Source organism: Gymnogyps californianus, chromosome 20 (genome assembly GCF_018139145.2).
Source record: "Gymnogyps californianus isolate 813 chromosome 20, ASM1813914v2, whole genome shotgun sequence".
NCBI lineage: Eukaryota > Metazoa > Chordata > Aves > Accipitriformes > Cathartidae > Gymnogyps > Gymnogyps californianus.
Window position 1 is genome coordinate 12,908,901 of NC_059490.1, and position 113,022 is coordinate 13,021,922.

Here is a 113,022-nt window from a genome sequence, read left to right on the forward strand (position 1 = left end):
CAATTTCATAGCTTTCTCTGGTGTAAACATAGTTGAACTCTTTGATGTTGGACTTTGGGATCAGAGCTTAGACAGTTGAACATAAAGGGCAGGAGTCCCTAGAGCAGTTACTACCATCACCAGAGTAGAAAAACCTGTAGAGAACAGCTTTTGATTCTGACAAACTCTGCATAACTCGGGCATCTTCTGCATCCCGTCAAGTTGCTAGCAATGAAATGTGGCTGAGCTGCAGGACAGAGCAGGACTCTGCTGATGATCGGAGTAAGTAATTAAGTAGTTATCTTTGTTAGGACTTCAAGGGTACTTAGGCATCTTTTTAAGGGCTTTGATTAGGGATTGAGGTACAGTTTTTCACTTGTCTTTATATTTGGGGCTTCTACAGATTATGTGAAAATCTGCATGTGCTCATTGCTGCATTACATTGCTGTGCCTCGAGATTCACATTCTTCCTGGCTGACTGGGTTTATTTTAAGGTTATTACTAAGAAACAGGACTGTTTTGTAGAAACATTTTAAAATTGCCATGCTTGAAATCAGTTGTTCTTTGTCTCCCCCTGCCGTGAAAAACCAGAACAACCTCTCTAAGCCTTAAAAATGAACACATCAGAAGATATTCTCCCCTACTGCCAAAGAAAAAACAAAAGAGAAAACAAAAGAACTTGGGGGTCAGGAGAAGAGAACAAAAACCAAGCAAATTGGATAGATTGTGGTAAGAAATGTACAGGAAAGAACAGTTATTAATATGAGCAGATGCTGCACAGACATTCTGCATTGCTTATCATTTATAGGTATGGATCAATTTTAAGTCAAGACAGTGAATTTATGCAGTGTCACTGAACTTTTCGGGGTGGCACTGTGGCTGATCGGCTGTGTATTGACTTAACAGAAACCACTTTGCTTGCCCCTTGAGTTCTTGGCTGTCTTTGTCACTCAAGATTTTCCAATAATTTTGTGCAGGGAAGAAAGAAGACCATAACAAAACCACCTAACTCTTGTTTTCACTCCTTTTTGTCTTTATTACATCTTGTGTGCTGGGTGGCTGCCTCCAAAGTACATCACAAACATGTAAGGCAAATATCTCTTATGGAACTGTTCTTCAGTGGGAATTAAATTCTTTAAGATTTGTTTTCCTTCCCTTAAAGATAGGAATGTGGGCACCCTTTTAAAGAATTGCTAAGTTTTGGAGTTCATTTGTTCCTCCCCCCTCCCCAGAGCCTGTTTGCTGAGCAGTGCCAGTTGAATGAGTGGAGAAACAAGAATTAAGTAGTTGCAGTAGCACAGTAGGCTCAGTGTGTGTTTGAGTGTGGACTATGTGTAGAGGGCTGCTGTTTTTACCTGAGTCAGATTTTGTCTTTCCAAGTTCCAGTCCTGCTTTCGATATCTGTGTGATGGTAACCTGAACTGAGGGAAGCTAAGGAGAGCCTTCCAGCTCAGATTTTATGGTCTTGTCAAGATAACTTAGACCTAATGTGTTGGGTTTGTGTGTCAGGGCTTTGGTAGCGGGAGAGGGGCCACAGGCATCGCTCTTCTGAGAAGCTGGTAGACGCTTCCCTGGCTCCAAGTCAGACCTGCCTCTGGCCAAGGCCGAGCCCATCAGCAATGGTGGTAGTGCCTCTGTGATAACATATTTAAGAAGGGGAAGGAAGAGAGGAGAGAGCAGCAGCGGAGAGAGGAGTGGGATGTGAGAGAAAGAACCATGCAGACCCCGAGGCCAGGGAAGAAGGAGAGGGAGGAGGTGCGGGGGAGCAGAGGTTCCCCTGCAGCCCGTGGTGAGAGGGCAGGCTGTCCCCGGCCGCCCATGGAGGTTAACGGCGGAGCAGAGACTCCCCTGCAGCCCGTGGAGAACCCCACGCCGGAGCAGGTGTCTGGGCCTGGAAAAGGCCGTGACTCCGTGGGAAAGCCCACGCTGGAGCAGTTCGTGGAGGACTGCAGCCCGTGGGAAGGACTTGGGTTGGAGAAGCTGGTGGAGGGCTGACCCCCGTGGGAGGGACCCCACGCTGGAGCAGGGGCAGAGTGTGAGGAGTCCTCCCCTGAGGAGGAAGGAGCGGCAGAGACAACGTGTGATGAACTGACCCAAACCACCGTTCCCCGTCCCCGTGCTGCTGGGGGAGGAGGTAGAGGAATCGGGAGCAAAGCTGAGCCCGGGAAGAAGGGAGGGGCGGGGGGAAGGTGTGTTTTTAAGATACGGTTCTATTTCTCATCATTCTACTCTGATTTGGTTGGTAACAAATTAAATTGGTTTCCTTTCTTTCCCCGCAAGTCGAGTCTGGTTTTTGCCTGTGACCATAATTGGTGAGTGATCCCTCCCTGTCCTTGTCTCGACTCATGAGCCTTTCGTTGTATTTTCTCCTTCCTATCCCGCCGGGCGGGAGGACTGAGCGAGCAGCGGCATGGTGCTTTGTTGCCGGCTGGGCCTAAACCATGACACCTAATTACTGAGATAGGTCAAGTGCTTAAGCTTGTCTAATTTGGATATAAAAATGTGAGCTAAACCCAAACCCTGGCCCAAGAGCCCTGGTAACAGTCAGTACTAATGAACCAGAGGGCATACACAGGTGGAAAGCATTGTCATGCGTGAAGGGTTATCTGCCTGTCTAGAGATACGGGAATAGATTTGTCACTTGAATTACTCTGCATAAGCACACTTTTTATAGAGCAGAAGCTGGCAGGATGCTTGTGTTACCAAGAATGAGAACATTAAGCTGCTCACAAAAAAGAAACCCCTGCTTTAAGATTGTTGCAGATACATCTTTATACTCGTTTCATGACACTTGGTGCAGTGAGGCAGTCTCTCTGTGTGAGAAATAGGCCTTTGGTGTTACGGTAAAACTGGGGTTGCCCCATACTTTGTGCTTTTCTGCATGTTTTAAAACATGGAAAACAGTTTTATTTTCTGGAGAATAGCCTGACTTAAGCTGCTGTTAGTGTTACAGGAAAAAATTATTCCCTGGAACATCTTCCCTTTCAATTCCTCGATGCTCGTGTTTTTGTTTTCTTGCTGTTTCAAGGTAATTCTTTTCCATTTTATGGAGACAGCATTTTTATAAGCATTGTGTTAGAACCTGTACTGCCCAATGACTGTGAATGTGGTGAGTTTTTTTGTTTTGTTTTCTGTTTTGTTTTTCTTTTAATTGCCACTCTAATGAGTAAGAAACAAGAGTTCAAAGTATTTTATCTTCCTTTGGTGCTTTTTCAAGCATATCGTGATGACTTTGGAAACTTCTCTCAGCATGACTCTTTAAAAAAAGGAAGGCATTTTGCCTCTTCTGGCACATGCCAGACATCCCTTGACAGTAGAAGGGCATGAGAATGAGTCTTTGCTCTGAGATAAGAGAATGAGGATTAATAAGATCTTTTCCAAGAGCCGTCTAATGGGACCAGCTTGTACAGTTGTCTCTTCCCAGAAGGTTATGAGGATTTTAGCTTGCTTCTTGGCTTTCTTGACCTGCACAACAGAGAATATCTGTGCTGAGTGCTGCAGTGATTTGTTGTATAATAGGGTCACTTAAGTACCCTGTGCACCCATTCCTTCCTCCTTGTGCTTCACCTCTCTGCTTGCCAGAGGTGCAGTGGGTTTACACAAGGCTATGGTCTGCCCAGGGGACAAAAAGACATTTTGTTTCTAAGCTGATCGGTCAGAAGAACATAAAAGTGACTCCATAGAAGGACTGATGGGACTTTTTTGGTCTTTGTACTTAGAGATACTGAGAACTGTGGCTGTCAGTGGGAGCTGCTGGCTAAGTTTCCCATGCAGTGGGCAGAATACACGACTCCAATTGTTCTCTGCTGTATTTAAACATTTAATATGGCATTTGGGGATGCAGCATTGATCATAGTGCCCCTTTGCACATGTGACTTTCCAGACAATGCACTAGCTGTGCAGTTAGCAGCCTGCATAGAGCTATTGGCATCCTCTTTGCTCTGCCTCCAGGTACAATATATACTGGGTTTGAAAGGGTATCTGGGCAAGTTCTGTGTCTTAACAGACCTGCATGTCACCTGTCTGAAACCCAGCAGATGCCACCAGGAAGTGGACAGGCTCCCAGTGTATTTTTTGGTAACATATTCAAAGAGGAAGTAAAAATGAAAAATGGAAATAGATGCAATGAAACATTAATGCTTCAATTAGCTTTAGCTTTGAGCTGCCATCCTTTTTTCAATTCATTGTCATACTACTGGTTTTGAAATAGATTTGCTCCTCTATGGATTCTTGCACAATCTTTCTTAATTCCTTTAACTCACTTCAGGAAGGGTGTCTGCTTTTCTTCCCTGCCCTCCACCACTATCCCCAGCTACAAAGATCTTCTGGGGTCATACATGAGACTTTTCTTTACATATGAATAAAGTTTTTACTGTAGATTGTTACTCTTCCAACTATTCTTGTTGTTGCTAGGCGACACGCCCTTTTGGACAGGAGTCCAGTGATCCCTTTGACATACTTGCTTCCTTAAATCTCTAACAGGGTTACGGACGTTTAATGCTTCTCCCCAGAAAAGAAAGTCATGCTTTTACCTTGCAGGTTTTTGCTCTGGTTGCTTTGTGCACAGTGGGCTTCAGCCTCTGGTGACCTTTTCTAAAATGACTGAACCTATCCCTTTCTGTGGTGGAGCAGGGTCTTGCAGAACTGCCTGTAAGTGAGGTGTTGACAATGTGCAGAAACTTGGCCTGCTCAGAAATGCAGTCTGTGCAGTTGCGGCAATAGGAGCTTATTGGCATTCTCTTCTATGCATTCCCTCTGATCAGAGTGCGCTGTGTGTCATCACAGGGAGTATTTTTATCTTTCAAGTTGGAGTGTCTACACCACAATTTCATTTACATGCACACACGCTTGTGTGTGTGCATATATGCACTTATATGTTCTTCCTCCCCACCTCGGCTGATTTTCTCAGTACCGATCTGGTTTAAGATAAATCTGCTCTACAGACAAAAGCAGAACAAAAAGCTGCTGCTAGGAAAAAAAAAAGAGATGGATCGATTCTTTTAATTGCTTCCAGTATTGTGAGCTAAATGATAAAATTTGATTGGCAGTAAATAAATGAAAATAAAAGTTATGTAGAGGGGTTCTGCAGCTTTTGTGCTCTTCACGTCATTGGAAATAGTTAATGCATGCTCATCTAGTTTCCCCCCACCCTTGCTGAGATGTAATTATGATTTGCTGTACTTTCTCTATTTCCATGGTTATATCTGTCTAGCCTTATGTAGTGAACATAAACCTGCCGTGAATATATGGGTTTTTTTAAAGTTTTTGGAGTGCTTCAGATAAGTGTTTAATATTGGTTAATGATTATGTTGTTCCACATCAGTTTTTCCTCATGCAAGTTTTAAGGAGACCTGGATTCTTGCTGGTCTGGGAAATAAGCAGGAAAGCAAACTTGTCCTGTTGCATGCTAAGATAATGAGTAACAGGACATGAAGTAGAATTATATGGATTCACTGCGTATACTCTGAGGCTATCTACCTATTTCTTTTAATCTGAGTTTGCCCCAGGGATTTGCCTGTGAAGTGATGCTGTAGCCAGATTTCTGAATCATTGTTTAAACACCTGAATGAATGGCCAGAGTTATTTACAGGAGGCTGATACGGGGCTATGGCTTCATTATGGTTGCTGAGCTTGGAGGCAGACACTTAAACTCATTTGATATGCTGACTTCATCTGTACAGATGGATCCCTGCTGATATAACTATTGACCTCAGTGAAGTTATGCCAGAAGACAGATTTGGTGCTGTTAGCCTCATTTAATGCTGCAGGTATTTGCTTTAGTCTTACGTGGATAATAAATAGATGGAAAAAGGCAGAGCACTGGAATGGAGAGGACTTGCAGTTGTTTCCCACTACATTAGCAAGGTGTAAGTCTACACATGTATTTAGTTTACTGTTTAAAGATGAGACTTCTACAGGATTATGGTTGTGAAGACTAATCCTGCCACTGTATTGGAATTGAAACCTGTGATCTTTTCCCCTCCTTGGAAAGGCATAAGGTTGTGTTGGACATAAGGTGTCTGTGACCTATGTTGGGGTCTGTTAACAGCAGCAGTAGAGCTTTTGATTGAGTCTTTCTACAATCTTCAGAACAGTTCGATCCTGATTTAGTGTTTTATATCTGTCTTTCATATAACATGGCTGCATTTCAACTCTTAACTCCCATGCCAAGAGCATCCTTTCTCCTCAGGCATGTGTCTGTAGGAGCTTGATTTGCAAGGCAGCAGCTATCAGCCCAACTTTGAATTTCCATAGGTCAGAAGTAAAGCGAAAAGCCCAAACAGTAGAATATATCTTTTTCAAACTGATGTTGCTGCTCTTTAAAATTTTAAGAGCTTTTAAATAATGTTCAGTGCTTATTATGCACTAACATTGTTAGCTGAAGTAATAGTTTGTTTGGCTGGAGACCGAAGACTGGATGTTTAATAGAATAACTCTTATGCACTTTGTATGGGAAATGGACTTGAGGGGAAGGCTTTTGTCACTGAAAACCAAAATAAAGTGTTAGCTTTAAAACATTATCAGTAAGATAACTGAAGAAAATGCTGGTTCTTTCATAAGGACCGTTGAGAGAAAGGACAGAAACTGCTTGCAGGTTTTTCAAACTTCAGTTTTCAAAGGCTGTATTAAAAGCTGGTGGTTTATATTCACCTTAATTATTATAAAAGGGTGAAGACATCAACTGTGTGATCTAAAGATGGTGGTTCTGTTTGGGCATGCTGTCCCCTATGTCCAATGTATCCCTGTTGTACCTTCCTCACTTTTGTGTTTTAACTCCTTTGTCCAGCCTCATAATATATTCATTACTTGACTCATTAGAAGAGTAATCTGTAACAATACAGTTGAAAGCTTTTTTTTGGATATATGATGAGGCCTTATGTAGCCTAGGCAGCTTGAAAAGGTGGAGTGAGTCTGGTAGAGCTAAACTAGGAATTCCTAGTTTAGGAATTTACTGGTTAAGCATTTACTAGTTATGCACTTATCTACGAGATAAGCCATAATAGTCTGCTGTCTGCCCATGTTGAGATTTGCCTGAAACAGTGACTGTCACTTTTGAGTTTGTTTATGAGTTTTCTTTCAATTCTGATTTTGCCTCTGTGTCTTCTAATGCAGTGTAGCCTGTCTGAAAGTGCAATAGAAAGTGCAAGTGGTTGTAGTGTAGTACTCATGATCCAGGTGGCTGTTATCTGTATTTCAGAGAACCCATTTTAAACCTGACTGGTAAAACCAAAACAAACCCTGAAACAATCAAACAGAAGAACCTGTCTCATGATCTTTGCATGGCTTAGAAAATTACTTTGTGTCCTAAGGGGCTCAGCACAGTGAAGATAAAGCGCTTCCAATGTGATTAAACACACAGCAGATGAATCTGTAATCTTCAGTGAAAATACAGAAATGAAAAACTGGCTGAGAATTTGATTATAACATCTCTAATGCTTAGAAACCCTTTAATTTCCATTATCTTTAGAAGGGAGGGAAGAAAATGCTTTCACAGAATATAACGTTAGCTGACTTTTAAAATGGATTATGAAGTTAAAATATAATACCAAGGTCTGACAATTGCACTTTTCCATTGTGCTTCTGTTGTATAGGTATTAGTGCTTCTTCTGGAAATACTAGCCTTGGTTTTGCATGAGATGAAAAAGGAGTCTGGAGTGGGCTGAGAATGGAATCCAGCTCTTCTGTTTCCCAGGATCATGCCTGATCATTTTCAAAATGAATCATATGTTCATAATAGACAACTGTGTTTAAAAAATACATAAATAAGTACATTTGAAAGAATAGGCCTGAACCAAACCATCAGACCGTCCCTACTCAGTTGTGAATGCTGGGGAAATTGGCTTTTTCTCGAAACGAAGTGTTTAAATTGTGTGTTCTGCAGGGTAACAGGATGTCTGCTGCTCTATGTTTTTGCAGGGCCTGGCACAATCTTGACTGGTTGCTGTGAACTTACTGAAGTAATAGAGCCAGCCTGCTTCTAAGTACACTCCATAGTCTTAAGATCTGTATATCTCACCTTGGAGGTTGCCCTTTTGTACCAGTAGTTTAGCCAATGCCAATTTCTCATACTACCTCCTGTTTACTCTTAGAGCAGAAACATCTCCTGCCAGTACTCTATGAATGAATGTGGTCTTTGCCATAAATTTTTCTTCAGTGCACCCACAGATGTTTCCATTACTTCCTGTTACCCCAGCAGACCACAATTTTTTTTCCTTCTGATTTAGGATTATAGAACAATTCAGATTGCAAGGGACCCGAGGAGGTTTCTGGTCCAACCTCCTGCTCAAAGCAGGGTCAACTATGGGAGCACATGAGGTTGTTAAGGGCTCTGTCCAGCTGGGCCTTGCAAATTTCAAAGGATGAAGATTGCGCAACTCTGGGCAGCTGCTTCCAAAGAATGACTTTTCTTCTGGGGAAAATGTTTAAGGAAAAACCCAATATGAAACTCATTTCTACTTACATCCAGTGTCTCCTGTTTTCCCATCCTGCACCACTGTGAAGAGTCTTGCTCTGCTCCTCGACACTTTCTTCACAGGCACTGGCAGGCTGCTGTCTGCTCCCCCTTAAGCCTTCTCATTTCCAGGTTGAACAAGCCCTGTTCCCTTAGCCTTTCATCATCAGGCAACTGTATGGGAAGGAAGTTCAGTGACAAAAATGAGACTTGGATCCATCTGCTTCGTTTGTTTGTCCCTGGGAGTGCCTGTCCATAAAATAGACCTGCTAATACTTCCTTTTCTTGTAAGGGTGTAAAACTTCTATTAACTGGTAAGATTCAATTAGAATCTTAGATAGGAAGGTCAACTTTTCAATATTTTCAAATCAAAGTCCTCTAAACTCAAAGCAGTTGTGTCCTATTTCAACATTTTGATTTAAAAAAGATAAAACTTGTATAAAACCTGTCAGAGTTTTAGAATCATCTAATCTGTCTCAGAACTCTGAGAGTTTTCTTTGGTTTAGTAAACACCAAAAGCCAAAGTAAAGTGCAGCGTGAAAATCTGCAGGGGCCACTGCAATAGGAGACTATTTTTCATTATTATATGTAAAACTTTTTCTGTCACATGCAGGTATATGATTTTCCTAGAATGAAGAGGGTCTTTAAACTGTGCAACACCTTTTCCTTATTCAAATGGACAAATTAACATAGACATGTTGATTTCTTGGCGTTGCTAGCATATGAGCTAAAGATCTGACCCACTGGACACCAAGGTGATGAGGAAAGGTTTAACTGGGAGGTTCTTAAATGAAGGGTGCTTGCTCGGGCAGAGTCCTGCATTGTAAATCTCAGATCTGCCCACCAAGTTGCTACTGGGCTACATTGCCTGACCTAGCCAAAGCATGCAGAGCTTTTCATACACAGGTCTGTACTTGTCCTCACTTTCCTTCATCTCCAATGCCTTTTTTCCACACCAGCATATCTTCTCTTGCTTATGCTTCCTCCACCACCGTTGCCGTTACGGAGTTTGTAGATTGCTCCCTTTCCAATAAAGTTCCATGCCCTTTTGTGCCATTTATGCAATTAAGCAGTGTGAGCTTGAGGCACACAGTTAGGAACTGTCTCTCTAGGATACTTCCTTCATGTCACAAGGCTTCTTATCTGCACGCTTGCAAACATGTGCACACAATTGTCTACCTTGGCTTTATTATTCCTTATTTTGGTCTGGAAACAGCTCAGGGTGAGAATCTTCTTTTTCTCTTTTTCTTAAAATGAGTACAAATTTATCTATATTTTTAAGGGAACTGGGAGTTGAGGAAAAGTAGTGGCTGTTATGAAGTCTTTAAACAGTCGCTCTACTGTATCAATGAATCATAGCAAATGAATGATAATCATAATGAGGAATGAGTCTTCAATGAATCATACTTACTGTATCAGGTGAATGCATAATTGTAGAGTTTTTCAAGTGGATGCTTGACAGAAAAAAAAATACAGTACCAAGTGTGATCCTAGTGCCTGATGGTGTATTGTGTGGGGTTTGTTTTGTTTTGTTTTTTCCTAAGTTTAGCCAATCAGCATGGTTTTAAACATAATCACAAGTAATAAAAGTAGAATTGCCTTTTTGTTTTGTTACTCTTCCATGTGCATTTTTTTACCTAGTCTGTGGGATTTCTGTTCTTTGATTTGTTACAGTAACCAGGAACTTCAGTCCCAGACTGAGATGACATTATATGAAGTGGTGGGAAACACAGAATACATAAACCAGTCTCTGCTTTGGAGGAGGTGCTGTGTATTGCTGTACATGCTGCAAGATAAGAATATTGTGATTGTTTATCTTCCTAGTAATGATGATATACAATCAATCCAACCAAGCCTGGGTATCTGCAACCTAATTTAGGAGGCTAGATGTCAAGAAAGAGGTACTTTTCTGAAGTGTGATAACTTTCCCCTGCTGTCTCTACTGTCAAGGAGCACTGAAGCCCTGGCTTGTGTGCCTCAGTTACATGCCTAAGGCTGAGACAGATGAATCTGAGGTCGTAAGTTGACTTTACCGATGGGACAATTTCTTGTAATTGCAGTGGATAAAGTACATTCCTGTGAATGTGACTTGGAGCGTCTTGTGCAAATAGTTGTTAAATGCCTTTCAACAGAAACTCATCTTCTGTGTATCAATCTGATAACTTGCAAACCATGCTTTTGCGGTGGTATTTTTTAACAAACAATTTAAATATGCACATTACTGTGTTAAGTAAAAGCTTGAAATAACTCTTCCATATTGGTGTGATGGTTTAAAAAATTGCAGCCTTTAAAAACATTGTATATTGTTACAGAGGTTTTCTTAGACAGAAATAAAAACAGAAGTAAAAAAAAAGGTGAAAATGTGAAATGGGCACTTAGTAGCACCACTGCTTCAGTTAGAAGAAACATACTTTTTAAGCTTTTGTTTAGCATTCTCTCTCTAATGAGACTGTCAAACCATGGCTTCAGTAGCAAACAGTTTTCTGCACCCTGTGGGGATTTAAATGCGATCAACTGTATTCTGTAATTACTGTTAGTGGGCTGGCCTTGGGAAGTTATGCATCATTGAGGAGGAAGAATGTTCTCTGCTTTGCTGGGATGAATATACTTTGCAGCAGCTAGGAAATACAGTAATAGATATCAGCCATGATACCTTTACTTAATGGTAGTCTGTAGAAGTTGGAAGTGTATTGGTCTTGAGTGTAGTGGACTGGGAAGATGGTCTTGGAAATGGAGAGGTGAGGTGACAGCAGTACTCATCGATGTTTCTTCTGTTGTATTTGTGTTTGGTCAGTGGTCTTGTATTGCTCTCACCAGCTCAACAAATATCTGAAGGGAGGGTGTAAAGAAGATGGAGCCAGCTTCTTTTCAGTGGTGCCCAGTGACAGGGCAAGAAGCAATGGGCACAAACTGAAACACAGGAGGTTCCCTCCAAACGTCAGGAAACGCCTTTTTTTTTTTTTTTTCTGTGAGGGTGACCGAGCACTGGCACAGGTTTCCCAGAGAGGCTGTGGAGTCTCCCTCCTTGGAGATATTCAAAAGCTGTCTGCACACAGTCCTGAGCAACCTGCTCTAGGTGACCTGCTTCAGCAGGGGGGTTAACACATTAACACAGAGGCATTGCTGATGGGCTCAGCCTTGGCCAGAGGCAGGTCTGACTTGGAGCCAGGGGAGCTTCTAGCAGCTTCTGACAGGAGCCACCCCTGTAGCCCCCACCCCGCTACCAAAACCCCACCACACAAACCCAACACAGCTCTTCTGTAGCGTTTGGGCTCTTATCCAAAGACTGAATTTTGCAAATTCTCCCTTTCCCATCTGTCACTCTGGCTTTTTTGTGGTGCTTCCCAGTCTCGTGCTTTGAAATTTTTGAATTCCATTCTTCCAAGCATTAACCAAATGCAGACTTTTCTTCATTAGAAGTTCAGAATGGTGTTCTTTCTACCATTATTTTGATGACTATAGTGATAAGTTTTAGTATATATATATATATTTGAATGGAGGGACAGCAGGGTGGTGTTTGGTAAGGAATAATTCAGTTTGCTGTTCCCTATCGTTAGTGAAAGGTTCCAGAAATCTGTAACAGTAAATGTAATGATCTGTATGCATTCTCTGGTAGCTGCCAAATATCACTGGACACATTCCCAATACACACTGTACTCTTGTAATGAACACTGACTCCTTAATAACCAATTATTTTGAATGGTTTTGGTTTTGGTTGTTTGGTTTTTTTAAGCTATTAAAATGCTATTAACTGATTATTTTACTGTCTTCTTGGCCAGCTAAAATCTGCTTCTTCCTACCACCTTTCATTTATATTTCTCATTAGTTCAGATATAGAGGGAGTAAAAGTAGAACAAAAGGCTGTGACCTAGTGGCGTGTTTCCCCCAGAATAATGTAGAAGGATGCCTCCCCTGCTTGAGTTGCTCTTTTACTGCTGGGAGAAGGAGAATGCTTTTGTGGACAGGGCCTCAGGATATTAGATTTCAGGTCTGATGTCATCATTTGGAGAAATGAATAAAACCGAGGACACTATTCTGGTTGGTAATGAGGGTCCTTTCTACAATAGCTGTAGTGTTGTTATGGATGTGGTGGATTTGATCCCTGGTTCCCCACTGACTTGGGGGAGACTTTATTGTTAATACAAGGAATACATTTCACTACTACTTTCTAGTGTTGGGTTGCTGTAGATGTAAGGAGAGCTGATATAGTTAGGCAGGTCTGGTTTACTAATTACAAATTAGTTTGAGTATGATAATCCACTGGGACCATCTAAGCTGTCATGACTATGTCTGTTACTGTACCTATTCTAATGTGGTTTTGCCTTCCTGTCTTCAAATGGCAAGCTTCAAATGAAAGCCCCAGGCTCCAGCAAAACAAAGCTGTCTGGTGAAAACAGCTCAGTGAGTGAAAATTCAGTAGTTTGTCTGTAAATCTGTGAGCCAAATAGGATGGCACTTCTTTTAGAAGTGAAATTGAATTTAAATGGGAGCTACTGCCATGTCCTGGGGAAATGTTGCTTTATGTCTTAGAAACAGTCTTAATACAGTTTGAGTGTTGGAATTGAACAGCCTGGTGAATTCAACACGGAAGAGTTTATCTTTTCAAGTCACTGCATTAGGTGAAAGTGATGCAGGCTTATCTTTAACAAGAACTTGTTTTAATCACTTTTGTTAGGTGGAAGAAAGAGGTGTAATTTTTGTGCCATCCTGAGAACTGTGGCTGACCGTTGAGATTAAAGTATGTGTGCTGACCAAAATGATCCTCCTGAGCCATCTACACAAACTGTTATTAATGTATTTTTTTTCTTTAAGCCTGAAGCAGAGGTGAGCATTCCCTTGGGTTAATGTGAATCTCTCTGTATTTCCAGCTGGCCCGCGCCGATTCAGTGGTGCTCAGTGGCACATGCAGAATGTCCTCAACGACTCTGTGGAGAGCTCTGATGATGAATTCTTCGATGCGCGAGGTCAGTACACGTTTTTGTCTTCACATCCCCATTCTTTCCCCAATTTTGCAGCAAGTAACTAAGCTCCCTTGGCGATGAACTGACAACATTGTCCTCATCAGACTGAAATCTGAAAAAACCCTATCAGATCGTCTCTCAAGGATTTGTGAATGGGCCTACATTTACAGGAGATGGGTGAAGTGCTGGGGTGGATGAGCGAGCTGCCATGAACTGGATCTGGCATCAGAAGCAGCAAGACTACAACAGTACAGAGCAAGCTGGTGTAGTGGAAGGTGTCCCTGCCTGTAGCAGGGGGGTTGGAACTAGATGATCTTTAAGGTCCCTTCCCACCCAAACAAACCATTCTATGGTTCTATGATTCATGGGGTCTCTTGGACCCAGCTTGTTTACACGTCAGGTAGTATATGATGTTACAGTTGGAGTGCTCTTGTTTACGGTTCCTGATGAAGGCCATGAGTGTCTGTGTTACTGATGGCCAACTTTTAAAACCAATGGCCTAGGTTTTCCACTCTGGCAAAACTTTCACTGAAGTGACTGGGACCTCTGCTTGTTCAAGAGGAAGCAGTATCTGAATGCTTGTGGATTTGATCGGGTGAATCCAAAATGCAACGCTCCCTACAACATCTAACGAGACCCTGAATCTTGGCATGCTCTTTAACATGCCAAGTTTTGTTCTGAAGTGAGAGTAAAGTTTGTAGGTTGTGTGCGCACACAACCTCCCACCTACAGTGGGAGACGGGGGCTCTGTTTTTGGTTTTGTTTGCAGGAGCCAAACCTAATGCTTTTCTGACATGTTTCATTTGCTTTTCTGAAGAGAATAACCAGCAAGGGAGGATTAATTCTGCTACTACTGTGAAATCCAACTGTAGGATCTTTCATAGTGTAGGCTGTTGAGGTCAGACTGAGCTGTCCTTATGTCCTCATGTTACCTGGAAGTCAGGAGTGAAGGGTGATGGAATAAACTTGTTGAATGTCCTTTGGCTTTTGTAGCAAACTGGATTCATTAAGTACAGAGCAATCCCTGTGGCTTTGAGCAACCTGATCTAGTGCAAGATGTCCCTGCCCATGGCAGAAGGGGTTGGACTAGATGACCTTTAAAGGTCTCTTACAAAAGGAGAGGGATTCCCCTCCTCCCAAATATTTGTTGAGACTTCTTTTCTAGTTTAAAGTAAACCTAATCCAAAGTGGACAACTCAGCTGTCCCATGGGAAACTTGGCTTGGGTTTGGATGTGCTTTTTATTTTTAGTTTGGTTGCTTCATTGACAGCACACTCATCAGACATTCTGCTGATGTCTAAGTGCAAAAACATTTGCATGGCTAAGATTGTCACTCAGTTTCTCCCTTTGTTGATATTTATTGTGCAGAAAGAAAATCCCCTCCCTTCCCAGCATTCTGTTCTTCCTGAATGAGGCCAGTTTCTGAGCAAATTATTTTTCTTTTATAGGACTGCATTGGCTTCAGTCTCATTGCTGTGTGCTCATTTGATGTCTGGAGATGCATGGTGGTATTGCAAATGGCAGTTGGTGCTTTTAAGGCAGTATTTGGCATTAAATGTCTGCTGTCTTGCAGTGAACTTCATATTTCAGCATGTTTTAATTTTCTTTGTGGGTGGAGTTGTTGCAGGAATGGTTGGCGACCGACTCTTGTGTTTTCATGCTGGCATAAGCTTGATTTGAAATTCAGCATGAAGGAGTTGTTAGTTCAGGAGCTTTTTAGTTGCTTTAAAAATGCAGAGGGTAGGAGGCAGGCAGTGAAAATGAAACAGCTTTTGTGGGGGGATCAGCTCTGTGCTCTGAATGGTTTAGAAGCTCTGAAGCAACTTCACTGATAACTCGCTGATTTATTTCTGTGCGGCTGAATTTGCGATATTATTTTCCTAAACAAGCTGGTTTTGCAGAGGCATAATTAATATTAATCAGATTATTACTGTGTATTATTCAAAGTACAGGTTTGGATCCAGGATGCCTTGACTTCAGTTTATCTGCCAGTTGCTCTGACAATGATGGTGACTTTATCTGATGGTGAACCACTTATTTTTCCATTCTCCTTTCTGTAAATTGCCTACTGTAGCTATAAAATTTATGACAACTTTAAACTTGAAAGACAAGCTGCTTACATGAGAGTCAGATTTTTCTTTTTATCACACCGCCCCCCCCAGTAGGCAACAGACTCAATCAAATGGCAAAAGAAAAGTTTTCAAAATAAAATGGGATTTGAAAATGTGGCACAAAATTCTGGCCTTGTCTAGAACACTACAATTGTCTATTGAAATCAGGCAGTTCTAAATGGAGATGGATATTGGAATAACGTTTTTATGAAAGCCAACTGATTTGGGTTTGGTTGATCAGGTATAGCAGGATAAAACTATTTGGTGTGGTTTGTTCAGGAAGTCTGGTGAAATGATTTAATGGATCCTGCAATCTCTAGAATCTGTGAAATTGACTGTGGACTTAATGTTCTTTCAGAAACATGCTTGCATCCTCTTGATTTACCACAGCTAGAAATGAGTCCCTGGCTGTACAAGTATGCTACAGCCACTGTGCAGAAAAAGAGATGCAGATGTTCTTTCTGACCTATGGTAGGTTGGTTTGTTGTTTGGGGTTTGTTTTGTTTTAAAACCACTCTGAAGTACATTCCAGGGAACAAAATTCACTCATTTCTTCCCTGTATTAATAATGTGTGTATTCAGTTCAGAGCCTTTTCAAAGTCTGAGACATGAGATATGCATCAAATACCAGTTTTCTTCCCTGTTCCTGTACAGCTAGGCTTACAGTAATAACTACTTGGCTGGCGTAGAGGGTTCTATATCTGAGAATCAAGAAGCCATCCACAGAAGAGTAAAGAAATAAGTGACCCAGAAAGGTAAATAAATGAGAGAGTTTTTTAAAAATTTATAGGTAGGCTGAGGCACAAAGCCTGACTGTATGTTATCTGATGTCACAATGCCAGCTCATGCCCAGCCTGAAATCAGCTCAGATCTGCACTTCAGAGATGGGTTGCTAAATCCCAGCTCAATTTGAAGAGGGATTTGAGATCTCTGAGTGAAGAGCTCTGAGCTCTGTGTGTGTGCATGCACATGAGTACATTGCTGAACACTGATTTTTTTTCTCCTTGTTCTGAACCAAAAGGCTATCTTATCTGAAAGAGACTTTTAGCACAGGGATGTTCCAGCTGTCTGCACAGAGAGAGGAAAGAAATATGGATGTTATAAGCTGATTTGTCCCTTGTAATCTTTATTGTCAGTGGGTAGGCACACAGACACTGCAGCTGGTACTCAGGTGATCCTTGCACCTAGATTTCTTTTTTTTCCTTTCCCCAGATGGATGCTTTGTTATTATGGGAATTTAACATCAGATTGTGAGTGCTGTAAATTGTCATAGGTACAAAGCTGATGTGGACATGTAACTGAGATTTTAGGGGAGAGGCTGTGTGTGGCATGTGTGTGTAGATACATATTTTACTTGCTTTTTTAACCATAGGAATGGCAGCTAGTTGTCTTGTGTTTTGCAGGCAAAACCAAAATCTCAAAGTATTTGTGTCATGTCTCATGAAAATCCATGCCCTTGAAATCCATCTCAGTCTATGGAAGTCTCCTTGCATTGGGAGAACTAGTAAACAATAAATTAATTCACCAGTACAGAAAAGCTTTCTACATTCTTGTTGATCAAGTCTCCAAGCTTGGTTTGGCTTTGCCGGTCAGGAGGAAGTCTGCTCTTTTGGGAAGGGGCTTTAGCTATGGCAGAGTTGCGTGCTTCTGCTAAGCAGCGAAAGTGTAATGTGATAGAAGCAATGCCCTGTGACACACATGAAAATCAGTGTTGAAGATGCTGTTCTGCATTGCAGATACTCAAAGTGAAGTGAATCTGTTTGGCGCTGTGAAAAGCTGTCACTGTAGGGAGAAAGCACAATGTTAAATAAGATAATGACCACTGTGCTTAAGTTTGACTTGCTGCATCTCTCCTAGTGCCTAGTCCACAGGATTGACTATAGCAGTAGAGGTTTGGGGTTGAATATTGTTACTTGACAGGCTAGGGCCAAATTTGCAAACATTTACATGTACAACTACTCTAAGCCTCATTCAGAGAGTTTCACTTCATGGTCACACTGAGTAAGTAATAACTTTCACTGATTACTTATGACCATAATTTTAGATGTTGTAATCTTTGTATTCTCACTTGTGAAACTTCAGCTAACTTGGCCTGATTGTGGGTTGGCTACTGCAACTTGTCTGAGAACTGTTGTTGAATATTTGACCCTTGAAGCATTATATAGATTGTAGTGCTATTTGGGAAGGGTAAATTCTACAGCCTTCAAGAAATGTGTTTAATTTTTCTGAGCAATAAGGAGAGAAGGATTCTAGCCACAGTGATACTGAAACAAGGCCACAGCTGTAACAGTAGTGTGTGGTTCCCTGGGCAAAATGTGTCCTGGGATTCTGGGGCTGACATGTGGGTTAGAGCATGGTTATAAAAAGGTGCTGCAGGCTATCTTGGTGAGTAGCTTATGAAAAGCAGCCTGTCTGGATTGATTTTGAGAAGAAATAATGTCTAGTACAGATTTCCAAATCTTATTCCATAAGAAAACTGGAGAAATCAAAATGTTTTAGTTGCACCTTCTCATTTCTCAAATACGTATCCACAAAGAAAGAGAAATTTCTTAGAGTTGTAGGAAGAGATGCAGGCGGGGCCAATAGTTACTATGCGTCAGGAGAGCTCTCTGGAAATGAGTGGATGTGTACCAATTCAGTCTGCTATTTAATTCATCAAAAAGTAAAGAAAAAACCTGACAAAAAGTAATCCTATGTGCAGTTGTAAAACAGGCTGCTCCCTCCTCCTTTATACTCTGTGCTGACAGAATTGAGAAGAACCAAGGGAAGCAAATCAGTGCAATTGACAGAAGACTCAGGCCTTGGATTTCTTTGTTTAAAATGAGTAACAGGAACATTTTCACTCGGAACCATTTAAAGCAAGGAAGAGCGAGGGCATCTGGAATTCTAATCTGTTTGGAGTGTAAAAGTTATAGAAACTGGAAAAGCCACATTACTGCAGGAATCAAGTCTCTCCCCAACAAATATATTTGCATGTAAAAGACTGATTTCAGTTTTGCTTATATTTTTAAAAGCTATGACATGCAAGAATAGATGTGTGTGTAGAAGATGAGGGACTGCCAGAGAAGTCCAGTACAGTCTGATCTAATGAGTTTTCTTAAATTCTTTCCTTCGTATAGCCCTAAATGGGGGTTCCTGCTTACCCCATGCTGACTTTACACTGCTGTGTTTGACCCCAGCGCAAAAGTCTTGCTGCCATTTCCTCAAGCATCAGACTTGGCTACACCTAGTTTGCAAATGTGGATCTTTACTGCCCTCAGAGCAGGGGTGCAGGAGCTCGTGTCCGTTCTGTCAGAGTCTGGATATCGTTTTGGTGTTGCTGACTGAACTGTGACTTTGCTAAATGAAAAAACAAATGGAAATTTTAGGGGAGGTGGCTGCCTTTTGATTAAGATACCAAGTAGGAGCTGAGATTCTCAGATCTTTGGTCTGTACTGTCCACGTTCCCAGGGACATTGCTTATGACTGGGTCATGTTCCTCAAGTCTGTCATCACACCAGTCATTTTGCTATCACTGCTTTCAGGTTGATAGACATTCTTTTTTTTCTTTTCTTTTCTTTCTGATGCATTGTCTGCCATCTTACTTACATTTTGAGGTAGAATCTGTATTGCCTGTATCAAAGCTCTGGAGTGGAGGAGACACTAAGTAGATGTTCCTGTGAAGCAGAAAATGCCTTCAGGGGATCACAGAAATGTATTCTGTATCGTACAGGGGTTCGCAGATCCTGGCAGTGAGGAGTAGGCAGGATGAAATATCAATCTCCAGGGTTTTTGCTGAGGAAATACTAGTCTCTCTTCTTTCCATGGGGCTGCTTATGGCTAGGTTTCATGAAATGCATGTACTGAAATACTCATGGTAAGGTAATTGTGGACAGTATCAAATTCCAGGCAGTAACAACAGCTGAAAGGAATCACCAGGACACTATAGTTTATTTGCCATTCAGAATTTGCCACTGTTTTAAGCTCTCTCATTTTTTCTTGGCACTTTGCTGCTGTGATATTGCTGCCCCATGTGTATTGAGTCCTGCTAAGGTAAATGGCTCTGCTATACCCAATGCTACATGCTTCATGGTCTGAAAACCTGCAGTTAATGCTGCTTTGCCTCTTGGCTGGAAGGTGGGAAGAGAGCTTCAGCTATGGAAAATTGTTGCTGAATTCACACCAAAGGGCAGGTGGACAGTTGCTGCACAGCACGACGATGAAGCATAGAATACAAGGCTGTTCGGTGTGGGTTGTTTTGGGTTTTTGGGCTTTTTGAGGTTTTTTTTTGGGTGGTTTTTTTTTTTTGGTCTTTGGGCCGGAGAACTGTGTGCTATGTACGCAAGTAGTTTTTCCTGGTGTGTATTCACAACTTAGGTAAATGCTGTATTGAGTTGCAAATAGACTACTTTGGGCTTCTGAGGGGGCCATAAGTCTGTGTACTGCCACAAGCTGTCAAGAACAGTGATCATGTGCCATCTGCTGTCAAGTGGACCGTGAAAAGACTTGGAAGTGCTTACAAGCTGTTGATACAAATGGGAGGTTTTGTGCTTTCTTGAGAAGGAATGGCCTGTAGGCTTTTGTATAGGGTGCTGCTCTGAATGGGGTCCGTAATGTGAAATTGTTGTAATAATTTCATCATGTTTCTAGGACTATGACTTTTCTAGAAAACTAGGTTGAAGAAGAGGAAAACTGAGGGATGAGTCATGTGTATTCAAATGTGTATCTTCCAATATGTGAATACATAATAATAAAACCCTCTAACCTCCCTTTTAGCTGATACTCCCTGATAGCTGAGCTTGAGAGCATGAAGCAAAAGTTGATAATGAGGAGAGATCTCAGCAGCATGTACTGACATTGCAGTGAGGCTGTCTTTGCTAGTCAGGCCACTAAAACATGGCACGTTTACCACTCCAGATCCCTGGTGGTTTAAATAGCAGCCAGATGTAGTCATGAGAGAAGCATAATTTGGCTTTAGCAACAGGAGATCTAAGAGCAAAATGTGAGTAGGAAGCTGGCCAAAGGTAATCTCAGTCTGGGGTTATGTCCAAAGCAGCTAATTGTGGAAGTTGCTATTTTTTGTTGAAGTTGGTGAATAAATGTAGAAGTGTAGAAGAAGGATGTATGTGCATTAAGAACAGAAACTGTTGTGTGTTCTGGGGGTGGGCGTTGGGTGTTGGAGCATTTGTTGGTAAGCATTTCAGTTGGTTCTGACTTCATGTGGTGGTGCAGAAGCAGGAAATACTGTTTTTGACAAACTGCATGCCCCTCCCCTCCCTTGGTCAGTGTACTGCTTCCTAAACAGGCTATAAGCATTTATTTTAACAGTTGCTGTGTAACTCTTCTCATTGAGTCCATGTACTGCAAACTAGGTTGCATTCATGCTCCTAAATGAACAATTCCAATTCTTCTTTTTTATAACCTAGACTCCAACCACTATTATGAAGACAAATTTAAGGTTTTTCTTCTTGTTGTGGCCCTGTTACCTTGATTAATTTTGTTCTTGGTATCTTGATTTTGTGCTAAAAAAATTGCTCTCCTTATTTCCCTGCCCTTTTTGGGGAGTTTTATGTGCTGTTGACAAGTCTAGCAACTTGCAGCTCTAATTTCAGCACAGAGCCTACTGGCTGGAGCAGCTGGCGGAGCAGAGCACAAGGAGCAATCCATATGTTTGGACGTTAAAACAAAGCCAGTGTATCTAAGCTTCCACCTACGTACTTATCGTGAGCCTTTTATCCATGCCCTGTGGACTGACAGAAGCGTTCCCTACAGCATTTGAGCTCTGGTACAAGTTCTCATTCAGCAAACACTTTCCTCATACCACATCACAAAGTTAGCAAGATGTCCTTTCCAGGAGTAGAAAGACTTTAAAGGTCTAACTTGGGAATAATGGGGAGAAGACATGGCAAAACTGATGATGTTGGATCATGCCATATGACAGAAAGGTGTGATTATCTGACTTAAAGACTGGTCCCATTTGGGCACTGGACTCTTTATAGGAGGCAGTATGAGGCAGTGGGTAGAAAATAGATGGACTGTGGGTACATACGGTCTATTTTAGGGCACTGATTTTCTGAGTCATATAAAACGATTCATTTTATTTCTAGGTTTTCATTTCTCCAATTGTAAACTACGAGAAATCTTTTCTGGCAGGTGGCTGGAAATTACGAGTGGTATTTAAGAGGAAGCTGTTGATGATGGTTATTATTAAAGTACCTGGGAGGTGATTTCAGGCTTTTTGTGGACTCCCTCAGAAGAAGCAAAGTTAACAGGTGATACCATGTTTGTGATAAGATGCAAATGGTAGTACTGCTGTTTGCAGGGGATCCCGTAGATACTTTCTGACCTACTTTAAATTCAAATGAACTCTGACTTCAGCAGTTATTCTGGATTTAAACTAGTCCAGCAGATGAGAATGTGACCTATCAGAAACATACCTTCTTCGTAATTTCTTTATCTGTGCATTAGGCTTCTGATTTAGAATGTGAGGGCATTTTTTTTTTCTTGCTTCCTAAGTGTGTAACTATAGCAGATATTACAATCAAAAGCCTGCTGACAGCTTTGCTAAAGATTGAAGAAGTGGCGTGGAATACAGCTGCCTCATTTTCTCCAGATGAGTTTAGTCTGCATAAAAACTTTCGTCATTAGTTTTCCCTTCTCAAAATGAGCCTTATGGCACTGTCTTCTGTATTACTATGTTCATATAAAGCTGAAGCCAATAGATAACATGGTATATATTTCAAGCCAGGCTTTGCGTGTGCTTTCTCAAGATTCTTATTCATGAAAGAGGCTGTGGTAGCTCTCTGCTAATTAAGAGCTGCTCTTAATTTGCTGCACCTTCCTCTCCTGAAAATAGATCCACTAGTCTCATTTATTTAATTTTAAAATGCTCTGCTGAGCAACTTGATTATTTGGAAATGCTGCCAATGAACTAAAGTGGAAGTTTGGGAGGTCTAAACACTCCTCAGCATGTTTGTGCTCTAAGGCAACACTGTGATGTAAAATTCTATTGTGCTTAGGAAAAAGCCTCCCAAGGTGTGAGGATGCTGACCCTCATTCACTGAAGTACATGAATTTTAAAAAAAGGCTGTGTTGCAAAGATGGCTTGTGAATGTCTTAATGTCAAGATATCTATCTTTTCCTGCCTCAGTTTTTAGTGGGTGTCATTCCCCCCCCCCCCCCCCCCCCCGAGTTTAAACATCAATGGAAGGCACTTCTGTAAGCATGTTATTTTCCATGTGATACATTCATTGCTGATGATATGTGGTTTACCATCCATTTGGAAGAGACCCAAGTGCTTGACGTTGCTAGTGCTACTCCTGCATCTGTGGCATTAGAGTAGCTCTTTGTCTCTGATGTTTGTAGTGTATTATATCTATGGACTCTTCCGTCGCCTCCTCTGCTTACAGGACTTCCCAAGAGACAAATATAGGTATTAAATTTTCCAGATATTTCTGTGCAAACTGTATGCAACAGTATTCTAAACCCCCCTGTTCATAAATCTTTTTTAGCTGTTGCCTAAAACAGATAGATAGTGTCTATTCTTGATTACGGGTACTTAGCTGTGTAATTTAAAGCCAGTGCAGTGTCTTTTGTCAGATGGCAGATTTGATGCTGGAATTGAGTTGTTCCGTAGCAGACATTGTCATATCATGACAATACCAGTTTCAATATTTTGATGCTTTGAAAATCTATCTAAAATACTTTTATTGTTGATCAGTGTGAAGTGCTGTGAGTTTATTCAGAGTGTCATCACTTCTCGTAACGTGGTATGTTTCCCATTTTGTTTAGTGCAGATGATGATACTGATGTATGAGCAGTAACTTATTACTGCACCAGGTTCACACAACGCTTCAGAAATGTGAGGAAAGTACCCTCTTTCTGGAGTTCATGCATGTTAAAGCAACCTCACAGTTCACTGAAGTTAGTCTAGATTCTTTTTGGGTGAAAAACCCCGATAAAATTAAAAACAAAGTCAACACTGACTGCTTAAGTACTATAATTTGAGGTGTCTGGTTTGAAGGGGTTTTTTTAAGTCTATTTTTTCAGAGACCCAGGCTCTGAAAATCAAGAATACTGAAAGTTACATAAATTGAGAATCCTCAAATTGGAAAGATTTGGAAAAAGGAAAGATGAAATCTTAATCTTCATTTTTGAAAGGCATCCCATGCTCCCATTAAGCCCTTCTTCCTCTTCATGCTCGAGAATATTCTCTACATTTCTGTCAAACTGAAGTGATTCAAAGGCTTATGCAACCCTCCCTCCCAAAACCTCGCTCACTCTGCGCTTGCCTAGAATAGGATGTAGCAGGAGTTGCTTAGGCCCAACTGAAATGGGCCTCATTTTTTATCAGTAACAGTTCTGGACCTAGTATGCTGTATTCGATGTGCTAGCCAGTGCTGTTTAGCTGTGTGGCTACTGCAGTGGCAAACTTTAGCAAGAACACTTTGTATATAATGCATTGCATTTTGGAATGGAGAAGATAATCCCAAATATTCCTTGTCCCAGTCTACTGCCTCTGTTCTCTCAATTCCTCTTTTTTGAGATAAACTACTTTAAAATCAGAATGTCTGTGCAATAATTTTTCCATTTCTAATGCTGTCCACTGTCTCAGCTCTTCTATGGCAGGATCATTTCCAAAGTTTGGAAGGAAGAGGGTAAGTGTGTATGTATAATATTTTACGTATTATATTTTAATTATATTTGGGAGAAATGTCATGATACTCCTAGTTTTTGAGCACAGAATGCTGTGTGTAAAGTATATTGATTTAGTATGTAATACAGCTTTCATTAAATACTTCTTAATTTTTTAATGTCAGGAGCAGTCTATGTAGTCTGAATTGCTTGTGATGGCAGTAGCTATCCTTTTTATAATTGTTACTTGAAATAAAAAGTGACTGCTATGTATAGATAATGAACGACATCTGTTACTGAGTTGTTAATCCTCTAATAACAGACTTTTAGTGAGAGATAATAATTTAATATGTGATAAACTGCTTATGTGGATCAAAATTAAATGTGTATTGGAGTCATCTAGGCATGAAAAGAATGAGAGATGGTGCTCTGTTCCCACTGGATGTTCAGTGAGAATAGGATACCTAAATTGTTTAAGCTGCATTGAAATCTTAAGCTTTAGTGAGTGGAAGAGTTGGAAATAGAAAAGAAAAATAGCCTCTGCTGATTTTCCTCCACGCTGCCTTTGTGCTTTTCAGTCGTCTCCTACCATGTGCTTAAAACAGCTGTCTTGAGGGTTTCAGCGATGTTTCCAAATTCCATGTGAAGCTGGAATTGTAACTTTGAGCACCAACTCGTACTTCAAATTTTGTCTAAAAAGAGAACGAAAATGATGATTCAGACATTTTAGATGAGGTAGTTTCTTTCATGCAAAAAATGTTATTGGGTTCTCTCTTTGCGTGTATGATCGCTTACTGTGCTTGATCGAATATTCTTTTGAATTGTCAACATCCATTGTTCAAGAATACTTTGAAGGTCAGTGTGATGGATGCATTTTTGGAGTTGCTGAGGCATGGATCATAGACTAATGAGAACAAAAAATGCACTTGGAATTTGCTGAACATAGTCCGTATTCAGGCTAAGTCATAGAACAGACTTCAAAATACATTTTGCAGGAGACTAAAGTGTTGATAAACAGTGATTGCCCACTGTACCAAGAGAGTTTGACACAAGTATTTCCAAGTTTTGATTACTTTGTAGTTAGCTTGTAAAAATGCTCTTCAGATCAAGTTTTGTTCAGATAGATTTCCAGAAGAAAAGTAGTATGGGGAAATGGACTCCTTCATTTCTACAGTAAGTGTCATTGGTCTATTAAGCAACCAAAGATAACATTGTTTATGTGTAGTATCTTATAATGATCACATATAGGCTTTGGCCAGTACAAAAGCCGTATTTTACTAAACCCTTTGCAAAAGCACAAGGGATGTCTTTTGCAGTCTTGTCTTTGTCACCTTTCATTCTGAATAGATGGGTGGAGGCAGGCTGAAGAAATCAGCACAGAGCGGAATCATCTTACCCAGAGCCATAAACTGTATCAGTGGCTGAACTAGGGGAAAAAATGGTTCTATTCCCATAGTCTATCTACAATTAAATTTACTTTCTAGAGAATACAATACATGTTTAAACATGTTAAGTCAGTATCTTACTGCTGGTTGTTGGTTTTTCTGGAACGTTTCAAGGAGATCCAGTTATGTTTGAGGCCTTGGGGTATTTCATTTGCCTTGGTCAGTACTGCTTCATATGCAAAACGGGTTCACTAGGTGTTACAGCCTGAAAGTACTGTGTTTTAATAAAGAAGTGAGGAGAAGAAACAGTTTGATTAATCAATCAATCCATAGGTAAATGATCCCAGATCATATTCTTTCTGGCTATGTTTGGCATTTGATGTCAGCCCTTGGGGTCTCCGAATGGACACTTTGTCATCCGAGCAATTGGTCCTGCTGCTATGCCTCCCTTTGTCATTACTCAAAGATAACGTGTCCCACAGCAAGGGTGAAGCTGACTCTTCCCTCAGGAAATGGACTTTGTGCTAGGGAGTGCATGGTGTATCCCCTTCCTCCACTACTCAAACTGTTGTGATAGTCAAGCTCTCACTCTCTAGGCACTTCTGAAGTTGGTTTGGTAGCTGCTGCTCCCCTGTACCTGTTGCAGAGGTAATCAGAACTCCTGATGTTCATGCATTTTTGGAAGAGTGGATGGAAGAGAGTATTACTTTATGGGAAATTCCTGTTTGAGATGGTTGAGATTTCAATTTTTCTGTTCTTTATGCTGGGAGCCGGGCATTGTTAGTGGACTTTCTCTTAAGTTTAAATATGTAAGGAAGAAAAGAAGAATCAAACAGTCACATGTTTTCATACTGGTGTCCATCACTGGCCTCATTGAAGCAAATGTGGAGGCTTTCTCAGTGGTGTGCTAGTCCTGACTCCCTTGCAAGTGTTTTGGTAAAGACAGTGAAGCAGGAGGGTGGCTTTGATTTGCTTGTACAGCACCAAGGTGATGTCCTAGCCTAACTGGTCAATTATGTGTTTGTATCATCAGATCCCAGCCATTAAAATCTTGCATCTCTTATTAATAAGTCTTGAAGGAAAAGCATAACCCAATTTTGAAAAGAGTGCAAGAAGGATGCCATTACGTTGTCTGTTCATAAGTTGATATCTGTGCTTGTTCCAATAGATTTTTAAGTTGAAAGAAGAGGATTCTGATACAAGCCTTTTGCTGGTTTTTGTGCTTCTGAAAAAAAGCAGAAATGGTGGATAGTTTTTAGTATCAGCTCTTAGAAAGATGGGATGGAAGGTGTGAGTGAGCTGTCCATTCTAAGAGAGAGTCCTTGTGAGGCAGAAGTGAAGATTACTAAATTGATGTTATCAACCTGCTTTCCAATCTGGCAGCAAGCTTCAAAATCTCCAAATTGTTTGAAGGAAAAGATGGTGTTTACAAGGACCTGTTACTGGATTACCTGAAGGATGACAGTACTGCATTTATATTCTGTGATTTACTAGTGGGAACATAAACTCTTATGTTTGCTGGCCTGTATATTACCAATAGGGCATAGGTAGAAAACCTTCTCTGGTAGAGATTATCTCATTATTGGCTTCTTGCACTTGCTTTTGAAGTTTCTTGTTTTCTGGTGCTGTGCTGTAAACCATATAACAGTGACCACGCTGTTCTGTCAATCCGATTAACATCAGCAATTAATAAAGAAAAGGAAAAAAACCCCAAAACAATAGGCCATCTATGAGAGGTAAAGAAAGGAAAGGAGGATTTGGTATTCTGTTATTTTTGTGCATGTACTCTTTTGTAGAATCACAGAATATCTCAAGTTGGAAGGGACCCATAAGGATCATCAATTCCAAATCCCTGCCCCTCTCAGGACTACCTAAAACTAAATCATATGACTAAGAACTCCTTGAACTCTGACAGGCTTGGTACTCTGACTACTTCCCTGGGGAGCCTGTTCCGGTGATGACCACCCTCTCAGTGAAGAACCTTTTCCTAATGTCCAATCTGAACTTCCCCTGACGCAGCTTCATTCCATTTCCTCATGTCCTATCGCTGGTCACCAGAGAGAGGAGAGCAGCACCTCCACCTCCGCTGCCCCCCTTGAGGAAGGTGTAGACTGCGATGAGGGCACCCCTCAGCCTTCTCTTCTCCAAGCTGAACAAATCAAGTGACCTCAGCTGCTCCTCGTAAGTCTTGCCCTCGAGATCTTTCACCATCTTGGTTGCTCTCCTCTGGACACACTAATAGTTTGATGTCCTTATATTAAGGCATCCAAAACTGCACACAGTACTCAAGGTGGGGCCACACCAGTGCAGTGTAGAGTGGGACAATCACCCCCCTTGACCAGCTTTATGCTGTGCTTGATGTACCCCTAGACACAGTTGGCCCTTTTGGCTGCCAGGGCACACTGTTGACACCTATTCAACTTGCCATCAACCCAAACCCCCATGTCTTTTTCCGTGGGGCTGCTCTCCAGCCTCTTGTCCCCCAGTTTGTATGTATAACCAGGATTATGCTGTCCCAGGTGGAGAATCTGGCACTTGCTCTTATTAAATTTCATACGGTTGGTGATTGCCCAGCTCTCTAGTCTATCCACATCTCTTGTGTAAGGCCTCTCTACCCTCGAGGAAGTCCACAGCTCCTCCTAATTTAGCATCATCTCCGCTTTCTCCCAAACAGCCTTTCAGGAATAATGAAGTGTTTAAATGTCAGGAAAATAAATGTGCACAAAAGCAGAGATACTTGCAAAAGAGGCAGAAGGCGTTTCTACGCTCAGAAGCTCTCTGGGTGATGAAAGAGCTTGTATCTTCGGTAGAGGAAAGCATATGTGTGGGCTAAAGTAATTGGCATTATCAGTGGATTAAACATAGCACTAGAAAAACTGCAGGAGTTTGTGCTGGAGTGAGGAGAACCTGTCCAGGAGAGAGACTGTGGCTTTTACCTCCTAAAAATGAAGTAGGTTGATACCCTTATTCTGTCTCCAGCATTACATTTCCTGTAATGTTTCTTACCTGTATTTCTCACCCAATCTCTGTTATTTATACAGAGTGCTTCATCAATGCTTGATTTCCTTGCAGCTGAAAGGACTTTCTGCACAGTGCAGCTGGAGTTGAGTACTGTGTTTCTTTATGGGAGAATTTGGAAGCTATCCCAGACTCTACATCTACCCATGTGTAATTGCACTTCAGAGACAGCCTGAAGTAGGAGGCAGAGGGCACAGCAGTGGGCACAATTAAAACATAACATTAGTGAGCTGCTTTTGCATTCTCAAAAACAGCTGGGGTCAAACCCAGTTCCTCAAAGAAATTTCTGGCTGACAGCCTTGTAAACAGAGAATCAAGCACCTGTGTTTGAGATGGAGCAGCTGTACATGTTTGGACTGTTGATTCATCTGCCCTGGCTAGCTACTTAATGTAGTGAAATCCATAGAGAAAGGGAGAAGTAATATTTTACTGTTTTCTTTTGCCCAACTTTCCTTTGTTTCTGGTTTTCCATGTGGCATGCAGTAAGTTAGGCAGAAAGTTCTCAGTTCATAGCAGGACTGAGTGATGCTTCCATGTTGGAAACTTCAGGCTTATTAGATTTTTTTGCCTTGGTGTTAGCAGATTTTCCTCAGGTAAATGATGATCACTAAAAATATTTTCTCTGTGTATCAAATGTCCTACCAATGTGAACTTCCAGCTGTGTGTGAACAAGGTAAGAAGCTTTTCACAGTTTGACCAGGGAAGGGATGGAAGGAAAGATGCAGGGCCATCCTGTGTTTTGCTGGCAAGGCACCGGAGGCAAGAAAAAACTGCATGGCTTTCCCAGGGTCAAGCAGGACCCCAGGTTCTGTGACAGCCACAGAGAGAGTCCAGGTCTTTTGAGTAAGAGTCGGCTGCCTTTAGGTGTGCTAGCACCCTCTCTGTCCTTCAGACTTCAAGTGTATTCTGCTGCCATCACCTCAGCAGTGGAGGGGTGGGGATAAGCAAACACGTGAGGAGAGGAGGGGGAATCTTTTGCTTAGATGCATATAGTTGCATTCTTCTCAGACAAGCTGCGATTCAGAAACACTGTGGCATGCTAAAGGTTTAAATGGGAGCAAAAACTCAAGCCCAAATTTGTGTACTCGGAAGCCCTTTGCCTGTTAGGAGAGTTTTAAAGTGGAATGGCCCAGGGGTAAGGGGCCAGCCCTTGCTCAAATTAGAGGGCTACTCTGATTTCACAGAGGACTGTGTAACATGAAGACTACTCAAGGTACATGTGAAGGCCTTTCAGCAGTACTTGTCTTTGTTCTTGCTATTTGAAAGTATCTTTTACCCAGACCACCTATGCTGTATTGAGCTCTTCAACACTGATCTTTGTGTTTACAGTAAGCAGAGAAAAATCTCTCCTCTGTAAACAGTGTTATTCATATTAACATTCATTTTAAAAGTTTATGTTTTTTCCCATCATTTCCTTGAAGCATTTAAATGGAAGATAAAAATCATCGATAATCACAAGAGGCACAAGCTCATGATTCTTGCTGCAAAATGTTAGTTAGCCATAGGGAGTACTGTATATTTATATCCTGAGTGTGAAAAACAATATATGTCTTGCTCTGCTTGAAGACGAATTATACTTGAACAAAGAATTTCAGGTACATGTTATTTTCCAAGTATAGCAACCTGTTGGTAGTCATGGATGTACTCAAGCTGTCCTGCTGGTTTTCATCTACAAAAATGTTCGTTGCCCCCAGAGCAGTAGTAGTGATCCAAGTTAGCTGGCTTTCTAACCTCATGCAGTTCAAAATCCATCTCAGTTACCGTACATATAAATCACTGCAGTTTGAGTAAAATCCAAAGTTTTAAGCTTGATTTTTATTCTTAATGCAGAATTCCTTTCTTGTGGATGCATCTGTTTTGTTTTATTTCTCTTGCTGAGTGACTTTTAGCTCTATCTTGTCCCCAGACCTTCTTTGTAACCCTTTTAATAATTTGCTGTGACAACCTCTTGCATAGTGTTGGTTTGACTGAACAGATTGCCTGAGACTTGTTTCTTTAACCCAAGGCACCTTAATAGTTTATGCTCCTGCTGAACGTGCTAGAGATAGAAATATTTCTGCTTTGAAATTTTTCATGCCAATACAAAAGCTGGTTTAACAAAAAGGTAAGAGGAAATGCATTGAAGTCTCTGCTTGCCCTTCTCATAAGTGCTCTGGAATTTGGAAGTGGAGGCAGAAAACAGAGACCACGGAGGCTGTGCTCAAGTGTTACTGTTCCTGCATGTGCTGGCAAAGCGTGTTGAATGTGTTACGTATTACAGGTTTTTCTCTGGTCCTTTCATGTTGATGGCCTTGTGGAAAATGTTAAGGCTTTTGGTTCTTGAAGTCTGATGTAACAGCCACTGCATTGGCATACATTTCCTAGCAATCAGGAGAGATAGAGTACTGCAATACTCCTTCCTCAAGTTTCCCTGGGATGGGTGGGCAGTGTAGTCCCTGATAGGTCTTCATCCAGGTCTGTATCTGCTCCTTCTGAACTGGAAGAAACTAACTGTTTTATTGCTCTTCTAACAGTCCTGGGACTGAGAGTAAACTGGGATTGATGAAAAAGAGTTGGAATTTTTAGGCTACACCATTGTCTCCCAAATACATTCCAAAACTGTTCACAGACCTGAACAGTTGTTCAGGAGCAACACTGAAGACTAGAGCCTGCTTTAATCACATTTAACCTACAGGAGATTTAAATGTTTGTTTCTGAAAAGGTTACTCTCTACTGAAAGAGAACACGAGTTTCACACTTGCAAAGGTGACTGTTAGACTTGCTACCTACATACAGATCTACCAGATTACAAATCCAACCAAAATACCCTTGAAAGTTCAAGTCTCTACTACTTAAGGACTGGTTGTGCCTGACTGCTGCATCTATGAAATAGGAAAGAGAATGCTGGTTCTTCTACAAAGAACCCACCAAAACAGAGAGATCCCACATGCATGGAGATCCCACTGAAACCTGTAAGGCTTTTGCCTCTCCATGCATTCGTCTTGCACTTTGTCACTGCAAAAACATGATCACTTGTAGATGAAACATTGGCTTTCTTAAGTGAAGCTATACACAAAACTTGAGAGCATTTGGGCTTTCTGCTTCAAGCTTCTCATCTGCAAACTGAATGCATTTCCCAGCCTCTTTGAAATCCATAGGTTCTACTATAATACAAACAATAAGCATTTTTAAAAGTACAGCTACATCTCAACATGTTGCTAACTAGTGATATTTGATGCAGGAAACTACGCTATCATTTAACTGCAATATACCTTTGTTTGATCACAGAAGATGAAAGTTACAGCTGAATACATCTTCACAAAATGGTCAGAGTATGAAATTCCACTGATTAACTAGGATTTTTTTCTCAGATTTGAAAAGCTGCTCAAAGAAGCCTGCACATTCCCATTTGGCCATTTTATCAGACTTCCAAAACAGACAGGCAAACACCACCCCACCCCCCCCAAAACCTTTAAGCAGAAGACACATCTTTCAAAACACAGCCATGGAGGCACACCTATTTCAGTTGCTTTCAGTTCTTTTTCACTGCTATAAATGCATGCTGCATGCATCTACTGATGGTAAAAGCCATCTGCTGTGCTGCTCCTTTGTCTTGCAATGCCAACACTGAACTTCGTTCAAGAAGAACAAAGGAGGAGGAGAAAAAAAAAAGCTACAGGGGAAAACCATTATCACCCCATTTTATCTGTGGATAACGTGTCTCACCTGTCAGCCTGACACTCACCACTGTTAGGCCTTAAAGAGGTCTTGAGGGCTATTCAGAAAGGACTAATGCACCCTTCTTGCCAAACAGCTGTTAAATTGAAGGAAAATGTTTTCCTACAGCTTCTAGGCCTGTTTGTCTTTTGGGTTTTTTTAAGAGAGAGAATATCTGTGGCTTGTGTTTTGTGCTTTCAGCTTTTCCCAGCCCCTCCCTGGATGGGATCCCAATAAAAGAGGCTGTTCTCTGTGCTGTGGGCTTGGTGCCATTCCATTATGTCTCTGTGTCCCTGGATGAAAATTTAAAGCTTTGTGTAGCACAGGTGGCTTTGATAAAAGGGGAAAAAACATGCTTGAAAAGCCTTAAACTGGTCATTCTTCCCTCTGCTCTGCCTTTTGAATGTTCTGAAGTAAAAGTAAAAAAAAAAAAAAAAAGGTAAAAACTTACGGATTTTTTCCAGGAGGGGGGAAGAATTCTGACTAATTCTGTTACTTGATATTAAACACTCGAAGTGATTTATTATACATTTTGTTTTTAAGTGAGTGCTCAAGGTAAGAGCAAAAATTCAGACAGTCCTCTCTTTTCCATGATTTTCCTGCACACAATATATGAAGCATGTAGGTACGCTGTAGGTCATATCAGTAAGCAAGAAGCTTCCCTGGAGAGTCCTGCATATGCTAACCTGTTATATATTCCTATTAGGGACCATGATCAATGTTTATTTCTCTCTCAATTACTAGTTCTCACCCTGCCTTTTTTCTCCTGTTCATCACTGCAATTTATTCTGTTCTCCTTTTTCCTCCTACAGAAGAGATGGTGGAAGGAAAAAGTGCCATTCTCATAGGCATGAGCCAGTGGAACTCAAATGACCTTGTTGAGCAGATAGAAACAATTGGGAAGCTGGAAGAAAATCAAGGTAATGTTTAGCTTGCCTTACATATTAATTTAAAGTTAACAAGAAAATCTGACTACTGAAGCAATTAGTTGTCAGATATTATGTAAATACGCAACAGAAATATCATTTACAGCATCCCATAGTTAAAAGATTTACATAGAAGTGTAAGCTGTATTTTAGTGCTCGGAAATGAATTGCAACGATCTCCTTCAGGAGGAAACTACTTCTCTGGCAGGCCAGGTGATACAAATTTATTGACTTCAGTGGGAAGTCAATGTTGGACTCAGCTCAACAACTACGAGATAGATTACAACACCACAGCTCATGTTTTGCATGTTTCCTGTAATCAACATACGAAGAAACTTGTTGGTCATTGTCACTGGATTATTTTGCTCCTTAAAGTCAGCAAACCATTATCTCGAATTTTCAAGGGAACACGTACTTTCAGGAGTATTTGGGGCCAGTTTTAGGTAAACATTTAGGTAACTGTGTGCCACTGAAATGAGCGGGAAATGGGCACTGATACACCAGTAAGAATCTGGTACCTAGGACAAAAGCCTAAGCAGTCTTCCTTTAATTGTTACTTTGGCTCCTAAATTGCCTAGCCGTTTGAAAATTAAAATTACCTCATTGACTTTAGGGAGAGAGAAGGACCTAACTTCCTTACCCATCGGTGATATGGGGCTCATGTATGATGGTGCTTGTTAATTAATCTAACTTTTTAAAGAATTTGATGGATTTGTCCATTTTAAGAGCCTTTTCAGGAGGCTTTTCTTTATGGATTTGCTACATGTAGTCAATCCTGAAGATAGCTGTGAACAGGTCTATTTTAATATACAGGTACATAAAAGTAATATTTATCTGAGTCACAAACTTCTTGATTACCTACCATGAGAATGATTTATTTTGATAGTATTGAAGTGACAGGTAGACACAATACACACAGTGTGTTTACAATTGTTCAATAGGTAATTAGAGAAGAAAAAACTTCTCTGTTTTGCATTTGCTCTTGACAAAAATATCAAGGCCTCATGTTGCTTGGTAACTTCATTTGGAGTCAGAGATTCAATGGCAATTTGTAAGAGATACTATATGTGTTGTAAATATGTCATTTTCTCTGCTACAAAGTAGCAAGAAAAATTAATACAGTATTGCATCAAATATGAGTTAATCTTCTAAATGACTTGCCAAGAACCAGCTATCCTTGCATTCTTGCAGATATTTCTCTATTTCTTTCAGGGCTGGCAAAGATTTAGAATGCTTATTTTCATTTTAGCACCCATTATATGAGAATGGTTTTGTTTGTTTTTTTTCGTAGTGCCCTTTGTGTTGGGTACTAAGGAAGGAGTTGTAAGACACTGTTTTTAAGGGTTTCTGCTGTTAAGAAACAAGGCTGGTAAAAGGATTATTTGTTTGCATTATGCAGTTGAATAGCTGTAGCAAAGAGAATGTGAGACCCAGGGCTGCATGGAAGATCTGTGCAGAAACAAATGAAGCAGTCCTCTGAGTTATAGTCCATCCTTCTTCATACAAAGGGTTTCTATTTTCATTTAATCTAATTCTCTGTGATGTTTTGTAAAAGAAAGAATTCTCACCCATTCTCTTCTTTTACTTCATTTCTGTTCACACACAGCTGTTAGAAGAGGCTTTAGAGCCAGTGTACCTAACTCAATGTATTTGATGAATTGGCCTATGTGTAAGATGCATCTACATTCTGATACTGCTTCACGTATGCTGCAAGCGTACTATGGCTTTTAGGTCATGGTTCATTGTGCTGATTTTGACCATTCTTGAATAGAGATGTCAGGCAAGGACTGAAGTCATTAAGAACTGGGCTAGTACAAGTCTGAGCCAGTATTACATGTACCATATCTCATTATGCCAGAATGTGATTTCACTGCTTCAGTAATGCAAAAGAAAGTAGAGTTCTGGCTGTAATGCACACTGCCAGTTAGAAGTTTTCCCTGAGGCACCCCTGCTAAATACATCAGATTTCTAAACAGGTGAGGCACTTATGTGCATTTCCTTCTTTCCTCTGCCACCTTACACTCTCAGATTTAGTCCTATTGATTAGCTACTTGTTGATTATTCTTTTTTTTTAATTATTATTTTTTCTTTTTTTTCTCTACATGTGCTCATCTGTATCTTCATGGAAATGTCTGCTGATAGGTTGCATTGCAGTGTTGTTAGTGCAGATAATTGTACAATGCTTTTGTTATAGCTTAACAAGTGTTACTGATTCAGCAATTTTAGAAAAGTCTGTGATTAGCAACCGTCAGATACAAATGATGAAGGCAAAGAGGGAAGGAGGAGGATGTTTGAAGGAAGACTATGTTGTGTTCTGTGCCACAGTAGAAAGATATTTCAGCTTTAGCCCAATTGTACATAGTAGAAAATTAGAAGTTCAGGTAAAGCTGGATTCGCTCTTTAAAAACATTATGTAGAAAAGAGAAAGATGTCCTATATGGCTTCTTTCCCAGGGTACTTCACTCGTTCAATGGAAAGATCTGAGGAGTATGGTCTGCTGATTCAGGGAGACTTCCCCCCTTCCCCCCCCAGCTGGATTTACTTACGGCTCTCAGAGAATGATGAGTTCATTGGCTTTGGTTGCAGAGAGCTTTGTTACAATTCAGTCGGTCTCTAGGGCCAGTGGTTTTGCTAGGTGCCTGTGCAGAGAGCAGAGCACTGGTTCTTTTTCATGGTTTAATAAATTGATTAATAAAGCACATAATTATGGGCTCTTTCAACAAATGAAGATGTCTGAGAAGATGCAGTGTGCTCTGGGCATAGCTGAAGACCCACTGGATGCTGCTTACTTAAGTGATGTTACAGTTCCAATGTGAGACAGACAAGGTCCTCAGGAACTTTATAAATGGCAAGTATATAATTTAATTCAATCATTGATTCTTAGTAAGTACGACTGAGAGCACTTGACCAGCACAACCTTTCTCATCAGAGGTAGAAATAAGTCTTTGGGGGAAAACTGGCAGCAGCATTTAAATTTATTAAGTTTTCATTACAGAAAATAACACAAACAGCAATCAAGCTGAATTAAAAACTCATACAGCTGCATAAATTATGTTGATGCAGATGCCTTCCCTGTTGTGGAACTAAAGCATTTTCACACATCATAGTCATGCATTTAAATTCACTCCTGGTGCAAAGTATCTGTCCGTTATGTTAAAGAAAATTGCATCTACTGAGCACTAGGAACAAATTCAGCCTGTTGGATTTCAGTGCTTTGCATTTCTTCCAGCTATCTTGAGTTCATATCCTTACTTTAAGTATATATTGTTAATGTTTGTAAGGTTGAAGTTCTTGGTTTGTTTTTGTACTCTTGACACAGTGCAGTGAAGGTGAAGAAGTCTTTGCAAATGCAGCAAAGACTATTTGTATACTTTTAATTCAATATGTGCTTTGTATTTCATTACTTGAGTTTCTTTATAGCGGGAAATTAGGTTACTATACATTTTAACTGACAATCCAGGCAAATACTTGTTACAGAAGAAATATGTCATTCAATCTAAGCTAGTAATCGACATGTAAACTTAAACCTGTGTCAGCATTTCAAAGGGTGAAATCCTCAGGAAAAAATGCCATAGCTGGAGTACACATTACCTGTGAGGTCAAGACATGTTTGTCTGAGACCAAACCTGCATAAGACTTAAAATAAGGTCACTTGAATAGTAGGGTTGTCCTCTCTCCCTCAGTTGCCCGTCTCTTGTTATATTTGGCCTTTTTAAAATGTGGACTTGGGAGCTGGAAAGTGTAAGAGTTTAACATACCATTTCTTTTTTCTTGTCTCTCACACATGCAAATTAAAGTATGAGGGAATCCAGAAATATCTGAAATGGATGAAGAACCACAGAGCTCCGTAGGGAGATAAGTGCTTGCCATTGCAGTTGGAGATGAGCAGTCCTGCTATGATTGTGTCTCCATGTGCAGACAGCAGGCTTTACTGCTCTTCGCCCTTCATTTTGTCACCTCCCTTCCATGTGTCGTGTCCCCCCCCAATCCATCTTATTTTTCTAAAGAGTAAAAGAAACATGCAGCTGTCAAGGAATGGGCAATGCAGTTCAATGCCAACGTATCTGGGCTTTGCCAGCTGACCATCATCACACATCCATGAACATGAACCAGCTTTAATTACATTGAACTGCAGTGAGAAAAAGGTTGTGTTGTTCTGCAGCTTTAGTAGATCAGATTGCCCTTCCCGAGCTGGTGACTTCCACACTGGGGAATTTTATTCACCTCTGCCTTCCTAACTGGTGAGCAGAAGCAGCTGGCATTTTCTGGATTGTTGCCACAGACAGCTGCTGTGCATAAACTTGTGCAGGCTACATTGCAACTTCAGGCCTCTGTTTTTGCATCAGATCTAATAAAACACGCAAGCTTTACAGTTTTTCTTGTGTTGAGTTTCTGCTTTTGTCTGTGGCACTCTAGTTTTCTGCCTGTCCTCAGTGAGCCAACAACCATTGCTGGACAGCTCTGATTCCTGGCCGTCTTACCAGAAATGCCAGGGAGGTTTCTTCTAGGCAAAAGTTGCTAGACTTTGCTTTTCTTGTACTGCCTTCTTTCACTGAGAGATGATGTAGGTGGTGTCTGGAAAGGAGAAAGGTCTTCTGTACACCAGCTGTATATGCTGCATGTGTCGTGCAGCAAGGAAAATAACAGAATTCCACCTATAGTTGACCTTGGTACAATTGTGGAAAAATTTTGCAATGGCTAGGGCACTTGCATAATGACCACACAAGCAGTGGAGCTGATCAACAAAGATATGCATCCTTTTCATGACCATAGTAATGTTCCTTTCACTGCAGGTTGTGCTCTTGCTGCTGTTTCTTGGTATAGTGAAATACTCCAACCAGGACCGACTGATCATGGCAGGATGGGAAAGGCAGCTGTGTTGAAATGGAGTGGTCTTTTTAGCATTTCCTAGTTACTGTTTGTTTTCTCCAGATTTTGTTTGGAGAAACAAAAAAAAGTGTTTTGTTCAAGCGTCTGAGTGGCTTTAACGTTGAGGTACTGCTGTGTCTCAGTGCAGTCATTATCACTACATGTTTATGGAGGTAAATCTTTGATAGGTGTGGCTATCGTTGAAGCGAGGGAAAGATGCTTACCTTGTGTTTGAGAACTGGTGTATTTAAGGCCCTGGTTACAACAGTATCATTCTGCAGATTTCTATTCCAGAGACAACCCCTAGCTACTCTGTTAAAAGAGCCAAATTCTGTGCTTGATTACTGCATGGAGTCCCAATAAAGTGACTGTGGTATATATTATTGCACATAAGGCAAAACGTAGAATTTGGCTTCTTATTGATGAAACACTTTTGATCCTGACAGACATCATTTGTATTTAATTGCAGTAAAAGGAAAATGGATCATGACTGCATAGTGGCTACTCTATTAATAATTAGACCCTTGTTTTCTAACTGTATGTCAATGCTTGACATACCTCACAAAATAACTGGTTTTTATGCTAGCATGAATGTGGTGAGTGCTTTGCTGCCTTTTAAAATAGTCTAACTGAAAAGTTGATGAAAATTAGAGTGACTAATACCTCTTGTGACAACTGATTTTGCATGTGTGTGTTTTTAAGCAGTTCGTGCTTAAATGCAGGGATTTTAATCACCTATTACCTTCTGTTTGATTTGTTTCATTCTTGTTCAGGTGCCTGAAGCTCCTCTGCTTTGAGGTTGGTCCAACTTAAGTGAAATTAATGTGCCTACACTTGGTGCAGAGTAGATTTGTGTCCTAGGCAGGAGTTTGGTAGTCAAGACTTCTTCATTCTTTTCATTCATCTCTTCTGACGCTCTGTGGTCTTCCATGCAGCTCATACTCAAGCATATTGAGACATATACTTTATTGAGTTATCTACTATAGATCACGTTTGAAAATGTGGGATTTTTTTAACCTTTCTTCACCCCCAACTATGAGGATATGTTTGTGTAAACTTGTAACTTGCGTTGATTTATTGGGCTATGCAGTGCTGTAATACGTAAGCTGTCACGCATGAAGTAATCTTATCTTATATGTATATAGAGGATTACAAAAGGACGGCTGATCACTTCAGGATGTTCTGAAGGCCGATATAGCTGGTGCATCTTGAAGGAGGATGCAAACAGACAGTAGCTAATCAACATTACTTAGATAACTTTGAAACAGACTCAGCAGTATTGTGGAGTTAAGTTACCCTTTAAATGAACTGTCTCATTAGAATACTTAGAATCACACCCACAAACGTAGAAGCCCGTTACTCACAGAAGCCCCTTCCTCTCTGAGCATGCGTGGTAGAAAAAGGAAACTCTGTACCTTTAAATGAAACCAAGGACTACGGGGACCAATAAGAATCTTGAAAGATTACGTGTAAACAGTATTGTCCTGATAACGAATGGTCAAACAGTATAAAATGTCCACCGTGTGTTAACCGGGTGTGCTAGCTTTGTGGAGTTACCACCTAGCACCCATCTCTGCGCAGACATGAAATAAACAAATACCTCGACTCTGTGTGTTAATTGGCTATTTTGCACACTGGGTGAAAGAACCCTGATTTTTGGGACAATGGTGCTATATAAGAACAAGGTGTCCTGGTAGCACAGAAGAACAACTGGAGCTGGTCCCAGAGGCTGGAATTTGGGAACAGGAATTCATTGTGAACTGTGCATCTCCTTATGATAAGATGGTCATATTGATGATTCTAGTGCAAGGGTACACCTAAGAGGATAGCAATCTCCTTTCAAGTAGGTCATATCTTTTGAATGATTTGGAGGACCTTTTTCTTCTCGGTCACTTTTTTTGCACGTAGAGAATTCAGAAATCTTGGTGTCTAGAATGACTGCCACATCATGAAAAGACCACGGAGAATTAGAAGATTGTAGTCATACAAGGTTTTGTTCATGAGTGTGTGAAGTGGTTGTCTGGCCCACTGAAGAGAGAAATCAACCAGGCTATTATCCAGAGTACCCAAACAAGAGCTTTCAAGACTGAAGTGGAGTAGTATACCATATGAAAGGAAGCTCTACAGGGTCAGTTGGTCCATTGTGAGAGGTGAAAACTGTTCCAAAGGGATGGGTGATAATAGCCTCCATTGCCCTCAGCTGGTTGAAGGGGATTTGGTTTCAGATCCCGGATTCTGAAGTAACCATTATAAATTCATATGGGATATTTACAGATTTCACTGTTCTCTCTTGATTCATCATTCCACCCTTTGCTATGGAAAGTACATTTATATTTTAAAGACAATTTTTTTTGGTCCCACTAAGCTGCTCTATCACTCCCCCTTCTCAGCAGAACAGGGGGAGAAAATACAAAGAAAAGCTTGTGGGTTGAGATAAGGGCATGGAGGTTACTTACCAGTTACCATTACAGGCAAAACAGACTCGACTTGGGGAAATCAATTTAATTTATTGCCAATTAATTGTAACAGAGTAGGCTAGTGCGAAATAAAACTAAAAACACCTTCCCCCAACTCTTCCCTACTTCCCAGGCTCGACTTCATTCCCAACTCTTCTACCTCCTCCCCCCTCCCGGAGTGATGCAAGGAGATGGGGAGCAAGGGTTGCGGTCAGTTCTTAACACTTTGTCTCTGCTGCTCCTTCATCCCCATGCTCTTCCCCTGCTCCAGCCTGGGATCCCTCCCATGGTATACAATCCTTCATAAACTTTACCAATGTGGGTCCTTCCCACAGGCTGCAGTTCTTCAAGAACTGCTGCAGCATGGGCCCTTTCCATGGGCTGCAGTTGTTCAGGAAAGGACTGCTCCAGCGTGGGTCCCCTGTGGGTCCCCCATGGGCCACAGCTCCTGCCAGCAAACCTGCTCCAGAATGGGCTCCTCTCCGTGGGCCACAGTTCCTGCAGGAGCCTGCTCCAGCGCGGGCTTCCCACGGGGTCACAGCCTCCTTTGGGCATCTGCTTGCTCCAGCGCGGGGTCCTCCACGGGCTGCAGGTGGATATCTGCTCCACCGTGGACCTCCATGGGCTGCAGGGGGACAGCCTGCCTCACCATGGTCTTCCCCATGGGCTGCAGGGGAATCTCTGCTCTGGCGCCTGGAGCACCGCCTCCCCCTCCTTCTTCACTGACTTTGGTGTCTGCGGAGTTGTTTCTCTCACATTTTCTCACTTCTCTCTCTCACAGTTGTTGCACAGCACTTTTTACCCCTTCTTAAATATGTTATCACAGAGGCACTACCAGCGTTGCTGATGGGCTCAGCTTTGGGCAGTGGTGGGTCCGTGCTGGAGCTGGCTCTGTTGGACATGGGGACAGCTCCTTTTGTGTTCTCACAGAAGTCACCCCTCTAGCCCCCCTGCTACCAGGACCTTGCTGTGTAAACCCAATACAATTGCTTTACTTGTCTGTAAAATGGTTTAAATTCCAGTTCTACCATATTTGTAACAGGGGCTTGAACTTGGGCTTCTTTTAGAAGGGTTCCATAAACACTTGGCTGTTGGCTGTTTTGCAGTGAGTTTGTCTCTTTTGAAGTCTTCCTGGGGAAAAAAAAAGTCACATTTCTGTGGATAGTTTTGGTTTTAATACATTTGCATTTTCCAAAATGTAAACATTAAAAAACCCACAAATGCACACCAAAAAAAAGTGAAACAGGCAAAACCCCAATGAACCGTGACTGTTTCTTTGTTTTGAAACTTAATTTGTACAACAGACTTAAGGCAGTCATCTTTCGTTCCCCAATCACAGCATCCTTAAATTGGTAGGATTGGAATTGTCAATATGCTTCTGACGCCTGAAGCCAAGAAGACATTCTAAAATCTGCTGCATACCCTGGGCTTGCAACCTTATTTCTGCAATATGAAGATCTTGATCTTAAAAAAAAAAAAAAAAAAAAAAAAAAAAAAGAGGCTGGCATTAGTGGTATTTTTGTAGACTATAAAGCAAGCAAGCAAACAAATAACAATGTAATTTCCGTAATACAGCTTGCCACAAAGGATGGCTATTGATGTAATTCACCCTAATTAAATTTTAAGAGCCATTAGTCAATTTTGTCAGCAATATGCTACTATTTTATGCTGCAAATCCAGCTGGTTGAATTACAATGCTTCAAATGAGGATGAATTCTCAGGTAGGCAATTGACGAAATGCAATTTAATTTTTAGTTGTTTAAAACATAACTGACTGTAAAATGCCTGTGAAATTCACTTTTCCTGTGCTTCATATGCCACACATACAGACTGATGGATTGCTTTACTGGTAACCAGCAAAATAGATGGACATGATCAGCTTTCACAACTGGAAATTTTCATATCAGGTGAGTGAAAGGCCTTTCTTGGTCCCATTGCACAAAACCAGGTTACTCAGATCTTTTAATCTTTTAATACATTGATTTTCTATCTGGAAAATAGTGCTGACAGTAATATCGCTGTCTTTCTGGGACTTATTTGAATTGTTGGTTTAGATTAAACTTCTATTCTTCACATCCAGCCCGTTACAAGATAGTAGTTTGGAGCTGGGAGGTGCTACTATTGGGCAAGTTGTTAGGTCTGTGTATGGAAACCTGCAATTCCTGCCCTTTCTATGCCACCTAGGACTGAGCTGTGCAATTCCTACTGATTTTTTAAAATTACAGATTCTGTGCTTCTTACCTTAAAAATTACAAAGAATTGTTCTCCAAAGACTGTGGCTTATGAATGGTAGACCATAAAATTCTGTTGAATTCACAGCATGCACTATGACTCCCCACCACTCCAGCCATTCTTTGGAACTCTCCTTTAAAAAAATATTTCCTGAGATCTTAAGTACAGTAAATACATCACTGAATGATGATTTTTTTTTTTAAACTCTCTGATATCATATCTTTTGGATCTCATCTTTTTCCATCTAGCATAAGGGGAAAAAAAGCCTGGTTTATATGTGAAGCAGGACATTTCTAAGAGATGATGGAGCAATTTCCTGTTGATTCTGTCAACTGCTATTTCTGTTCTCCTGTCATAGTGTCTACAAGGCACTGGAAGACTAGAATAATGTTTTTAGTTAAGATTAAGTTTAATATACATCTGTGGAGTAAGCTAATTCATAGAATCATAGAATATTTCAAGTTGGAAGGGACACATAAGGATCATCAAGTGCAACTTCCTGCTCCGCACAGGACTACCTAAACTAAACCATATGACTCCATGGCAGGGGGTTTGGAACTAGATGATCTTTAAGATCCCTTCCAATCCAAACCATTCTATGATTCTATGACTAAGAGCATTGTCCAATTATACTATTGTATTTCACACTAATTTGAAACAAGCATTTTAACATATTCATGCTTCCAGAAAATGTGCAGCAGTCATCTCCCAATTGCAATGCCTTTTGATGCAAGTACCCTTTGATCCTTTGCAAAGACTACTGTCAAGAGAGTTACCCCGCTGAAGAAACTGGACTTAGAGCAGTAAAATGGAGAGCAGAATCTGTCCTAGTAGCTTTTAGCAGAGACTTACTGCGTGGAAGGGATGGTCAGTCACTGGCTACTTCCACAATAGTACATTGGGCACCCTTCTGTTTGGTGCTGCTGTTGCAATTCTAAAGCCCTAGGATTCACAACAGCTTTTGTTCCACTACTTGGAATTCATCTTTTCTGTTGTCTTGTGTGCACAAGGCTGCTGTAAAGACTTAACTCGATGACAGTGATTCTTCTTCTGTTTTGAGAAAGTTTGTTTTGGTTTGGTTTGCTTTTGAGTGGACTGTTCACAAGGGCTAGCTTTTCAAAGTGCACTGAGCTCCCATAAATTGTATTGGGCATTCAAGAGCATTAAGCACTTATGCAAATGCCTTTGTCCTTGTCCCAGACCTCTTGAATCTCTGGTTGGACTAACTTGATGCAGCACAGGGTAAGACAACACCAGACACTGACAGCTGCTGCAGAAATTTACCCTAATTTACAAAAATTTAGCGCTCTCAGTGGAAGGTAGAGATAGGGAAGTGAATCAGAAAGTAATTACTATTTTATTACTTAATAGGGCATAAGCAGTTCTTAATTTGGCTGTGGAACGGTATTGCTTTATCTTTCAATCAAATTAAGAGTCTAACCAGTCATGTATTATGGAGAAACGTTAACATGAGAGAGAAGTAATGAATCAACTTCAGGAGGTTTGTCTTCTTCAGACTTTCAACTGGATTGTTGCTAAGTGGGTACAAAGCCTAAGTGTAAGAGGAGAGTTTAGCTACATCACTCTCCAGACTGATGTTTTTGCAGAAGGAGAAAGACACTGTAGTCTGAAAACCGTCTATTGTTTCTTGTAAAATAAAAATAATCTTGGTTTAAGTCAATAATAAAGCTTGTACAGTGTTTAAATCTGTACATATGGTGCTTGGTTAGGAGTAAAGCAGAGCCTGCAGCTCCCTGTGCAATGGTTAAACACACCTTTGGCAAGGAAAACTGCCAAGATGCTAGTAATCAGCCCTGAGTTAACTGCAAAGTATGGCAGGAAGGCAGCTGTTAATTTGATTTTTAAGGTCAGTTTTTTCAGGCAAGATTGGAGTATATTTTTTTTCTCTCGTTTTCTTTCCTTGTATAATTTGTATATTTGTTTAATTTCCTTGTATAATAATGTGAAATATATATATTTCCTTCTCACTTGATTCTTTCCTCTGTATAAAACCTGTAGAGATGGAATCAGCTAATTTCTTTTCAGCGTAATTATATGTGGGTCGTAATTGTTTTGTTGAATTTTTCATTTCTAATGTTTAAAAAAAAGTTAGATTTGATGATTAGGTCAAGAGAATAAAGAGAAAATGTTGCAGATATGCCAACTTGGCTGTGAATTAGCATTTTCCACTTAAACGGGAATGGTTAATTTTTTGCATTGAATGGTTTAGACTTTTTGTTAAGATACGTGTCAGTTGTGATGTGGATACTAACCCATAGTATCTGAAATTGTGAGCTATGTTGAGTTGGATGCATTAAACTCCTACAGAAAACTAGCGTTTCTGTGCAAGACTGGGTGCACGTTAAGATGTTTTTAGCAAGCTCTTCATCTGGTCTCATTTTTCATTGGCTCACTGATTCAGTCTCCTTTGCTACATCTGCCATGCATCTCAAAGGTTCTCCAACATTTATACAATGGTCAAAACACACAATATAACAGAAGAATCTCTACACCCTCATGACTCTGCTTTCAGTATGCTGATTTTTACCTTGTACTAGTGTTTATCTCTCTCTCTCTCCTCTGAAGGCTGCCTTACCTAATTTTGTCCACAGTGAATGTTCTGTGTAAACAAACTGCTCTCTTCCTTCCCCCCAGTAGCATGTGATCTCCCCCTCCATGTCATGTCCTCCTAGAGTCATATAATTAATTAAAGGGTGTTTGTACATAGCTGACTGTAGTGTTTACGCTGCTATTAAATTTATTGCAATAGCATCTGCCACTGCCTAATAATGTGAAGAATGGCAAACAGAAAATTTGGCTTAGTGGAGTGAACAGTGGAAGGGAAGGATGGAAACTAGAATAGTCAACAGCGTTCCAAACACATCAGATAGCTTGCATAAAGAACATATTTACTTCTAGCATCAGGTTTTAGAGAGAAGCAGTGAATTCGATTTCTGCAAATCATCCATGGTAGCAGTTCACACTAGGGCAGGTTACCAGTGTTCTGCAACTGCTGTCATTTAATTTTGTGATGCTGTATGTTCTAGAATACAGCTCAGCAAATACATGCAAAATGGAGTAAGCTTAAACTAGCCGCTAAGATATTTTTTAGCTGAGAGCTGAGTCCTGCTGCAGAGAGTATTGCTTTCCTTGCAGTCCCTCCACAGATTCCCTTTTCCTTTTTTGATTTGTATTAAGATCCGGTCCTCATGCTGAAATCAGCATGTGTTCTTGCATCAGTTTCATTGGGCCTAGAGTTTCCCTGGCTGCCATTCCCATCCAGAGGGTCATACCATCTGTAGGTATATTACCTCCTTTCCTCTCCCCCTACTTTCCCAAGTTTGACATAATTTTGCTCACACCAGTGTTACATTTGCCATGGCATTTTAAAAAAAATATTAACAAAACGGATTTTTCTATTCAGAAGTTAAATTTCACAGTACTCTTGCTGGGGCGGAAGCCACATTCTGAAGTGGAGCATGAACGTTGTTTGTTCCAGTGGCATGGTTATGTTGTTAAATGAATTCAGATGATTAGAACGGAGAAAGTCATGCATACCATAAAGCCTACTGGCAGTCCAGTAGCTAATGTTGCAAGACTGCATGTGTGGGGAAGAAGGATCCCCCTAATATCTCACTGGTGCTGAGGCACACAGCTCTGTTCTGCTGTGCTGTTGTCTGATGCTGATCTCGTTAGCAGTGTGATCCCAGGAGAGAGCAAAACAAGAGGCAAGAATTGTACAAAATGCCCTCTGACATGCCCTCCCTCAGGAGCACAGATCTGCAAAGATACATGTATGTGTAATGCCTGTGTACCAGAGCATGACACTAAAGGTAACTTTGTGAATCTTGTTTTTACCTGTAGCTACTTTCTCTGGTGAATAGATATGTTTATTTCTACTGGTGTTACCAATCCTTTGTGGGAGAGTAAGGTGGATTCTATTCTGGTTTCAATACTGCCCAAAAAACTGCTCGCTAATTTTTTTTTGTAGCATTGCAATAGGTGGTAGCATGCAACTAGAGTAATTGCAGATCATCTTCTAATTCCAGGCCAGAGAAGTGGCAATTTTCTGCAGAGTCTGTGGAAATTACTGTGTGATGAAAATATCTGGACCCCTCTGATGAGCATAGTTAACACTTCTTTGGAGCATAGAGTTCCTACTGCCTTAATTTCACTAGCATGTTTTCTTTTGATCAAGTTCTTTGAATTTGGTGAGACTCCTCATAAACTACGCTGTCTTCTTGAATTTGTCTCTCAATGTAGGACTAACATCTTGGCACTTTAGTAGTCTAGTTTTCAAGGACCATAGTTACACAGATGAAGTAGAATGCCCTCAAGTGGTTAATCAGGCACGAGATTTTCCCCCCAAGTTTTTCCCATCATATCAGAGTGAATATCTTCAGAAGGGTAATTTAAAATATGCCAGGTCTGCATTTCAGTCTAGGTTCATATTCCTTGAACCTCTTGAGGGATGACGATGTGAAGAGAAATGTAATGTGATTTAGGGGGCTTTTAGACTTGCATTGTAGCCTGTGCTGTGGCATGTATCCTGAAGCTGGAGAACATTTCACTCATGAGAAGGAGGAAGACGTAAGAACAGAACCTAAGTCTAGGAACCTATGGCTGAAAGACATTATCAACACTATTTTCATCACAAATCCAAAACTTAGCACCATACAAGCTACTATGAAGAAATTTAACTCTATCCCTGTCAAAACCACTGCAATTTAAAAAACCTTTAGAAATATCTGTGTCCCCACTATCACATTTCCTTGCTGCACTTGCTCTTTAACAGTATGTGCTGTGCCTGCAAAGCGATTGTCATTCACCATATCCTGCATAAGGCAGTGGCACCAATGTGATGGGAGCTTTTTACAGAAAAAGAACTAGAAAACATGCATGAAAACGTGGGGCAGATCTAGAATGTATTGACTTTTATATACTGCTTAGCATCTGAAAACAAGTGTTTCCTTTCTGGTGTTTTTGTTTTGCCTTCATGTTTTTGTTTAATTTTTTTCCCCTGACCTCTTCTTATTTTTCTCTCATAAACAGTGAAAAATGTGGGACAAGCACAGTAATGCATACCAGAAGACCTAAATCTAGATGTTAAAAACTTATATTCAAAGTTGAAATTTGTTAGTAAGGTTTTAAAAAAAGTAATTGTCTATTTTTGAAACCTGCCAAATAAAAATGAATTTCAATTCCGTAGTGAAATTGGCTTCACATTCTATCAAGAGCTGTTCTTTCCTATCTGCACAGCCATTTAAAGCTGTCAAGAGAAGGAGCTTTCTTTGTGAAACTAGTTGGTTTCCAGTCATAATTCATAGAATCGTGTATACAAGCACTTTAGAAGGCTGCTCTGTGCTCTTGACGTGGAGGCCTGGTTTTTGCTTTTAGCTCTCACATTCCTGAGAGCTTCACAGGTTCTTCCCAAGGCAATGACTGATAGCTGCTTTGCCTCAACAATTACTCTCCCTGTGAGCTATTGCAGATAGTACTTCTTCCCTAATAAGCTGAAAGCAGGTAACAGTTGTGACCCAAGCTCTTTGGCAGAACAACAGTCTGTGAATTGCCCTGGTGAGGAACTCAAAATGAAAGAGATTGTATGTGAAGTTTGGAAAATGGTTAATTCAAATAATTTTCATTCCTCAAAAGTCAGGTACGGAGGTGGTCTCCTTGCTGGCAGTTTCAGCACAAAGAGTGGAGAAAAGCAGATTTCTATGCTGTATATTGAAGAGCCTGTAATTTTTTCTTTTCTTTTTACTCCCTTTAAAAGCCGAGTTGTCAATTGTGATAGCTGGGGCATCTGAAGGAAAAGACGATTGTGGCAGACCTCTTATTCTGTACTGCTGCTTCCATCAGAAGAATTAAAAATTATTACTATTCATTATATATTAACCCTAGTGGGTTTTAGTGTAACAGCATTTTTAATTCATGAGATGAGGAACCGTGCATACAAGTTCTATAGACTTCTTAAGGCACTGGGCGGAAGCTTTCACTGAACACAAGAAAATCAGTGGGCAGGCGATTGCAACACGTGCACCGTTTTATTCACATATCATGGAGTTCCACAAGCTTCCCTGGTCCTTGTCATTTGACCAGTCTGGTTTTTGTTTCCAAATACACAGAACATAACATTGCCTCTGTTGTTCATTCAGACTGTGTCTCAGCGGAAGAGTGCCGTCTCTATCGCTTGTTTGAATATACTCAAATGGTAGGTAGGCTCCAGGAAAAAGAGTAAATTTTGCCTAGGCCTCTGAAGAAGGCATCTAGAGAAAGTGTCCTGGTTTCAGCTGGGATAGAGTTAATTTTCTTCTTAGTAGCTGGTACAGTACTGTGTTTTGGATTTAGTGTGAGAATACTGTTGATAACACCCTGATGTTTTAGTTGTTGCTAAGTAGTGCTTATCCGAAGTCAAGGATTTTTCAGTTTCCCATGCTCTGCCAGCAAGCAGGTGTGCAAGAAGCTGGGAGGGAGCACGGCCAGGAGAGCTGACCCAAACTAGCCAGGGGGATATTCCGTACCATGGAACGTCATGCTCAGTATATAAACTGGGGGGAGTTGGCCGGGAGGGGCGGATTGCTGCTCTGGCATCGGTCAGCGGGTGGTGAGCAATTGCATTGTGCATCACTGTTTTTTTTTTCCCTTGAGCTTTTTTCTTTTTTTTTTTTTCCCCTTTTAAAAAAAATATTCCTTTTCATTATTATTATTATTATTATTATTATATTTCATTATTATCATTGTTAGTGTTATTAAACCGTTCTTATCTCAACCCATGAGTTTTACCTTCTTTCCCAATTCTCCTCCCCATCCCACTGGGAGGGGGGAGGAGTGAGGGAGCGGCTGCGTGGTGCTTAGTTGCTGGCTGGGGTTAAACCATGACAGAAGGGATTGAGAGATCTGTGTTCCCATCCCAGCTCTGATGGTAGCTGTGGGCTGGTACCATTGGGCTTTCATTTTTGTAGTGGTGGAATGATGGCAAAGGTGTTTACCCTCCATGGCAGAAATGGCCTCAGTGCCGTAGGAGGCCTTTATCTATATGTGCGAACTAATGAAAGGCCCTTCTATTCCCATGTCCTTGTGTCTCTGTATTTTAGGTTTTTGTGTTTAGATCTGAGAAAATCCCTTTGTACTTGCAACTTTGCTTGGACAGGTGGACCGTGGGAGGGAATGGAAGGACAGAGACATTCTTAAAAACACTGCTAATTAGATATTTGGAATAAGAATCTATTTTGTGTTGCTTGATAAGTTATGCTAATTCTTAGTTATTTAGAGATTCAGTGGCTAATGCTACAGGTAATCAAATAGATTCCTAGCTACAGTTTCATTGCTTATGATGCCTTTCTTGAAATGAAGAGTAAAATCTAGCTTCTAGACTAAGCATTTTGGTGAATAGATTAGAGCAGTTTTCAAGTTTGTCATATGCTGAGCTATTCCCACTGAAGCCAATGGGAGTTTTAGAAATCAGCTACAGTAGAAAAAGTAAAGAGCTTGATGTTCACGTAAAGCAATCCTGTTTCACGTTGTGTTTTTTTCCTTTTGCAGGTGAAGAGTCTGCATTTTGCTCATCTGACTTTCTACAGGAAAAACAACGTGAGTTGAAGTTCTTCTCATTTTTCTTCGTACCAAGGCTGTTCAACAACTAGAGATAATAATAGAATAGAAATGTTAGCCAGCACAGGTCTGGTGTTATGTTGAGAAGGGAGATGGGTGTGGAGGGACCAGGATTCTTTTGAGTTTTGTTTTAAATGTATTTATTTTTAACGTGGATTATGAAAATGTAGCAGGAAAGTGCCTGTAACATTATTTAACGCATTAGATAGTGCCTTATAGCATTGGCTAGAGTGGCAGAGGTGGAGCATTGGAGGGTGAAGCTGCTGGTATACATGATAGCTCCTACAGGACAGTACAACGTGGCTCGATTTGGAGCGTAGAAGCCTTCAGTGCTTTGTGCTCTGGACTTCCTTCTCCCATCTCTGCTTAAAGAGGTGCTAGAGGTGTTGCTGTTAAAAGTTTCTGAGTGCTGTAGGAATGAAAAGTAGTGCTATGCCTGGCATTGCTAGGGTTCCTTTGCTGCTGGTGCCCCACTTTGAGGAGCGTATTCATGTGTCACTGTGCTGTTGATCCTTCTGTGGTTTTGCATTGCTTGCTGAAGAGAGCAGATTGGCTTATAGAAATGAGTGGTGTTAATGAGGGTGTTTTCTTTGGTCAGTTCTCTGTGGGAACAATTGTTGGTTGCCCTCATCACGTTTCATGGTGAAAAGTCTGTTTGCTATTTCTGCAACTACATTCATAAGCACATGTTGTCACTCTGTGCCAACCCCTTCCCCTTTGGAAATCATGCTTTGCCTCGCTCATCTGGCCTGGTCTGAGAAGTGGAGCTGAGGAGCAGTTGGAGTCTAGATCCTTGGCTAAACCCTGTGTGTTGCTTCTACTCCAGTGTTCCATAGTAGTCATGTACAAGATCTGGTAGTGTATGTGTGTAAGACTCATTCAATGAAGAAACAGTGTGGAAGTTAACACAGGCACTATCTTATGTTGTGGCTTCCAGAACAGGATTGGACTCAGTCATGCGTGCCATTATTTTCCTCTAAACAGTGCCGTTTGTGAAACTGCATCTGCAGTGTATTACAATATTCTTTATCATTTGTTAATAGAAAGCATATGTTACAGCCTTCATGTGAAAATATTTCTCATGACGGATTTGTCATTATAAACAGCTAGTAATAGCACAGCAGATGGCAAGAAACGGCATAATTTCTCATGGGAGTGCGATAATGGAAATAGCAGTTTTCTTTGGGGACTATCACCACCTTATGCTTTGTACCTAAAGCAAGTTCTCTTGTTTTTACTCTAAATTCCTCCCTCATTAACATGGCAAAATATTAGAGATGCTTGAAATGGTCTGGGGAAAAAAAAAGAGGACCTGGCTTGATTCTTAGTACAGGTTTGAACTGTACCTCATGTTCTCAGAAGTTTGGGAATGATGATGCGAATTCTTTTCTCCTAGATTCAGGGTACTTAATCACTTATTTTTTTGTCACGGGTTGAACTGATGTTTTTCATGGGTGATTTGGGGTGTTGAATCGCTGTCTGAGCTTTTCCTTTCACCTGGTTCTCCTCTCATGCTGATGGCTGATCTTGAGATCTGAGGTACTCCGCGTGAAGAGACTGGGCAATGAGTTATTTCAGGCAAGGCTTATAGACACACAGCTTGCTTGATGTCTCTGTAAGTCACTGATGAACATGTGCAACATATATATACCAATTCCAGTGGGAACTGGAGTGCAAAACAATCCCTGCCAGAGACGCTGGCTCATTGGTATCTGCGGTAGCAGCGTATGTTTCTGTCTCCAGAAATACTTGGTAAATCTCTTCCCTAGTCATTAAATCAGTTGGCTTAGATGGTACCCACTGTTCCTGGATATTGACTGCTAGACTGAAAAGCAGTATAATTTCTGTAACATGGTTGGATTAATTTAGGACTGTGAGCTATCTTCCTTATAGTTCAGCATCTGATCAGCAATAGGTAAGTGTCAGTTTCTGTTTTTACTCATCTCCTTCACTTTAATTTGTTTTGGTACTGCATATTGCTAAGAGCCATTTAACTACCTAGGGTAGTTCTCAATGAGCTGATACATGGTCCAGTGGCTGTCCTGACAAAAATTGCTTAATAGTTCCTGCTGTTTTTTATAATGCAGCCTTGTGTTTTAAATGGTATCAATTGATGATCTCCCAAAAGACGGAACTTCTAAACTTCATACTGTTGACATAGTTGTTTAATAATGAGGTCACTGTTTCCATGTGATAGTTGAGTATGTACTATGATCTCAGCTAAATCAAATTAGTCACAGTACTTACATTTGGCCACCTGTTTTAATTAAGGTTACCAGGTATTATAGGTTGGCCGAGTTAGCCCCAGATTATAGGATGTGTCTCCAGGATGCTATTTTGTCTCAGATTTTCATCCAGACATGGGATTTTCTGTTTTCAGTTTTCAGATTGGGTTGAGAGGGTTTACTCTTTCTCCAAGGCTTCAGCCTCTCTCTCTTGCTTTCTCTCCCCCGCAAAGAGAATGGGAGACATGTATTCTTTTCATTTGACTGGTGGCAGTTGGAATATAATAGCATTAATTTTGTTCTTTCCATCCCTGATACTTCTGTTGCTGGTATCATACTACAGACCTGTAGAAAGTTACAAAAGGCATTTGTCAGAGCCTGGATTACAACTCCTGAGCAGAGTTTATATTAAAATGTCAAGAAATTTCCCTGGAGAGGAAATGGGAAATTGAACATTTTAAAAATTGTTGTTATTTTAATGAAAGTACTCCCTCCCCTTTCCGTATTTCAGCTGATGCTGTTCCAGAATGCTGAATTATCCAGCCCTGTGCTTATACTACTCAGCTGAGCTGCCCAGAGCTATCTGAGAGGCTATTGCTTAGTGCACGATGGCAGTGCTGCTTCCCTGTAATCACTTCAGTTGATGCAATTACATGAATGCGTAAGCTAAAGATTTGGCAGAAGCTGCGTCTGAGGAAGGGATAGCAGAATTACTCCCCCTTGCATTCAGTATGTGGTTTTGAAACTTTCTGCTATTGAAGAAGCAATAAAGATTTGAGAGCTAATAAATATCTGCATATTTCTGAATAAAGAATAGGCAGGGTTGCGCTTCTAACAAGTAATTTTTGACCATACATTTGTTAATCAGTAGACTAGTGAGGTTTTGAATAGCTAGACAGTAATTACTTTCTTAGCATTTGTTAGCAGTGTTCTTGTAGCGTGGGAGAATTACTGAGTACTAAGGTTAGCTTCTACAACGTGTAAAAGCATTCTGATGATATGCAAAACCTGTATCTGTATTTCTATTTCGTTTTTATTCCTGCTTGTTGGTTTTGTGTATTGATTTTGTGCATTTTAAGATTCCAGTGCATAATTTAGAAAAGGACAGCTCAGGCTTGGGGAAGGCGAGATCTGAGTAACACCACTTTCACCCTACAAGAACCCTTATGTATCTCACTGCCTTTATGAGTGTGGTAAAGTGTTGTAGCTTAAATCCATCATATGCCATGCATTTTTTTCTTTCTGTTAGCAGATTTTGCTTCTTGTTCTTTTTTTTTTTTTTTTTTTTTTTTTTTTTACTTTTTATTGCCATGCTACTATACATTCAACTCTGTTCTCTGACAGACAGAGCGTTTTGCAGGGGGAGTGGGAGGTGTAAAGTTTTGTGATAGGTGAGTTAATTCCACAGTCTCAGACTAGCTCTGGAAAAGATGCTCCCGTCTGCAGAGGCAAGATTATTTACCCTTTTAGAGGGAGGTCATTGCACCTTAGAAGCAGAACAACTGATTGTGATTTTTATATCCTGCCATGCTGCCTGGGCTGAGAAAGCATCTGGGAAAAGAGATACTAGGAATTTGCATTCTGACTTGTAGCCTGCAGGAAACCAATGCAGTGATATTAGGCCAAGTTCACTCAATAGCATGAAGAATTTACTCTGCTCAGTAATACGAGCCAGAGCTATGTAGGGTGGCTCAGCAGCTGTGTCTAGATTGAGTTTTCAAGTGGTTTGCTCCCAGGAAAGCATTAAAACAAAGGCTGGGTTTTTGAAAGCTCTGTGTGTTCAGAGACCTGGTTGCTTTTGTAAACTTGGACATTAGGACACCAGTTGGAACTAACCGCTACTACCACCTACCCACTACTGATCAGCTAGTTTGGGTGTCTGCAGAGGAGCTGACCTTCTTGAGCAATGAGATTTCAGCACGTTCTCTTATTCCTGTCCTTGTGCCAGATTTGAGAAACCTAGTGGACTCTGTAGCTGGTGCATTTGCAGGTTAACTAAAAAACAAGACAAATGAACAGAAAGTTTTTTATCTTATCCCACCCTGACCTTTCCTGACTGCATCACTAGCTGTTAGAATATAAGCTATTACAACCCACTGGTTTCTGACTCTGTATGGGATTTGAGTACCTTTTTTGTTACTGTAATTTACATAATGATACAATTAACATAAATTGGTATAATGATGGTATGAATCAAGACAGCTGGAAAAATCTGTAAAATGTTGATAATGTCATCAGAGAGGTTTGGTCCAGCAAAACAGTGTTATTATTTTACCTAATTAAAGCCCTTCCAGTAAATAGTAAAACACATAATTTCTGTGTAATCAGTTTCATTTCAGTGCCTAATTAAATTTCTGTCATTTTCTCTAGTAGGTCATGCTGTCCATTTCGGTCTCTTTTAGAGCTTTAGCTGCTGAATAGTCTAACCCTTTATATTTTCATCATGACAGAGAAGGTCCCCCAGTTATTTAAGTCTCTGGTATTTAACCTAAACAATAAAGCTGAACCTATGTAGACCCAAAGTCTGATTATCTTCCAAAGTATACGATCAGTAAATCTCTTGAAATGCCACACGCGTGACACGCAGCCCCCTGCCTCCACCACTGTGGGACTGCTTCGAATTCAGGCAAGTTTGCTTCTTTGGGCAGCACAGTGCTGAAGATCTATCCACTGAAATTCCTGACTTGTGCTGCAAATCAACAAAAAAACCCACCTGGCTCCCATTTGCCTTTGCCTTTTTTTTTTTTTTTAGATCTCTTCATTCTTTTTATGTTAAAACTGTACTTCTAGGTGCAGATTTTCAAAACAAGACAGTATACATTCTAACATTACTGCAGCTTGAACTTTTGGCAGTGTAGCAGTGTTCTGAAGACAGTTGAACTGTGCACATTTGTATGTCTGAAAGAAAAGAATACTTTGCATGCTTCCCTAGACTGATCTGTGCATCATCGTTTCTGTAATCTCTAATATTGCAAGTTGATATGCTTTTTTCTTTCTTTTTCTCCACCGAAGTGAGAAAGCAGTTTTGAAAGAAGCCCAATTTTATGATAGAGGTCTACTTTAACAATAGAATAGAAATTGTGATTAAAACAATGCCTGGAATCCTAGTGTCCAGTTATCTATGACATTTTTGTGTGTGTGAAGCAAGGAACTATCCTGCAACCTGGCATTTGATGCATTAGGGAAAAAAGCAAACTACCCTCTGCTTTCTAAAAGTGTATCTTTAGCACAAGATTTTCAAAGGAACAGCACACAGTCCAGGATGCGGTTGGCACTCTGCTGCAAGGGCACATTGCTGAGTCCAGGTCAACTTGTTGTCCACCAGGATCCTCAGGTCCTTTTCTGCAAAGCTGCTTTCCAGATGGTTGGTCCCCAGCCTGTACTGTTAAGTGGGGTTATTCCTCCCCAGATGCAGGACTTCGCATTTCAGTTGGTTGAACTTCATGAGATTCCTTTTGACCCATTTCTCCAGCCTGTTGAGATCCTTCTGAATGGCAGCACAACCATCTGGTGTTTCAGCTACTCCCCTCAGTTTTGTATTGTCTGCAAGCTTGCCGAGAGTACACTTTGTTCCATCATCTAGGTCATTAATAAAGATGCTACACAGGACTGGACCCAGTAGTCCCCTTGGGGGATACCACTAGTCACTGGCTTCCAGCTGGACTTTGTGCTGCTGGTCACAACCCTTTAAACCTGGCGGTTCAGGCAGTTTTCAGTCCATCTCACTGTCCACTTATGTAGCCCGCACTTTCTCAGTTTCTCTATGAGGATGTTATGAGAGACAGTGTTGAAAGCCCTACTAAAATTGAGAGAAACAACATCCGATGCTCTCTGTTCATCCACCAAGCCAGTCATCTCATCATAGAAGGCTATCAGATTGGTTGGGCATGATTTTCCCTTTCTAAGTCCATGCTGACTACCAGCCGTCACTTTCTTGTTCTTGTGTTTGGAAACTAAGCACAATGGCTAGTAGAATACCTCTTAGAGACAGCAGCAAATCAGAAGTTTGATGTTTTTCTTCTTGCCTCCTCTTTCTTTACCTGAGAAATCAGTGTTCCAGGATCTGATTGCAGAACTCTGTAAGCTAAAGTGTGAGTAAGTGGGCTTCAGTGTGTTTTTTGCAAAACTTTGCTCATCTCCTCTGATGTAGATGTCTCATAAATGCAGTGAGAGACAGGAGTATGGAACATTCCTTTAATTTATAAGGAAGAGATTGGCCCTATGTATAAATGTGACAATGAAGCTGACAACAGTGCTAATCAAATTTCATCCTACAGCTGTTTCCTAGGTAACTAACACATGCAGCTGTAGAAAAAAGACTGCATTATAAAGAGACCAGAAAGATCCTGTAGCAATTCTCGTCAATGACTGAAGAAACACAGTGCAAAAAAAAAAGTGGATAGTACTATATCATCTTCTTCTTTGTCCTCAAGGACAGAGAAGATTTGTTCAGAGGGCAAGCCTTTTCATAGCCAGCTGTAGAAGTTTTATAGAATAGAATATTTTCAGTTGGAAGGGACCTACAACGATCATCTAGTCCGACTGCCTGACCACTTCAGGGTTGACCAAAAGTTTAAGCATATTATTAAGGGCATCGTCCAAATGCCTCTTAAACACTGACAGGCATGGGGCATCGACCACCTCTCTAGGAAGCCTGTTCTAGTGTTTGATCACTCTCTCTGCAAAGAAATGCTTCCTAAGTTTTGCTTCCCAAGGCCAGACAGTGGACAGTCTCATGGTCTTAAAGCTGGCATCATGAATGTTGCACCAGTTAGAGCAGGTTGCTGTCCAGCCAGGTAGTCCCAAGTGGGTCTTTGGGTCTGTTTGGTCATGCTGCGAAGTCAATGCAGAGACTTTCATTATTGTGTTTATAACAGAGGAAGTTGCATGCATGATCCTGTTGTGAAAAGGTATTAGCAAAGCACTGTGTTTCTCTGCAGTGTCACCTCCTGTGTTTTGCTCTATGGTCTGTTACTCCTGTTTTGCATCCTGGTAATGGAGCACTGCGGTTGCTTCTGGGAGTTTCCCAGGTAGTCACAGAGGTTTGTGGAAGAGCTGGATCCTGAAGGTCTTTGGAGAACTTTAAAGGCTTAATTCACTTGCCTATCTATAGGTGTTTAGTGCCGTTTAAGACATAGCAGAGTATCTAAGATACCTGTGTGGGACAAGCAGAGATGATGCAGAACCTCAGGTGACCTCTTCTGCTGCTGTTCCAGAAAGGCACAGATGACCAACAGCAGCTGTACCGCTACTACACACCTCTGTATAAGGACTTGAATCCTGTTCTAAATGTTGCTGTTAAGAATAGAAGAGCCTCTAATATGTAGGGCTGCAAGAAACTTTGTCTATTGTTCTGTTTGTCCACAGGGTTTCCTGTGAACAGATCGTTCTTGTCTTCAAACTAGAAATGTGCCTTGCCTCCATAGATGTCTGTAAAAGATGAGGAAGCCAAATATTTGTATGATCAATTATGTCTCTTTTCCTTTCAGGTGAATTATATAGAGCCTCTTTAAGAAAACAAAGGTTCCCGGCACAAGGCAGTATTGAAATACATGAGGACAATGAGGTGAGATTGTTTCCCAAAACGAGCTGTGCTGATTTCCAAGGAGTAGACATGTGGAAGTACTCTCATATTGTATTATGGAATTATAAACACGTTTGGTGGCTTAGTGTGTCTTTCTCTTGTTGAGTAGGTGCATGTGCAATCACTGAAAATCATCACAAGCTTTTTAGAGATTGCATAATTAACTTAGGTGGAAATATGACCCAGTTCTCTGAAGAGAAATTGTTATGTCTGCTTAGTACTTCAGTGGAAATGCAGATTTGTGAAGCAGATTCAGCAGCAGTCATGAAATTGATAGTAACAGAACTGCTTTTTTGAGAAGCAGCAAAGAATCTAAACAAGTTGTGTTCCTTCCAGTTAACTGATTAAGGTCCTCTGTCCACACACAGGACAGGCAACGGAAATGTCTACTTTTCCATTTTTGAAGAATTTCAATCATACAGTCCCCTGAAAATTATGACAGTCTTTGATAGACTTCAGATGTCCTTTTGATTAGCCCTTGAGCCCCTTGTCTCAGTCATGGCTAACTGCTGCTGAGAGGCAAATTAATTTCATTCCCTTTGAGTCCTGCTGTGAAGGATACCAGTTAAATCCAGCTGAGAGACCTTTTATGACAGTGACTTTAACAATGTTGACCCGCTTGAATTTTTCCCTCTGTTTTGAAGCTTTCAGTTCCACCAACCCATCAGCAGTGCCACTTACAAGCTGGCATTGACTGTGGAAGAAGCTACTCTTAGCTTTTAAAGGGAATTAAATTTCTCTTCTGAATAACTGGAATGGGACCATATGGAGAGGGAAATCGTAAATTAGAGCAAGGAAAAGTGGAACCTTAAAAATTCTCATAAGATCCAGTACTTAAGCAGATACAAGGCAGGTCAGCAAAATGCCTTCACAATGAATACTTGTACTGGATACTAAAAATCATGGGCTGAACAGAGATAGTGGCTTTATGGAACAACTTATAATTCTCTCATTTTCAACCATTTCTTTGTCACCGTTATACAGGTGCTAAAGTTACCAATTTCTTTGTCTTATTCATATCAATCACATTTCTACCCCTGCTCCTCACTAAACTGCAGCCTGAAGTGTGTGTGTGTGTGTTTACTTGTCACCTTTTCTGATTAATGTTATTCTTTTTAAACTCAGAGCAATTCTTCTCATTTTATATTTACTGTTGAAGACTGTGGCTTTCGTTCCAGAACTTAAGAATAAAGTGTCCAGAACATTGCCTGTTTCTCAGTAAATCACCCAATGTAGCAATTAACAATCCTCAGACAAATACAAGAAATGTTACTGTTATTTTTATTGTATGTTCATATTTGGTCAGGGACTAGAAGTCTCCAGGAATCATGTGATCCAAAGCGAAGAAAAAAATGGCAGTCAAGATTTAAAAACAAAAAAATCTCCGAATCTTTTAATGTATTACTGAGTTCTTCTTTGAGTGCACATAACTCTCAAGGGATAAAGAAAGAAAAAAAAGCGGAGTTGTGAGACATTCAAAATGTTTTTCCAGTCTCAAGTAGATAACATCTTGATTATTCTATGGAGCACACTGATTATTGTCTGTGTATGCACATATTCACATATTAATAAATTTATTTGTGAGGTTTATGGATACGAGCAATGATACATTTTTTTACTCTTTCAGTAAATGTCTGGGTAAGTTAGCCCCGTTTTTCATTTTAATAAGAAGTTGCCAGTCTCAAAAGGCTGAGATAACTGTATCATTGGCTTTTGCTGAATGTTTTCATTGGCAGAGAAATTTGTCTTTTTAGAACCTGTGATGATTTGAGTTAGAACCTTTCCAGTAAATGCAGCAGCCTCGTTCACAATACCTAGACAGATGTTCACTTAGGCTGTCTGTGGATGTTGGAATTCTTCTCCAGTCTCAATATATTTAAAATAGCTTTTGATGTACACAAAGCTGTTTATAATCTTTGTTGATCTGAAACCTACATCTGTGCTGCAAGGGTTTGCTGGCAGAGCATAGTGTGCTCTACCTGGTTCAGACATACATGACTTAAATGGAACACAGGGGCACACACACACACACACGCACCGCGCCCCCCCCCCCCCCCCCCCCCCGTGAAGGCAAATATCACGAAAAGATCACGGGGAGGGACACAGGACGGAGAAAAAAACCACTGCTAACTGCTTGTGAACTTGACACCAAGTATACCAACACTGTCCATAAAAATGCTTCCTCCCTTCTTATTCCCTGTTTTTCTCACAGGAAGGAGTTCAACACCAGAACTGCAAAACTCATGTGCTAATTTTGATCCTACATGGGGGGAACATCTTAGACGCTGGAGGTGGGGACCACAGCAGCAAGCTGGCAGACATCAACACCTTCAGCTCTGTGTTTGAGAAAGTGACCCAAGCCCATTTCCCTGCTGCTTTGGGCCACATCTTAATCAGACTTGTTCCCTGCCCAGCAATCTGTTCAGCAGCTTTCTCTCTTGTTTCCAAGTAAGTTGATTTGCATTTTCTTATGTTTGGCTTTGCAGTGTGGTTTTGAATGGCTTTCTGTGACCTGTCTTTTTCATAATGAAACATTGCAAATCCTTCTTAACCTTTTGCTTACTGCAAGACTTGGAAGGATCTTTCATCCTTTTCTAAGTGGATGCGTTTGTTTAAAAAAAAAAAAACAAACAAACACAAAAAAACACCAAAACGAAAAAAAACCAAAACCCATGGTGGACTACAGCCTATTGTCCACATGCATCCAAAAGAAAAAAAAAAATTCCGGAAGAAATCTGGACAGAAGAAGAAAACTGTGATAACTGTTAACTTTTCCTCCACCCTGCCAAATCTGACCCCAAAAAATCAGTAGTCAACTTTTATCTTATTTTAAAATTGAAACATAGCTAGATCTGCCTGCGGATATGCCAACTGATGTTTGTCTGTCTTATTTATCTGTTCATTATTTGGCCATTGTAGGGACAGGATGTTATAGAAGACTCTCCTGATAGTTTTAATGTTTCCTGTTTTAGAAACAAAAATTGCATATTGCTAACATTGGTTTAGGAATAAAGTGGAGATTGTGAAGCGTTGCTGAGAAACGTAGACTGATTTAAATAAATTCTGCTTTGCACTGGAAATTGAGAACAGAAAGAAATATCTAAACCAAGAGTGATTTAACATGTCTTCTTGGTGAGAGAGAATTTACATATGAACATGGTTTTTACATTTTAAGATGACAAAACTTTAGTATCTGTTCATTCCCAATAGCAGCTACTGCACTTTGAGGTCCTGTAGTGTTTTGTGGTAGACCACTCATTTATCGTCATTAACCTACAAAAATGCCATATACAGAAGTGTCTTGAATGGGCTACAAAGGATGCATCTCTAGGAAACAGTGCTTTTGGCTAACGAAGGCTTCAGTTCACAGTACAACTAGGATTTGGTTGCACGCACAGTGAGGGGTCCACTAGCTTTGATGACATTTCCTGTCTGAGCAGATCCATTTGCTAACTGATGTAAATGGAGGTGGCACTCACGAGGTTCCCCTTACTAACATGACGGATGGGTGGTTTGCTTCAAGCAGTTTGGTAATTCACTTGCATAAAGGTAGATAGACCCCAGTTCAGGGCTTCTAGAGAGCAACTGGGAGAGAATGCTGTGCATTACAGTAGATACTGGATCAGCTTTTCATTAATGAAGAGTACTAGGCAAGAATACCTCAAACGTCTTGTCATTGATAAAATTAGTAAATTCCTCAGCGAGCATAACTCTGCAAACTTAAATGACGCTGAGCTATATAGTATGGTTATGCTACATGACATTCACATTTACATTTCTAGCTGCCAGGTCCTGTTTCTGTCTGAGACCAGGTTCTGCTAGGAAACACTAGTCGCTAGACGAAGCAGAGATAATGATTTCATTTTAGGAAGTTGCCTATTAACTGAAAAAAAATAGTTTGGTAAATTTGGGATTTGGGGAGAATTTTGAGGGTGTTGGGATTTTTGGGGGGAGGTTGTTTTGGATGGGGGGTTAAGAAAATTCCCACAAAAATGTTTTAGTACATGTCTCTTAGTGTCTGGCTTGAAGAGAGAGTTCATCAGATCACATTGGCATTAAGTCTAGTGACTTTCTGAGATTCCTGTTAGTCACTTCTGCATTTGAAAATTATTGTTGTGTAAAAAGCTGTGATAACATTTCGATACAAAAACAAGTCACTATGAAATACTAAATGCAACTTTCAGAGAAAGAGTAGTTAGCAACTGCATCTCAGAGACCTGCTTAGTGTAGTATTTCACAGAATCATAGAATCATTTAGGTTCGAAAAGACCTTTAAGATCATCGAGTCCAACTGTAAACCTAACACTGCCAAGTCCACCACTAAACCATGTCCCTAAAAGCCATATCTACACATCTTTTAAATACCTCCAGGGATGGTGACTCAACCACTTCTGCACTCAAAGCAAGAACATAACTCTGAACTGTTAACTGTGCGTCAACAATGATAAGTTTGAAGTTCCTGTGTGCATGCTCATATGAGAGGTGTCGTCGCCTTGCAAAACTATTACTATTATTAATTTTAACAATTGTTATGTGTATGGCAGTAACAATTTTGGATATGCACTCTTTTTGACAATGCTGTGAGATGTAAAAAATGACATGTAGCAACTCCTTCAGGGAGGTAATATAAGTCTAGTTATAGTGTCCGCTTGGGGATCAGGAGATATGGATGCTATTCCTGGGTCTGTAACACATTTCCTGGTTGACCATAAATGAGAAAATCAGTCTGTCGGTGCCTCACTTCTCAAATTTGTTGAACAGAAACAAGGCTAAAATGATACAAGGAGGAATTTTTCTGTCATTAACCAAAGACCTAACATAAAGCCTGAGAAAGAAACAGGAAGATTTCTGCTGTCTGGATTGTGCCTCTAGCCTGGGATATATGAGAAAAGCTTAAGGGATGTAGGAGTAAGAGGGTACTGTGGTTACTGCGTTTTCCCTGAAAGCTGGAAAGGAAACAGCTATGCTGAGACTTTACTCTGACAAACTCGTACCTTGTAAAGCATGAGAGGAGATGATTTGTGAGGGAAGGAGGGTGATCTGGGTGTTTCTTTGTCGGGTTATTAATACCAGGGAACAAAGGCTGATCTTAGCCTATATGATTGAGGAGATGTTACACTTTCGTTCCAAGCCTATTAAATGGCCAGATTGCCTTACAAGATTCGTGCAGAAACGGGGACCGTAGCAGCAGTAGTGTAACCAACTTAATTTTACTTTTTTCCCCCCACTGAAACAACTTTTCCGTGCAGCATAACTTGCACACTAAATGAATGAAAGTTTTAGCAGGTAGTGAGCAAACTTTTCACTGAGTGCTGTATGATTGGCTTCCACATTGTCATAATGATAATTGATTATATTCTATCAATTCTGGTAGTGTAGTTCTTATTGCGCTCTAGTTCTGGTACCAGCCCAAGCAGTATTCTAGAGGATAGCTGAGCAGATACAGAATATTCAGTAAGGGAAAGGATTAAAATCTTTTTGATGTTGTTATTTGTCCCTGTGGCTCTAGTGAAATGAATTTAGAAATAACAAATGGAATTTTCCATTGGATGTATCCACTTCAGTAGCTGCTCTTCCTCGCCCACTTTTTCAGTCTTGAAATTCACTCATTAAATGAGAGAACCTTTTCAGGTAACATTTCTTTCCTTAGTGATATTTTCCTTGACATAAATATTTTAAATGGCATGATAGAGAAAGGAGAAAGAACCACATGCTCTTGGGCCTGCTTCAATTCTTCTACAAGTGTAAACCAGGAATAACTAGTGAACTCTGTCGTGATGGGGAGGAGAGAATCAGATTTGCTTGATTTCTTCTTTTCTAAGCAAAGAGAAACTTCTCTTGGTATTGTCTGGGCTTCCCCTAAGTGATGGTCGCTTTTATAGTCTTTTTGTTGCAATATAGTGCCCAAGGTTACATTTGAACCTCATGTAGAGGAGAAAACCCTGCAGAAGAGCTGAGGAGGTCTACAACCGTGGTGATGCCTGCTGTCCAGATGAGAGTTAGAGAGGAGAGATGGGGAATACATTAAAGTTCTGAAATACTAGCTGGACTTCAAGCTTTGACAGGCATATAGGAAGAAGAGGTGGCAGGGTGCAGACCAGACTGGTGGAAGGTGTGCCTGACTGTTCGCTTCAGGGGGGAATACACTGAAACAACCAGGAAAGAAGTGTGTGTATGTCCAGGTCGCTGCCCTGTAAAGCAAGAGGACTGATAGTAGAAGAGGTGAACCATCAAAGAGTGTTTGGGAGATCATCCTTGCCCATTTGGGCCATTGATTAACACAGGGCTCAGCGTGTTACAGTGTGTTAGGTATCCCATAATGCAGTGCCTGCAGGTCTCAACTGTCTGGAAGAAGAGCTGGTAGAGTGGAAGGAAGAGTGTGTGTTGGTAGCCCAAATGAACAGAGCTCCCACTTTCTTTCTCTGTTTTTTGATTTCCTCTTGTTGCAGCACACAGTATTCAGCCAGACTGAAAATAGCCAAGCTGGATGTTTGAATGTCCTAGAGAATCAGTGCCAGCACTGACATAAGATTGATATTGCCTTGGTATGTTCTTGCGTGGAGCTGCTTGTGATGCACCCATTTGGGGCTGACAAAAGGAGAGATGATTCCCTGCTCTCACATTTCTGCAGCTTCATGCCAGCAGCTTTCATAGCCAGAACTCCAGGATGCAGTTGTGGAACATAAACTTGTGGTAAACATTCCATTTAGCAAATGGTGGGGGACGAAGTGTGGTTTTAATTACTGTAATGTTTCATCGAGGGTGAGCCAGATGACTGACTAAGCAGCAGCACAAGATTTCTTGTTTGGTTTGAATGTATCTTCCATTTTCTGAATGTGTGGGCGTAGTGCATGCCAAGGCAGTACAACCCTCTGTTTACCTTGGCATAGGTTTTGAATTATGCTGTGTCTGTGTGCTGAGTGCCTAGGTTCAGAGGGATTCCACTGGGACTTTTCATGTGAATGCACCTATGCAGTTCTCCTCCCTGCCTTGCAAATAGTGGCTTAAAGGAAAGGGATCTTTCAGGGCTAAATCACTCCATCTAGTAAATGTTTCAGATTGTTTAATCTGGTCTGCTCCCATCTACTCCCATCACTTTCAGTTTCCTGTATCTCTCATATAAATCAGAAAGACACTGTTTATGCAACCTGTGTAGATTTATAATGCATGACTGATCTCCTGTGACACTTACCTCCATCTTTGCTGCTAAGGACAGACAAGGGTTAAAACTAAGGCACATTCTTGTTCCCGCTAGATGACTTGAGAGCCATCTCTTCCTTTTTCAGGGAGAAAAATATCCCAGAGTGGATCAACTGTTATGCTTTTTATAGCATATGATTTGATGAACATACATTGATTCACACCTCAGACTAGAGCTCCTAAATTACAGTATTAGCCAAACTGGAGAATAGTAAATGCAGATTTGGGGGCGGGGGGCGGGGAGTGGAGGGGAAGAAAAGAGAAGGGGAAAAAGGCCGAAACAAAAGTTACATTTAGGAAGCAAACACTTAAGTAGGAAAGTAAGCATATGAATAATCAAATGAGATGAAAGTGTTTTGTTGGATGAGTTTTGGAGTGCTCAGCCCCTTGCATGCTCCTTGCACAGTGGTGGGTCCCACAGTGTAAGCTCTTGGTGTTGCGTTTTCCTAATCAATTTTTAAAAATACTTTTATAATTTAATTAGAAAGTGTATGGAGAAGTCCAGTCATTATGATTTGAGTATTTCTATTCCTTGTTTTTCCTTTATCCTGAAAGTGGAGGAAGTAAATGCATATTCTGGCATTCAGAAACAGCAATAGCAAGTCCCTAGGACTGTCAACATGGAGTGCAGATAGCCAAATCATAAATGTCAAAAAACTGTTGTGTGACAGTTACCCAAACAAATGTTACCATGTGGGTGATTTCTGCCTGTTGCTTTCTCCTCTCACCTCTGCCATGGTCAGGGACTGCTGACCTGAGGAAGTTTTGAGGAGGGACCAGTGTTCTGTCTTGATCTGCATCTAGCCAGATGCTGTCTGCACTCAGAATAAGCTCCTGTTCCCTTGTTCCTCCTTTCCTCCCCCCTGCCCCCCGGGTTGAATAACCCCTCACCTCCCATCTCCATGGTGCAGTCTCAGTTATCCCTGCTGGCAGATGCCACTGTGCCATCAATCACTTCTCCCCTGGGCACCAGGTGTACTCTTACCCACCACGGAAGACCAGTTCTGTCTTGCAGCCTAGTCGTTTGCTGCCTTTTATCAGGGAGGTGTTGGGTTCTAACACTGGTGGCTTTATCTGTCAGGCTCTTACACTTAATGATTTCAGCTACTTCCTTGTGATTTCCCTCTCCATCTCCAGCCTTTGTGCAAGTGTGATGTTTCCAAGCTGGTGCTTTGGAAGGACCTCCTGCAGTGTCCTGCCAGTGCATCAAGATAACAAGACTTGTGCTCCTCTCAGCTCCAGCACTGATATTTTACCTGTTTGTCTCAGCTTCAGCACTAATACTTAGCATGTCCCCTGTGATAAACAACTTCATCTCCTCCATACACTCTTTCAGTGGTCTGGATCTTGCTTCCCTTTGTGTTGTGTCTACAATAACAACGGAGGTCTCTGTGGCTGCAACCTTTACAATAAAATAAATTGGAATTAAAAAACCCAAACCCTCATTTCCAAGCGAGTTCACTGTGATTAATTGTCTAGACAATAATTGCTCAATTTCAGTTTGATCTATATTCCTTTAGCCACGAAAAAAAATATTACCAGCTATTTATTTTTCCATTGACTCTGTTTTGTGTAGTTCTCTTGTGAATATTGTTTGCATTTTACTTCTATTATGAAAACATATGCAGGTATTTTTTTCCATTTCAAACATTCACTTCATAATTTTTTTTCCTCCTGTGTTTTCTTCCTTTCCCTTTCTGAAGTGTTATCTGCCAATTGTTATAGTAAATGAGGCCTTTTTATGTAGGTTTTTAAGGTTCGTTTTTCATTTTTGAGAGTTAGTATTCATAACTGTATGTCTGCTCTGCATTTAGATGATCTGATCAGCTGGCAAAATGAAGCTGTGTTAACTAGTAAATTGACACAGCTTGGCAGGCCAGCTGAGCTCCAGGACATAGAAACTGTTATACTACTTTGGATGAAAAGTAGCAAATCATTGGAGTGCTTCAGCAAGAGGCGAGTGTGGAAATGTCCGGTGAGGCTCAGGACATGAACACTGACCAGCTTCCATGCTTAAGCGTTGCAAGTCTTCTGTTCTTCTTCCATTACCCTGGTAATAGTCTCAAGGATGCAGGTTTTAGCAAAGACATAGACTAATTCCATTTCAGGCAGCTTGCTTTTTAATATTGTGAGAGCCCACCAAGTTCCTAAAGAAAGCGAATACAAAATAGCGTTGAAGTTGCCTGCCTGCAGCTTTGGATGAACTTTGGATGAGCTGAATTATCCAAAATACTTCTGACTTTCCTTTAATCTCTAAAGGACAGTCAAATTGCTGTAAGAGAATCTGGCACACACTAATGTGCGTTGCATCTTTGGCTCTCTGTGATTGTTTTCCCCACTCATCAATAAAAATCAGTCAAGACAATTGGCAGGTTTACTGAGAAACTTGCAGGGTGCACATCCAAGCTAAAATAAAGCTGCCATCCTATCAAATTTAAGCTTGCGTTTTCAGTCGAGTCACCTCCTTTTTGCAAAATGTCACTGTGCAAACATTTACGTATGATTTCAGAGTGTGTGCAGCTTTGTTCCATCTTTTTGAAAGGGTGGGACACTGGGAAAAATGTTTTTATATGCTTTTGAACAATACATGTCACACTTGTGTTCAAGGAAACAATATTCCATTGTGATGATTGGATCCCATTCTTGGATGTAGTAAGTTGTTATATGGGGAAAAAAAAAGCTGAAACGAAATAATCTCTTTGCTGTTCTGAGTTGTCTACTTGTATGTGGGAAAATTGCACCAAATGTGTTTAACTACAGAAATGCCTTCTAGCATGATCTCATTCACATAAAGCAGTAACTCCTTGGTTTTTTAAGCAGTTGAATTCCGTGAGAAAATGATCCTTCCTGTATTCTGTCATTGTGAACTGCAATAGCCCAACCCGTTTCTGTTAATAAGTAACTGTTCATTCTCTAATGCTGTGTGCTGCCTCTTGCATTTTTTCCTGATGATAGCATGTCCTTCTCCAGCCTAAATCCCTACAGCTATGATGAGAGCTGTCTCAGCAGCAGTGAAGACCACATCCCACTGGCTGCCTTGCCCTTGCTGGCTGTTTCATCCCCTCAATACCAGGATGCAGTTGCCATGGTGATCAGTAGAGCCAATCAAGTTTACAATGAATTTCTCAAATCTACAGATGGGGCTGGTTTTAATGGACAGGTAGGACTATTTTCTATTACATCAAAGTAAAATTCCTTCAGAGCAAGGCTGTTTCTTTTTAAGCCATTGTGTTGAGGGTTTTGAGTTACGAGCGTGGGACAATACTGCAAATATGATGAATGAATGTTAGCAGGGTGTTACCCATGCAAAATGCCTTCTCAGTGCCCAGCATGAGAAAGACGCTTCTGGAATCCTGTGCAGTATCTAACCTGGACTTACTCAGTTGGTAGAAGATACTATACCTTCTCCCACAAGCATTTTGACCCCTAAGGTCTTACTAAGTATTGCTACGAACTCTGGTAATGGTTAAGAGCCTTAGTTGTGCGGTAAGCATGGTATGCTAATCAGTGAACAAGCATGGCAGCCCAAGGCAAATGATAATCTATGTTACTGAGTTCCTCACACACCTGCTATAGCTAATAGAAAAGTTGGGACATGTCTGACTAAGAGCATAGGGAATCCAACATTTAACTATTGCTATTTCTTTTTTGCCTCCATCACAGTAGTAAGAAAACAATTGACAGTAAAGAAACTTAGAAGACAAATACTCAGTTGCCAGCAGTGTTGCAGATTTCCTGTGTAACTTTGGGAAAGTCATGTAATTTTTCTGGTGTGACCCCCTCCCCAGTGAAGTCACCTGCAGGCTTCTTCCGGCCGACGTGTCACGGTTACTGTTCCTGCTTCTTCATCTTTAGACTACAAAAACCAGTACTTTCCTGCTTCACATAGAATAAATATGATACTGCTACCCCCGGAAACATGCACTTCCTTAAAGTACAGTGACCTCCAGACTTCAGAAAAAGAGAAAAAAAGGCATTTAATATAGAGTACAGTGTAATCTTTGAAGGAAAGCATGTGTCTTATTACACAAATGAATTCTTTTCCATAGCAGTAATAAGATTGTGCTGTGGCATATCAGTATTTTTAGACTACAATTTTGTTTGAAGCCAGTTTGAATATCCATAGTAAACTATTCTTGCTTGAAGCATAAAAACAGCCCGGCTGCAGTGACAGAACATTATGAAAGGTGAGATTATGTAAAGAAGAATTATACCAGTTACAGAAAGAATTGTGAAAACAATTCTCTCGACAGAAATTGAGTGTTACGGGGTTTTTTTCTTTGACAAAGCTACAAAGAAGTCTCCTTGGTGTGTTATACAAACCATATATATTAATATTTCACGTGAAAAAGTCTGCACAACCTCTGTATGCTCCACAGAATTTTCACCATCAACAATTACCAGCATTGTTAAAATGAAAGTGACTTCTCTGTGCTGTCTACAGTGCTTTGCTTTGGTCCTTAGATAGAAATCTCAACTCTGCCTCTGAATAAGTCCTGTACTTCTAAAATACATACCATATAACCTGACCCCCACCCTGTGTGTATCTTTCCTTTCATATTTTGGTCTCTTCTGTCCATTTATATTGCAAGTTCATTAGATCAGAGATTGTCTTTTTGGTTTTATACAGTATCTGGAACAAGTTAACACCATTACCTTAATGCCAATAATAATGAGGATTAGAAATGGAATGGTAAATTGAAGGAAATACTATTAATCCCCCACAAAATGTGCTGCTAATTTTATTAAGGTTACCTGTATCATATAATTTTCAGTTCTTTGTGGACTTCATTGCGTGGCGTAGGAATTTGAAAATCAGAAAGTAAATCAGCATGCTGTTCAGTTGTGTACAACTTTAGAACCAAAATTGTCTTAGGATAGATGTTACCTTAATGTATTTTGATATTTTATTTTATTTTTAAAAATGTTTTTATCCCAAGAAATGTACTTAATTAAGAGAGTGTGGTATGTGGAGATGCACCAAGAGAAGTTTGAGGTTTTTCCCTACCTGCATCTTGAAGCACTTGCTTTGCCTACCGCGCTTCACTTGCATGAAGAAATCATGCACAACATCCTGTTATCCAAAACTTATAGTTTAGTGTTGTAGCCAAGCTGAATTAAGGCTAGAAGCAAGTTAAGGTTTGCAAGGAGAGGTAATGTCTTCTGTTAAACTAATTGGAGTTGGGAACAACAGATTAGACGTTTGCTTCAGTTTGAGAATTGGAGAGAAAGGGTTGCTGGAACCTGTGGAACCATGGAGGTTGTTATCAAGGAGAAAGGTAATACAGCTATTACTCATCCTCAGACACAGGCCGGGGGACAGGAATCATCTCCTATGGGATGGGGAGGTGTTCAGCGGATTTGGCTTGTGAGGTAGATTCTAGTGTGGCATAAAATTACTCCAACTATTGAATTCCCAATTTTAGTAGTCTATGTATTTTAATTCCCAGGTCCATACTTTGAAAGTAGCTTGTATGTTTATATTAAATGTGAAGCAAGAGTGAATCTTTCTACTTAATACCTCATTTAAAAGTTCCGTTGCATTCCCTAGTCCTGACAGGGGAGTACCAATCTGTTTTTAATCTGTTGAGATCCTCTTCCCTGTATGACTCTGAAGGAAATGTTAAGTGGCTTGAAATCTTTGTGAGACTGGTTGTCCAGTGATCTGGACTTTTTGAGCTGGAATCTGGCTGCAAGCAGCTGAAAGAATTCTAGCCTGTTTGGCAGAACTCCCAGCTGGTCAAAATAGTCCCTGGGACAGGTATTCTTGGCATAGGGCGTATGTCTGGAGATAAAAGGAAGTGGGAGAAAGTGGCTACACATTTTCAGCTGCAATAGGAACCAAGGTGTAAAAAAACAGGAACAAGGGTGTAAGACAGCAACTCCTCTGCAGTGCTGTGATGCTTTTTGTTTCTTTTAAAACACTTGCTACATCTCCCAAAAAAATCTTTTTATTTCCTCAGGTGTGTCTCATTGGTGACTGCATTGGAGGAATTTTGGGCTTTGATGCCATCTGCTATAATTCTAATACAGCTGACGAGAGTCGGAACAGTAGCAGGAGAGGAAGCAGCAGCAGCATCCAGGTGAAGAGAAAAAATCCACACAGCTGAAACCCTATAGATTCATTCCCTGGAGGAAATCAGCTCCATATAAACCAGAGAAAATTTAAGGATTTGGTAAATTGCCGTGATAGCATGGGATTTTGCTCATATATCAAAAAATTGCTGTCTGAAAATTAAGTCTGAAGCTTCAGTTTTATGATATACAGAAATCACTAGTGAAGGCTTTATCTATAAATCTTTAAAGTAGGGTTACCAAGTGCCCTTTATTGTATCCCTAACTGTAGATGCAAATATGTCCTCTCTCAGTAATCTCTGGTAGGCTCCTGGTTTTGCCAAAATCTTTTATCTTTCTTTTTATAATTTTTTTATTTGTTCACATAGGGTCTGGAATGCCTTATGCTACTGCCTGGGGGTAGTCTAGCATTAAGATGTGTTCATGAATAAGTTTTAGTGACTGGTGAAAGAATGCCTCCTTCCTGATAAGGAATGCAAGTCACCTGAGGGTCTGTGAATGGACCACTGAGCATAACAGTGTCTATATGAGTGCTACATTTGGAGAGAAGGGAGGATTAATTCTAACTGTGATCCAGGAAAGATTTTATGATAGTAAAAGCACAATTTTTTAAAGTAATGCTAGCATGTAATCTTCGTTATTGTGTTCAACACTTAAGAAAGAAAGTTGAAGTTCAACTAATCTTACGTACTTCAGACTCAAGTGGATATGGAGAGGGGGTGTGGTGTATTAGAGTTGACACTGAGTGAGGTGCCCGCGCTCCGTTCTTCGACAGTTTTGTGACCCTGACCAAACTGTTTCATCTCTTGACTCTTTAGTTACCTCTCTCCTCAAAAATGGGCTCAGTGATACCAACCTGCTTGGTTCAGTTGAGAGCTATGTGTGATGGGAGTACTCTCAAGCAGAGAGACATCCTCTAAATGTTTCCAGGAAGGAGAGTTACTTAATGGCTCTGGATCCTCAGCAGCCAGCCTTTGGATAGTACCAGCACTGAGGACAGGGCAGTGCAAGCAAAGTAAATGGAGAAGTGGTCCTCCTGGATCCCAGTGCTATAGTGGGGTTGATTGTGCAAGGGCTGCTGCTGAATCTGAGAGTCAGGATCAGGCTTTAGGGAGTATAGGTTCTTTTGACTTCCCTGCTCTTACAGTTTCAACTTTCTTGTATTCCTCTCTTTTCTGATACCACAGAGCTTCTCTTCCCATTCCTCTCTCCATCTTTTCTGTCTTCTCCTCCCATCTTCATCTCTACTACCCTGTGTGTTCAGAAGAACTAAGTATGCTCTTCCTTCCTTATCTTGTCTTTCTGTCCGTTGTTCTCAGCTTGCTCCTGTGAAACACGTTCAAGAGGACTCTTTTTTTTTTACAGTTGGGTGTGTCCCCCCCCCTCCCCTTCCTTGGTGTCTCCAGTAGAAATGGATCTTATTGGAAGAGTTTGAGACACAGAAATATAAGGGAGTTTTTTTACTTTACCATTTCACAAATGTCAGGGGCATTTGTGAAATTAAACCAGTTGGAAATAAGGATGAGACTGAGGTACTCTCAACCATTGCATTTTATGTTCTGGTTATAAACCGTGAAAATACAGTAAATTAGGTTTATATAGTTCCCTTCTTACTCTGTTTATTTCAAAGTGGTCTATAATAATAAGCTAGATTGGTGATGCAGTGACCGTTACATTCTCTGACTAGTTCACAGTTTTAGGCACTAGAAACTGCCTTTTGTAGAGAGAGGGCCTGTTAATTCAATGAGGCAATGTAAATAAGGAATTAGAATGGTGCATTCTTCTACTACCCCAGGTGAGTATTTGTCAGTTTGTGTGTAGTCTGTTTTCTGTATTTCAGTTTCCAATATACACTAAATAATCAAGTCAGGATTATCCATAATAGGTAGTGACTTCTACAGTATAGGCAGAAATGTGAATGATTACTGAGATTGTGATGATTGTTGCGTGTACATGCTTGTACTGGGCAGTATTTGAAAATTTACCTGCATGTTCAATAAAAGAATCTGCAGTAGAGCAAATGTCACTCTGCTCAGACCAGACTAGTAACTCTTGCTCTTTAAAAATCAGTTACATTTGTAAATGTCAAAATACTTAACAAAGAAAGCCAGTGTTGTTGTCATCGTCATCATCATATCACTCCTTGGGTTATTAAAGGACAGAAGGATGAAGTGAACTTGGTCCATCATCAGAAGCAGAAACCCAAACTCTTACATTAGCAATCACTGTACTTGGTTGGGAACACTGTCTTTTAGAAGAGGGAGATGGTTCGTTTTTGTTGCAACAGCTAAAATGCTCATAATTTAGAAGTAGACAACTCTTCATTAGGACGAATGGAGAAAGTTGACGATTTGCTTCACATGGATCAAAGATAAATAAAAGCCACCTCTGGGTGACTAATTCAAATCCCAGCATTGATACCAGTTTACTGCAGATGAGCTTTTAATTGTGGCATGTGGGGGAGTTGAAAGAGCTTGTAGCAATGGAAAACAAGCTTTTTAACTGCTTAAAATGCAGCGAATAGTCTCTATACTGATCACCTCAACCTTCTTCTAATGTGTTGCCTAATGTCTTTTTAAGTGGTTTAGTGTATTTTTTGGAACTGTATCTCACTCCCTGATCTGGCTGATATAAATGCCGAATTGGCTCAGCCTCTTTTGCAGTAAACAAGAAAGACTGTGTCATGAAGGTGAACCTAAATGCTCCAACCAGTGAGATTAAAATCTGGCCAGGTTTTTTGAATAGGTTTGGATACGAGACTTTTTAACAAGACTTTTTTTTTTAAATCTATCAGACTACTATAAATTTGAACACTTTCTCTTCACCATGACACCACAGTGTGCAGACATTTTGACATACTCTTAGCCTCTGATGTAATTTTCACCACTCAGATGCAGAGAAGGCCCAGATGGTTTAAAGAAGTTAATTGCTTAGTGATAGTTCTCACCAAATAACCTTCTGTCTCTGTGAAATGGTTGTCAGGCTTTCTCTGTTGAATGGCTGTTCAGTAACGTGTAAAATGAATTTGGTCCCAGTTCAGTCCCCAAGGGACTATCACATGAACAGGTTGTTCATGAGATAAAAGCCAGCTCCAGAATGGGCACTAACTATAGTTCCCAGGTTCCCTGTTCTCAGAAATAAGACTAATTGTTCACTTATCACAGAAGCCAGGAGGTCCTCTTGGCTGTTGAAGACTACAGGTGGAACTGCGTGGGAAGGTTCATCTTATAGATCATATACTGCTTCTGTCTTGGTTTCATTTTCCTGCAACTCATCTGCATAATTCTGGAGACCAGATTATGTTCTTCAGCATCTCTTCTTGACATGAAATCTCACCCCACGTGCACGGGGCTGCTAATGTGCTCCAGTACTGAGTGAGGGTATGGGAAATACCTGTCCTATGAACTTGTTCTTTCTGTAGCTTCAGAGAAATAGATTCAATTAGCATGTTTTCCATAGTCTGTCTGCATGACTTTGGCCAAGTTTCTTGATCTGTCATGCCTCAGTCCTCATCTGTAAGCCTTGCACTCTTTCTCACATCCTCTGTTTTGTCTAGTTGGATTTTACCCTCTTTGCAAGTTGCTTAAAAGTACTGAGCATGATAAAGTCTATTTTCACTTGGGGCATTTGCTGTTATGAATTGTGAAGAATGTTCCAGTGACACTTCAACAGTGTAATGCAGTGGCATAATGCTATGTCCAAGAAGACAGGTGCAGGGAGCAGTGGTGGAGAAAATGTAAAAGAGTGTGGGGAGAGAGTTGTATGCAACAAGGAAAAGAACAACTTTGGATCCTGCTCTCTTGTACAATGCCTAGCCAATTTCCCAGTGGCCTTCCCTAGGTCTCACAGAGGTCTAGTCCCTTGTCCTTCTAAAACTACTCTTTTCTTCCCTCATTGAACTGCCTGTGGCATGTATGCTTTGGAAGACCTGAGTTTAGGTCTATGGAAGAAAATCAAGCTTAAAATGTGTTGATTTTGACCAAAGAAAATGAAGGCTTTCTTCTGCAGTGCAATAATAGCATGCCATGTCCTGTTAACTCGCTTTAGGTGATGGTTATTATTCTAGAGTTTAAACCCCCCCTCCAAAAAAAAAGAAAAAGAAAAAGCCGCTAGCATTCTACTGTGTCTGACAGAAACGTCGTGCCCAGTAAATCAACATGCACAACTGAAATGCTAGGTATGCTAGGTTAACCTTAATGATAGCAGTGCAGAAGCGGGAGCTTGATGCTTTTCCCACACAGTATTGTTCCAAGACTGTCAAACTCCTGCAAAATTTGACCTGTCTGAGATTGTCTTATGACAGGAGAGAAGAACACACCTTCTGCAAGCAGAACCTGTTATTGAAGCTTAGAGGACAAAGGTGAATTGTTGCCAGCTTTCAGGGATGAAGATATTAGCTTCCATTACTAAAAAGTCTTCCTAGCTAGTTCTGTGGTGACACAAGCTAGTTTTTAAATACTGTGGAGGAACATGCGTGTGACTAAAAGAAAAACGTTTGGTGTTACGGTACTGCCAACTCTATGCCTTTCCAACAGCCAGCCTTCTTCCTGGAAGAAGACCACCAGGAAATCAAGAGACCTAAACAAAAATATTTAATCATCTTGAGTTCCTTGCATCTGCTTTCTTGCTCTGGCACCTTCAAGGGTTCCCGTTTTTCTCAATCCATTGACAGGAATTCCTTTTTAAAAAGTAATGGGAGCTGAGATGCTGACATATCTGCTATGTGATTTTAACGAAGAGAGCCTTAAAATGTCACCAGAGTTCTGATGAAACTCTGAGCCTTGACAGCACTGATATGGTTTTCAGAAGTCACTGGTGGTATGATGTTTAAGAGCTTGACCTACAGCCCATTTACATCAATGGATTTGTCAGTGCATTTCATGGGCTTTGGTTCAATCTGTAAAAATTCCCTTTCAGCTATGTGTATGTGGATTCACCTCCCTTTTGTGTACCGCCATGAATATTCTTACGCACTCTAATAAATTTATTCATAGTAAAAACACCAAATTGGAATTTTAGGCAAAGGTTGCAGAATATTTGTAGCATGCAAATTACAATTTAAAATCATAAATATTTTGCATTTTCATGGCACTGTTGCTTGGGAACGAGCTAGAGATCAGAACTCATCATGAAGGCTAAGAGATAAATAAATACCTTTGCTGAATCAGTTTGAGATAATCATGAGACACGAGCAGATAAAGAAATGTTGCTCACTTACGCTCTTGAGAATTCACTTATAAAAAGTTACTCTGTAAGAAACTCTATCAGGAACACTGGTTATAGGAATTTTGGCTTTGAAAGGTCCCTGGTTTTCTGGAGAATAGAGTTGCTAAAAAGGACTGATGTTACAACAGAGCTTCAATGTAAGGTGGTAAACTGCGGGGCAAATCAAGCTACATAGAGTCAGTGTCAGGCTGAAAAAAAAGTTACTGGTTACATAAAAAAATACAAGTAGGGCCTGTAGTTAGTTCTGGCTTGAATTCAACAGAAGCACATATTTTAGGTGGAGACTTTATTTTGGTTTTACATCACTTTAGCACACAAAACGGTGGGGGCATTCAGCTGCCAACACACAGCAGGAGCCCTCACCTCCTACCTGACCCTGTGAAATAGTTCTCTGCACTCATTAACAGTAACAACTACAAGAAGTGAGGCTTAGTTTTGATGTTGTAGATACATTAGCATTATGCCAAGCAAAGTCCTAAGTCTTACACAACTTTAGTATGAAAGTTGACATGACATGAATTTTGCGATGTTACTATGAACTGCAGAAAGAGATTCCTACGCGCATGTTAAGTTTTTTCATTGTACCATCACAGGAATAATTGTCTGTGAACATGCTGGTCCTAAACTAATCTTCTGCATGTTATTAAGATGCTAATGCTAGTTGTATCATATCATCTCATGAATTCTAGTACTGCATTGCAAGAGTTAGTAGAATATGGATGAAAACCAATAACTACGCAATTAGAAGGGGTTTAACTGTTACCTGTTCTCCCAGTGTGCCTTGTTGGTGTTCGTATCTTTGAAGTTTTGTAAAAATAGATGTCAGGCATTTTCACGCTGTCTTATTTTGTTGATCTGAATAGAAGGAGATTTACAGAGAATTGGATTACACAGTTGTTAGAAAGAACCAGATCTTGCATGCCTCACGCGCCCGGATCTCATGCGTGAATGGGGGGATTCAGTCCAATGGCATTTGTTCTGAAAAGCAGTGTTTGCATTGGCTACTGAAATGGACGCAGGAATAAAAGTCTGACGGTAGTAGGGATACGTCAGGGAGGATGCTGGTGCAAGCTGCAGAAGTGCTGGAGGAAATGAACAATAAATAAATCTATTTCCTATTTTAAGGGGTACCTTAAAGATATGGTACCACTGGTCTCCTCTTGCATCCCGCAGAAGTTCACATTCTTAAAAAATCAGGTCCCGCATCCATGGAACATGATGAGCAAGACCATTAATGTTGTTAATGGGCATTTTGTGCACTCAGGTAAGACCCCTTCTGATTACCTTATGATATTTATAGTTCTCTAAGAATGATGAAGTCATGAGGGATAAAGCTTTTGTGTTACTCCTACTCCTCCCCCCTAAAATTCCTGATTCTCATTCCAGCTTTTAGGCTATACATCTTACAGGGAAATTTAGTCTTCATCTCTTTCCTTATCTTCTACTGCAGAGAGAAAGTCTAACCCCTTCCACCCTTTCTTGGATAGAGTGAAGTCAAATGTATAAATGCAGCCATTTCATATATGCTCTGTTGTGTTTTGGTCACTGTCTAAATCTTCCTTTTGCTCTGTTCATTCTCTGAAGGATAATCCCCTCTTAGCAGAAGACTCCAGTCTGGGTGGCAGCAAACGCCTGAGCAAAAGCAATATTGACATCTCGGGAATCATGGAGGATGAGAAGCCAAGGCAGCCGTTGCCTAGGAAACAGAGTGACTCATCCACCTATGACTGTGATACTATAACCCAACATCATGCTTTCCTGTCTAGGTAACTAGTATTTGATGACTGAGTAAAAGAAATAGGCTTGCCATTGAATGGAGCCTGTCAACGCCAGAGCAGCAAAATCATTTTTATTGTGTGTGGTGTGTTTCTGGAGGTTTGCGTAAAGTCCCTGTATACTCCTCAAAGAAAACCATAGATACAGTGGGTCTAGTATGAACTTACTCACACATGGAGAGTTTTTTATTTAATCTTTATTCAGTTGTGAGAGTTTTGAATATGCAGAACTGAATGCAGGTAGTTCCGTTTCTTCAGTGCAGCCCACATAAGTCAAGATGGATGAATGCTTTATAATTCCAAATGTCTGTTACATTTTTCTTTCTAAAGATCCCTCTGACTTCACTTACAGGCTTTCTGTTATTCTGTAAAGAGTGAGATAATTGCTTTATGTGCTCCCATTAGTCTATGACCTATTCAGATCAGCTTTAAAAGAAAAAAAAAACCTGCATAAACATTTGGCTTAAATGAGGAGGAGGCTGGGGGAGGAGAGTTAACTTAATTAGCTTTCCTGGATCCTAAGAAACCTTTAAAACACAGATTTGATGGGAACATAAGCATTCCCTTTGTGTCATTGTTTCTGCCTGTTCTAAGCTATTTGGTTTTTTGCTTATCTGAATTCTTTGTGCTTTGTTTCTTCTATCCATCATCTTATTTCCTTTATTTCATTGGGAGTGATGCAGAGGGAGAAGTTTTATTGTGTGTTGAAGTTTCAGTTCTGCTACCATTGAGTTCAGTGCAGACTTACTACTGTGCTTTATTTCAAGTCTGGCAGTTTTGTTAGTAGCAGTTTAAGGTAATTTTATTTTCTTGCTTTGACTGAATGTACTTTGCTTTGCTTTTGTTGACTGTTCGGCTTTTATTTTCAAATCATTGGGTTTTCTGGATATCAATATGTCATAACATGTCTTTCTTCTGAGGCAGAATGGTTGTTTTTCACTTGTCTACGACTGAAAACATGAAGATTTTTTTGGTCAGTCACTTTTAGGTTCTTGCATAGAAGGAATACTGTGTTATGTTTAAAGCACAGTGTTGGCTTGTATAAAGCACTTCAGACTTGGGGGATAATTAAAAGACAAAGATAACAGTTCTCTTCCAAGCCTTTTTTCATTTCCTGTTTATCTCTGATTTTAAGCCGAAAGCTTTACATGCAGTTGTATTTATGCAAGCAGATAGAAAAGTGTTACCTTCCATTCACGTTTTGGACTCCTCAGACTTCAGGCTGTTGCTAAGTTATTGAGGAATAGTTGGACAAACATAGGCTAAAGATGGCAGAAAAAATTCCTTGGTAAGGTAAAGGGGGGGGGAAACACAAACCAAACCATGTCATCCTCTGACCCACCCTGTACATAGAGATTCCAAGCCTTTGGTTTCCTGTCTGTGAGACTTGCGTAAGATCGTTAATACTTTTTTCCCCATGAGCTCTTTTACTGCAATTTAGAGGTGGTGCGTCAGTGTGAGTAATGAGGTTACAAAGATCGCTCTTTCACACAGAAATGTCCTTGTCCTACACACTGTGGTTGTGTTTCAGTGTGTCAGCTTGTGCTTTTTGTCCGAGTGCTTTTGGCATGGAGAGGTAACTCCTAAGTGCTGTGCCGATGATGGATTTAATTCTTGGCTTTCTTCATTTCTACCCTAAAGGGGCCCCAGGCTTGGTCCCCGGAGTTTCAGTTAATATCAGGTTATAAATTGAGAATGTCCCTACGTTCTCAGATTGAAAGAGAGGCCTGATGTCTTGGCCTGATTTGGGACCAATCTTCAGGATTTCTGGATTGGCCACTGATGCAGAGTATAGTGTGCAGATAATTCATGAGGGCTTCAGTTACAGCTCTGGTTGAAGTCAGCATGGTCAGCATCTCTCAGTCAGGCTCTGCACGCATGTTCTGCTCTGTCTCATGACTGGACAGCAGGTATATATGCTACTTTTCTGCTTCTGAATGTAGTTATTTCACCTCCAGCAGAACTGAATGAGGGGCGAGTCTTTTCTCTGTCAGTGAGGGATAGGTGATCTGTATTTACCTCTTGCATGTGTGGCATACGAAGTAAATGGAAGTGTTTAAATCACTTAAGAGATTAAAAGCTGTCTGTAAGCATCACTAATTTTAATCTGTAATAAGTAGTTGAAAAGTAGTGAAATTCTAGTTCATAGCTCAGAGAACTGATTAGAACAACGCTTTTTGTGTACCCATGTAACATACTTTATGACTGTAAGCATTTAATACCATTGTACTTATACAACTTGAGTAGGTTAGAATTTGTAGAAGTTTCAGAATAAGCTTACATACATCTGTACTGCTAAAAGGGAGGACAGGTAAACTTCAATCTTCAGAGTCCTAGTGTAACTTACCAATAAATATTCTGTAGAATAACTGTAGAAAACTCTTACATGTTGAAGGTAGTAAATTTACTGAATAGTCGCACTGGAAATCATGATAAGTAGCTGCTATACTGCAATATCTGTCTACAGTTTAAGGCATATTGCTTAGATCTAGATACAGATGCTAGAGCTTTCTAAGCAGCCTGTTTTGGGAATGGATTTTTTTCTCTGGATGCCCTCTTCATTATTGTTGAATCAGTGCATTTTCTTTGCTCAGCATCCACTCAAGTGTGTTGAAAGATGGTGCAGACTTTCCTCCTGTGAATTCCAGTCTCTCAGAAGTAAACCTGGGCCGATTTGAATTCGAGGTGTCTGATTTCTTCCTCTTTGGATCGCCGCTTGGTTTGGTGCTGGCCATGAGGACTACTGTTCTGCCTGGCCTGGATGGTAAGCTCTTTCTGGGGTTAGAATACAGGCTGCTTAATGACCTTTGTAAACAAAGAGAGTCATATAAAAGGAGGTAAATAAAGGAGCCTAGTTAAAGACTGGTGAGTGAGGTAAGTTTCTTCCTCTAAAAGATGGGAGTGTTAGTGTAGGTAGGTACTGAGGTGATGAGGGTTTTTCCGGGGATGTCACTGCTTACGCATTTACAGTAGTGTGTCTTTTGCTCTGCTGTTAATCATATATTCCATGTCATACAACATGAAGCTTACACCTCACCGAGGATCAGTCCTTGAAAAAGATACCAAAAAGAACATCTGTGCTTGGTTCAGCATTGCATCTTGTTCACGTCTGGCTTCATGGGTAAATTTGGCCCCCGGATGTGTTGGTTGTGAGCCATTTTTTCCTCTCTGGTAACAGAGCCTAGTGATCAGACACATGCAGGATTTTTTTGTTTTATTTCTAAATACGTCTGGATTTTTTCAAGTGTTCAATTAATTAAGAGCTTACTTTACTTCCCAGAATTCAGTATGTGTTTTGCCTCTTTGCATTGTATGAGATTTGGATAGCACAGCATCTTCATAGGAAATGATATGTTCATTTATCAGGTGAGAGAGAAAAATCAGTTGCAACAGTGAGAAGAGACAGCAATTCAGGATTCCCGATTTTTTTCTTCTCAATTTATAGACTTTTGAGTAATGTCATTTGACTGAGCTTTCAAAGTCACATTTGATTGCGGGAATAAAGTGGAATGTTGTCGTGGTTTAACCCCAGCCGGCAGCTAAGCACCACGCAGCCGCTTGCTCACTCCCCCCCACCCCTGGGATGGGGGAGAGAATCAGGAAAAAAAAACTCGTGAGTTGAGATAAAGACAGTTTAATAGGACAGAAAGGAATGAAAAACAATGATAATGATAATAATAATATGACAATAGTAATACTAAAAGAATTAAACTATACAAAGCAAGTGGTGCACAATGCAATTGCTCACCACTCGTTGACTGATGCCGAGTTAGTTCCCGAGCCACAATCCCCCCTCCCAGTTAACTCCCCCCAGTTTATATACTGGGCATGATGTCATATGGTATGGAATAGCTCTTTGGCCAGTTTGGGTCAGCTGTCCTGGCTGTGTCCCCTCCCAGCTTCTTGTGCCCCCTCCAGCCTTCTTGCTGGCTGGGCACGAGAAGCTGAAAAATCCTTGACTTAGTATAAACACTACTTAGCAACAACTAAAAACATCAGCGTGTTATCAACATTATTTTCCTACTAAATCCAAAGCACAGCACTGTACCAGCTACTAGGAAGAAAATTAACTCTGTCCTAGCCGAAACCAGGACAAATGTAATATAAACTGAAAATTATTTTACCTGCCATAATTAAAAAAATTACCAAACTCATGTTTTTCAGAGCCTTTAGAAATCTGGTAGGATTTTTTTTAGCAAGTTCCATGGACTTACAAGAGAGCATAATTAAACTCCCATTTTGCATTTCATTCCTCATATTTGCAGTACTCAGTTTTGTTCAAACAAAAAAAAAACCAAAACAAAGCTCAGCTAAAGAGAATGGGAATTCATATATATTTTCCCACAAACTAAGGCTTTTTGCTTCTGTGAAAGAGCTGTCAGGGAAATGAACGAAAATTACATAGGTGATGGCTGGCTTTGAAAACTGCACTGCAATTTGTTTTTCTGTCTTAGGAATTTCTTTACAAGATCAGCAACACTTCCCTCTGAAGATGATGGGGGTTTTGCTGGGGGGTTTGGGGCAGGGAGTTGAGGGGTTTTTTTGTAGGACTTCACGTGGAAAAATCTATCAGTATTAATCTGTGCACAAGGATTCAAATTCTTTGAGCTAGAATTCGTATTTTTGCAAGATGTCCTGATTTCCATTTAATGAATCAGAATGGACACATTTACTCTGGAATCACATATGAAATAGAGCATACATCTGTTTCATTAGAAACCTTTTTAGAGTCTTTGAGGACAAATGCTGATTAGCAGATGCCAGTTACAGCACAGTAAGTAGAAAATACTGGCAGTGTCTGGTATGAGAGTACCTCAGTGGCAGACATTGACACATCTTTTCGTACAGCCAGTGGTGGCTGTCAGCCGTTGACTGTGTGTGGTAAACCCTCCTATCAGTCAGTCCTGATAAGCACAGATGAAATTCACATTTCACTTCAAGGGAATGTACACGTGTATTGAAAATGTGTGAAAATGTAATGGAATTGTGGCTTTTTGCAAGAGGGATTGCCCTGAAAGTCTTCCCTTGAATGCTGTGCTGCATATGAAAGCATTTGTGTGTTCAAAAGTGTGACAATTACATTTAAAAGTCATTGTTGGCCATATAAACATGCCCTTTAGAAGTAATGTTGGATTCACAGAGGTGAGAGCTGTCTTCCTGAAGCCTTATATTGTGAAGTAGGATCACTGGGACAGGGGAAGCTCTGCAAGTTGATCATAACCTTTCCCTATCTGAAATCCAGGCAAAGCATGAACAAGGTAAAAATGAGGCTACTGGCATTTGTCTCAGGTGGTAATTTTAAAAACAAAGTGACTTACCATATTTTGACTATGTTTTGTATGAGGCCATAATGCTGTTTTGAACTTGAAACTCATCTGTGTTACTGGGGAAGGCTGCAAGGCAAGAGAAGAAAAAAGAGACAGCTTTGCCCTGACTGGTAAGAAGGAAATTTCTGAAGGTTACCATGACTCTGATTGCTGTATGTGCTTGCCATTTATTGATGAGAATGTATCAGTAAAGAGAAGACACGATGTCTTTGAGTTCTGATAGCTTCCTTTAGCAAGATGTCTGAGGCATGGCTTATGGACAGTGAAACTGATAAGATTGGGGCAAGATATAATGTGTCTATTCCACAGTTTTCCACTTGCTACAGGAATCTAAAGCAAGCTCTTCTGCACAGCAAGTGTTCCTGTTACCAGTTTGGAAGAAATTAATGTACCATACAGTTACATTTTTACCTTTATATACTAGAAAGCAAAGAGCAAACGCAACTTCTGAGTCCTTCTATAATATTTTGGTGGCAGCTCTGTGCACAGGTCAAAGTTCCCTTCTCAAATTTATAGTGGATGAATGAGATAACGATAAAGAATTGGGATTAGGTAGAGATGGATGGCAAATTCAATGCTTAAATACTTTACTGGACTGGGACTGTATGTTTCTAAACTCTCTAGCCGATAGTCCTTCTTTCCCCAGTCTCAGCTCTGATACCCTCCAGACACTTTGACAGGAAAATTTCACATTAATTACTAGTATTTTAAACTATTTTCTTCAAATTAGCTCTCACTTCCAACCTCCGTCTGGTATCCTGCAGGGAGCATGCTTTGAGAGCAGCTCAACTGACCAGCATTTCAAACACATTCCAAGGTGAGCAGAGTCTACTTGAAGCGTAATTAGCCTTTAGAGGTACATATGATAAGAGAATCCCATTTTAAAGTGATAATTATGGTGCAGCTGAGGGGAAAACAGACAAATTGAAACCTATCATGCAGACAGTTGGAAGTTAGGTGAGAAGAGTCAGGTGCCCTTTTTACTGAAATCAAAGGTAGAAATCTACCTGGAAATGTGAGAAGTAAAATTCAGGATGTTTTTATTTATTTGTTTTGTTAGAGTCGGGTTTTAAAATAAAAGGGAAGAAAATTATATCCAGAGGTTTGCCTGTTCTGTCTGCAGAACAGATGCATTTTGTCATGTTTTACTTTCTGAATATTTATTTATTTTTACACTAATAAGAGTGTGGCTACAACCAAATCTTAATTCCAATTTTTTATTTCCTTGCCAAATGCCCTTTAATTCTCTTCTGTCGATTATTCTGTTGGTCCCTTAGTGCTTCCTTGACAGTGCTTCTTGTTACCCTCTAGCACTCTCTTCTGTGGTCCTCCCACTGTCTAGTCTCAGTTCTTATTTTCTAAAGTACTGATCATTTGTGTGTCTCTGCCAGAGTCTTCCACTCTCTGTGTGCTGATTATCCTTGGAAGAGGCTTGCTACCCTATGAAGATGTCAAATGGTTTTTAGAATTCCGAATGTATCATAAGCATTTAGCTACATCCACAAAGTGGCACTGTTCTGCCTTAGGGTGGTTGTAGTGGTAGAGTGTTTTGCACTTGCTCTCAATGGGAACTAATACTGCTAAATGCACAGTAGTAGGAAGTAATCTCCTTTGGAACATGATGTGCTATATTCCTTTGCCAAGTTGGAACAGGGATATGAAAACAGCTGATAACTCAGAGGACATGCTTTCTTGTTGCCACTAAATATCATAATTCGCCCTATGCTGACAACTTTCATAACCCTGCTGTTTGCTTTCCTGGCTTTCTTTGTCTCTGTCTGCCTTCTGTGCGTATACAGAAGGCAGACATATACAGAAAAAGTTCCTGTACAAGAAGTATTAGAAGGTGCAATTAGGCAACTGATTTAGTTACATTAAACACTTCATTTATGTTTGGCTCTGACAGTTAATATTAAGCATGACAAGAAAGAAAGAGTAAACCAATATACTACCCACTAGGGAAGGAAGCTCTAGCTTAGTAGGATAATACCCAATTTACTGCTCTACTTTATAAGCACTAGATCCCTAAATACATACGTCAAAGTTACAGGCTTGCCAAAATATGGTTTTAATTATAATGCAGTGCAATGCTTTACCTCACAGAATGTATTTCACACTACTTGGGCTCTGCAAGAGAATTATACTTTCCTTGCAAAGAATTAATTTCTGCTGTGCTTGAATGCTCTCAGACAGGTGACATGTTTCCATTTTTTCTGGCAAATACTAAGAACAAAATACAGCTTGAAGAAAGCCGTCAAAAGTAGTCTTGGATCTTTGCAGTCTTGCTGGTGTTTCCCTTCTGCTTCTCTTGTGATGCAATTAACTGGAATACATGGGAGAATTTACTCAGTTTTCGTAGCACAATAAACTGATGAGCACATTTTGTACCCTACTTGGAGAATATGTTAAGAAAAAAGGGTACTTGATAGTGGTTCCCAGAGAACTGTGGAAAGATGCTTCACAGAAGAATCTCACAGGCCATAGTTTTTGCATATGGCTGGCTTAATGGTGGGAAAGGGACAAAGGTGGCATGAAGCTCCTATTTATTTGATAGTGAGAAAGGGAAGAGATTCTGTGGTGTCCTCAACAAGCAGTCTTATTATCTCCCACTTTCTTTTCATCTGCTACCAGGTGTGCTGATTGATGCACAGAGCCATCCTTTCTAGAAAAATCAACATACAACAGACATCAAAAGTAGGTTTTGGTTATCCTGCAGCTAGAAACCTGGTAATTGCCACTGGTAACAATCTTAAAATGTTTTACAAAGAGAGCTTGGGGAGAAAAAAACAGCCTACAAAGCTTCACTTAATGCCCCCAAAGACACCCACATTGTTCACTTTGTGTGACAAAAATCCTGCAAAATTAAAGAGATGTTGCACCATCCTCAGAGTGAGTCAGTGACTGCAAAATACAATGCACACTGCATGCCCAAAGAAGAAAAAAGTTCATGGTTTGGCAGAACTGGATTGTCTATAGGTATATTCTTATTGGAAGATTTGTCCCCGAGCATTTGTTGAGAGGCTATGAGTATTGACATCTTCATGACATGAAGATAAGTCTCCTAGACGGTTTAGCACAGAGCGCATGCAATAAAGTGGTCCCCATGGATGTGATTCATCATCATACTCAAAGTATCTTGAGAAGGTTTTTACTATGATCAATAGAAGGTTAATTGTCTTACTAGTTTGAGAAGAAACATTGTGTGCCTGTGCTGTAGCCTTTATAGAAGAAACATTCATCTAGAACAGAACAAAACAAAGTATTGCTCTGACCTGCTTGTGGCAATGCTGCTATTACAACTCAGTATCAATCTTTTAAGCTTAGAACTTGGTAACATCGGCATAGTCTATATCAAGATTTGTCCCTATATACCATTAGTAGCAGCAAGCACCAGAACATGAATTTTTAGAGTCCTTCCAGCAACATGGAAAGCACTTGAGAAAACCTGTAAGAATGTAGTGTTTTCTGATGTAGCTCTTAGCGACTGTCTGTGACTGCAGCCGAGGAAGATGTACAGCATCAAGTTTGCTCATTGTAGTTTTGCTTATGTACAAATACCTTGACTGTTGCTCTTGAAAATGAGAAAGAACCTAAGTAGTGTGGGTTTGATTTTTTTGTGGTTTTTTTTTTTTTTTTAAATTCCATGATGGGTGCTCTGGTGAGAGATGTCACTTAAGATAGACTCCATTAGATTTAATATTCCATGACACCTTATATTAAAACTCTAACATCTTTCTTCATGGTTTCCAGTTAAGTATGTGTTCGGCTTGTGCGTGGGAACAATGCTATACCAAACATGTCTTGTAACGAAAAACATCCTACATGTTACCAGGTTTTTGTTACCACCACAAGGAAATAGTAATTCTATCAAAAGAACATTTAGACTTTATTGTATAGCACAGCAGGTTTGAAAACATGTCTTGCTTGCATGGAGTTCATGGGGAGCAGACATAATAGTCCCAAATATGTTTTATAAATACTTTAGTCATTCCTTTACTCTTGTAGTTAATAAGCTGACTCTTGTAACATGTAATGCAGTACTATACAAACCATACTAAGTTTAATGAGCCTATAATGAATTGATTTGCTCACGCTGGCAAGATGCAGTGTGATTGAAGTGTGGTGTGGTAAGAAGTGACTACACTGACCGTTTTATAGACCTTAGCAGTCTGGTGTGATCACCCATCTGAGTATAAGTTATGCTTCAGTGCTGTGTGTTAGTCAAAAGAATGCCTTATTAGCTGAGTAAGTGATTTTCAGTTTTCATTTACAGTTGCAGCCCAAAAACCTCAGGAGCTGCACACCTTCATCAAGAATCATAAACATTGCTTTGCTGTTATAGTATGACCAGCCTCATTTCTATACATTAGCTTCCATAAGGTGACTTCAGAAACTGCAATCACCTAGATTTAAGTCCTCTGGATGTAACAGGCCCGTCAAACCATTTTGCTGGTAGAAGTGCTGAGCATCATAGCTGTAATGCTCAATAATATATTTATAAGATTTTTAAACTTCTTTTTCCTTCCTTACTTCTGTCTGTTTCTATGGCTGGTCTTCACATCTGCTACATGCCTGCATCTCAGATTGTGATGTTTCTGTAAACTCCTTTGCAGTGAAATGTTCTTTACATACGAAATAGCAAACAATTTGGTTAAATTTCTTGTGGCCAGATGTATGCTAGCCTGGAGTTTGCAGAAGACCGTATTAACCATGTTTCTGTATAGACTCCTTGAAAATTGTAAAGGGCCAATACTGAACTCTCTTTCTCTGTCTCACTCTCGTCCAAGTATGCCAGGTCCGCCCAGCCTGCAGCCAAGTGTACAGTTTCTTTCATTCTGCTGACCCCTCTGCCTGCAGACTTGAACCATTGCTGGAGAAAAGATTCCATCTCCTGCCTCCCTTCAGTGTCCCACGGTACCAGAGATACCCACTAGGGGATGGAAGATCTCACCAGTTAGGTACAGTGCCTGTTTTCATAGCTCTCCTTACCTGTTGTTCTCTTAAGCATTCTCTCCTTACACAGCTCAAGAGGATTTGAAGTACCAATGTGCTAACATGCTAAAAACAAGTCATCTGGGACAGCATGGTACAGACACATTTAGCAAGTGTGGAGCCAAAGATTACTAAGAAAAAATCATTCTGGCGTATGAGCTTTATGATATTAGTTGTGTTAAAGAAGGGTTGGAAGGTGATACCACTGCTTTAGTTGAAGTGTCAGTTGCAAACTTCCATGTCTTTGACTATAATTTTAAATGATTTATTTTTACAATTAGTCGACCTTTGCCTAGATCTTCAGATATTGTTTCTCTTGGTCACTTGTTGTTGGTTTATTGCGGATATCTACTAGGACAAATCAGAGCACCAGGCAAATTGTCTTTTGATTGCTCTTTTCCTAGGTAGGCTACTAAACAATAGTTATGTTGGGTAATAAATGTTTGAATCCAGGAAGAAACAGAAATAGACTGATGTGTAGGCAGGAGAGAGGAAGATGTGGATGAGCAACGTGCTAGTAGAAGGAATTGTGCTGTTTTGACTTTATAGAAAATGAGATAAAATCATATAGGTGCGAAGTATCTTGACCTGTTGTGTTATGCAAAAAAGGAATTGATCAGTGTGTATCTGTACATGCATGCACATTAGATTTATTCTTTTTTGCTACAGATTCAGATATGAATTCAAGCCTCAGCAGGATATTTCAAAAGGCTTTTCAGGATTCAGAGTTTAAAGTTGGAGGCTAATATAGCAAAATGGCAGTGTTTTCTGTTCTGTGCAGTAGGATACACACAACTCCTTTGTTTTATCTGCTCAAATATGGTGTACATACGATGCAAATCGGTTTGAATCTGATTAAATCAATGTTTGAAAAGCAACAGTTGATCCTGAGTTGCAGAAGGTTGGTTTCTAGGTGTTGGCTTCACTGAAACATGTGAAGATCTGGCTGTTCCTCAGGAATTGACTTAAGGAATAGCTAAGGTGAGGGACAGTCCAAACTAGGGAATATGTGCTCTCTCCTCACCCCCATGTCTGAGTTTTCTTTTAATGGAAATATATACCCTGCTTTGCATTCTGACTTGGAGCCTGACTGTGCACTTGGAAATCCTGCTGGTTCGTTAGGCACAAAATCTGTCACTGAGACGTATCTAAGGCTATCTTGAAAAGTGGAACCCTCCTTTAAATAACTGTCGTAGGAAGAACAGTTCTCTTAGGCTGCTTTTCAAATTGAAAACGTTGCTTTGGTACATTTTACCAGCTTTGTTATGTTAAAGTAAACCCTTCAGATACAGTGATTCTTGAAGCAGAGGCTTTATAAGTGATTTAGGAACAACTGGTGTTCTTTTTGAGTTCATCTAAGGCACTGGGTCAGAAGATTCCCCTACAGAGCATGTAAATCTGGAAACCCTGTCTGTTGGATGTATTATAAAATAAAAATTCCTGAGTGGTAATGACCAGCAAATGTTCTGTGGTATGGTTTTGTATTTACAGCTCTGTGCAGAGTTAAATCATTGCCATGCTTTACACCTAAGCTGCGTTGTATTTCAATGAATGTGAAATCCTCCCATTTAAATGCAAGTGCTTTGAGATCCTTTTGAAATTTAAGGTTCTTAATTCACAAAGGATTGATTCTAGTGACTGTACAATTTTTTTTTTCCTTTCTCTGATAGCTGGGCTTGTTGAAAGTATTTCTTAAAATGAGAGCCTTTGTGCTGTCAACTGGAATGGTAGTTTATTATTCAGTTATGAGGAGACCTAGTTACACCAAACTCTAGTTATTATGCACTGCCCAAAACCTTCAGCCTTTTCTGATAATCTTTCATGTCATTAATTAATCTCACTCCCTGTTCCCTTTCTCATAAGAACTGATGATTAAAATCGGAATGATTCTGTTGTCTGCCTGACATTCCTGACAGGTGCCTCTGTGGAAAAAAATTCTGGTCTGGAAGCCACATGAAAAAAATTTACTAGTAGAAGAGAATTTCACCATATGATTCATAGGGAACAGTTCAGCGATAACACAGGAACATGATGAAAACTGCAGGGGGGGCATATCTGTAGCTGTCTTTCAGTTCTTGCCAATCAAATGAAGCTCTTGGATCCAGCTGCTCTGTGCATAGGGTTTATCTTGAAGCTTTTAGTTTATCAAATTTACTTTTTCCATTGAGATTCAGGACACATATAAGACTTACATGGCAGGACTTAAAGAGCAGGGCACACCTTTATCTAGACGATTGCCTTTTGCATCCAGCAGGCATCAATACTTATCACTAAGACTGCCCCCAGGATCATTCAGTTTGTAGTAATGTGGTATTCTTTGTGTGTGTGATGGATTGATCTATTAAGAGCTTAATGATGACGAAAGCTGACTCTTACCAGGCTTGATTTTGACAATCACAGAGACTTGACTAGCCCAGAGAATTATTCCTCTTTCTGTCAATTACTTGGTCAGTTGCAACTGTATCTTCTGTTGATACAATTCCTAATGTGGACGTGATGACATTATTAGGCTATTGATAAAATAGCTTAATAAAATAAAATTATTTGAGGCATGATTTAAATTCAGTTTTCTGAATGTATAGGATGGTCAACACGTTATATGCAGAGAGAAAGAAAAAATAGCAAAGATTAAGTTTTAATATCTGAGATATCTTCGACCTATGCGCTGGATAGATAGAATGGAAATAATCACATAAGGCATCCCAGTTTTTCAGAAGTCACCTCTTAAGAGGATATTTATCTCGTGTTGCTGTGATGTACAGACAAGTGAAAGTAAAAGAAACTGCATTGAAAGTACAGCCAGACATACGGAGCAGGTGGAGAAAACATTTATCTTCGTAACTCTTTCATCTATGGTGATTGCTGACAGAAGACATAGCAGTAGATAATGGTTCAGACAAAAATGTGATTTATTAATTGGTGGGGTTTTTTTAGTATAAGGGCAAGGTACAAAGTTCAGGTTATGTTACAGCCCAGAGAAAGCCGTGCTGTCTTGACCTTTCATTAAACAGCAGCTTTCTGAGCTGCTGCCTAGTTGGTATTTCATAAACAAAGTGCTTTTGTAGCTATTATACGTGAGCCTTAGCTTTGTGACAGGTCTCTGATCTACCACCAGCCATGTCTTTTGACACTTACTAATGTGTGGGATTTAATTCCTTTTTTTGCTTTGCTGCTTATGACATGATGCATTGTATCTCCTTGGGGGTTAAAAATATGGTTGTTATGTATTAATTCAAAACACCTGGTTTCAAGCAATCCTACTTTTTAGACATTTAACATAGCAGAACGTAGCTAATCGTAATCCTCTTTACTGTTTGAGCTTCTACCTCACATTTTACTTTGCAGCACAATTGAAATAATTGCAAAATTTTTCTCTTGCAAAGTTTTATTTATAAGGAATGTGCAGGAGTGCCAGTCCAGACTATGGCTGATCCAACTGGTCTGCTTCATTATGGATAGATAGAAATTAAGGTCTAAAAGCACAGTACTTCTCCAATTGTATATGCATAAAATAAAGTATTGTTAATTTTGCTGGAGATGGTTACTGTGTGGCCTTGAGGAAGTTGCTTTGCCTCTTTGTATTGGCTGTAACTATCGTAATTATCCAAGATGAGACTCTGTAAAACGATCTGCCTTTGTTTTATTTCTTATCAAGCATGATAGTAAATTTAGGTTAGTGGGATAAATGATAAGAACCTTTAGTGTCCGTCAGAGCCATGAGAGAGGTTTTTTTTCCCACTCTGGGTGGGAAGTATCTGTTTCAGTTATTTAAATGGAAGAATTATGCAAGTAGACTGTCCTAGTCAAAAGTTGAGCACAAGGCTTTTAGAAAAAAATAGTATTACGTGTATTTTATTAATCTCTAACGGGTAGTCTCTGGCCTCCTTTACAATTCAACAAAGACCTGACCTATAGAGAAGGAGGCAGGCTGCCCCACCTGTTTAAAAGAAAGACAATTCAGGCAACAGGAGAGAAAAAACTGCCAAAAATGCCTTCCATGTTATTGATATGATCTCTTCATAGGGAGAAGGGTTACTGAGCTTAGAATAACAGTATTACAAAATAAACAACAGGTTTCAAGGCACCAGACCTCTTACCAAGCTGGTCTTAAGCTAGCCAATAATATGGAAAAGGCTAACAGATATGTTGGCTGACAACATGTTTTCCATTCTGTGCAAAGTTACTATTTTTACTTCTCTCTCCGTCTCCATTTTAGTGGGAATGAAAAACCAAAACTCTTGCAAAATTGTAATGGGGGAGGAAGGATTAGATTAGGGTCAATTTATGACTGTTTCAGCAGAGCAACAACAATTCAGAAGCAGAAAATTTATTTAAAAAGCGCAACCTTTTTTATTTCAGTGAATCTTTTGGAAGGGGAAGCAGGAAGTATGCATCGGAATACTGCCAATCATGAGCACTTCATGGAGATATATCTCTCATTTATGGGCTTCATTGCACCTTCTTCTGTGGAATTTCCTGTTGGTTGATGTTTGGATCAGGGTTCTGGTTCAGATAGACCCCTAATGGGGTGCAATTTGGCAGCTTCCCTGTTCCTTACTGCTTATGCCCGTGGATTCTGCTACTCTTTTCAGTGAACTGATTTGCTGTGATATTTTAGGCCACATGATTTGGGGTTTGTTGTCAGAAGGACCAGGTGCCTTGCTGTTCAGTATTTAGTATGACATAGAATTAGACCTTTTACTTCTTTATGCTGCTTCTTTCACTACAAAGAGTGTATAATACTTCCTCATCTTGTGAGCTAAGTAATAGAAAAGCAGCATTGTGTTTTCTTTTCAGTTGTCTGTGTTGGAGTCTATATAGTTCGCCTGAGACAAGGGAAGTAATAAAATTATCCTTCCATTCTTTTCACCTCCATCAAGCTTTTCTGTAGCCACACATAGCTTTCCTTACTGTATGACGTCAACAAGATTCCTTTGAAAGAACAGTACTTGCAGTTTCTTTAATGAAAACTCAAAGCACATGTTCCCATGGAAACTACTGTTGAACATATTCTGTCCAAACTACATACCCATCACGAAATGTTAGAATTTAATTGTTTCTCTGATTCAGTTGCAGGGCAGCTCCTTGTGTTGTCTCATGCAGTTGAGATATTCAAGCTTATGTCAAAACAAGCCAGAATCTTTCTAGCCACATCTGCTTTTTGAAAGGGAGGAGATTGTAGGGAGCTGTGCTGCTATTCCTTTTCATTTAATGGTGACATGTTTTACCAGTTCTGATAATCTATAGGTACTTATGCTTCCAGTGTGTTTTTTTAAGGAATGGTGTCCTTGAAAGCAGCAACTTCTTGTTGTGTTCTCCTGTGTGTGCCATTGAGGTATTCATTGCATTGAGAGTTGGTAAGACTTGGAAAGTTGAAGAGAAACTTATTCCAGGCCTCCACTACATAAAGAATTGTATGACATAGTCCCCAGCCCAAGACCATATGAAAGATGAGCACAGCATGATTACAGTTATTTGTCTGAATGGGACTGAAATATGCTCAGAAATAGAGCAATACATCATCAAGGGCCATCTGCTTTCTTTTGTATTATGTGCATTGAACTGGGCCTCCTTTTTCTTTTGTTCACTGTTTTAATCTCTCCAAGGGGTTTGTTCTCTGAAAAACAACACTGAGGAGTCAGCTGCTTTTGATATGCACATTGCCTATCTCTCAGTTGAGGTTCTGCCTTTCCTAGGTACAGAAGGGATGTGCAGGCTGCTTCAAGCAAAATTATCAGTAATGCTTTTATTTAAATGCATGTCTGTTCTTACATGTTTCAGAACACCTCAGGAGGAAGGCTGTGTTTTGTTTCATTAAGTAGAGCTGTTAGCCATGGCCCATAGCTTTGTTAGAGGGGCATGAATAAATGAGAATTCTGTCCCATTTGGGAACACACAAACCAGTAGATAGCCCTGCTGAAGGTTCTCTTTCTAAAGTCATTTTGCTCATGTCAGGAAGAGGACAAGAGAAGTATCACAGACTCCCAGGCCTGTGTAGCTCTTCTCAGAGAGTGACTTTAAAATGGATAGGGTTGAGTGTGAAGTAAAATAGCCTCCCAACGTCACTACCCAGTTTGGAAGATCTTGGCCAAAAGCACCCAGCTGCCATTGCATTTTGATGGCAGTAGGGTGTGCTTTCTCCATTTAGTCATGCTGTCTCATGCTGTCCTCCTCACTCTGAAGGAGTTTCATCCATGGTCATTAAATCTGATATTATTCAGGAAAACGCTTATTAGCTCTGTATTTTAAAAAAGTTAAATAAAAAACCACACACACACTAGTTTCAAAGCCATGTTGTTCATCCCATTGGGTTTTTTTTAAATTATTTTCATTTCTGTAACCTGCAGGTGATGCTATCCACAACCACAGTGCTCTGTTCCTTGAGAACAGCTCTTTGAACATACCTTTCTCTCGGGAGAGTCCTGGATCTCCAAATGCATCTGATCAACCACAAGGAAAAACAAGAAAGTTGAGCTTGGCCAGCACAAACAGTGAAAACTCAGGGTCAACAGAAAGCTTGCCATCAGCATACCTCACCAACAGTGAGTGAAGCCTGGTGCCATGTGCTATCTGATATGGCAACAACCCTTCCCTCCACATCCTTTCTGTGGAAAAGTTTATTATGAAAAGGAAAATTACCTGCTTGGAAATGTGGGGAGAATGAGAACAGCCTAAGTTGCTGCAATTTTAAATAACACAATTTGGCTTCCTCTTCTGTTTGTAACTAAGTAGATAAAGTAATAGAAGTGAAGTCACAGTTTTATATTAAGGTGCCACTCATAAATAGTCATTAAGGGTTTCATACTAACAGGGGTTTAGAAGCATGTTCCAGGCATGAAGGAATATAAATAGATAAGATTTGTTACCCATAATTAAAAGTGCTATAAATCATGGTATTGTCCTGTTGTGGACTGTAGTCATGTATCAATATTCCATTCACTATTTGGGAAGCATTTGCAATTCTTACTCTATAACATGATCATAAAAGTACTAGTCTTTCACTGTACACTTTCTGTGGACTAGGAAGCAATGGGAATCATGCTGAGGTGATTTCTGCTTCCCAAAACTTGGACCCAATAGAACTGTTTAGATTGCAGACATTTAAGTGATGATGCAGTCAGTGACAACAGTACTCTCGTGTTTGATAGATACCTTTAAAAGACTCTAAATGTCAAGATTAAAAAAGCAGAAGACTTCACTCAATTATCTAGCTTAAACATAAAGACAGCAAGAGATTTATTAAGAAGATATCTTATAGAAATGTGATGCTATTTTGTTTGGTTTTTTTGTAGTTACTGCAAAGTGGTGGGGAACAAAACGAATAGATTATGCCTTGTATTGTCCAGACGTGCTGACAGCCTTTCCAACTGTGGCCCTGCCGCATCTTTTCCATGCCAGCTACTGGGAATCAACAGACGTTGTGGCCTTCATTTTAAGACAGGTCATTGATCTCTTTTTCTCTCTGCAACAAATAACCTTGTGATTGTTAATTGCATCTTCCAAGAGTGATCAGTCTTTTAATCTTTAGTTCAGTTAGATGGCTAACTGTGGTTGCATCCCATAAAACTGGATGTAGGAATGACAGATGTGGATTTATTGGAGAGGTGAAGGGGACAGTAGGCCCACCATTAGCACTGCTGGCTGGTGTTCTTACTGCTGACTGTGTGCCTGGGAACAATGTGCTGTCATGCATACCTTACTCACCCCTCCCATGCCCCAGATCAGTATAACCCTGTATGATGTATTAATTTCCTCCTGGTTTTCGAAGGAATAGGCTATCTCCAGCCTTACTTAATTATGTATTTCCCTACTAAATATCAAGTTATTTGCATACATTTGATAATAAACCAGCAGTTTGAAAGTACTGCTCCTATAAGAAAATCAAGTCTCTCCTGTAACTATGCTAGGGTATTTCGAGGCATTGTGTGCACTGTCTCCTCAGAATTTATTTCTGAATCATATGATGGGTCTCTTGTTCCTACTGTGTCAGTAATTAGACAGCAGCTCGCAATGACTTAGGGATAATGCAGTGCTCCGACCTCTAGAGAAAGTGGTGAGGTTGAGAAATCTCCCCTGGGGTAAAAAAAAAAAAAATTAAGTGGTGTTCAAGTGAAGCCTGCAGGATAAGTGTCCCTCCAAGAATCCAAAGTGACCCTCACCCAAAAGCCAGTCACAAGCAGTTTAATTTGGATTAACCCAAGAATCAGTGTGTTTTTTACATCCAGTGAATGATGAAACAGCTGCTGCCAGGCAAACAGTAGAGAGAATAATGCAGAAAACTGCAAGGTGACTTTTCTTCATTAAATCAGTTTGGCAGATGTCAGTGTGCGTTCCTCTCTGGCAGCTCCTTTTAGCTGGTCTCTGAGTGTTAACTCCCTCCACCTCTTGCTCTTAGTGGTGGTGTCAATGATGTTTGTTCCCTGGAGGCTCATCTGGTAGCTCCTGGGAATGGAAGCTCAGTGGCTGAGTTCCCTCCAGTCCGGAACTGCTGCTGAGTCATACTGTGCAATTGTACCGAGCCCCCATCTTTACATGGCAGTCTGTGAGTGGAGTGTGCAGCAGACAATCTGGCTGGTAACCGGACCACTTGCAGAGTTTTTGATTGCTGTTTTTAATTGATGAAATTATAAGAGTCCTACAACCTCTTGCTGTCCTTTCAGAGCATCCTTTAGTATATCTGATTCCAGTCAAAATGTATCATTAAGCAATGCAGAATTTTAAAAGGTCATTTAAAAAACTTTGTTTATAACTAGCGTCACAGTAATCAAGGCAAAGGAAAAGTTGCTGAAGAGTTTTTCCATGAATGAGAACAGTCTTCAGAACAGGAATCTTATTTGATGCTCATCCCAAAGTAGAGGAGAGGTTTCTACTGGAAGTGACAGGATGCAAATCCCTGTTTTTTCTGTTCAGGGGCCCTAGATAATTGTACATAGATGTTTCTCCTCTCCTTTGCAGTTCTCTTATAGCTCTTGTCATCTCGTCTTCTCTCTCAGGACATTTTTTGCCTTGAATCCATCAGAACATTCTCCCATCTTTCCTTTCAAATGCCTCCCCGAGCCCAGTTGTCTGTTAGCAATCATTCCTTCTTTATTCTACTTGTTATTTCTGTGCATTCATATCAAGTTGCTTTGTTGTGTCTTGCCTAGCCTTGTATGTGCATTACAGCTTTTAGAATTTAATAAGCCCTTCAAGCATTTGGAACGTGCCTGTAAAGCAATATGTGAGCTTACCGCACTACGTAAAGGACTGGTTAGTTCCAGCATAGCCTGGACATTCTGCCCTTGCTGGGGGTTAAGATTAAGGCTAATGGCTCCTGAATACCCTGTGGGCACATATATTTCCTGCACATGACCTCCAGTGAATAGAATTTATGCCAATTTGTTAAAAAACACACTGACCTCTCAGCATTACTATGATTTGTTGTAAGCCAACTGCTTTGCTAAGGCTGGATGCAGTAGGATTTTACTCAAGGGACTTCATACAAGACATCTTTCAAAATGATTCTAGGCCAGTCTTCCAGAGACAGCACCCAGGGCGGAAGATTTCAGCACAGAAAACCAACTGTTCAACTTGAGTAATTTTCTGCTGGCTTGTGAAAGAGACAGACTAAGCTATTTCTCATTCAAAATGATGTAGCCGCATGCTATCCATGATCCCAGGGTGCAACCCACAGATTTCAGTAAGACAGGGCTTGTCGTTTCAATTGAAACAGGACATAACCCACAGATTCTGAAATCTGTGGGTTGTGTCCTGAAATCTGAGTTGGACATGCAGGTTTCTTGGTAAGTGTGTGATATTTAGGTTGTAAGAATGTGTAGCTTGTATGGCATATTAGGGTTCTGCATGTTCACAAGTTATAATCTTCAGATGTTACTAGCCACAAGCCAAATCCTGAGCCTATCACCTGCTGCAGTGGTGAGTAATATCCAAAAGGTGATAAGAACCATTCTGTCTGGGTATATGTATAGAAAATCAGTACAGATGGAGTCAGGAATCTGACCTCTGCCCCACAAAGGACATTAAAAAATACTTCTGTGGTCTTAAGCTGCTTTACTGACTTTGGAGACGATGAGCAGACAATGTGACTGTCGCTTGATACCATCCTAATGTTTTCACCGTTTTCTCTGGAAGAATGTGCAAGCTCTGTTGTGAATGGAAAAGCTGTTCCATAAGTACTTGAGATTAAGTGTTGGCCAACAGAGTGAAAGCAGTTTATTTGTCTGTACAATTAATGTGAATATATGGCCTGTATCTCTTTCTACTTTCATTGTGCTTTTGGCTCTGCAGTGTCATTCAGCTGGGGCAGCAGTGTACTTTCTCTTTCTTTGCCAAGTACCAGGACTCCCTAGGCCACACACTGTTTATTAAAATATTAATATAATTTCAGGTGATGAGGTATGAAAATGTAAATTTCAAGGAAAATGACAACCTGGATCCAGCAACACTAAGTCCATCCAATCCACGAGAAAAATGGCTACGCAAAAGGACACATGTCAAATTGAGAGTAAGAGTAAATCTGAATATATATGGCAGCTATAGAACTTGGGTTTGGCAGCAATTTAAATGGAGTTTGATCTCCCAAAGCAGGAGTATACATAACTGAATATTACTAAAGAGCTGAAAACTGCTAACGTAATCCAGAAGCAAACAAATAAACAGTTAGGGAATAGGAACAATTTATTCTTGTTTTATCGCTCCACGTTGGGAGAAAGTATATTTATTTCTTTAAATAACAGAGGGGCCTTAAGTTTCAGTTAAGCAAAGAGTTTGTTCTTCTATTTTCTTATATGCTAGATGAATCCATAACTCAAGAAAAAATATTTTCTTCATTCTTCAGATGCCACTTCAGTTAGAAATGTCCATTAAGATGCATGTGTCTTGCACATAATCGTGTGAATCTATGGCACCCCTTGAAGTGAAAGATAATTGGCATTCCCTTAAATGTTCTCTCTTATTTGGTCATCTTGAGCGCTCTCACTAGAAGGTCTATTCAGGAACCCACCATTACTGGAAACCTGGGTCCAGCTGAAATAGGAACGCAGTTTTGCTAGGTGCTCTAAGGTGCACTGGACGTACCTCAGACACACTGTCCGGGACTGTGTTTCTGTGTCACTGTTCATAATAACATAATAGAGACAGTAGCCTCATTACAAAAGCAAGCACTACCCTTCCCACTTTCTGCTCTTATTTCAGAATGTGACTGCTAATCACCGAGCTAATGACGTCATTGCAGCAGAAGACGGTCCTCAGGTACTAGTTGGACGCTTTATGTATGGACCTCTGGACATGGTAGCTTTAACAGGTGAAAAGGTAGGGTCTGAGTAATCAATTTCCTTATTTTTCTGAACCAACTTTTACTAGAAACAGTTGTTGAATGTAGCACCCACATATAGTACCAGAGAAAGCCTTACAGTGAGGGGAAGTATGTCACTAGCCCCAACTGCTTTGGCAAAAATATGCTGTAAGTGGGCTTTCCTGATAGCTGACCTTTTTCCCAGCTCTCATCATTCTTACATGCTGCTGGCCATCTCCTCTCATTAATGATGAGTGTGCTGTGCAGCGATTTCTGAACCTGCCATCTGATTGTACCACCTACTGGAGACAATTACCTTTTTGAGCAAGGAGGAAAAATAATTTTATAGTGGTTGGCAAATCACCAAAAGAAAAATGTATATCCTCCTATCCAGGTAAGGCAACTAGATAAACGAATAGGCATTCTAGAGGCTGGGTGGCTGCTGTTTCTCTTATACATGGAAGAGTAAAGATTAGTTTTAGAATTTAAGTAGTAATGTGACACGATTGGAACTGTCACTCCTAAAGCTGCCTGCAGTAGCCAGGCTTACAGCTAACAAAGCCAAGAGTTAAGTGAACACATTTGTTCATATTCACCGAGACTAAGATTTTTTGTGGAAATTAAGAGAGCAATGCTGCTGAGCTGAGGGTAAAACTGAAGCGTGGAGGCTGCACTTGGCCTGTTTTGTGGATGCCCATTCTGCTAAGATGCAGTACTAACCTGATGCCTCTAGGGATCAGCCTGCTGACGGCATGCCTTCTTTGGAGTATATTTGCTAGTGCAAATGGGAGGGATGGATGTTTCTGGAATCATGTCTCTGATAACCATGCTTCTGTCACAGCTGGGCTTTGTTAGTGAACTCCACAAGACATAAGTGATGTGCTGCTTCTAAGATTTTGTCATAGAATTCAGCATACCTGTGCTGATACACATTGAACTGTCAATATAAATTATGGTTATATTTTTAAGACCATCACTGCTTCAATCTTGTCCCATATGGTTTGTAAAAAACTTAAAGCAGCCCCATCACTTGAGCTTACATGCAAGACAGGATCACAGATTTTGTCTGATTTTGAAGTTTTTATCACAGCTCTTTGTTAGCTTTTATAAATTTCTTCAATCTGATCACATTTTATTCATTGATAAGGTTCCTCTGGCACAATGATGAATAGGACACCAAAGGGCTTCATAGTGGTCCTATGAAGAACACCAAAATTGTATGGTTCCAAGACTTAATATTTTCCTCTTTGTGCCATTTCTCAAATGTAAGTTCAAAATGTCAGTTAAATGTATCTGAGTGTATTGGATTGCATTGAAGGTCTTCAGTTAGATCTACAGTCAGGAAGACTGCAAATCAAAGCTGTGTATGTAATGAATCTCCTGGCATGCATTATTTGTGCCTATATCCTAGCGATTCCTCAGAATTGTGTCTCCTCAGAGTGTCAAAAGTTGGACACTCTTGTAACTGGTACAGTGCAGAAATTAGAAGAAACTGTTTTTACCACAAGACCATTGAATCTGTCAAAGGAAAGGCCATCCCTCTCCCACCTTCACTAGTGGGAATTAGAGTGGGGGAAGGATTTATGTCAATTAGCAGTGTGGTCTGCAGACTTGAACAGACCTTGAAGTGTTAGTTTGCTTGTGACAGGTGAGCCCGATCTGCTCTGTCACATCACGGTGCTGTCCTCAGCAGGCAGGAAATTTTCCTTGAACCTTATCTGCTTTGGGTGGCTCCTGTTGAGACACAACAGAGTAGTGATAATGGCGACGAGGCCATCTGGTCAAGACAAGGAGACAGGAGCTTAAGCTTCTCTGAGAGTCTCTGCCAGTCGCATCCTCTCATGCTCGCATGGGACTGGCCACCTAGGTAATCTCAGCCTCAGTCTGTCGACCTGTTGGAAAACATTAATTAACTTGAGGTGGGCTTGACATGCCAGTTTTTACTGAGGCAAGGATCAGTCCTGGAGACTACCCTTGTTTTCCCAAGAATTCCTAAAAGGAGCCTGTTGGGGTTTCTACAGGTTTGTAGACTGGATTCATTTTAGCCCTTAGTCTTTTACTGAGATGAATTTGGGTTGGTAAAAAAGACAACATATTTAGTGTTTTAGTGTGCAAATGCAAGCTAGGTTGAAGATGCATTTCAGCATTTCGGTGCTTTTCCTGAGGCCAGAGGTGTCTCTCTGGGATTTACTTAACCCGTTATTTTCTGGGCATTATAGTCTAATGTTTTTCCTTCCTACATAGATTATTGTGTGCTGGCTGGTTGCCTTGAAGTCATATTCCCATTTCAGAAGGATAGGGACAATAAGCTGTGTTTCTGCAGTGGGAAAACAGATTCATATTATGCTTGGGTATTGAATAGAATCCTGTAATTAAAATCTCTTGAAAGAAATTGCTAAGTAAAAATGTTAAGATTATTACTAATTATTGCACTGGGGAGAATACCATACTCGATGAAATACTGATAGTTTTCATTCTAATTTTGAGGGGTTTCAAAACTAATAGAAATACTGTTTTTCTTTAACACTTGTATGTTGTCCCTCCAAGGTTCTCAAGTAACTTTACATAAAAGGCTATATTTCATAATCTCGTGATGTGGAGAGGGAAAACTGAGCCAGAACAGTTCAATGACCACAGTCGGTAGAATGCTATTCTAGTAGCTTTCACATTGATATTGAAAAAAGAAAATGTTGATCTGAAAGGACTGTAGTTGTGCAGATTTTTCACAATGCCCAATGCAAACTTAAAAACTATTTTTCTGAACCACACATACACACACTCCCTGCGCCCCCATCTTTAATGGCTTGACTTCAGAAAATTTATTAAAGGGGAAATTTATTAAACTTGCTAAAAAGTGCCAGTTCAAGTCAGAAAAAGTATTTCATACACTTTATGTTAATTTTGATGAAATATTTCAGTTGAAGAAAACCAGATTCATGAAACCTTTTGGAAAAAAAAAAATCTTGATGATTTGAAGTGTTTAGGTTTTGCATTTGTAGGCAAGGTTATGATTTGAGAAAGATTTCATTTTGCTAATAACCAGATGAAATTTTTCATTTTGTAGGTTTAGTATGCAAAAATGTAATACACACATGCAAGCTGAAATGATCTTTTTTTCTAGTTTAGGATTCCTGCCAGATTTCTGAGCTCTGTACCCTCTTTTTCACACCTGCAATGCTAAGCTGAGTGCTTTAAATGATGAAGGCAATAAGCTCTTGTATTGTGTGTTCGGAAGCATTTTCTAATTGAGAGGACCCTCTGTGAAGTTTTTACTGAGATTTGAAGTTCCTTCGAACTTCCTTGTAAGCTTTTAGTACAAGCCATAGTTGGAGATACTAACGTGATCTAGGCTTGGCAGGCCTTGTAAATAGGGAGTGTGTTGCCTGCTATCACACTAGATGACTGTTCTGTTGTTTTTGCAGGTTGATATCTTCATAATGACTGAGCCATCTTCGGGTAGGTGGGTGTACTTTGACACAGAGATATCCAACAGCAGTGGCCGGATATCCTACAACATACCCAAACAGAAGAGACTGAGAGTTGGTGTATATCCCATCAAAATGGTGGTCAGGTAATAGCTCCAAGCTGGAACTACAGCTGCGATGGGTTGTTGTGATCAGGAAGACACCGAGGTGTGTAAGATTGAAGGGGGTGCAGAGGGAGATTTTGGTCAGTTGGTTAGCTTTTCTTAGTCTTGTCACTGTGTTGTCAGCTTAGATTTGAAGCAGTGACCATCTGTTTACTGGCCAGGTTGGAGGTGCCCAGGCCAATGGGTTTATCACTAGTGCCACACAAATCCTCAATGCAATTCAATTTAGGAGCACTTAGTCTTGCAAAATATGGGGACTGGATGACTGTAATCAGTCTTCTTGTGGCAAGAATGTACGACTTGGGGTATTTTGCAGCCTGTTCATTGGGGAAAAGACTGCTGAAGGGTATAGCTTTGTGTTCTTCAGACTGATAAGCTTTTCTTATTGAAATTAACAGTAGAGGTTTAATATTGCACTTAGAATTAAATTGCCTAGCCACTTAGGAAGTAGCTTTACAGCTTCCTTTCAGTCCCTACTTTGGAGGCCAAATCAGTGGGATGAATTTAGCTGAAACAGAATGTGTTGTTACCCACCAGTTAACCAAGTCCAAAGTCAATTTACAATCTTATGTAGTGCTAATTGAGGAGGAAGAAATGTTTTACCTCAGTGTAATAGAACAGAAAATCAATTCAAGAAAAGAGAGTTACTTAAAAACAAATTAAGGTGTATTCAGAAGCTAAGCTCCCATGGGCTTTTAGACTGCAGGAGTAAGTTTCAAACGGGAATGAAAGAAATTGTCCTGTCTTTGCTCATTAAGCTGTGCACACATATTGTAAGAATCTTCATCACTAGATATAAATTTCTAGATCACACGATAATCATCTTTCTAAAGGAAAGAAGATGTCTTCAGATTACATTTTTTAGGGAACATGAGGTCATAGGATGGTAAGAGCTTTGGATTGCTTTGTGCTTTATTAGTGTCTTAATGTCCAGACCTCTTGGGGAGAATACATGATGAGGAGAAGATAGCATTTCATATGCCTTTCCATGAGAAACGCCATCTATGATTGCATTTTTCTTTTGGTTTAGGTTTGTTTTAGGGTGGGCTTTTTTTTGTTTTTTGTTTTTTTGTTTTTTTACTTTTCTGGATTGGCATTCCTGTTGTAATTTGCAAGGATAGAGGGATGGGTAATGCCCATAACATTGGTAATTAGTATTACCAACTGTTTATCTAATGGAGAAAAGCTATTTTGTGTAAGTACATGCCAATAAAAGGTGCATATCAATTCTTCCCTTGTAATTTCTAATAATTTGCCAGTAACTGTAGACTACTGGAAAAAGTAGGTAATTTCTGTGTGCTATGTGTGTATGTACGTGTGTGTGTGCATATATATAGCATTCATGTCTTATATGTGTACATATATAGACATATATATATACACATATATAGACAGATAGCATGTTTGAGTAGTAGTTTGAGTACTTCAGGCTGTTTTGGAGTTTTTTTCCTAATTCTTTTAGGTATTGTCGTGGTTTAACCCCAGCCAGCAACTAAGCACCACGCAGCCACTCACCCCTGCTCCCCTCCCAGTGGGATGGGGAGGAGGATTGGGAGAAAAAAGTAAAACTCATGGGTTGAGATAAGAGCAGTTTAATAACTAAAGTAAAATAAAATATAACACTAACTAATAATAATAAAAATATAATAATAATAGTAATGAAAAGGAATATAACAAAAAAAAAAAAACAAGAGAAAAAAAAAACAAACAAGAAAAGACAAGTGATGCACAATGCAATTGCTCACCACTCACTGACTGATGCCTGAGCAGTGATCCGCCCCTCCCGGCCAACTCCCCCTAGTTCATATACTGAGCATGACGTTCCATGGTATGGAATATCCCCCTGGCTAGTTCAGGTCAGCTCTCCTGGCCATGCTCCCTCCCAGCTTCTTGCACACCTGCTTGCTGGCAAAGCATGGGAAACTGAAAAATCCTTGACTTAGGATAAGCGCTGCTTAGCAACAACTAAAACATCAGGGTGTTATCAACAGTATTCTCACACTAAATCCAAAACACAGCACTGTACCAGCTACTAAGAAGAAAATTAACTCTGTCCCAGCTGAAACCAGGACAGGTATTTATACACATGTGATTTCTTATTAAAGTCAGCTTCCACATTTCTCTTTGGAAAGCTGTTTTCTAAAAGTGTAAGTTTTAATTGCCCCACATAGGACTGAAATCAGAAGCCCTATTTGACAGCGATTTTTGAAGCTGTAGATCCAGACAGATCTAATTTCAGGTCTTAATTAGAACATGCAGAAAATATATTCTGACATTTTGCTTTTTAAATGTATTTATTGCTTTGGCTCTCCAGGGGGGACCAGAGCAGTGCTGCAAGTTACCTGACTGTGCTTCCCCGAGGAATGGAATGTGTTGTGTTCAGCATTGACGGTTCATTTGCAGCAAGTGTTTCAATTATGGGAAGTGACCCCAAAGTCCGAGCTGGGGCTGTTGATGTTGTCAGGTAAGTGAGTTTGCACACTCCACTTTTTAAATCTCCAACTTTCCTGTTTGAACACAATAGGAAGGAAGAGGGCAGAATAGGTTTTTTTCACTAAAGAAACAACAGTTCTTTAAAGGCCAGGATTCTTTGCAGATATATTTCTATATATCTTGGACATCAGGTGTACCTGATTTTCAAAGGAATCTTAGAATGCTATGGTTTACTTTGAAATTTGTAGTTTAAGTTGCCTAAAGATTAAAAGTTGCTTCTTGGGAACGTGGCCTTAAAGAGTGTGCAGTGAATTAATAATGATTCCATGTGTTACTGTGATTAGCAAAGAGTGTATTTTGTGTTTCAGTAACTTCAAATAAGGACATACGTCTACTTCAAAAATATCAAGTGCCACGAATGCAAGAGCATTTTTTTGAGGAAAAATTAAAAGGCCTTTTAATCCATTCTTGCAAGTCTGTTAATGTCACACTGGATGGGGAAACACAGCTCTCATTTTGGAACTTGCATGGGAATGGAGGGATGTCAGTTTTCAAGGGTTTCCACTCCTTGCAGCTGAAATGGCAGGAAATCTTGCTAAAGGTTTCAAAGGTAGCAGGACTTCATGCAAATTCTATTCTAAATACATTTTTAAATAGCTCTCATATTTTATATCTCATTGTATAAGAATCTCTCTTGCTTCCCTCCATCTCCCTCAAGATGTAGACATTATTAATTTCTTGATAGGAGCAGAGACTTAGGCATGCTGCTTTCCACTTGTTGAAGGATAACGTCTGACTTCTAACTGGGTCTGTGCTGAGCAAAGAAATGCTGACCTGACCTGTGGGTATTGTTTCTCTTTCTGTACCTACGTAATTTACCTGCTGTTTCTGACAGGCATTGGCAGGACCTGGGATATCTGATTATCTATATTACTGGCCGTCCAGATATGCAAAAACAGCGTGTGGTTTCATGGTTGTCTCAACACAACTTCCCACAAGGAATGATCTTCTTCTCAGATGGACTTGTTCATGACCCACTGCGACAAAAGACCATTTTTCTCCGGAATCTCATGCAAGAGGTACTAAAAACCTGTTTATAGCCTTAAAACCTTTTTCCAGAGAATGTCATTCAGTGAAGTTAGAGTTCTCCCTTCCTTTTGAACAGTAAATCTCACTGGCCAGCACAAAGTCTTTTTGCCATTCCTCATTTCTTTTCTCACTTTTTAAAGAGCAAGGAAGGCTAATTAAACATCCAAAGGGGCCTCCTGGCATGACAAATAAATGAACTGCTTGTTCTGTCCTGTGTGCATATCTGTAGTTCTTGCTGGCATGCAGGCAGACAGATTTAGCTTTCTGTGGTTTACAGAATGAGGTTGCTAACAATGAACTCATCTGCTGCTTCATTGCAAAACAAGTGCCATCCTTGTAGTGCATGGTGTTCAATAGAGCATTCACTTTGGAAGTAATATTTGTTTCAGTGCCACATCAAAATCTGTGCCGCATATGGTTCCATGAAGGATATTTCTGTGTACAGTGTCTTGGCTCTGTCGCCATCCCAGATCTACATAGTTGGACGATCAACAAAGAAATATCAGGCGCAGTGTCAAGTAAGTAACTCTTGCTACTCAATCAGGAAGTCCTAGGGGGAACAAGGAAATGCATGCATGTGAATGCATGTGCCAACACACACACACAAACAAACAAAAAAGGATAAAGAGCAGGGACAGTGTTTCAGAAAAAGAAGGGCAGTTTTGGTTTCAGATGAGGCATTTTCTGGCAGGGTGAACAGTAAAGAGAATTGAGCGGTCATAGGTTGTATCTGCAAGTGCATGCATTGCATATTGCTGAAGGACAAAATGGAACAGGTCGCTGAAAAAAAAAGTGAGGAGAGAGGAGTATTAGTACTCTGTAGGTATCTAACTGGGATGCCAAAGATAGGAACGTAATTCCTCATAGAGCTCATAGGTCAAGGCAGCAGTAATTTGTCACTCCCTTTCTTTCCTTCCTATTTCAGTTCCTCAGTGAAGGTTATGCAGCCCACTTGGCTTCGCTGGAGTTCAGTCTCCATTCACGACCCAAAAAGAACAACTCTCGGATGATCTTGAGAAAAGGCAGCTTTGGCCTCCACTCCCAACCTGAGTTTTTGCGCAAGAGAAACCATCTCCGCAGGACTATGTCTGTACAGCAACCTGACCCACCTTCTTCGAACCCCAAGCCAGAGCGTGCCCAGAGCCAGCCCGAATCAGACAAAGATCATGACAGGCATTTGCCCTCCATTGCTTGGGTTCGAGGTGGAGTTCACAAATTTGAATCTGTCCCCTAGGAAGTTTGGGAATATAGATCTTGAGTGCACCCCATTAAACTTGTAGGCATGCCTCAAAGATAATATTTAGGCAGCTTCAAACTAAGAGATGTAGAGGGGAACCTGTACCTCGGAGTCTTCCCTGCCCTGGAATCTGCCTTCTTACACCAACTGGGGAACTTCCAGTCCGTTCCTCTTGACATGTTTATTGGGAAATTTTAAAACAATCTAAAACTATTGCAAGTGCTTATAACATCAAAGCAACAGGAAATATCTTTGGTTATTTTTTACAGCAGATATAATAAAATGTGCAATAAGAGAAAAAGCTGTAACAGGCTGATTTTACTCAGAAGAAGGATTGTGGTATCAGCTAACTAGCCTCACCCAAAATAGTATAAACAGTAGGTCCCATAGGTTACAGAGAAGGTTTACACTTTAAACATTAAATAGTTGTATCTCTTTCCACTTCACTTTTGATAAAGCGATACACTTGCAAGGGAAGGAGAGGTGGGAACTACAGTAATGGGTGGTCAGGATTTGTACAGCAAGATGCTTTTTGGGTGCCTTAAACCCAAGATTTCCTTTCAGCTTACAGTGTTTGTCAACAGACCCCGACATGGGCACTCGTGTTTGTGTGAGGTGCAGGACATCAAGTAAATGGGAGAACTCCACTTAAGAACCAAATCATAAAAACTTCATGTGAGAAATAAATGTGTCTGCCACAGTTTGAAGCAGTTAGTGTTGCTGTATACAAAGTAATGTGCAAGTGTACGAAGATCACATTGTTTTGTGGAACTTGGTGACTGTGCAAAGTGTGTGGACTACTACGAGTAAGGAGATGGCTCTGACCATCTCAGTCCGAGAGACAGATCCTAAGATGGTAAGCTAAAGGGAGCCCTTTTACTAAGGGATCTGCAAACTTCAGAGCTATCACTTTTTTCATTATTCTAACTAGAATCTTTACACTGGAGGAAGAAAAAAGTAATGGAATTCCTATGGGTAAATTGTTTACCTTCTCATGTATTATAGCAACTGCTGTGTTAAGACAATCTGTAGCATTCAGAATTACAGCATTTGAGCTTCAAAGAATGGACATGCCAAATTACAGGTGCCAAATAGACATTTTCCTACTGATTTAAATTTCTCTCGGATCTCTCAGTGAACTTACTAGAAGTAAAATGTGTGAAATTTTCCCTAAGTGGTAATATTTCTAAAGTGTTGTAGTTAGTTTAACATAGTAGCAGTTTGCAGATTCTTCATGCAGATACTTCCACTGCACTAAATTCACCAAGAGAACTTTCATGACTGAACTGAAGAATGTTTTAAAACATGCAGTGAAGTTACAAGTGCATATAAAAAAACTTTTCTTTAAAAGTTAAAACCAGAGTATTGAGACTGAGAAAGCTTGAAGTCAATAGGAGATTTCTTTTCCAGGTTTGTTTGTTTGTTTTTAATTTCAGGGAGTTGGGGTGGAGAGGGTGTCATGCCTTTCCCCCCACACCCTTACTTTCAGGTTTTCCTAGGCTGTAGCTAGACCAGAAACAGTCTCTCAGTAAGTCTGTTGGTTAATGATTTTGAAAGTTGACATGTAAAGCAAACAAGAAATGCAATGGAAAACTATTAAGACAGTGCAGAAGTAAACCCAAGTCTATACTCCCTATTCACCCAAAAGTTTCAGCATGCTTTTTGAAGGGCATAGTAGTGTGGCTTTTGCCTTAAAAGGCAGCAAAGTAGCTTATAAATGGAGATCTTTGATTTATTTTTTAGACATTACTTGGCAAGATTGTCAGTTACCTATTTCAAACTTCCTGAAAGATTTCTGGCACATCAGTAGTTTGTTTTTTATAATGCTTCCTTTAAGCGAAGGGGTAGTCTTTGCTGAAGATTTAGGAAAGAGATTAAAAGTTTGGTAGCTCACACTAATTGGGAGCAGGTAACTACATGACAGGAGGGCTGGGTTTTTATGTTCTGTTGCCAAGTCAGCCAGCTACAAAAGCTAAATGAAAGATATCCACAGACTACATTGAAGCCGTCTTCAGGTTTACGAATGCTTTCCCAGTAGTATCACACCTAGTTCTTTAACTCACAAACACTGATTCTGTGTTCTGTCTTGGCCCACTGTGTGTATTAATTCTTACCACAGTCCATTTCTTCTCCTGTCCTCTGCAGCTAGGAGGAGATTGCACAGGTACACCAGACTCCATCTCCCTGCAGTCAGTTCACTGTTAGCATGCTCCTGCTTGTTAGTTTTAAATAGGCGTGGGAATCCAAGGCTTGTGAGGGAGGAACTCACTAGGCAAATTCTAAATTTGCTGAGGGGACCTAAAAGCAACATTGATTGATCGCAAAGTTGTTTTTAAGCACTGGGTGTTGTGTAGCGTGTCTCCTGACAGTAATCACTGTTCCTGCTGCAAAATTCAAAGCTGATGTTGCTTTAGCCATCTACCTCTATCATCCAAGAGACTCCAAAATCTATTTTCATTTTAAGTTGCTGTAGTAGAAAGGCCTACTTCCTTTCAAAAGAGGGATCTGTGCGTAATTCTGTGACTGTATTAAAGGAACTAGCGTCTGAGCACAAGATTAGAGGCATCTCCTAGGTTGTTAAGGTCTGTCTTTTACTCTTGCAGACACAATGTCATTTTGCAGGGTACCATGTCATGAAAACTCTGATTTTGTGTATTTCTATTAATAACTGGGTCACCTTTACAGCAGTCACTGTGCTGGCTTCTCTTAAGAATATTATGAGCTAATAGTAGTAAAACAAATGCTAGTGTGTGTGTGTGTGCATGATTTAGAGCGGTAACAATTTCAAAGTGTCTACACATGGTATTGAAATCAATATGAAAATATTTTCCCTCACTTAGTTTCCTACAATATATGAGAGCTTATGTGGCCTTTGCATAATTCCAACACTACTTATTGCTCAGGGATAGAATGGTTTATCCCCTGATCACATGCCTCCAGCTGAGCCCTTTGGCAAACAGTAATACAGGCATTAGCTTGGAGGTTAAGGCTTCATGGTAATTAGGAGCTGATCTTCTGAAACATCAGATGCCAGATGCATTTGTTTTGAAAGCACTAGCCAATTGCCACTAAAATGGTAAAACAACTTCTGTTAGAACTGAGAGTATGAACAAGATGAGTGTGATTTTAGGCATCTCACAACTAGGCTGGCAGTTCAACAAATACTCTGTGGCAATGGCTGGGGACCTCATGCATGTTGAACCACTAGCTTTCCCCGCCCCAGCTATGCTTGGGGCAATCCCTGAGGTTTGCCTGATGAATCACTAGTTTTATAGCATAATTTCTGTCATGTTTTCTCTTAAAACATTTCCTTCTGGTCAGAATTTTAGTTATACACTTTGTCCACATGAAACTGCATACAGTGGTTCGTGGGCATTCAGCTGGAATTGGATTTCAGTTTTACTTGTGGTTTCACAGAAGGATTATCAGTCCTCCTAAGCAGGCCATTTGCTGAGGATAAGCTTGATCCTATAGTCATCTTACTCTCTGATTGCAAGTCCTCATTGCTGCAGTCTCTGTGCAGTCAGTACGCACTTAAATCTTATAGGCTGTGGAAGTGTTAAAGCATACACAGAAGGGAAAGGGACAGAGAAGTCAGGCGGGGATGGTGGGTGTCCAAGGAACACAGGTTAGACTCATCAGTAGTTTCAGCACCTTTAGTGCCTCCAGTCTGTTACAGAACAGCACATTCTTTTAACCTGCTAAATGGAGGAAGCATAAGTGAAACTGTAAAACACAAAATTGTTATTCCAGTGAGTGCTAAGGCAGCAGTACAAGTCAGTGCAAAGTAGGCCACAGTTGGAAGCATTTACTTCTTTGCTCTGTTGATATGGATCCAGTTTTAAATTACTGTAAAAAAATGGCTGTGATTAATAGCAGTGGTAGACTTACCTGAGATATTGTGAAAACACACCTTCACAACTATGGTGTTTTGTTTTTGTGTGTGTGTACGTGTGTGTAGCTACTGGAAGACACCTTAAGTGAAGTTTTGGTTCTGCTTTCACAGCAAATCTGTAACCAATATACTTTTAAAAAAAAAAAAAAAATGGCTGTTTATTCAATTTTGTTGTCTAGTTAGGTAAGTTTGAAAAAAGATATCATTGTATAAAGAGTGCAGAATATTCCACAGACCTGAATAGTGATGTTGATCCAAATCTGCTTATTTTTAATAACCTTTTTTTTTTAAGTGTTTGCATACACTAGTGCTCTTGGAACAGATTCTTGCTTGACCAAAGTACTCCTATTTAGTTTTGTGGCATGGTTTATATCTATTCAGCATAATATTTTGTTAGGTGTAAAAATGACATGGCATTGATAATTCTTCTTGTTCATTGGGGTTCATAAGAGCTGCCATTTTTATGTTTACATGAAAATAGAGTCTTAATTCTTACAGATTACTTCACCTGTTCCTCTAGTACATAGAAAAGTTGCTTCTAAACAGAGTTAAAACTTTCACTGGTTATGTAGGAGTGGAACTATCAGTAAACTAGAGAAAAAAATGACACACCTTAGTCTACTAGTAAAATAAGCAGAACAATGACACTTGAAGCTCCACCATTCTGCAAAATAGCTTTTGTTTGCCATTATTAGTGAACAAATTGTCCCATTTATACATTGGAGTCTTTAGGCCAGGGCACTACTAACGTGTGTATTTAAGAAAATGCC

General features: G+C 40.2%; 1 protein-coding gene across 1 annotated transcript; it reads left to right on the forward strand.

Moving 5' to 3' along the window:
* The first annotated feature begins 12,442 nt into the window (after positions 1-12,442).
* On the forward strand, positions 12,443-108,753 carry PITPNM3 (PITPNM family member 3). The gene is made up of 20 exons (XM_050909218.1): positions 12,443-12,473; positions 13,300-13,395; positions 33,028-33,135; positions 50,244-50,291; positions 58,027-58,103; positions 60,334-60,569; positions 68,292-68,481; positions 71,285-71,404; positions 78,207-78,388; positions 80,992-81,161; positions 88,512-88,682; positions 95,064-95,258; positions 96,009-96,157; positions 99,104-99,220; positions 99,910-100,026; positions 103,432-103,580; positions 105,913-106,062; positions 106,927-107,110; positions 107,510-107,638; positions 108,046-108,753. Exons 1-20 carry the CDS (start codon positions 12,443-12,445, stop codon positions 108,352-108,354), a joined length of 2,928 nt encoding a protein of 975 aa, XP_050765175.1. The 3' UTR covers positions 108,355-108,753.
* Positions 108,754-113,022: the final 4,269 nt, after the last annotated feature.

Coding starts and splice junctions, on each gene's coding strand:
- PITPNM3 (XM_050909218.1), top strand. CDS start 12,443: ATGAATAAAACCGAGGACACTATTCTGGTTG. Junction 12,474..13,299: donor CGAGGACACTATTCTGGTTG/GTAATGAGGGTC, acceptor CTGTATTTCCAG/CTGGCCCGCGCCGATTCAGT. Junction 100,027..103,431: donor TAGCTTTAACAGGTGAAAAG/GTAGGGTCTGAG, acceptor TTGTTTTTGCAG/GTTGATATCTTCATAATGAC.